The sequence below is a fragment of the Lagenorhynchus albirostris genome, chromosome 2 (genome assembly GCF_949774975.1).
Source record: "Lagenorhynchus albirostris chromosome 2, mLagAlb1.1, whole genome shotgun sequence".
NCBI classification, from domain to species: domain Eukaryota; kingdom Metazoa; phylum Chordata; class Mammalia; order Artiodactyla; family Delphinidae; genus Lagenorhynchus; species Lagenorhynchus albirostris.
This window is the reverse complement of record NC_083096.1, coordinates 78,449,306-78,559,365: the sequence shown is the minus strand read 5'-3', so window position 1 is coordinate 78,559,365 and position 110,060 is coordinate 78,449,306. Positions and strand designations below refer to the sequence as shown.

General features: G+C 39.0%; 2 protein-coding genes across 6 annotated transcripts; both read left to right on the top strand.

Annotated features, from left to right (window-relative positions):
* The first annotated feature begins 24,993 nt into the window (after nucleotides 1-24,993).
* On the top strand, nucleotides 24,994-92,697 carry VPS45 (vacuolar protein sorting 45 homolog). Of its 3 annotated transcripts, none has more exons than XM_060139075.1 (15): nucleotides 24,994-25,744; nucleotides 26,370-26,504; nucleotides 34,662-34,722; nucleotides 38,243-38,322; nucleotides 39,392-39,460; nucleotides 39,581-39,718; nucleotides 40,158-40,265; nucleotides 42,506-42,640; nucleotides 43,081-43,194; nucleotides 43,616-43,783; nucleotides 52,747-52,905; nucleotides 53,116-53,223; nucleotides 54,025-54,146; nucleotides 66,936-67,067; nucleotides 92,063-92,697. In XM_060139075.1, the coding sequence occupies exons 1-15, from the start codon at nucleotides 25,652-25,654 to the stop codon at nucleotides 92,148-92,150; spliced, it is 1,710 nt and encodes a 569-aa protein (XP_059995058.1). In that variant the 5' UTR covers nucleotides 24,994-25,651; the 3' UTR covers nucleotides 92,151-92,697. The 3 variants fall into 3 exon arrangements, with proteins under 3 accessions (XP_059995058.1, XP_059995057.1, XP_059995059.1); XM_060139074.1 differs by having other exon boundaries at nucleotides 40,155-40,265; XM_060139076.1 differs by lacking the exon at nucleotides 66,936-67,067 and having other exon boundaries at nucleotides 40,155-40,265.
* A 5,644-nt stretch (nucleotides 92,698-98,341) lies between these two features.
* PLEKHO1 (pleckstrin homology domain containing O1) lies at nucleotides 98,342-108,078 on the top strand. Of its 3 annotated transcripts, none has more exons than XM_060139078.1 (6): nucleotides 98,342-98,498; nucleotides 99,183-99,329; nucleotides 103,866-104,006; nucleotides 104,730-104,834; nucleotides 105,217-105,318; nucleotides 107,259-108,078. In XM_060139078.1, exons 1-6 carry the CDS (start codon nucleotides 98,469-98,471, stop codon nucleotides 107,961-107,963), a joined length of 1,230 nt encoding a protein of 409 aa, XP_059995061.1. In that variant the 5' UTR covers nucleotides 98,342-98,468; the 3' UTR covers nucleotides 107,964-108,078. The 3 variants fall into 3 exon arrangements, with proteins under 3 accessions (XP_059995061.1, XP_059995060.1, XP_059995062.1); XM_060139077.1 differs by having other exon boundaries at nucleotides 103,866-104,048; XM_060139079.1 differs by lacking the exons at nucleotides 98,342-98,498; nucleotides 99,183-99,329 and adding an exon at nucleotides 102,250-102,317 and having other exon boundaries at nucleotides 103,866-104,048.
* Nucleotides 108,079-110,060: the final 1,982 nt, after the last annotated feature.

Genomic DNA, 110,060 nt, shown 5'->3' with positions numbered 1-110,060 from the left:
AGGTTGTTCATTCTTTCAGGCTCCACAGTCCCTGAAGACAAGCAATTTGGTATTAGCATTCTTCTGGCTTCCCATTTTTCATATAAGGAAACAGAAGATCAGAGTGATTTAAGTAAGTCATCCTAGGCCACATAGCCAGGAAATGCAATGGGTTCTCCAAAGCCTTTGCTCTTTTTACTGCACCACATTGTCATCTCTGAATTTTAATTTAATTTAATTTAATTTATTTATTATTTTTGGCTGCATTGGGTCTTCGTTGCTGCGTGCGGGCTTTCTCTAGTTGCGGCAAGTGGCGGGTACTCTTTTTTTTTTTAACATCTTTATTGTAGTATAATTGCTTTACAATGTTGTGTTACTTTCTGCTTTATAACAAAGTGAATCACCTATACATATACATATATCCCCATATCTCCTCCTTCTTGCGTCTCCCTCCCACCCTCCCTATCCCACCCCTCTAGGTGGGCACAAAGCACTGAGCTGATTTCCTGTGCTATGCGGCTGCTTCCCACTAGCTATTTTACATTCGGTAGTGTATATATGTCATTGCCACTCTCTCACTTCGTCCCAGCTTACTCTTCCCCCTCCCCGTGTCCTCAAGTCCATTCTCTACGGCTGCATCTTTATTCCTGTCCTGTCTCTAGGTTCATCAGAACCATTTTATATTTTTTTTAGATTCCATATATATGTGTTAACAAACGGTATTTGTTTTTCTCTTCCTGACCTACTTCACTCTGTAGGACAGACTTTACTTCACTCTGTAGGACAGACTCTAGGTCCATCCCCCTCGCTACAAATAACTGAATTTCATTTCTTTTTATGGCTGAATAATATTCCATTGTATATGTGCCACATCTTCTTTATCCATTCATCTGTCAATGGACACTTAGGTTGCTTCCACGGCCTTACTATTGTAAATAGAGCTGCAGTGAACATTGTGGTACATGTGTCTTTTTGAATTATGGCTTTCTCAGTGTATATGCCCAGTAGTGGGATTGCTGGGTCGTATGGTAGTTCTATTTTTAGTTTTTTAAGGAACCTCCATACTGTTCTCCACAGTGGCTGTATCAATTTACATTCCCACCAACAGTGCAAGAGGGTTCCCTTTTCTCCACACCCTCTCCAGCATTTGTTGTTTGTAGATTTTCTGATGATGCCCATTCTAACTGGTGTGAGGTGATAGCTTATTGTACTTTTGATTTGCATTTCTCTAATAATTAGTGATGTTGAGCAGCTTTTCATGTGCTTCTTGGCCATCTGTATGTCTTCTTTGGAGAAATGTCTATTTAGGTCTTCTGCCCATTTTTGGATTAGGTTGTTTGTTTTTTTGATATTGAGCTGCATGAGCTGCTTGTATATTTTGGAGATTAATCAGTTTTTTAAATTAAAGCAACTTTATCAGTTGCTTCGTTTGCAACTATTTTCTCCCATTCTGAGAGCTGTCTTTTCATCTATTTATGGTTTCCTTTGCTGTGCAAAAGCTTTTAAGTTTTATTAGGTCCCATTTGTTTGTTTTCGTTTTTATTTCCATCTCTCTAGGAGATGGGTCAAAAAGGATCTTGCTGTAATTTATTCATAGAGTGTTCTTCCCATGTTTTCCTCTAAGAGTTTTATAGTGTCTGGCCTTAAATTTAGGTCTTTAATCTATTTTGAGTTTATTTTTGTGTATGGTGTTTTTAAAAATAGTTTGCCCATTTATTTTCTTGTCTATGTAGATCATCATGTCATCTTCAAATAAAAACAATTTTCTTTTTACAGTCTGTATGCCTTTTATTGTTCTCATGTTTTCATATTTGTTTGCCTCCTAATGAATGTTGAATAGTAGTGATGAATTCCCCTGTCTGGAAATTCTTCTAAAGTTGCACTATTAAGTATAATGTCTGTGTATACATTAAGAACTCTTTATCAAGTTAAGAATTTTTCTTCCTATTCCTTTTTTGCTAAGAATTTGTATTATTTATTCAGGAATGGGTGTTGGATTTTATCAAATCTTTTTTATCCATCTACTGAAATGATCTTTCCCCTTTTAGTACATTAATCTAGTGAATTATATTTATAGACTTTCTAATATTGAACTATTTTATAAACGTGGAATAAATCCTACTTGGTCATGACGGATTGTTCTTTTAATACACTATTTGGGCTTCCCTAGTGGTGCAGTGCTTAAGAACCCACCTGCCAATGCAGGGGACACAAGTTCGAGCCCTGGTCCAGGAAGGTTCTGCATGCCACAGAGCAACTAAGCCCATGCCCCACAACTACTGAGCCTACACTCTAGAGCCCATGAGCCACAACTAGTGAAGCCCGTGCACCTAGAACCCATGCTCTGCAACAAGAGAAGCCATGCAATGAGAAGCCTGTGCACCGCAAGGATGAGTATTCCCTGCTCCCCACAACTAGAGAAAGCCCACGCACAGCAACAAAGACCCAATGCAGCCAAAAATAAATAAATAAATAAATTTATTTTTAAAAAATACACTATTGACTTTATTTTCTAATATGTAAGATTTTGCACTGTGTTAATAAGTGAAAATGGGGTATAATATTCTTTTCTGGTGCAAATTTGTATGTTTTTGATATCCTGGCTTTGCCAGGTTATAAAGTGAACTGGAGCATTTTCTTTCTTTTTTTGTGCCTTTACACTAGGCTAAGTTATAATTATTTCTCTGTCTTCGATGTGGGAATATGAGCTCAGTGAGAGCAGGAACTGTGTTTGTCTTGTCATCTGCAGTCCTCCCAGTACCAAGAACAGTGCTTAACAGCTGGCGGGGGCTCAAAAAAATTTGGATAAAGGAAGCTCTCCCTGCACATCTAATGTACAACATGGTGACTATAGTTAACAATACTGTATTATATGCTTGAAAGTTGCTAAGACAGTAGATCTTAAATGTTCTCACCATACACACACACACACACACACACACACACACACACACACACACACACACGGTAATTAAGCGAGATGATGGAGGTGTTAGCTAGCCTTATTGTGGTAAACATTTTGCAACATATAAGTGTGTCAAATCATCACCTTGTATTCCTTAAATTTATACAGTTATATATCAATTATATCCCAATAAAGCTGGAAAAATAAATAAATCTCTCCCCACTTTGACCTCTCAAGGTACATAGTATCTTTTTACTGTAGTGATCATTTTCTAGTACTCCCTAATCTCGCTTACTAAGTTATAGACTCCTTAAACAATTTTTCATTGTGTGCCCGATTGTGCCTAGCAAGGAGGAACCTAATGATTATTTGTTAAATACATCAATGAAAATGTTAAGTGATATGGAAGAGCACTGTAACATCATATTTTAGATGAGGTATGGGGGCAGGCCCAAACAAAACTGCTCTCCAGCAATAGCCACCCGCATTGCATTCCTCATTAACCTAGTCTGGCTCTTTCCTGCTCAATGTTCTTCAGCTGTCCCAGAGAACCTGTTACTGATGTGCTTTCCCTTTCACCTCCATAAAATTTACCTGTCCTACTTTTTATTTCCTCAGGGCCTAAGGTTTCAGCCAGCAAATCAGACAAACTAATTTTCATTAATGGAGAACAGTAATTAGAGAAGCCAAAAGGAGCACACGCTTAGGCAATAAATGTGCACATTTAATAAAATATTGTGCTTTTTCTGATTATAAAATACATATTTTTTAACATCTTTATTGGAGTATAATTGCTTTACAATGGTGTGTTAGTTTCTGCTGTATAACAAAGTGAATCAGCTATACATATACATATATCCCCATATCTCCTCCCTCTTGTGTCTCCCTCCCACCCTCCCTACCCCACCCCTCTAGGTGGTCACAAATCACAGAGCTGATCTCCCTGTGCTATGCGGCTGCTTCCCACTAGCTAGCTATTTTACATTTGGTAGTGTATATATGTCCACGCCACTCTCTCACTTCGTCCCAGCTTACCCTTCCCCCTCCCTGTGTCCTCAAGTCCATTCTCTACGTCTACGTCTTTATTCCTGTCCTGCCCCTAGATTCATCAGAATCATTTTATTTTTTTTTAGATTCCATAAATATGTGTTAGCATACAGTATTTGTTTTTCTCTTCCTGACTTACTTCACTCTGTATGACAGTCTCTAGGTCCATCCACCTCACTACAAATAACTCAATTTCATTTCTTTTTATGGCTGAGTAATATTCCATTGTACATATGTGCCACATCTTCTTTATCCATTCATCTGTCGATGGACACTTAGGTTGCTTCCGTGTCCCAGCTATTGTAAATAGAGCTGCAATGAACATTGTGGTACATGACTCTTTTTGAATTATGGTTTTCTCAGTGTATATGCCCAGTAGTGGGATTGCTGGGTCATATGGTAGTTCTATTTTTAGTTTTTTAAGGAACCTCCATACTCTTCTCCATAGTGGCTGTGTCAATTTACATTCCCACCAACAGTGCAAGAGGGTTCCTTTTCTCCACACCCTCTCCAGCATTTATTGTTTGTAGATTTTTTGATGATGGCCATTCTGACTGGTGTGAGGTGATACCTCATAGTAGTTTGGATTTGCATTTCTCTAATGTAAAATACATATTTTTTATGGAAGACATTTTAACTACCAAAAAACGTAAAGAAAATAAAACCCACACAAAAAACCTCAGAGAAGAAATTATAACTTTTTTGTGTTAGTATAGCATAGTAGCTAAGAGCCCAGACTCTTCTGCCTTAGCTTGAATCCCACCTCTACTACTTTCTAGCTGTGTGGCCTTGAACAGGTTACTTAACCTCTCTGTGCTTCAGCTTTATCATCTATAAAATAGGGGTAGTGATAGAATCTATTTTTGCCCTGAGGATTAAATGAGTTAACATGTATAAGGTGCTCAAAACAATCTGAGGCAAATAGTAAGTTCTATGTAAGTGTTTGTTATTGTTGTTTTGCCAAATATTCTTCCAGATAGATAAGACCAACCAACAGACAGGAAAAGGGTAGGTCTATAAAAACATGTTTTTAAAAAAATATTGGAATCATCCTTTACTATACCACTTTTCTTATTTGCTTTTGTCACTTAAAAATATACCATGCATTGAAATAATGCCATTTGCAGCAACATGGATGAACCTAGAGATTATCATACTAAGTGAAGTAAGTCAGAAAGAGAAAGACAGGACTTCCCTGGAGGTCCAGTGGTTAAGACTCAGCGCTTCCACTACAGGGGGCGCGGGTTCAGTCCCTGGTCAGGGAACTAGGGTCCTGCAAGCCGCATGGTGCAGCCAAAAACAAAAAAGAAAGAGAGAGAAAGAAAAATACCATATGATACCACTTTATGTGGAATCTAAAATATGGCACAAATGAACTTATCTAGGTAACAGAAACAGACTCACAGATATAGAGAAGAGACTTGTGGTTGCCAAGGGAGAGGTGGGTTTGGGAGGGATGGATGGGGTATTTGGGATTAACAAATGCAAACTATTATATATAGAAGGGATAAACAGCAAGGTCCTACTGTATAGCACAGGGAATTATATTCAGTATCCTGTGATAAACCATGATGGAAAAGAATATGAAAAAGAATGTATGTATATGTATAACTGAATCACTTTGCTGTACAGCAGAAATTAACATGACATTGTAAATCAACTATACTTCAATAAAGTAAAAAAATTTTTAAGTATGCCATGAATATTTTCCCACATTTTAATATTCTTCAACAGTAGGTGTCTCAAGCTGGTAAACCTATGGGCAGAATTCAGACTTCACCCTTTCTTGGCCAAAAAGTGTTGTTTTATAATTTGAATTTTAATGCCTTAGAGTGGTACACGAACTCTCCAGTTTATCATTGTTCTCACCACTTGCTAGAGTCTCATACTCAGATGATTCACACATTTAGTTTACTGGCTAAGCTTTTTATACCCAATGTGATTTTTAGTAGTTACATATTCTTTCATTCTATGACTAGGCCATACTTTACATAAGCTATTTCTATCGTTAAGCTTTTAACTTGTTTCCAACTCACTATTGTAAATAATGCTGTGAAGAACATCTATAAACACATATCTTTTTATACATCCTTGTCTCTTTTCCTTAAAAAAGTTTCCTAAAGAATAGAAATGCTGGGTTAAAGATCTTTAATACATATTGCTGAATTGCCTGACCAAAATATTGTATCGTTTTACCTTTCCACTGGCTCATTTCCTTGAACAGCTATTGATACTGCCCAGAAAAGGTCTACTAAACAATAATAAGCATCTTTTAAATATGGTCTTTTGAGGACAAAATATTTTTTCCTCCAGCTGGCCAACCCCATTCTTTTCCTTGCTGTCCAGACAACTAAGTGAAATGGTCAGAAGAAAATAAGAATCTTAGCTATGTCCTTAACTGATATCAACATTACCCAGATGTCTCTATGCCTCAAAGAACTTGCCAGTGGTAAATAATAGGAGTAAGATATGGAATATCTTCAGTCCCTCCTAACCTCTATCATTAAGGTATGAAATTACCATCAGTGTAATTATTATTGTAATCGTTAATAACAGCAGCTATCATCTACTGCACACTTTATTATGTTGAGGGGCTGTAATATAATTTCAGTAATCCTCACAGTAGCCCAGGAGATAAGTATTATTTTAAGTATTATAACAGATAAAACTGAGGGTCACACGGGTTAAAGAAACTCGTTTCAAGTTACATGATCATCGGTGGCAAAGCCAGAATTCAAGCCTTGCTAGTCTAACTCCAAAACCACTATACTAAAATGTCTCTAAGAATATTGTTATCAAAAATAAATCTCTTTCATTAAATCCTTTTAATTTCTCAAAAGGATTTCACATATATAGTTTGGTGCTGATGATAATAAGTCTGTGGAACATAATGAAGAGACCACGTGATCGGTTCACAGGTTAGGTAACTGCACCCGTCTGTTGCAGGATAACAAGAAACACAACATCTCACATGGCCATTGCTCTCCATTAAGGTCATAACCAGTTCTATACTTGCGTTAGAACTTAAAAATTACTCACATCAGCACTCTGAGTTAGATGTAGATGACAGCCTTATAGATCTCCCACACAATTAGGTTTCTCCTAGCGGCAGCAGGAATGCCAATTACAGAATTATGACAGGAGTTCTAGCCTACTCCAAACCATCCTCATTCAGCAAGTTTGTTCTTTTTCTGTTCTCCAGCTGACAGAGCTACTTTAAAAAAAGAAATCATTTCTGCAAACATTTGAAGCAGCTCAGCCCTCTGGCTTTTAGCATAATAGGACTCTGTCAGAATAATATAGAAATCTGTTTTCCAATGCTTCTATAAAAGTTCCTAAGTTTTTTACTATAAATTTTTGGGGGCTGTTATGGCATTAGATTAGGCCAAAAATATAAATATATATGCAAGCTTTGACTTGTACAAACCCGCATATTTTATTTTTTAAATTTACTTAGGGGCCTTTAAAAAATGTCACTATGACTTAGAGTAATAACAAGGTTCATTGCATACTTAATTTTAGCAGCTTTCTTCATAAGATCAACACACAAAATGTCATATTAAACTTCTGTTTCAGTGCGCTCAATCTTTTTGGTCTCAGGAACACTATACGCTAAAAAATTATTGAGGACTTCAAAGAGTTTTTTTATTATGTGGGTTATAGCTACTGATATTTACCATATTAAAAATTAAAACTGAGATTTTAAAACTACTTTTTTACTTTTTAAAATCAATTAATTTATGTATTTATTTTAACATCTTTATTGGAGTATAACTGCTTTATAATGGTGTGTTAGTTTCTGCTGTATAACAAAGTGAATCAGCTACACATATACGTATATCCCCATAACCCCTCCCTCTGGCGTCTCTCTCCTACCCTCCATCTCCCACCCCTCTAGGTGGTTACAAATCAATGAGCTGATCTCCCTGTGCTATGCAGCTGCTTTCCACTAACTATCTATTTTACATTTGGTAGTGTATATATGTCCACGCCACTCTTTCACTTCATCCCATCTTACCCTTCCCACTTCCCGCGTCCTCAAGTCCATTCTCTACGTCTGCATCTTTATTCCTGTCCTGCCCCTAGGTTCATCAGAACTTTTTTTTTTTAGATTCCATATATATGTGTTAGCATACGGTATTTGTTTTTCTCTTTCTAACTTACTTCACTCTGTATGACAGTCTCTAGGTCCATCCACCTCACTACAAGTAACTCAATTTCATTTCTTTTTATGGCTGAGTAATATTCCATTGTATATATGTGCCACATCTTCTTTATCCATTCATCTGTCGATGGACACTTAGATTTTTTCCATGTCCTGACTATTATAAATAGAGCTGCAGTGAACATTGTGGCACATGTCTCTCTTTTTTTTTTTTTTTTTTTGCGATACATGGGCCTCTCACTGTTGTGGCCTCTCCCATTGCGGAACACAGGCTCCGGACGCGCAGGCTCAGCAGCCATGGCTCACGGGCCCAGCTGCTCTGCTGCATGTGGGATCTTCCCGGACCAGGGCACGAACCCGTGTTCCCTGCATCGGCAGGCGGACTCTCAATCACTGCGCCACCAGGGAAGCCCAGTCTGGTGGGTTTTTACCTTGCTCCTTCATCTGTTGTGTATTTCTCTGTCTTCTCATTTTGCTTAACTCCCTGTGTTTGGGGTCTCCTTTTCACAGGTTACAGGTTCATAGTCCCCGTTGTTTTTGGTGTCTGCCCCCAGTGGGTAAGGTTAGTTCAGTGGGTTGTGTAGGCTTCTTGGTGAAGGGGACTGGTGCCTCTGTTCTAGTGGATGAGGCCGGATCTTGTCTTTCTGGTGGGCAGGATCGCATCCGGTGGTGTGTTTTGGGGTGTCTGTGAATTTGTTATGATTTTAGGCAGCCTTTCTGCTAAAGGGTGGGCTTGCGTTCCTGTCTTGCGTTGTTTGGCATGGGGTGTCCAGCACTGTAGCTTGCTGGTCATTGAGTGGAGCTGGGTCTTAGCATTGAAATGGAGACCTCTGGGAGAGCTTTCTCTGTTTGATATTACCTGGGGCCAGGACGTCTCTGGTGGAGCAATGTCCTGAACTCGGCTCTCCCACCTCAGAGGCTCAGGCCTGATACCCGGCCGGAGCACCAAGACCCTGTCAACCACACAGTTGAAACACCATCTGTAGGCAGTCTCTTCTTCTCCAACTTGTCAGGATGAGTGGCAGGAGAGATTCATGAGCTGAGATGCTTTGTTAACTGGAGGTCACACTGCCAGTACAAGTGGAAAATCTGTATCCGCCAAACCTTTAAAATAACTTGTAATAAGTTTGAGCTCTATAAATGTTTGCCTATTTAGCAAATGCTGGAAAAAACATCAGAAACTTCGAGGATGAGGCCAACTCTCTGTGTTATTTCTGTTCCATGTGATCATAGATCTTAGCAACCTCAGTATACGATTTTTTCTTCTCTTCTTCTTAAGTTGAGAACTTTCACTTTTCACTTAAAGGAAGCACTTTACAGCTTCTCTTTGGCATATCTGAATTGCCAGCATCGCTACTCTTGCAGTTTGGGGCCATTTTTAAGTCAAATAAGAGTTTCCTGAACACAGTGCTGCCATAGTGATACCTCAACAGTCCATCTGGTCAAAACTACTTATTAATTCATTTTAAAATAAACCCATTATATGTTAACATAGACAACGTTTTAAGAAAAATAACTGTATTTTTCAAAATAAAAAAATAGAAGAGGATGGCATTGTTTTACATTTTTGCAAATCTCTTTAATATATGGTTTAATACAAGACATCTGGATTCTCTCTCATATGTCTTTTCCATTCAATTTGTTGGGATATGTTTTGTTTTGTTTTGTTTTGTTTTTGCGGTACGCGGGCCTCTCACTGTTGTGGCCTCTCCCGTTGCGGAGCACAGGCTCCGGACGTGCAGGCTCAGCGGCCATGGCTCACGGGCCTAGCCGCTCCGTGGCATGTGGGATCTTCCCAGACTGGGGCACGAACCCGTGTCCCCTGCATCGGCAGGCGGACTCTCAACCACTGCGCCACCAGGGAAGCTCCGGGATATGTTATTTTAAAAGGTTAAAATAGTTGAAGAAGATCCAGCCTCACACATATGTATAGTTATAAAAAGGAGGAATATTTCAAGGGTTTCTTCAAATAATTGTGGATATTTTTCTTTGATACTACACCAAAACTCAACAAGTAGTAGTCTCTAAAAGGCTAGTTGCAATATGAAATCTGAAAGCATATCAATGAATTTTTTTTTATTTTTTTATTTTTTGCAGTACGTGGGCCTCTCACTGCTGTGGCCTCTCCTGTTGCGGAGCACAGGCTCCAGATGCGCAGGCCCAGTGGCCATGGCTCACGGGCTCAGCCGCTCCGTGGCATGTGGGATCCTCCTGGACCGGGGCACGAACCCGTGTCCCCTGCATCAGCAGGCGGACTCCCAACCACTGTGCCACCAGGGGAGCCCCATATCAATGAATTTTTCACACTCTGTTACATTAAAACCCATTACTCTATCTTGCACTTATTTTGTACTGGTCATTTGAAAAATACTGAGCCACTGAATTATGCAGATCTTCCAAATGTTAACACACTTCATTGTATAATATCAATATATTCCATTTATGAATATAATCTCATTAGAAAATCTTTAAGTGTGGGAAGCTGTCAGGTTTACAATGGCAGATACAACTTTCCCAAAATTCCTGTATTTGTTTGAAAGCCCAGATTTTATCATTGGCAACAAATTTGGTCAGTTGTTTCCCTTGAAGTGATGGGCTCACTTTGCTCATTTTTGAGAAAATACCTGCCATATACCCATGTCTCAATATCCATAGACTGTCAGACATTCTTTCAAGTAAAATGGTGTTCCATGACCAAAAAACTGGTTAGTTCAACTCACAATTCAAACAATTGCACAAATGCTTTTCCAAAAAACAACCTTCATACCATGGTATACAGCAGGAGTGCTTATGTTCACCTATTTCATCACCCAGCATATCAAAAACACATGTACTCAGTGGTCGAAGTTTAATAAAATAAAATTTCCTGCTTCATCAGCAGTCTTAAGTGAAACCGGCATTTCTTGCTTTCTCTTGCTTTCTCTCTTCCTTCTTTCCTCTTTCTTTTTTCTTCTTTCTTTCCTTCCTTCCTTCTTCTTCCTTCCTTCCTTCCTTTTTTCCTTTCTTTCTTTCCCACCCTCCCTTCCTTGCTCCTTCTCTCCTCTTCTCCCCTCACCCCTCTTTATTTCTGCACTTGCCTGGCAGTGAAGAATATAATGACTACAAATAGTATAGTTTGGTACCATTGCTTAATTTGTGTTAAGGGACTCACAGTTTTATCCACAATTGCTTTTGCACCATCAATGTAATATCAACAGAGGGGGAAAAAGGTACATCATGTCTAAAAATTTTTTGAAAATAGTTTAACCTTGCAACTCCTATAGTCATCAATATACTATACTACTATAGTAGTCACCAGCTACTCTTGTCAGCGATACTCTTGCTAACTAGGGTCTACTGATTAGCGACCTTAATTCCATCTGCAACCTTAATGCCCCTTTGCCATCTAACATGACATATTCACAAGTTCCAAGTATCCTAATGCTAATAAGAAAATCTTTCAGGAGGAGGGCATTATTCAGCTTACTATAGTAAGCTCCACCCTTGAGTTACCATCCCAAAGAGAAGCAGGTGCCATAGCCCAATGCTACTATTACAAGACCTTCATGTGCTTTGTAATTTCCCAGTGTTTGCTCTTTGTGACTCTCCAAAGTGGTTTGTAATAAAAAATTTTTAAATGAAAAAGGCCTGGGAGGAATGATAAATACAGTCTTCCAATCCAGAGCTAGGCTTGGAAGAGATTGAGCCCAATGGTGTTGCATTGGGGAAGAAAAAGGCAGCCTGAGTCCCTGAGGCCAAAGTCTCAGAGAGAGGAACACAGGGTGCAGGTGTGAGTGGCATGGGTGCCCTCACTTACAAAATACAGTGACATTTAGAACATCTAATGTCCTCTTACACAGAACTGTCAACTGCCTGGGTTCCAGTTTCTAGAAAAGTAACATGCCAACTATATCCCTAGCACTGGGGTTACCATATTTGTATGTTTCTACTATCTCCCTTAGGTTTAAGTCTTTTTTATGGTTGCAATAGTAGTAGGTGCTCAAATAATGTTATCACTGTGTGGCAAGGGCAGTGCTAGGTAGGGGTTTAATTCTCATCTTCACAATAAACTTGCAGAGTAGCTAACAATATCCCATTGGATAGATGGGGACACAGGTCCAGGGAGCCAAGCACACAAGTTGTGAGGGAGTTAAGCTGAGACTGAGACCTTGGTTGCTTTGGGTTCAAAGTCAGTGTCTTTTCATGACATCACACTGCCTCCCGCATGAAATATCTTTGCCTGCCGCTTGCTCACACATTGTTCTCTTGCGAGAATTTACCATGTAAGTGTGTTCTTCATCATAACTTTTATGACTGCTCAGTATTCCAAGAAGGACAGCCATCATTATGTAATCAATCATTTTTCCACTGCTGAAATTTTTATGATCATAAATAAAGCTATGGTGAATATAAGAAAAATCATTTCAATGGAATAATCCACAAGGGAATGAATCCAGAAAAATATTGTGAAATTAAAATATGCTTTAGGGTGATTTTCATATTGATTGAAATAACTCATCTTACTTAACAAATATTTGCCGCACAAGAATTTAACAACAGCCATAAAACTGAATCATTTGAGCTCATGTATGTCTTTAATTCGTTCCTAGAATTGAATTATTCATCAGGTAGATTTATACTAAAGCAACAAAAATACTGTGTGGTCCAGGCCTTTAAAAAGTAATGGTAGCTTCCCTGGTCGCGCAGTGGTTGAGAGTCCGCCTGCCGATGCAGGGGACACGGGTTCGTGCCCCGTTCCGGGAAGATCCCACATGCCGCAGAGCGGCTGGGCCCGTGAGCCATGGCCGCTGAGCCTGCGCGTCCGGAGCCTGTGCTCCGCAACGGGAGAGGCCACAACAGTGAGAGGCCCGCGTACCGCAAAAAAAAAAAAAAGTAATGGTAAACTGCTTTTCCACTGCTCATATTCATCCTATAGACACAAAATATAAGTTAATTTTTACATTAGGTATTTTCTTTAGTTATGCATATTTTCAAGCATATATGAGAAAATAAGAGCTAGCAAAAATTAGGTCAGATATGGTCCAGTCAACTCAGAATTTTATCTAATGAAAGTGATACTGAAGATCCATTTCTAAGGACATATGCTAGCTGTCCTTGGTAGAATAGATCTCAAAATGTTCAACAAGTAGCACAAAATACTACCATCCCCCTTTTAAAATAAAATCTTTTTTATCTTATTGCTAGTTTTTTAATCTGAAGAAAAAGACTATAGACAGTGGATTCAAGTGTTTACCTTGTGTAAACCCCACTAAAATGGCAATAAAAACATATGCGTTCTGGAACAAATAGAATGAGAGACAAGATGACAGCAACAAAATCTTGAAAGTTGGATAAGTATCTACTTTAACAGACTTCACATCTTATTTCACAGATTTCAGGCCTTATCATATATCTTCCTAATTTTAGTTTAAAAATTACATGAATATTTGCTAATTATAAAAAGTCAATACTCTGGGTGTAATCTGGACAGTATAGAGGTTTTTTTGTGTTTTTTCTAATTTATTTATTTTTGGCTGCATTGGGTCTTTGCTGCTGCACGCAGGCTTTTCTCTAGTTGCAGCGAGCAGGGACTACTCTTCGTTAGGGTGCGCGGGCTTCTCATTGTGGTGGCTTCTCTTGTTGGAGAATACCAGCTCTAGGTGCGCAGGCTTCAGTAGCTGTGGCACGCAGGCTCAGTAGTTGTGGCTCGCAGGCTCTAGAGTGCAGGCTGAGTAGTTGTGGCACCCGGGCTTAGTTGCTCCGCAGCATGTGGGATCTTCCTGGACCAGGGATCGAACCTGTGTCCCCTGCCTTGGCAGGAGGATTCTTAACCACTGCGCCACCAGGGAAGCCCTCTAAGTGCATTTCTAAAGCTATGTATTTTCTTTTTAATACTACTTTCTGTATGCTACAGGTTTTGCTATGTAATGTTCTCAGTATTGTCTTCAATTTCAATTTTGCTTTTTTTCAACCCAAAAGTTATTTACAAGAGTTCATCTTACCTTACAAGCAGATAGTTATTTTTTAGCTACTTGTTGGCAGTATATATTTTTTTCCTCCCACCCCTCCCCTCCCATATATCTGCCCAGAGAACCAGCACCCACTTCAGGGAAGACTGCCCCCAAGACTGGCACCATCAATTTAGCTAAAGATCACCAAGTTTTGTCCAGACTGTGGTCCCCAACGTTCATTTCACCCTGTTCTGCCTTCTAAGGGTCATTTTTACACATTCATCTTTCTCACCAGCTGAGGCCTTTTGGTAAGGAATTCAGAGATCTCTTAGTACTACATTTTGAAACAATATTTCTCAAAAGGAGGCCCAGAGACCTCACCCGTCAGAATTACCAGGCAGTACTAATTAAAAGCAGAGCTTCTACAGCCCCATCTCAGATCTATTAAGTCAGAATCTCTGGGGAATATGGTCCAGGAATCTACATTTTTTTAAAATAAATAAATTTATTTATTTTGGCTGCATTGGGTCTTCGTTGCTGTGTGCGGGCTTTCTCTAGTTGCAGCAAGCGGGGGCTACTCTTCCTTGGGGTGCATGGTCTTCTCATTGCGGTGGCCTCTCTTGTTGCGGAGCACCGGTTCTAGGTGCACGGGCTTCAGTAGTTGTGGCACACGGGCTCAGTAGTTGCGGCTTGCAGGCTCTAGAGCACAGGCTCAGTAGTTGTGGTGCACAGGCTCAGTAGTTGTGGTGCACAGGCTTGTTGCTCCGCAGCATGTGGGATCTTCCCGGACCAGGGCTCGAACCTGTGTCCCCTGCATTAGCAGGCGGATTCTTAACCAATGCACCACCAGGGAAGGCCTGGAATCTACATTTTTAACAAGCACCCCATATGAGTCTATCCTAGCACACTGAAATTTAACAACTATTGCTTTACATGAAACCCTGATAAGCTTCAGTAAGTTCAGAGCAAGTCAACCAGGTAGGAAGGTCTTAGGAACCATGTCACATAAAGAATTTTGAAGAAACCTAGGATGTTTAAAGCTAGAAAACAACTTGATAGGAAGAACAAAAGAGATGGCACTCATATGAAAGATACTTTAAATTTATGCTATATCATTTTTAGAGGGTAAGTCCAAAGGGCAAAAATTAGAGGTAGACAGATTTCTAACAATTTGAACTCTTCAAAAATGGAATAGCCTTCTTGTGAATTAGTGAGTTCACTTCTATTTGGACATATTCAAGCAGATCACAGATGATTTTGTGCCAGAGATGTTGAAGAGAGACTTTACATCAGGCCAGATGATTTCTACATTCCCTTCCAACTCCTAGGATTCTTACGATTCTCTAATTTTAGGTTCATGATCTCAGTAAGAGTTATAATCATTATAACACTTCCAGACGATACTGGAAGCCTATTTCTCCATAATCAAGCATTCAAATACATTTGGTGGTTTACTACAATGTATACAAAAACTGGTCTGAGTAAATAAAATCTCACACAATTATATTTTGTTCAAATTTAAGAGTTGTTAAAGGTTTAGTTTAGATCATATTTCTGCGTATATATATGTGATGGCTAATCCCAACCTAAGAGCTAAAAATACAAAACTCTTATCAAAATCAGGTGTGCAATGGACAAATAAACTCATTCACTGCTTACATGAAAGTCAAGGAAATATGGCAAAGAAAACTATATATAACAAGCCAATATTACAATCTACCTACACAATAACTCATCTACTCCTTGCATCTTTATAAGGTGAAAAAATGAGTTTAAAATTTAAAGCAGAAACCAGATGTATTAATCTGTGAAAATGGTTCTTCAATTGTGCGCCTCTAATAGAAAAAAGAGACAGTATTAAAATAGATAAATTATATATCACTATGTTTATGTAGTAGTTGTAGCCAAGGTCCCTAAACAGAATATTGTCCAGCGGTGCCAAGGGAATCGTAATAGTATCAAGAAGTGTTAGATTCAGATTTCAAGTTTTAGTTGAAAAAAAGATAACATTTTATTTGTTTTTAAACTAAGCTAAGCTCTTAAACTAAGCTCTTAAAATCAGAAATATTCCTCAACAGTCATCCTCCAGAGTAGAGGGAAGTTTTTGGAAAAAGGAGACAAAAAAGCATTGAGAAAGATAACATTTTCTAGAGAACTCTGCTAATATTAGAATTAAATGTTTTAATTAGATAGTAATTTACTTGCTTTCTTGTACGTTACGCCATCTTCTCTAGTTTGTGTTGTTACAGTTCTGCATGTGAAATAACAAAAACATATCATATAACATAACAAAAACTCATCATATTTTACATGATCAGTATGTTACAACATTAAGATCAGACTAATAATACAAATCCACTCCACTGCCAACTTTTAAACTCCCTGCAATCTTACAGCAAGTCCTCAAGAATATTAAAATGTGAACAACAGGCTTTATATTTATCTTACAGAAGGTATAAACATCAATTATAAAGAAGAGATGCAAGCCTTTTTTAGTTAGAACATAATTAACATGATTATAAACCATCTCTAATAAACCAGAGGCAATAATTACATTGCTTGTAGTTCTATTCAGCGTTCATTGAACAATTAAAAACTTCAAAAACAAATACAAAGGCAAATCCTTATTAGATAAACAAAATAAATGCATTAGCTATTGATCCAGCATTTGCTTTTCCCCAATCTAAACAAACTAATCTTAATTCCTATGGCATACAGGGTGGATTGGAAAAGGAAGAAGCTAAAAATCTGTTGTTGCAGAGTTCCTGGTGTGTAGCATGTGAATGATGTAGTAACAGTGAAACTGAAGAGGGAAGGGCAGTCTTCCCTCACAAAACCTCTTTTCCTGCAGTCTTCGCCATCTCAGTTCATGGCAGCTTCATCCTGCTAGTTGTTCAGGCTAAAAAAAAAACCTGTTATCTTGCGGGGACTCCTCTCTGTCTCACATATCCTTCATCCAAACCATCAGCTAATTCTGTCACAGTCTCCAGAATCCATCCACTTCCTCACCATCTCCATCTCCCTGGTTAAGACCTACCTCTCACCTGGATTATTGTAAATGCTGCTAACTAGTCTCCCTGCTTGTTGCCTTTGCTCTCTGCAGTTTACTCTCAACCCAGCAGCTGGATTGATCCACTCCTTAAAGCTCTCCAGTGACTTCTCATCTCATTCAAAATAAAAGTCAACGCTCTCACAACAGGGTCCTACACAAACAGTTTCCCATTATCTATCTTTCCCCCTCCCGGCCTCTATTCCAGCTACACTGGCCACTTTGCTCTTTTATGAACAGGTGACTCTCACCTCAGGGGTTTTGCAATTGTTCTTCCTTTTACCTGGAAATTTCTTTTCTTTCTTTCCTTTTTTTTTAGAATTCTATACCCAGTGAAAATATCTTAAAAAAAATTTTTTTATTGGAGTATGGTTGATTGATACCTGGAAGTTTCTTTATTTAGATAACACATGGCTTTACTCCTCTCACCTCCTTGAGGTTTTTGTTCAATGTCCACTTCTCAGTGAATGATTCCCTGACCACCCTATCTATAACTGCGAACTTTATAAAAAAGAGACACTTAGTATTAAAATAGATAAATTATAGATTTATCTATAATTTATATTTTATAATTTATAGATTTATCTATAATTTATCTATAATCTATAAATACTCCATCTCCCTTCTTTAAACCTGGTTTGTTTTTCTCTATAGAATTTATTACCATCTAATTACCATAAATTTTACCTATTTTCTTTGTCTGAATGTCCTCACTAGATTGTAAACTCCATGAGATTAGGAATTTTTGTCTGTTTTGTTTAATGCTTATTTCTTTTTTGGCTGAGCCGCTTGGCTTGCAGGATCTTAGTTCCCTGACCAGGGATTGAACCCCAGTCCACGGCAGTGAAAGTACCAAGTCCTAACCACTGGACCGCCAGGGAATTCCTGCAATGCTTATTTCCACAGCTAGCACATAGTAGGTATTAAATAAATGCTTTTTGAAAGAATGAATACACTCTACAAATCCTCTAGTAACCAGAGTTGAGAACTAGATGCTTATATAGGTGACCCAGACAATTTTCTCTAAGAACCACACAGCAAAATGACTTTGGGGAAGTTAAGTGTCATTCAATTTAGATGTTTTAACTCAATTAAAAATAGCAGCATTAAATAGTCACATAAAAATTAGACCACCATTCCCTTTACCTCTTTCCTATCTTAAGTCTAGATGCCATTACTTTACTTCCAGAAAGGAATAGTTCCTAAATATTCTGCAGGAGAAAGCAAAAGAATATTAATAGAGATACTCTGCCCTCACATTTACACAGTCTTTTCTCAAAAAGTTGATAAAATCCACACCCCCCTCCAGGAGTTTAAGAAGGGAGATACATCCTTCTTCTTCCCACACTTAAGGAAATGCTTTAACCAACATTTAAGAAACAAGAAAAAGCTATCCCCAGGAACCTATGCAAAGAAAGAAAATGACAGCATGTCCTAAGAAATGTCAAAGACAAATGACTGTATTTCCATGGCTAGTACATAGTAGGTGTTCAATGCTTGTTGATAGAATAAATACCCTCCACAAATCCTCTAGTAACCAGTGCTGAGAACTAGATGCCTATGTAGAACTATTCTGGGGGCTCCACACCAGTGCTAAAGCAGGCATGACACTGTTAGATTTCTATTAATATACTGCTCCCAGCAATTGAAAAAGATGTACAATATGAAGATATAAAACAATTTCCATATGCAAAATATAAAACTCAAAGATCTATGACCTGAGGTTTTCTAGTCCATTTCCTTCATTTGAAAGACAGAGGTCTAGTGAGCTTGAATCATCCCTGAAACTCATCTAAATATTAGTAGTGAAACATACTATAAATCAGATTACTTGGCTCCCAATTCATTACTCTTTTCATTCTATCATGGTACTCTCTAAACTTGAGTGTTCCTTGACCAGGAGTTCTATAGCACCTGAGTTTAAATTACTACATCACCAGGAAATTAAAAGCCTAACTTCCCAATATTATGCCTAAATTAAGTTGTGGTGAGCCTGGATGTTGCTGTAGTCTTTCAACAATAACTGGAAAAAAACCAATTTCACAATTAATTGCATATTTCCTGCCATGAACAGAGGAAACTGTCATTTGCAGTATAGTTTTCTGGTATAAACATGAATTCTGGTGTTCACACCTCCCAGGTTCATATCCCAGTTCTGTCACTTTTTAGCAGAAATTTTCTTAATCTCTCTAAGCTTCAATCTTCTCATTTTAAAAAAGAAGTTAATTGCCAGGAATTCCCTGGCAATCCAGTGGGTAGGACTCTGCACTTTGACTGCCGAGTCCCCAGGTTCAATCCCTGGCTGGGGAACTAAGATCATGCAAGCCACGTGGCAAAAAAAAAAAAAGGATCACATGCTGTATTTAGTTGCATGGAAAGTACTCAGCACATGGCCTAAAACATACATATTCATGTTGACAGATCTACTGTCAATTGCAGTCAGGCATGAATAGAAGTTATAATCAGATTCCCAGCCTTCAAATTTTAGACTTCATATTTATTAATCTCCCAAACTGAATGCCTGTTGATTTGAACTTGGTAGCTATTAGTTTTATCTAGTTCCTTAAGAAATGAAAAAATTATAAAGCAGTCAATTCATGTAACAGTTCAATAAGATTTAAAACCAAAACAGATTAAACACAACATTAAAGCATTTTGTGATCTATTTTGGCCAAAAAATGCATTTTTCCCTCATTCGTGTAACCATTACCATTACTCGGTGAGCCAGCACCCAATGTTACAAAGATCTTGTAAGTTTTTTTTTTGTGTGTGTGTGTGTGTGATATTCAACACTTTATTATAAAATTGGCTTTGTGATCGATAATTTTGCCCCACTGTAGGCTAATGTAAGTGTTCTGAGTACATTTAAAGTAGGCTAGGCTAAGTTATGCAGTTTGGTAAGTTAGGTATAGTCAATGCATTTTCAACTTACGATATTTTCAACTTACAATGGGGTTTATTGGGATGTAACCCCATTGTAAGTGGAAGAAGAAAAGATCCTGTAAATTATTGATACCTTCTTAGTGGTCCAAGGGCGCCCTCTGTCTGGGTGCAGAAAAAGTTCAATGCTAAATTACTTTTTTTAAAGCTGATGCTTTTCAAGTAAATTCTTAACAAGTCTATGAAATTAATCTTCTCTTTAATCACTGCTAACATATTGTCAGAAAAGACAATGTCATTGTTACGAGAGTACCAGAATGGTTTGGTCTTACATCCCTATAATTTACCTGGGAATTGGAAAGAAAACCCATGCTATTTTCCCCAGAATTTATTCCACATCATTCAATAAAATTGTTGGTATAGATCACCTAGATAAGTATATTGATCTCTTTGTTTGTTCTGTCCATGTAAAACTCTATACTTTATTTAACATGCCATTGTAGCCGTTTGCCCAGTAATGAGTATCACCAATGTTAAATATTTATTGGGCATCTCTGTGTACAGGACACTGTACTTGTTGAAAAGGATGGGGAAAAAATTCTCTATCCTCAAAGAAATGGCAATCTACTTTTTTAATAAGGATGTGAACAAAGAAATATAGGGTAAGATGTCCACTGAAAAAGATATGCTTCTCTCAGTGCTGCTTTCTGTTACCTCAGGAAAGTTATTCAACTTCTCTGAACCTCAGTTTATCTGTAATATGGAGATAATACTCACCTCAAAGGAAAATTGCACAAATTAACTGAGATATTTGCAAGGACTCAGCATATAGTAAAAGCTCAGTAAAAGGTGGTTGTTTTTATTTATTAATATTAAGAGAAATCTTAAATAACAGCATCCTACATTAAATTTCACTTGCTTCAAATGGAAAGATGGGTAAACAAAATATTTTGTATCTCATTTTTTCAACATTATTCTTTCTAGCGAAGAAAAGTAAGTGATCCTGATCAAATGCTTGATTAAATCAATAATTAGGCATTTCTAAAGGAATTATTTCAGTATAAAAAACATAGTTAAGACTCCTTTACCACTACCGAAATTTAGGATTCATAAGAACATGAATTTTCTGGTACTTATTTCATATGCCTTGCCTATTCTCTTGAAATATCTAAAATGTTGAAAATAATTTCATTGTGTTTCATGATCAGCTACATTTCTAACATAAAAGCAGCCCCAAAACAGAATCATGATCATAAAAGGGATCTTAGCAATTTCTAGTTCAATCTTTTTTTTCTTTTTAGAAATAAGAATTTATGCATCTCCTTAACATTACAAAGCACTTTAAAATTTATTTTGTGAATTTTAATAATTTCTCAGGGAGGCAAGCACATAACAAAATATTTTTTATTCTGTTTGTAGGTGGGGAAACATAAATAGCAAAACTAAGCACAGTACAAAATATTCACTAAGAAAAAATAGTTAAAGCTAGGCTAAAGACTACATGTATTATCTCAATTCTCACATTAACCTGATATAGGTGCTATTTCCTCCATTTACAAATGGGGAAACTGAGTCACTAATCGCTTATGTAACTTACCAATGTCCTGCAACTAGTACACAGCAGAATCAAATCCAGGCTGCCTGATTCCAGAGTCTGCACTCTCAACCTCTATCTATACCTTTCTATTATTTAAAAGTGACAATTTTCTTAAATATCCATGAGTCTGACATAAACGATTGTATAAATAAATGGGGGAAAAGGACCACATTTTTACAGAAGAATTCCAAATAATAACTATAGAAGGAATGAGGAAAATAATTACCATTCAGTAAACACCAACTGTTGCAAGGAAGAACCATCAACGGATTCCAGTTAAAATTAACAGGTGTATGATGAGAATAGGATATTTGCAACTCACCAAGGCATCTCTCCATATGATATTTATCAATTATAAGGAGAAAAATAGTAAATTTACAGTGGAGAAACCCAGCAGACACAACCTAAATAAAGTGATCAAAGTTAACATCACCACCAGAAAGGTGGAATCACTGTAATTACTGAATGTACAGACAGAACCCTCCATTTGCTTAAATCATTAAGCAAATAATTTTTACTTAATGATTTAAAGCTCTTCAGCGTTTTTGCTACCATAAAGTTTGGTACTAAACTACCAACTGTGACAAAAACTTAACAAATTCTGTTTGATTTGAGGCTGGGTAGGCACTAAGTCTCTGAAATCACTTGAAGCATTTTTCCTAAGTTTTGTCTTCGTGAAAACCGTATGCTTTAAAGAAATTATGATGGAGCAGGCCAAATATTCCCATTAATATTTCTATTATCATATAGTAATGCAAGATACAGTTATTATGGAAATTATATTTGGAAGATAGTTTACAAATTCTGAAATCCATTCTCTTTTTAAATATTACTGACAAAGAAAATGAATTATGCCATATGTAAAAAAATAAAAGTTATGGGTACCTTTTGATTTCAAATAATTAAAACTGATATTTATTGAGCCTTTACTATGTACCAGGCACATTTTTTTCTTGCACATTATTTCATTAAATTCTCACAATTTCATAAGGTAGATTATATTACCACCACTTCTCAGATGAGTAAATGGCTAGAAAGGTTAAAAACACTGCATAAGGATGGGTTGTCTGACAGAAACAATACTGTCATTCTTTTTCTAAATATTTTTCCAATTGCTAACAAGCAGAAAATCTAATTAATTTGAGTTTCATTGACTTTCATCTTCACTTCCCTCCTATGTAGGGCTATGTTAACACACAGCAACAAGGAGAATGGTAAATAATTAATAATCTAAGATTAAGAGTTGGCCATATTGTTATTACAATTATACTAAACTTATTTACATATCCTTTGTTTTATATCAAACTTTGAGTTCTTATGGAGGAGAAACATGATTTTGATTAAATATAAAATGGACAGTTAAACCTCTAAATAGTACACACTTTGTAAGAAGCTGAAGCACATGTCATTATTCAGGTAATCATTCTTGATTACTTCATTTACACACATCTTTACAAGTCTAAACAAAATGTACAGATATAAACACCATAATTTTTAACTTCCTGTTTTTCACCCTTAAAGCACTGATTCCTTGAACCTAGTAAAAAAAATTTTCAAGTAACTGCATTAGGAAGTTTATAATTAATGTAATCATTTATATTTAAAGTATTTTTTAAATTTGAAGTTTCTATTATTAAAAATATTTATTATTACAGTTTATTTACACCCTTGATTTTTAAAAAAATAAGTAATGTGCTTCATATTGGCTTCTGGATTTGCTGTCTTGCCTACAACAAAACAAGTCACTGGGTTTAAACTGGGTGAGTCACAAAGCAAAAGTTTGGACTTGATCATTGGTTTCAGTCCTATTTTTAGAGGTATGGGAATACAAAAGAAGTTCTTAATCTGGAGACATTTAAAATGGCTTTTTTAGTTTTCTTCAGAAAGGAAATGGGCTGCCAAACTTCAGGACCATCATAGAATCCACTAAATATATAATAAATATTTTGTACAAAATGTTTACATTCTATTAAACATTGTATCTCACCTACGTGGAAAATAACACTGCCACTGACATCAGTGGAATTTCATGGGCAAAGGAATGAGTCAGTAAGTCTTGTCAAAATAGGCATTTTTCTTACTCCTCTAAAATGTTATAATTGTCCAAATATAAATACTTAAAAGGATGCAGTTTCCATGTATTACTTACAGATTGACAATTGTCTAAAAAAGCACAAAGTTCATAGACAAGCCTCTCTCTCCTTGTTCTTTCTAAAAAATGCATAAAATGGAAAACAACCTTATACTATACTGAAATCCAAATTATAGGTAAGAAAAAACAAAAACCAAATGACACAAGAGTGGAAATTAATTTTCAAATATTGGTAACTTACAGGATTTGCAGTTACTTTTTCATTAGCATTGGTTTGCTGTTTTCTATGTTTTAAATTGTAATATACTTTGAAGAAAATATTCAATGTATTTAAAATTTTTAAAAACATTTTAAATGAATAAGAACAGAATTTTCAGATAACATTAGATTTTTCTCATTTGTATCCATTTAAAGATTCATTTTCATATAACTGTTCTTGCAAAATGTATCTCAAAAATAGAAAAAAATGTCCAAAGGAAAGTTTTATTTATGTGGTAGAAAAATTGAAAAGGAAAGAAAATAAACACATCTTCACAATTTCAGAGGTGACAAAAACCTATGGTATTTCAAGTGGTTTCTGATCTCCCTTAAAGGATTTGAAAATTGTATACAAAATTTTATAAAGTAATCTTAACAGCCATATTCCTGTTGACGTGCTCTAGGTCTCATTTTAACGGTAAACTTCATACAATGTAATGAAAGAAAATTGATTTGGTAATGCTGAACCTATTGATTAAACTGTGAACACAACAAACACTGGTCATTTTTTGGGTAGAAATATTTACAAGTAATTAAGGTCACTGATTTCTTGCAGTTGTTTCTTGTTGTCTTCCTGATTTTACAATTCCCCAACGCAAAGGTGCAGAAAACTAACATTTACCATCCTTTTCGAGAAATGGCATAATGGAGAGAAGACCTGCGGGGTATAAACACAGATGTAGACATGTGGAAGTTGATGGCTTTAAGATTCATTTTGTTGCTAAGTTTTTGTCGTTTCTTAAATTAAAATTTTGAGTTTTTCCTTAAAATCCCCGCGCTACTTTGCTTTAGCCCCACCGAATACATATCCCCTACCCATTTTTGACCCTGTTAACTCTTCTCCTGCCGCTGTTTCAGCATCGCAAGTCCCCAGCAACCTGGGAGAGTTGAAACCCACGGAGTCCAAACGCCCAGGGAGCTGAAAACTGGGTGGTTCCGGGCTCCGCTGGACCCGCGGCCTGCGAGTTCCGGCGGCAGACCCCACCCCCAGGTCCTCCTGGGAGATCCGAGGCCTCTCCCAGAACATTCCTAAAGGGCGTTCCCTATTTATTCGTTCAATAAGTATTTGTTCAATTTCCGATACCCCTCAGTCTTCGGAAAAGCAATTAGGGCCTCACTTTGCCCGAACTGTGTCCTCCCCTTGTTAATGACACAAATAAGGCGGGGAAGACGAATCTCGGCCACTATTTAGCAAATACCGCGTGAGATTTACCAAATGCCGTCCCTCCGAGTCCCTAGCATCTGCCGGGAACACAAGGCCATCTCCCTTCCCTCCATCCTTCACTGCCACCCAAGAAAGCGTTAATGGCAAATAGCGACCACGGCCAAGCTCTGCTGTTCTTGCCTCCGAGCCAGCATTATGCCAAGTTCCTCCACACCGCGAGGCGCCACCCTCTCCCCAAGCCAGCAGGAGGGGCGTCAGGCCGCAGCCCGGACCCCGGGCCAAGGGCCGGGAGAGATCTGAGCGTCCGGGCCTCAAACACCTCCGGGCTACAGGTGGGTCGAGAGTCAAGTCCGGGCGTGGCATCCTAGGGTGTCTCAGCCGAATTTTTCCAAGCAGCCGGGAGGCTGGTTGTCCGAACCGCATAGCGAAACTACAACTCCCAGGACCACAGCTGACCGGACTTCCGGAAGCCAAAGCCTGGCGGGGAGGAGGCTGCTGAGATCCGGATAAGAGGCCGGGGGTTAATTTAGCAAGAAAAACGGGGGGCGGGAAGAGCTATAGTGCTAACCTGTCAATTCGCCACCATGAACGTGGTTTTTGCTGTGAAGCAGTACATTTCCAAAATGATAGAGGACAGCGGACCGGGCATGAAAGTACTTCTTATGGATAAAGAGACGGTGAGTTTGCTTTTGCTCAGTGTTTGTGAGGGAACCCTCCTCCCTTGCAATAGCTGGTCCCATTCCACTGTAGGATATAGTATTTAATTAAAGATTTATAAGTGAGGGTCAGTTCAGTGTGGAACTGAAAGGTTGTGTAAAGCTTGCCTAGAAGGTTTGCAGTCTGAATGGCTCTAACCACTGCCGGAGGTTCTTGTACCCAGAACAGTTTATTGAAATCAGAAATCGTTTTTTAAATGCCTCTGCCAAGAAATAATATATAAGACAGCGCACTCGGAGGACTTTGAGATGGTCCTGTTATTTCCACTCAGCGTTATGTTTTTAAAGGAAAGCTGTCAGGGCTCAAACTGAGGTGACAGGTTATTATTTATTGGTCACAAAATTTAAAAAAAGAACTCTTTAAGGTGATGGGAAATTTATGGGTTGTTCGTGTTCAGAGAGAACGTTTCATTTTGGTACATTACTTATTATTTTAGATGCTCAGTAAATGTTATTACATATGTTAGTATTTAAGTTATCCAACTAAGTAGTGTTAATGAAAAAAAAGATTTTAAGGCTTAGATATGGCTGCTTGTTTTTATTATTCTGGACTAGCATAATATTAGTTAATTCTTTTTATTTACAGACCGGCATAGTGAGTATGGTATACACACAATCGGAAATTCTCCAGAAGGAAGTGTACCTTTTTGAACGCATTGATTCTCAAAATCGAGAGATCATGAAACACCTGAAAGCAATTTGTTTTCTTCGACCTACAAAGGTACTACATAAACAGCTGCCGTCTACTTAGGCAAATACAGCACACTATGATCTGGAAGTATTATTAAGGCAAAATAAATTTATATTATCATCATTTGTGGCATCATAATTATCCTGGTTTATCAGAGTTATAACCATGACTCTCCTCCTTTCCACATCTCAGTCACTGCTTACAGCCAGTTTTTCCTTCAAGGTGTCTTTAAGGTTCTCAGCTACTTCCAAAGCCACTAACTATCCCAGCAGAGACCCACATCATTTTATTCCTGGATTAACCTCCATACCTATCACACTGAACACCACTGCCATTTATTTATTTATTTATTTTTAAATTTTTGAATTTTATTTTTTTATACAGCAGGTTCTTATTAGTCATCAGTTTTATACACATCAGTGTATACATGTCAATCCCAATCGCCCAATTCATCACACCCCAACCCCCACCCCCCACGGCTTTCCCCCCTTGGTGTCCATACATTTGTTCTCTACATCTGTGTCTCTATTTTTGCCCTGCAAACTGGTTCATCTGTACCATTTTTCTAGGCTCCACATATATGCATTAATATACGCTATTTGTTTTTCTCTTTCTGACTTACTTCACTCTGTATGACAGTCTCTAGATCCATCCATGTCTCAACAAATCACCCAATTTCATTCCTTTTCATGGCTGAGTAATATGCCATTGTATATATGTACCACATCTTCTTTATCCATTCGTCTGTCGATGGGCATTTAGATTGCTTCTGTGACCTGGCTATTGTAAATAGTGCTGCAATGAACATTGGGGTGCATGTGTCTTTTTGAATTATGGTTTTCTCTGGGTATATGCCCAGTAGTGGGATTGCTGGATCATATGGTAATTCTATTTTTAGTTTTTTAAGGAACCTCCATACTGTTCTCCATAGTGGCTGTATCAGTTTACATTCCCACCAACAGCGCAAGAGGGTTCCCTTTTCTCCACACCCTCTCTAGCATCTGTTGTTTGTAGATTTTCTGATGATGCCCATTCTAACTGGTGTGAGGTGATACCTCATTGTACTTTTGATTTGCATTTCTCTAATGATTAGTGATGTTGAGCAGCTTTTCATGTGCTTCTTGGCCATCTGTATGTCTTCTTTGTAGAAATGTCTATTTAGGTCTTTTGTCCATTTTTGGATTGGGTTGTTTGTTTTTTTAATATTGAGCTGCATGAGCTGTTAATATATTTTGGAGATTAATCCTTTGTCCATTGATTTGTTTGCAAATATTTTCTCCCATTCTGAAGGTTGTCTTTTCGTCTTCTTTATGGTTTCCTTTGCTGTGCAAAAGCTTTGAAGTTTCATTAGTCCCATTTGTTTATTTTTGTTTTTATTTCCATTACTCTAGGAGGTGGATCAAAAAAGATCTTGCTGTGATTTATGTCAAAGAGTGTTCTTCCTATGTTTTCCTCTAAGAGTTTTATAGTGTCCAGTCTTACGTTTAGGTCTCTAATCCATTTTGAGTTTATTTTTGTGTATGGTGTTAGGGAGTGTTCTAATTTCATTCTTTTACATGTAGCTGTCCAGTTTTCCCAGCACCACTTATTGAAGAGACTGTCTTTTCTCCATTGTATATCCTTGCCTCCTTTGTCATAGATTTGTTGACCATATGTGCGTGGGTTTATCTCTGGGCTTTCTATCTTGTTCCATTGATATATGTTTCTGTTTTTGTGCCAGTACCATATTGTCTTGATTACTGTAGCTTTGTAGTATAGTCTGAAGTCAGGGAGTATGATTCCTCCAGCTCCGTTTTTTTCCCTCAAGACTGCTTTGGCTATTTGGGGTCTTTTGTGTCTCCATACAAATTTTAAGATTTTTTGTTCTAGTTACATAAAAAATGCCATTGGTAATTTGATAGGGATTGAATCTGTAGATTGCTTTGGGTAGTATAGTAATTTTCACAGTACTGATACTTCCAATGCAAGAACATGGTATATCTCTCCATCTGTTGGTATCATGTTTAATTTCTTTCATCAGTGTCTTATAGTTTTCTGCATACAGGTCTTTTGTTTCCCTAGGTAGGTTTATTCATAGGTATTTTATTCTTTTTGTTGCAGTGGTAAATGGGAGTGTTTCCTTAATTTCTCTTTCAGATTTTGCATCATCAGTGTATAGGAATGCAAGAGATTTCTGTGCATTAATTTTGTATCCTGCAACTTTACCAAATTCATTGATTAGCTCTACTAGTTTTCTGGTGGCATCTTTAGGATTCTCTATATATAGTATCATGTCATCTGGAGACAGTGACAGTTTTACTTCTTCTTTTCCAATTTGTATTCCTTTTATTTCTTTTTCTTCTCTGATTGCCATGGCTAGGACTTCCAAAACTATGTTGAATGATAGTGGTGAGAGTGGACATCCTTGTCTTCTTCCTGATTTTAGAGGAAATGCTTTAAGTTTTTGACCATTGAGAATGATGTTTGCTGTGGGTTTGTCATATATGGCCTTTATTATGTTGAGTTAGGTTCCCTCTATACCCACTTTCTGGAGAGTTTTTAACATAAATGGGTGTTGAATTTTGTCAAAAGCTTTTTCTGCCTCTATTGAGAGGATCATATGGTTTTTATTCTTCAATTTGTTAATATGGTGTATCACATTGATTGATTTGCATATATTGAAGAATCCTTGCATCCCTGGGATAAATCCCACTTGATCATGTTATATGATCCTTTCAATGTGTTGTTGGACTCTGTTTGCTAGTATTTTGTTGAGGATTTTTGCATCTATATTCATCAGTGATATTGATCTGTAATTTTCTTTTTTTGTAGTATCTTTGTCTGGTTTTGGTATCAGGGTGATGGTGACCTCATAGAATGAGTTTGGGAGTGTTCCTTCCTCTGCAATTTTTTGGAAGAGTTTGAGAAGGATGGTTGTTAGCTCGTCTCTAAATGTTTGATAGAATTCACCTGTGAAGCCATCTGGTCCTGGACTTTTGTTTTTTGGAAGATTTTTAATCACAGTTTCAATTTCACTACTTGTGATTAGTCTGTTCATGTTTTCTATTTCTTCCTGGTTCAGTCTTGGAAGGTTATACCTTTCTAAGAATTTGTCCATTTCTTCCAGGTTGTCCATTTTATTGGCATAGAGTTGCTTGTAGTAGTCTCTTAGGATGCTTTGTATTTCTGTGGTGTCTGTTGTAACTTCTCCTTTTTCATTTCTAAGTTTATTGATTTGAGTCCTCTCCCTCTTTTTCTTGATGAGTCTGGCTAATGGTTTATCAATTTTGTTTATCTTCTCAAAGAACCAGCTTTTAGTTTTATTGATCTTTGCTATTGTTTTCTTTGTTTCTATTTCATTTATTTCTGCTCTTATCTTTATGATTTCTTTCCTTCTGCTAACTTTGGGTTTTGTTTGTTCTTCTTTCTCTAGTTCCTTTAGATGTAAGGTTAGATTGTTTATTTGAGATTTTTCCTGTTTCTTGAGGTAGGCTTGTATAGCTATAAACTTTCCTCTTAGAACTGCTTTTGCTGCATCGCATACGTTTTGGATCATCGTGTTTTCATTGTCATTTGTCTCTAGGTATTTTTTGATTTCCTCTTTGATTTCTTCAGTGATCTCTTGGTTATTTAGTAATGTATTGTTTAACCTCCATGTGTTTGTGTTTTTTTACTTTTTTTTCCCTGTAATTCATTTCTAATCTCATAGCATTGGGGTCAGAAAAGATGCTTGATATGATTTCAGTTTACTTAAGTTTACTGAGGCTTGATTTGTGACCCAAGATGTGATCTATCCTGGAGAATGTTCTGTACGCACTTGAGAAGAAAGTGTAATCTGCTGTTTTTGGATGGAATGTCCTATAAATATCAATTAAATCTATCTGGTCTATTGTGTCATTTAAAGCTTGTGTTTCCTTATTTATTTTCATTTTGGATGATCTGTCCATTGGTGTAAGTGAGGTGTTAAAAGTCCCCCACTATTATTGTGTTACTGTTGATTTCCTCTTTTAGAGCTGTTAGCAGTTGCCTTATGTATTGAGGTGCTCCTGTGTTAGGTGCATATATATTTATAATTGGTATATCTTGTTCTTGGATTGATCCCTTGATCATTATGTAGTGTCCTTCCTTGTCTCTTGTAACATTCTTTATTTTAAAGTCTATTTTATCTGGTATGAGTATTGCTACTCCAGCTTTCTTTTGATTTCCATTTGCATGGAATATCTTTTTTCATCCCCTCACTTTCAATCTGTATGTGTCCCTAGGTCTGAAGTGGGTCTATTGTAGACAGTATATATATGGGTCTTGTTTTTGAATCCATTCAGCAAGCCTGTGTCTTTTGGTTGGAGCGTTTAATCCATTCACTTTTAAGGTAATTATTGATATGTATGTTCCTATGACCATTTTCTTAATTGTTTTGGGTTTGTTTTCGTAGGTCCTTTTCTTCTCTTGTGTTTCCCACTTAGAGAATTTCCTTCTGCATATGTTGTACAGCTGGTTTGGTGGTGCTGAATTCTCTTAGCTTTTGCTTGTCTGTAAAGCTTTTGATTTCTCCATCGAATCTGAATTAGATCCTTGCTGGGTAGAGTAATCTTGGTTGTAGGTTCTTCCCTTTCATCACTTTAAGTATATAATGCCACTCCCTTCTGGCTTGTAGAGTTTCTGCTGAGAAATCAGCTGTTAACCTTATGGGAGTTTCCTTGTATGTTATTTGTAGTTTTTCCCTTGCTGCTTTCAATAATTTTTCTTTGTCTTTAATTTTTGCCAATTTGTTTACTATGTGTCTTGGCGTGTTTCTCCTTGGGTTTATCCTGTACGGGACTTGCTGCACTTCCTGGACTTGGGTGGCTATTTCCTTTCCCATGTTAGGGAAGTTTTCAACAATAATCTCTTCAAATATTTTCTTGGGCCCTTTCTCTCTCTCTTCTCCTTCTGGAACCCCTATAATGCGAATGTTGTTGTGTTTAATGTTGTCCCAGAGGTCTCTTAGGCTGTCTTCATTTCTTTTCATTCTTTTTTCTTTATTCTGTTCTGTAGCAGTGAATTCCACCATTCTGTCTTCCAGGTCACTTACCCGTTCTTCTGCCTCAATTATTCTGCTATTGATTCCTTCTAGTATAGTTTTCATTTCAGTTATTGTATTGTTCATCTCTGTTTGTTTGTTCTTTAATTCTTCTAGGTCTTTTTTAAACATTTCTTGCATCTTCTTGATCTTTGCCTCCATTCTTTTCCGAGGTCCTGGATCATCTTCATGATCATTATTCTGAATTCTTTTTCTGGAAGGTTGCCTGTCTCCACTTCATTTAGTTGTTTTTCTGGGCTTTTATCTTGTTCCTTCATTTGGTACATAGCCCTCTACCTTTTCATCTTGTCTTTCTTTCTGTGAATGTGGTTTTTGTTCCACAGGCTGCAGGACTGTAGTTCTTCTTGCTTCTGCTGTCTGCCCTCTGGTGGATGAGGCTGTCTAAGAGACTTGTGCAAGTTTCCTGATGGGAGGGACTGGTGGTGGGTAGAGCTGACCGTTGCTCTGGTGGGCAGAGCTCAGTAAAACTTTAATCTGCTTGACTGCTGATGGGTGGGGCTGGGTTCCCTCCCTGTTGGTTGTTTGGCCTGAGACAACCCAACACTGGAGCCTACCTGGGCTCTTTGGTGGGGCTAATGACAGACTCTGGGAGGGCTCACGCTAAGGAGTACTTCCCAGAACTTCTGTTGCCAGTGTCCTTGCCCCCATGGTGAGCCACAGCCACCCTCTGCCTCTGCAGGAGACCCTCCCACACTAGCAGGTAGGTCTGATTCAGTCTCCCCTGGGGTCACTGCTCCTTCCCCCTGGGTCCTGATGCTCACACTACTTTGTGTGTGCTCTCCAAGCGTGGAGTCTCTGTTTCCTCCAGTCCTGTCAAAGTCCTGCAATCAAATCCCACTAGGCTTCAAAGTCTGATTCTCTAGGAATTCCTCCTCCCGTTGCCAGACCCTCAGGTTGGGAAGCCTGATGTGGGGCTTAGAACCTTCATTCCAGTGGGTGGACTTCTGTGGTATAAGTGTTCTCCAGTCTGTGAGTCACCCACCCAGCAGTTATGGGATTTGATTTTACTGTGATTGTGCTCCTCCTACCATCTCATTGTGGCTTCTCCTTTGTCTTTACATGTGGGGTATCTTTTTTGGTGAGTTCCAGTGTCTTCCTGTCAATGATTGTCCAGCAGCTAGTTGTGATTTTGGTGTTCTCGCAAGAGGGAGTGAGAGCACGTCCTTCTACTCCACCATCTTGGTTCAGGGCCACCAATACATACTTATATCAGTGTTTTGAGTCTTTATCATTTTATTCACATCTATGCTCAGGAACCTTTAATGACTCAATTTTACTTCCATGATTAAATTTATATTTAGTAGCCCTCAGAGCCCTCCTTTAGCTGGTCTGGTCTGCCCTTATGTATTCAACCTCCTATGTCCTACCTCTGCTCCTCCACTGCAGCCAGACTGGCCTTTTTATGATCCCTTTACATGCTCATTCCTGTCCTCTTCCCCTGATTAAAGATTCTTTAGCCTTCTGTCAGTTTTCAGCCATCATCTTCTAAATCTAACTTGAGTCCTCCTTTAAAATTCCTTTACTATTTCAATCTTATTTTGTATGTTCTCTTGTTTCATATTCATGTTCTTAACTCCAGTGCTTGTACATTATCTACTTTCCAATATACAAATCTGACCATGTCACCACGCTTGAAATCCTTGAATGTTTGCTCATAGCTTTTATGATAAAGACAAAATTCCATTAAGTGTGGCCTGAAGGCCCTGTATGGTCTAGTTCCTACTATTTCTATAGCCTCATTTCAAACCATTCCCCTTTTGCTCTTAGCCACACTAACCTTTCAGTCCACTGTATTCCGTCATGCCGCAGGACCTTTGCACAGGTTCTTCTCTTTGCCTGGAACGTTTTCACTCCCTCAAGCAAATCTTTCCTGGCTTTGTTGACCAGTTCAAACTCCCCTCTCATAAACACTTATAGCACCATCTTCCTCTTCCTATTACTTGTCATGGTTGAAGTCTCGTATGGTTTGTGTGATTAATTAATATGTCTCACCTACCAGCAGTAAGCTCCAGGAGAGCATATTTTCACACTGTTCTGTCCCCAATGCCTGCCACATAATGGATACTCAATAAATAGTTCCTGAATTAATTAATACATCAATTAATTCTTTGATACAGTAGTTTCCAATTGTTTCATATTAGTCATGAAATTTTGGCTCTGGGAGGGATCTTAGAGATTATCAGTCTATCATTTCCTAACATTTTTTATTGGAGAAGCTCTTTCAGCGCCATATGTATGTTCTCTCAAACTCAAAATGTGTTGTCAAAAACAATTTTTCCTTAAGATTACATTATAAAGTTAATTTTTAATGTGTTTTTTAAATTTAAATGACAGTTTTTAAAGTCTTTTTCCCATTTAACAAGCAATATGTATTGCTTACATTACTTTTAATTCTGTAAGGAAATGTATGGTTTTTTAACATTCAAAAATGATATTTTATATCACGTATAATTTGGGGATCAACTTTATACTGAAATTTAACCATATGTTATAGTATCAAAAGTAGATAAGATCTGCATTATGATCGTATGTAATTGGAATTATTATGTTTTGACCATTTGAAAATCAACTTTTAGTTCTAAATTTCACGTTTTATTTTTAAATAATGTAATTATACAAAAGGTCTTAGCCTACTGTTTGCAAATACTTCACAAATATTGCAGTTCTGCAGCCTCTGGTCCCAATTAGTTAAAAGTCCAAGTGAATATATTTAACTATATTTTCTCTTGAATGTTGGTTTTTAAAGGACTAGACACATTTTGATGTTCCACATAAGAATTTTGATCAGATGAATAAAATTTATAAACAAACAGCTTGAGGCAAATTTGCAGAATTATTATCTATTTTATGTTGTATTTCAACATCTATGTCCTTTATATTTTTTAATCTTAATTTGGCCAAGGCAATGCAGCTAGTTAATATTACATATGATTCCTGATCATTGTATTCAATGTGGCTCTTTTTTATCCCCAGCCCTCACCCCTCCCAACATACACACACTTAATCTAGACCTCAGCACACAGTAGGCACTCAGTAAATACTTAAATAAATCAGTGGATGATACGTATTTATTACTTTTTCACTTAAGCAGTTCTCATATTTTATTTGTTTGTTCTTTTCTTTTCTAGGAGAATGTGGATTATCTGATTCAGGAGCTCCGAAGACCCAAATACAGTATATATTTTATTTGTAAGTATGTTATTTCACTTGTTCAATCATGTAACTAAATCCTAGCTAATATGTTCTATTGGGTACTTCATATCATCAGTAAGTTAATTGAATCCATCACTGAAAGAGTCTGGTGAGTTTTTTTGTCATTTCAAAGTATTAAAAGTGTTAAAAGTGTTGGACCAACATTCTGTTTCTGAGAGCTAAATGTGATTTCCACTCATCATAGACTGCTTAGGTTAAAAACAAATTTTTTGTTAAGTTTTACTTTGCCCTTCAAGTTTCTTTATAAGTCAAAAGTTGTAAGTAGTCAACTTTCACATTCTACCTGTGCCAAAAACGTATGTATATTTATTTCTATTTTACACTTTTATGAACGGAGGCATAGAAGCTGATTTATTTATTTGGAGGGAGGATATACTTGAGTTTGTTGGAAAAGCAGAGATTTACTTTACATACCAGATGAAAACAGTCTACTTCTCTTTGCAACTTTATGTAATACTTGAAAGTACAAGTCATCAGGTAGATATCTCCTATTTGCATAACTTTTGGGGAGGGGAAAGGGGGTGGAGGCCTGGAAATAAACTGGGTTTGTGGTTACTATACAATTTATATGGATTTTTTTAATGTAATACATTCTGCTTTGGAAGTTACATCTTTTCTCCTCTAGATGTCCTTATTGATCTTCATAGCATTTGTATTGTTTACTTGAAGGCTTTGGAGTTTTAGGGTTTAAACTATAGTCTAAGATATATACTTTCTTCCACATATACTGCAATTTAATAATGGTACAAAAAATTAACATTTGTGATAAGACACTGTAGTTTATAAGAACTCTCTCATATTTTATTCAGCCCTTAAAACAACCCCAGGAGGTAAAAACAGGCAATTTTATTCTTTTCTGTCATCCTACTTTTGTTTTTGTTATTGTTTTATTTTTGGCTAATAATCACGGGTTTTCTTTTTCAATTAAGCTTTTTTTTCCTTTTTTTCTTTTCTTTTTTTAAATTTATTTGATTTTATCTTTGGCTGCATTGGGTCTTTGTTGCTGCGCACGGGCTTTCTCTAGTTGCTGCAAGCAGGGGCTACTCTTCATTGCCGTGCGCAGGCTTCATTGCGGTGGCTTCTCTTGTTGCAGAGCATGGGCTCTAGGTGCGTGGGCTTAAGTAGTTGTGGCATGCAGGCTCAGTAGTTGTGGCTCACGGGCTCTAGAGCACAGGCTCAGTAGTTGTGGTGCACAGGCTTAGTTGCTCCACGGCATGTGGGATCTTCCCGGACCAGGGCTCGAACCTGTGTCCCCTGCATTGGCAGGCAGATTCTTAACCACTGTGCCACCAGGGAAGTCCTCATTTTTATTTATTCATTTATTTATTTAATTACTGAGTAGTATTCCATGGTATGGACGTACCACAATTTGTTTAACTGTTCACCTGTTGAAGGACATCTCAGTTGTTTCTAGTTTGGGCTAATACAAATAAAGTTGTTATAAATATTTGTGTATAGGTTTTTGTGTGAACGTAAGTCTTTATTTCTCTGTAATAAATAATACCCAGGGAGCAATTGCTGGGTCATATGGTAGTTGCATGTTTAGTGTTTTAAGAAACTGCTAAATGTTTTCTGGCATGACTATGCCATTTTACATTTCCATTAGCAGTGTACAGGTGATCTAATTTCTTTGTATCCTCACAAGCATTTAGTGTTGTCCCTGTTTTTCATTTTAGCCATTCTGATAGGTGTGCAGTCATTCCAGTATTTTTTAAGTCAGATTACAAGCTAGGTACTGAGGATAGGAAAGTATAAAAACTTTTGTATTCAATGACACACATAGACACACATACACACACACATATATTTATATATAGAGAGAGATTGATTCCCCATACTGTCAAATTTATCTGGACATCTAACAGAATTACTGTTTTGCTGAGTCTCTTAGCTAAAAATTGAATAGATCATGAGATGAAAGACTCCCTTTTCCTCTGAAAAGTTATTTGATGCAGTGGTTGGGATTAATAACCAAAAATAAGTCTAATATTTACTCTTCTGGTTGTAAAGTTTGTTTGATTTGGGCTGTAAATCTATGAAGTCAAAAAAATTATATATGTTAAAGTAGTTAGCACTAAAACCTAGGAAAAATGGACTGTTGAAATGTCTTGGGTGGAGCAATCAATTTCACAATTTTATTTGATTGAAATAAACTAAAATGAGTTTATATATAGTGATTTTATTCTTTACAGACTTTTAGCACAATTTATATTAATTAGCACAAAACTGGCCTTCTGCTCATGTCATTTTTCAATAATTTTATTTTTGTATATTCTTATGTCTACTAAACATCTTGTATAACAGGCTCCTCCCTTCCTTTATTTAAAAAAAAACTTTTTTATTATGGAAGTTTTCAAATATGTAAAAAGTAGACAGAATAGTCTAATAAATCCCAATGTACCCATCACCCAGTTTCTACAATTATCGTACCATGGCCAATCTTGTTTTAGCTATACTGCTGTCTACTCCCCCATCAATATCATATTGAAGATAACCTAAGACATCACATGATTTCATCCATAAATATTTCCATGTACATCTCTAAATGATAAGGACTTGTTTTAAAGAGTACCATTATTATATCCAAATAATGAAGAAAGTTCCTATTTATTCAAATATTCATTCAGTGTTCAAATTTCAAATTCTTTCATGCCTTTTTTTTTCACCAGTTTGTTTGAATCAGGATCATAGTAAGGTCCACACATTGCTATTGGTTGATACGTTGTTTAAGTTTCTTTAATCTTCTATAAGTCCTCTCTCTACCCAACCGCCATGCGGTCTATTATTGAAGAAACTACATTGTTCTGTTAAAGTTTCCCACAGCCTGGATCTTGCTGATTGCGTCTGCATGGGGTACTTTAACATGTTCTTTGCAATTTAAAATGTTCCCTCTGTCCTCTAGTTCTTGTAAATTGGTACTTGGATACAGAGGCTTAATTAGATTCAGATTTGATTTCTTTTTGACGAGAATATTTCATAGATGGTGTTGTGTGCTTCCACTGATTGTCTCTTACTGTGATACTAGCAGAGGTTAATGCCCAATGCCTAGTTCCATCCATTGATTCATTTGGGGTTTGAAAAAAATGATGGTGTTTTAATTCTATCATTATCATTCCTTTGCTTTTTAGCTGGAAAATTTCTTTAAAGAGGAGTTTCCCCTCATCTACCGTTTGGTTATCTGGTGGTACAGTTTGCATATAAAAGGATAAAAGCTTACTTCTTTCCCAGTATTTGCTATTTTCAATATAATGATTTGGTTCCCTAGCATCCTCCAATGCCTACAATGGTGGTTCCCTTTTTTTTTTTTTAAGTATTATGAATTTACAGATTTAAACATATTTGTGCTGTTCATTCCAATGTTAAGGTGTTTGACACATATCACAATGTATACTAAATTTCACTTAGTCATTAGACTTTAACTGTCAGGCCCATTTATGTCTAATTGCAGCAGAGGTGATCTCCTCTGAGTCAACCGCAACCTATATGTCTGTTTCAGATTTCAGTAATGTGATCAGCAAGAGTGATGTGAAGTCATTAGCTGAAGCTGATGAACAGGAAGTGGTGGCTGAGGTTCAGGTAAACATATTGGTCCTCTAATACATATCTTATATTGGCCCTTTCTAAAGATTTGAGTCTAAAAATATGGAAGGTGTTGTCTCATAAGAAAGGAAGCTATTGATCAGACACAATAAATGCACATTGCACCAGACTATACTCATATTTAGAAAGTTTGGAAGAGGTATCAAATTGAGTGGGAATAGAATTAAAGTAGACAGTGGGAATGAGGAGATTGGAAAGGTACTGGATTGGTAGGGACGGTTTCACAGGGTTGGGGACAGAGCCAGATATGTCTTATGCTCGTTTTATGAGCTATACTATAAGAATATTCATCTACACAGTTATAGTTTATGTCTGATTGGGAGAGAATAGGAAGTAAAGGATGTGAATGAGGTTTATTAAAGTTCTGTTTGTGATTATCTTGCTTTGGGAAGTAGTAAGCAGATTTGTCATTAGGTTAAAACGTGCAACTCCTAAATGTTTATTCTGCATTCTATGTAATACTTCACATTAGAACATTTCATGTTACCTTTTGCTTCTTAAACCCTTTAGTGTTCTTGAATACATTATCACAGATGTTTGAATACATTTATCACCTAAGTGAAGAATATCGTCCTCAGGGAAGCAAATAAACAAGTTTTGGATTTTCAGGAGGATGCGCTAGGTGATAAATGAATGAAAAATGAATGACCTATTTTAAATCATATTCTCCCTCATGAGAATACACTGGACAGCAAAGTTCTTATTCATCTAACTGAGTGTAACATTGTGTATCTTTAGCAGTGTTTTATTTTTACTAATTGATAAGTCTTCTTAAGTATGATATGTATATTTATACAACTTTGTTTTTTGGGGTTTTTTTGTTAAAGATTTATTATTATTGCTACTATTTTATGATAATCTTATTAATTCCCTCACATTGACTATTGTTACTCAATTGTTAATTGATCAATTTTTCTCTTTTATACCTGCATTTCCTCAAATTTGATTGTCACACATAGTATTATATCACATATGAAAAATATTATTGCATGATACAGTTAGGAGTTTATGGAATGACTGACTAATCTTGGTGCTTTGTTTGCAGGAATTTTATGGTGATTACATTGCTGTGAATCCACATTTGTTTTCCCTCAATATTCTGGGTTGCTGCCAGGTATGGAAAGAAAGGATTTTTTTTTAAGTTTATTTATCAGGTAGGAGTTAATTCAGTAAGTAATTGGACTTGTAAGATAAAATTCAAATATTTTCTCTGAATATATGTTTTAACAAAAAGGGTCGAAATTGGGATCCAGTCCAACTATCCAGAGCAACTCAAGGACTGACAGCTCTCCTTTTATCTCTGAAGAAATGTCCCATGATTCGTTACCAGCTTTCATCAGAAACAGCAAAGAGACTTGCAGAATGTGTTAAGGTATGGCATTCTCTATCTCCAGTTCCAAAACATCAAGACCATTCATTTCTTTTTCATATTTCAGAAATTAAAGGAATATTTTATCTAAAACTAAGGAGATGATGTGTTAGGTTTACTGGCAAAGAAGTAGGCATTTGTAATTCAAGACCGAAAGCAACAAATTAGAGCTAAGATTCTTAGGTTTAACCCAAGAAACATTTGCAAGCTACTTAACTTCTTTTGATCCTATTAAACAGCTTGTAAAATAGTTTCAAATCCTAACCCCTTAAACAGAATGCTACTAAACTTTGTCAAGCCTTTGAATCCTTTTATGGAAGGCGTATGAAAGTGCAAGAAACTATTGTTAAATGTGGTTTTTGTGTATTAATTTTCTATTTATATCATCTCTATCTGCTACTAATTGGTTCACCAAACCGTCTTTCTCTCTTACCCACAGCAGGTGATAACTAAAGAATATGAACTGTTTGAATTCCGGCGGACCGAGGTTCCTCCATTGCTACTTATTTTAGATCGCTGCGATGATGCCATCACCCCATTGCTAAACCAGGTGCAGAGCCCTTTGTTAGCATAATGAAAAGATGATTTCAAGTGGTATTCATCAAAATGCAGATGTGGAAATGAACAACATGGTCCATTTATTTGCCTTCTTATTTTCAGCTATTCTTGTTTTTGCCTTGTGTTTCCTAGCATTCTGGTATCAGTGTTCTTCCAGCCACAGTCATCTTCAGCTCTTTCTTCTGCCTCATCCTTCCTGTCCCTTTCTGCCACCATCCCTAATTAAGGCAACTTCTGGGTCTGTAGATTCTACTTTTCCAGTGTCTGCTCTTTTCCATTCTTATTGCCATTATCTTGGTGTATCTAATCTCTTATAGGAATCCTCAAATAGTCATCTTCTTGATTCCCCACTTTTAATTTCTCTCCACTCTAATGTATCTCAAGAATACAATGTTGTTAAATTACTTTTACTAAAGTAAGTTCTGATCCTATTACTCCTGGCTTAAAAATCTTAATTGTTTCCCGTTTGCCTACTGGATGAAATACAGACTCCTGAACTTGGCATCCATGAGCCTTCACAATGTAGGCTCAACGTTATAGAAAACCTGCAGCCCACTACTGTGTAGATATACCTCATGATTTCCTGCCATCATTTTATTCATGTTGTGACCTCTCTTTGAACTCTGGCATGTTTGGAATACATTCTCTTCCCATCTTCACCTCTCAAAATTCTTATCCTTTAAAACCACTTGAAACATCTTTTAAGTGTTTTTGAAACATCTTATGTCTCATGCTGCACTTTCTATGTTGTACCTTTGATTGTTTTCACAGTCTCCTAGGTTATACATTCCTTCAAGGCAGACTGTATCTTACTAATGTTTGTTCTTCTGTGAATACAAGCATAGTGCCTTACACTTTGTAGATACTTTATTAATAGTGACTTTAAATTTATAGGAAAAGGCACAGTCTATATTTCAGTTCCATCCCAGCTTATAATAATAATGTTAATGCTAGGGGAAATCTGTGCTGTGGAATGCAACTTCTCTATGATATGATAGATAGCATATATTCCTAAAATTCAAAGTAATATAACTTTATATATTCTATATATTACATATTATGTGTTACATATTTTATATACATTTTAATAATATAACTAAAGAAATTTTGATGATATAAAAAAGTAGAAAGAAAAATAATTGCTTATAATTTAGTTTCCCAAAGAAAAGCAATCATTCATTCAACAGATTTCACTGAGGACCTATTATGTGCCAGGTACTTTATTAAGTACTAGAGATAAAAGGTTAAAAGATACAGTCTCTGCTCTCAAAGAATTCATGATCCAATGAGGAGAAAGTAAACATCATTTTAATTATGAAGTATGTGCTAATGGCGAAAGCATGCACAGGATGCTGTCTATGGAAGCATAAAGCATTTTGTTGTACTTATTTTAAATGCTGTAATGAAACTTGCTTTTTCAAGGACTCATTGGCAAATATTTTAGGAAATAAAGCACCTACTTTTATAACCTCTAAAGTTATTTTAACAAATCTAGTATTTAGACTCTAGATTTAGAGAGGGTAATTTGCTGGAAAATACTTAGTTTTCTCTAATGGGCCTGTGACTAAAAGTAACCTGTTCCCATAAAAGGTGAGAAGGCAAGTTTGGGGGTTTCTCCTTTCCAGTTTTACAAAATAAGTAAGACTGGAAACCGGTCCTTCTTCACAATGCATATTAAGTAAAAATATAAAGTAAAATGGATTCAGAGGCAAGCTTCTGAATATGTGTGTTTTGATCAACTCACAAGGTTTTTTTCTGGTAATATTAGTGTTCCCAGGATAAATATAGCACCACTCAGATCTGCAAGAACACACTTCTCATGCTGCAGAAAACCACAGAAGTGTACAGGAAATGGTACAGCTTGTAACTGCAGTACCAATATAGCCCTATCTATGAAGCCAAAAATATACTCTTAATTCACAGGCAAAAATTGGAGCTAATGATAGATCTAATTTGTTTTCTTTCTATCAGGAATATTAATCTGGCTGCCCTTCTTCCAAAAGTGTGAGATCTAAAAGCATTTTGACTGTCGGATGTTTAACCAATTAAAATGACAATCTTAATGCTTAGTATAGCACAAAGTATTAATAAAATTTGAGCTAAATAGAGAACCTCCATGTAAACAAGACTAGTTACTAAGAATGTTATCAGTTTTTATTTGTTTTCCTGAACGTGTACTATTTCCATGTTTTGTCAGTTACCAATTTTTTTTTCTCATAATTCTTTATTTAGTGGACATATCAGGCCATGGTCCATGAACTACTGGGCATAAACAACAATCGGATTGATCTTTCCAGAGTGCCAGGGATCAGTAAAGACTTGAGAGAGGTGGTCCTATCTGCTGAAAATGATGAATTCTATGCTAACGTAAGTGGTTTAAAATTCTTTTAATTTTTTTTAGTTGTTTTCATGTAAGAAGGTTAATATTGATTTGTTAGAATGAGAGCAGGTTGGGGATTTTATGTAGAAGGATGATAGAGGCATCCTGTAGATAAACTGCATCTCAAGGGAAGGCAGACTTTTTTCTGACCCTTTAACAATATTTTTTTCACAGTAATCACATACTTAGTTTTGTACTTTTAAAATTAGAACCCAATTTATTTACTTCCCTCCTGTCCTTAGCCCTTTGTGAAAATGGTAATGGTATTCATCACCAGTGTCCTGGCCAATATCCAGATTTGGTAATGATAATGAAATTTTCTTGCCCTTTAGTTCTCACTGTATTCAGTGTTCTTTTTTACTTCTTTTAAATTGTCTGAAAGTCAGACTTGTTGATAGAACTGTGTTTCCAACTTCCTTTTTCACAGAATATGTACCTGAACTTTGCTGAGATTGGTAGCAACATAAAGAATCTCATGGAAGACTTTCAGAAGAAGAAACCAAAAGAACAGCAAAAACTAGAATCAATAGCAGACATGAAGGTAAATTGAACATGTACATGGATGATTAACATACAAGACTTTGGAACTATTCATGTAAGCAGCATTTCTGGAATATTCTGGGTCTGATTTCTGCCTTGATTCCTTTTGTTTGGTTTGAGATTATTTTCTGTAATACTTCTCTTTAGGAAAAAATATAGTGAAAACTTCATAATAAGCCATGTACTTCTTTCCATTCATCAGTCATATTTGGTCTATTTAAAGACTCAGTCTACTGACATATACTAGTTCTTCTCTTCTTAAGCATAACAAAATGCCATGTGATTGAAAGTATTAGATGCCTTAGTCTGGGCAGAAGAATAATCCCTTCCTTTTTTTTTTTTTTTTTTTTCCTCCTTCTTCATATATGCCTATCCTCATCAAGAAATAACAGAACCCCTAATTGATGTTTTTCCCATGGCAGGCCTTTGTTGAGAATTACCCACAATTCAAGAAGATGTCCGGGACTGTATCAAAGCACGTGACAGTGGTTGGAGAGCTGTCTCGGTTGGTCAGTGAGCGGAATCTGCTGGAGGTTTCGGAGGTTGAGCAAGAACTGGCCTGTCAAAATGACCATTCTAGTGCTCTCCAGGTATCTATTCAATCCAATTTGATGAGCACCTACTATGTGTAAGGCACTGTGCCAGGCAGAGCAAGAGATACAAAGGCAAGTAATCCTTCTTAACCAACGTGGAATTTACAGTGTAACAGGCAGTTGAGACAAGAACACAAATTAGTATTATTTAAGATAGATGTATGATAAGAGGGACAGTAGAAGAAAAATGTGCAATCTCAAAGGGTTCAGGCAATTAATTGAGTGTTTAGGAGGGCAGCCTAGTCAACTAGAAAGAATGCTAGACTAAAATCAGAAGATCTGAATTTCAGTGTTTGATTTGCCACTGCTGGCTTTGTGACCTGGAGCCGTTGGCTTAATCTCTGAGCCATTTTCCTCATTTGTTAAATAAGTATAATGATATTTATCTCACGGGGTTGTTAGGAAGATTTTAAAGGTATAATATATTAAAATGCATTATCTAGGTTTTTATTATTGAACATCTGCTGTTTATTCTACAAACATGTGAATGCCTGCTCCGTGTTCATGGTGCTGTGAGGATCTAGCGGTATAAAAATGAATAAGATACCATCCTTTTCCTCAAAAAGTTCACATTTTAGTAGGGGAGAAAGAAATTTAAACCAGGAATTATAATATATGCAATAAGTGCTATACTAGAGGTATTACAAAGGGATATGGGAATACAAAGGAAGGACAACTGTTTTCCCTAAGGATGAATCTTCTTAGAGCTTCTTAGAGACAATGACATTAGGTCTGGTTCTGGACAAGTAATTAAGTAGAAGTGCACCAACCAGAGAAAAGGAAGGAAATTCTCAGCAGAGGGAATGCAGGCATGGAGATGCGAAAAAAAAAAAATTTTTTTTTTTAAGGGAACAGAGACTAATTCAATGTAGCCAGTGCTGGATATAAGATGAGGAGTGGTCTTAGATAAGCCAGAAGGACAGATTGAGGCCTGGTTATGGCCATTGAAAGGAGGTTGGGCTTTAATCTTAAAATGATGAGAGCTATCAGAAGATTTTAGAAAAAAGTGACATAATCAAACCCTAGCCTCATGAAATTTACAGTATAAGTTGAAGAGACAAAACTAAAGCATGAGTAACAATTAGGCAGTGTTTCAAGTTAATATTTAATTAAGTCAAAATTGTGGTACTGACTATAATTAAAGATTTGAGGTTATTAGGGACAGTTTCTTAGAGAAGGTGATATTAAGATGGACCATAAATAATGAATAGAATCCGGAGGAGGATTTCAGCAAAGAAAAGATGCAGAACTATGCAGAAAATAATAAACAGCATGACCTGTTGAGAGTGGGTGTGCAAGAGACATAGGAGATAAAATTAAATTGGTAAACAGGAACTAGTTTATGAAAACACTTGTAAGGGGGATTTGTACTTGCTGAGATAGGCAAAGAGATCCAGTGTAGAGTCTTACTTAAAAGTTGATATGATGAAAGCAGTATTTAAGGAAATTTAATCTAGTAAGGATGCTTTGGAGATGAAAAAAAATTAAAGTCAGAGAGGCTAGAAGACTCATAGTGGTAGTAGTAAAAATGTACAGAAGGGCAAATATGAAAGACATTTCAAAGGGAGAAAATAACTATTTAGTGACAGATTAGATATAAGGATAACAAGGCAGAACAAATCAGAGATAATTCCAAAATTCCTGAGAAGTGGCAAAACGTGGTATCACTGAGAGTAAGTAACTTGGGAATGAGAGTCCTTTGGGAAATAGCTGTTTCTAAGCCACTTATTATAAGAAGCACATTTCCTTATTAATAGGACCCTATATTCTAAAACTTAGTCTCTTTCTTTCCCTGCTGCACTTTTGCTTTATAAAATAAAGCCAGCATGGTATAATGGAAACAACACAGACTATCCTGGCTTGTGTCCTATCTCTATGTATCAAAGCTTCTCTGGGAAAATTACTTATTTTGCCCAAGCCTCAGGGATAATGATTTCAAACTTTTAGGTTGTTATCAGGATTTAATGAGATATAAAATGCTTCTCATATGGTAGGTACTTTGTAAAGGTTAGTTTCCTTCCTCTAAGTACAATTTTTTAAAGATACGGTACAATCAAAAGAAAGAAATTCACCCACCTGTGGTTGCTCTAGTTATACCAAAGTCTTCACTGTGATTTATGTTGATAGTTGTTGGTTTTTAATTTTTAAAAATGTTTATTGGGCTTCCCTGGTGGCGCAGTGGTTGAGAGTCTTCCTGCCGATGCAGGAGACACGGGTTCGTGCCCCGGTCCGGGAAGATCCCACATGCCGTGAGCCATGGCCGCTGAGCCTGCGCGTCCGGAGCCTGTGCTCCGCAACGGGAGAGGCCATGACAGTGAGAGGCCCGCGTACCGCAAAAAAGAAAAAGAAAAATTAAAAAAAAAAAAAGTTTATCAAGAGTTCCTCTGAAAACACCATCATTTTGAAAATCATAAAGATGCTATTGGCTTTATATTTATGAAATGTACTTCTGTCAACACTTAATTTTATCTCTGTGTTCTTAAATCTTAACAAAGAACTTTTAGGCTGACTTTATATTTTTAGTTGTATTAAATATGAATTTTTTTAATCTATTTTTTTATTGAAGTATAGTTGATTTACACTGTTGTATTAATTTCTGCTGTACAGCAAAGTGATTCAGTTATACATATATCAACATTGTTTTATATTCTTTATATCATTGTTATGATATACCATTATGGTTTATCATAAATTCTAATTCTTAAATAGATAATATAAGTACTTGATGAAAGAGATACATAGTAAAAACTGAGTCTGTTAGTTTCACTTGCATTCTTACAGTTATTCAGTGTGTGTGCAAGCCTCTATGAGTGTGTATATTTCCTTCTCTCTCTTTTTAAAATTCAGATGATACCATACTGTACACATAGCTCTGCATTTTGCTTTTTCACTTAACTGTGTATCTCAGAGATTGTTCCAGACCAGAACCTAAACACTCATTCTGTTAAATCACTAAATAGTATTCCTTTGTAAAGATACATCACAATCTACTTAACTTGGCCAACTTACTTTAAACAACACTATTAATAAGAGTTTATAGTTGGTTTGTGGGCCTAATAGAAGCATTCCTATGAAAACTTTTTATTTTTCTCAATAAAGTGATTTTTTCTCTCTTATTAAGTAAAAACAGAATTGTGTCCTGTAACTAAATTTAAATTTCCTTATGTTTCTTTATCATTTTATTTTCCCTTTAAAACAATAGAACCAAACTTAATCACTAGCCAATTTTAGTATCTTTATTTGTATCTCACCATATGGAAAGCAGTTAGAAAAGGCTACTGTAATTCCTTGCCTGAAATCTTATTTTTTGTTCATTTTAAAAGAAAAACAGATACTTTAAAATATGAATTCCATTTGTGATCCACTTTATATTTTTAAAAATGATCTTTTGAAGGTTTTCTTGCCCAGGGTATTAGGGTTTTACAGTGAGCAGTTGATTTGGACTCCCCCATCATAAAGGATTTCTTTGACAACATGATAGAAATAATCAGTAGAGAGAACTTTTAATAATGAGTAGATGCCAGGGGCCTGACCCCTAGATGGGTTACAGCATTCCTTGGCTTGACCTTAGGTGATAATAAGTGATGAATTGACTTTTGAGTAAAGATGAGGTTTGCTTTATTGAATAGTAACTGTATCATGGTGAGGCAAAAAAAGCTCATACATTGCTAAAATTTAACCTATAAATTGCTGCCACTTCTAACCAGTTACCCTACAGGGTAACAAAAAATTTGATTCAGAAGAATTTCACTAGAACCAAACTGCAGTGTACTATCATTGAGACATATGCATAGCCTTGGAAAAGACTCATTTGATTAGTAAGGAAGATTTTTTTTCATACCATAAAGAGAAAAATCTTCAGAAAGTAAATAATTTCTCCCCCTTTTGTTGTCATATTACAGCTTTTCATTTGGAAGGAGGATCTAGTCTTTTTATATCCTTCTTTCCTGACCTTGAGTAAAAGATCTCAAATCATCCCATTAATAACACGTAGTAAGGACAACAAATATTCATTAGAGAAATGAAGATAAAGAGTTCTGTTTGAAGCAGTATAGAATAGTGGCTGATAGCTTGAATCTTTGATGGCTTGGGTTTGAAAATGATTCTTAACCACTCCAAGTCTTAGTCTCTTTGTCTGTAAAATAGGGGGAAATATCAGTACTTACTTCAAAGATTTTTGTGAGGGTGTAATGAGCTAATACATGTAAAGCACTTAATACGGTACCTGGTACTTACAACATTCAATGAATATTAACTATCGCTATTTTCAGTATTATTGTTTCTCAATAAGAGAAAAACATTCTCTTTTCTTTATGGCATCCGAGACATGTTTTTTAATTCACTCATGATCTTGGAACTCTCCCTGATTTTAGAAGGGTTTTTTTGCTTCTCGTTAAAATTGTAAGAAAATTGTCTTGGACACATTGAGCTGACAATTTTACTTTTACCAACTAAGAGTAAAAATGATCCTTTTCTCTCTAAACTATCATTTGACTAGTATTTCAGAAACAGTGTTGACCAGCAGAAGACCTACACCAAAGCTAAATTTGACTAGTCATTAAGTAAAAGAATACTGACTCATGTATTTACCAGTTAGTGGAATTGGGTCCTACCTACTTTCTATCATTTTTCCTAGATAAGCTCTTTATAGTCCCATAACACTGTTCTCTCAAACGGTTAGATTAGACTCATTATTTAATCATATCAGCATGTTGAAGACTTCTACCAATTTCACCTTGCTGTTCTAATCTATTGGCTTATAATGCTATTCATTGAGTGTTTTACTACATTACTGTGATAGTTGATAACAAGGTACAGATCCTGTTCTTTAGGTTAAATTAAAGCAAAAAAAATGGGGACTATCTTTAATTGCAGACTTCAACTGTAATTTGTACAATGGTTTAAAGTATAGGCATGTCATTACGAAAGTTTTTTCTTGTACTGCTATATCATAGTTTTGGTAGAAGAAAACAGAAAAATATAAAAGTAGTCAGCCCAAAATAATGGAAGAATCTCTAAATATCAGAAGAGAAGAATGTTTTTTAATCAATGTCTTTTGAATGAACATTAGCTCCTTTTTGAAACTTGACCTTCAAAGATGGTGTTTTTGCATTTCTTTTCTTATTCCTTCATTGGGCCTACACTAATGTTAGAATTCAGTGGAAGATATTTGAATCCCATCTTCTTTTTTTTTTTTTTTTTTTTTTTTGCAGTACGCGGGCCTCTCACTGTTGTGGCCTCTCCCACTGTGGAGCGCAGGCTCCAGACGCACAGGTTCAGCGGCCATGGCTCACGGGCCTAGCCGCTCCGCGGCATGTGGGATCCTCCCGGACCAGGGCACAAACCCACGTCCCCTGCGTCGGCAGGCAGACTCCCAACCACTGCGCCACCAGGGAAGCCCAAATCCCATCTTCTTAAGTGGACAATAGTTTTCTGTTTCACTCTTTATTCAGCCATTGTTATTATGTAACAGTATACTTTTCTCCCTTGATTATCTCAAGGTTTATGGGAAATTTAATAAGAAAAGAGATACCAAAAAGTTCATTATATAATTCAGTCATATTTCCAACATATAAATACCACTGTGTAACACATACCTCCTATGTAATTAAAGTCTTTCAGATTCTTTTTCTCCTCTTCTCTGGTTAGTACCCTGGAATCTCAATATAATGTATGTCACTGTCAGTCAAGTTGATGAGTCAAGTAGCCATGAGGGAAATAGTTCAAAATTAAGTCAAAGGATAACATGGGATCCAGGCAGACAAAAAGGCCCTACTTCTTCAAGGACTTATATAGCTGAAAAAGAAGAAAGAATTCAGCTTGTATCTACAGGTTTCTTTTCATGAGGGAATAGATAAGTCTAACTGGAACACTGACCTGAGCCATGGGTTGGGTCCTAAGGGCTCAAAAGTAAGCAAAGTACTCTACTCAGCGTAGTCTTGGGCCAGATCTGGGCTATTGGATCAGAAGGCCTCCCATTGAGGGAGAGCTAAGAGTCAAGCTGGGGACTCTAAATACCAGTACCAAATCTCAAGGATTAGAAGTGGATTTTTTAAATGGGAAATAGAGCCAAGAGTCAAGATTCAAGGAAAGGTAATTAGAAAGGAGCAAATAGGAAGGGTATAAACTGATTACTGCAAATAGTCTTTGACTGTCCCCATACCAGTTTTTGTGGGTTTACAGTTACTTGAGTATCTCAGATTTGCTTAGAAGTACAGGGACAGGTCAGTCAGAAATTGAGTAGATTTGAGGTAAAAAGAGTGACTGCAAGGGCAGAAAATGAAACATTGTGCCTATAAGAAAAGCGACAACAGAGATCCCAGGTGGATGTTTTCAACTTATGCCAGGTTGACTGAGATACGTATGAAATTGTGTGTTTTTACTTGATAATTAATTTGTATCCTGAACTTTCTCCATATTATAGTAGAAATTAGTGGAACATTTAAACAAATATTCTAAATAGTCTGTATTTAGTCACTGCTGTGTGGAAACGTTACCACAAAAGGCAAAAGAGGTAAGGAAAATTTTATGACTGCAGGGTTTAAATCTGTAGAAGAGAAATTTATTCCTTTTTGATCCTGTAAGGATGATGGTAATCAAATGTTCACCTAAAAAGCAACAATAAGAATCCTACCCAGAGAACTTTGTACTTGAAAGCTACCTGGGAGGTTCCCCATTTCATCATAGTCCCTCTTTAGTGTGAAGAAAAGAGTTCTTAGTCATGAGACCTGGTTGTTGTGAAGTACTAAAAAGACAATGTATGTAAATGCATCTTGTAAGTTGCAGAGTACTATACAGATGTTAGTTGTTATGTCCTCAGAATCCAGTGCCCTCTTACTAGTCTTTCAGCCCAACTCATTTCTTTCTCTGATTTCCATATTCCTATTAATAGCATCTCTTTCAGTCTCTCAAACTAATTCCAAAATTTAGTTTTTAAGACCTTTTATAATTGATCCCTCAGTAACCAGATGAGCTTCTCTTCACTTTGTGTCCCCTGTCCCCCATTGCACTGATTTTCAGTTTTTGGTTTTTGCATGCATATGTTTCTGTTATAATACCACATATGTGTTCCTGAAAAAGCTTCACATTCTGCAAAATCATGCACTAAAAATAAACAAAGGTTATGGGAAAATAGGGTTATAAGCAGATCACTTAAAATTTATATAACTAAAAAAGAGAAAGAAAAATCTATATAACTTTGTAATCAGAGCCCTGATAAAATAATAATCCTAATTAAAATGCTAACACAGTTAAATTTCGCTGGCATTTGCACCTAGAAATGCACTCAGACCATCCTTTGTGGTTACTCCTGGGGCTCATGTTTTATTCTTTGACATATAAGGTCTCAGGGAAGACATATGGGAACATATGTTTATGTATGACTGATTCATTTTGTTATAAAGCAGAAACTAACACACCATTGTAAAGCAATTATACCCCAATAAAGATGTTAAAAAAAAAATATTTGCTTCTCATAGAGACTTGTGTCATCAAAATTAAAAATACGATATGGGGATATCAGTCAGTTCGGGGTTATTTTGTTTTGCTTTTTAACACAGAAATATCTTTGCATCCTTTTCATTTGCACTTGCCCTTTCCCCACATAGCTTAACATTGTGGAAAGCACAGCAGTTCTTAAAGCTACAAAATCAGTTACTTCTAAAAAAAACACTTCTGTAGGATTTTCATCTTTTTTCCTTAACATATTGATAAAGCTTCCTCTTTAAAGAGGAAACTTGTGCCTGATCTTTTCTAAATATTAACTTGCTGAAAAATTTACATGTAAACCAATATGCCTTCTGTGTTATTCCCATAGTTACCAATCTCGTAGAGCTAAGTGCATTAAGAAACATACTTTATAGCAGAATGGAACATACTTGTTTTATCCCCCTTTACCCCATTGTCTGTGAACTCACTGAGGACAGAAACTGTCTCCAACTCATCTCTGTGTCCCCTCCAGTGCCTGGCATAGTGCCTTTTGCTTATAGAGTGATCAAAAAGTATTTGGGGCTGCCCTGGTGGCGCAGTGGTTGAGAGTCCGCCTGCCGATGCAGGGGACACGGTTCGTGCCCTGGTCCAGGAGGATCCCATGTGCCGCGGGGCGGCTGGGCCCGTGACCCATGGCCGCTGGGCCTGCGTGTCCAGAGCCTGTGCTCCGGAACGGGAGAGGCCACAGCGGTGAGAGGCCCACGTACCGCAAAAAAAAAAAAAAAAAAAGTATTTGTTGGCTCTAATTAATTTGTTCTGCATAATAAATATAAATCTATAGTATAGGGAAGTTCCTTAATGTGAGGACTGATACAACCTAAACATGATTTTGTCTAGCTTCCTTTGCTATCAGTACCTGCCCTCTTAAGATCTTACGTATTCAGTTTAGAGATTATATGCTGTTACATATTCATATCTCTGTAAGCCATGTTGAGACATTGTTACATATGATGCTTCTTGGAGATTAAGCCCAGTCCTCCTATGTAAAATTCTACCAAATTGTCTCCATTTCACTGGTCGGTCACTGACACTAAAAAGGGCAGTAGAGTTTTACAAGTTAACTGGTCAGTTCTCTTCTGTGCTGTATTGATGGAAGTGGTAGAAATAGTGGTGGAAATAGTATGTGTTCCTTATTTCAGTGAGGAAATTGCAACCTTTCCTACATGAGACCCTGGACCATCTCAATCAAAGGAAAGAAAAGGGGAAATAACCATAGTTAAATTCATATGTGTCTTAAAGCAATTACAGTGAGAATTTATGTCCTTATTTAATCCTTCTCTTAGGCAAAAGGCATTTAATTTTCTGTAGTTGAAACAGTTGCTCAACCTATGACTTGTACATTGCCATAGTAGTGATCTTAGTCATATGTATTTTAGTCAGATGTATCACTACCATTCAGTAATTATTAGAACTAAGATATTATACATCACCCAAGAGAAGGGAGGATAAATATTAGTTCTCTCTTTTTTCAGAATGTGAAGAGGCTCCTGCAGAACCCCAAAGTGACAGAGTTTGATGCTGCGCGCCTGGTGATGCTTTATGCTCTTCATTATGAGCGACACAGCAGCAATAGCCTACCAGGATTAATGATGGACCTCAGGAATAAAGGTGTTTCTGAGAAGTATCGAAAGGTAACCAGATTTATATTAATCCCATCAAACAGGAACCAAATTCTAGTATTATAGCCTTAACTCTGACAAATGATGTCATACTGTTTTTATTCCCAGAAATGTATAATTCTGTCCTCTCATGTTTTCATTTCCTTAATAAAGTTATTTTCTTCCTGTTCCACAAGCAATAAGAGGTTGTTTCTCTCTTTTTTTTTTTTTTTTAAAAAAAAGCTTGTGTCTACAGTTGTTGAATATGGTGGTAAACGGATCAGAGGAAGTGACCTCTTCAGCCCCAAAGATGCTGTGGCTATTACCAAACAGTTCCTCAAAGGATTGAAGGTATGATATCTCTATGCTTTCCTAAATGAGAAACAGTTGAAGTCCCTGAAGCTGAGAGTGAATGAATATGATCTTCAAAGTAACTTCAGGATTGCTGCTGATCCAGTACTATGTCAGTTAAATGAAATTAAAGCAGACATCCTCCTGAAAGCTTTTTCTTTAAATACTTTCTGTATTGGAACGCATCATCATTGGCCCAAATAGCTGAGAAGGGAATAATGAGATATTTCCAGGAAATACCCAAGAGTAAAAAGGCAGACAGTTCTGTTAGTCATAGCTATTTTACTCCATTTGTTTAAGATTTGTTAGGTTGTTTTTCTCTGATGGAAATTAAAGATGAAGCAAACAATTGTAGATCTTTTAAAAATACTAACCTATTTTCTTAAAATCGTCAAAAATTAGTTTTAATCTGCTAGGCTTTCTTATGTTTCCTGAAATTTTTCCATTTTCCTGAGTGTTTCCAGTCTCCTTTGCTACATAGTCCTTTTATTTGCGCTACATATCATATAATATTTCCACAAAAGGAAGGGTGTCAGTGAAGAGATAATAAAGGATTTAAGCAACTGTATTTTAAAAATTCCTTTATAATAGCTAACCTTAAATTACAGAGTTTTTTCATAAGATTAGAACCTTTCTAATTGATGAAAATAATTAACTATAAAATTCTCCTAAAACTCCTGCTTGACTCTTGTCCCGTGAAATCTCTATTGAGTACATGTCCTTTTCTGATATGAGTATCATTAACTGTTATATTGCAATTTCCAAAAAAAATGACATAAGAACCATTTCCCCCTGTCTTAGGGAGTAGAAAATGTATATACGCAGCATCAGCCTTTCTTACATGAGACCCTGGACCATCTCATCAAAGGAAAGCTCAAGGAAAACCTGTATCCTTATCTAGGCCCCAGCACACTCAGAGACAGGTAAGATAACAAAGATTAATAGTAAAAACCAGAGACACTAAGAAAATAGGAAATTTAGGGTAATGTAAAAGACTACGACAAAGGTTATATCATTCTACTCTTCCTTCCCCAGTTGTTTCAGTTCTAAGATTCTTTTGGTTTTACATGTGTCAAAGTTAGATTTAAATTCCCCTACTAAGCCTGAAACATTGTTTCTTTTAGAATAAAGAAACAGATGTTTTGGAGAGCCCCAAATACTGTGTCCTGTCCTTTAGTCTCAGACCAATTTACCTGTGCCATTTAAGGTTCAGTTCCATGGCATCTAGCATTTGGAGTTTCAAACATTAAGGCTGAAAATAGATTTGCTGCTTGATTACCATCCAGAGCAGGTTGTTACTATTTTTGGTGAGGACTGGACTTTGCCAAATGTGGCCAGTATATAAACTGAGACCTAAGTGACAAAGGCCTTTTGTCACACAGGAGAAAAGGATGGCTTTCTTTTGGGGTATTAACTGAAGGAAGCAATTAATTGTCATTTTAATCCAATTGTTTGTTAGTTTTAATAAAAACAAAAGTTGTCCAGAACAACTTACATAGGCCAACCTGAAATTTTAAATATACACAAATTCTACCTAGTTATAAATTATATTCTTGTGTATTTTTTATTGGGACCACATATTATAAAGAGCCTAATATATGTAGCTGAACCCTATTGGATAGATTAATGTGAGAATTGTTACTGTTGGTATAATTCTTATATTATTTTAGCTAATCATAATCTAAGGCTTTGGAAGAATAGTGTTTTATAAATGTAATGAATTTCTGAAAGGAGAAAAATATTTTGAGGTACATAAATTAACTCTTGTATGATAAAATATATTTTTTCACGTTTTTCCTTTAAAAAAAAAAACTCTGTAATTTGGTAACGGAACAGAAAGAGAAAAAAAAAAAAGACATCTTTTTAAAAATCCAAGGTTGAGAAGCAGAACATCTGGGGTTAAATTCAGAGAGTATACTCATTTGGCATCAAAATTTAGAAATGTCAGCTAAGTGGTAAGAATGAAAACCAGCCCAAAGCTATTCACCTATCTGAGAGGCTTTTTGAAAAACAGTATAACTCTATTAAATAGCCTTCTAATTAACATGATAAAAGTAAAAATATTAATTTTCTTATGAATTTCGTGTAAGAATTATTGAATAAGAAATTAGCCACTTATTGCTAAAGGGACATAATAGACCACCAGAAGAATATTGTGGATGATTAGTTATGAGAGCAAACCTTTCTAATTTGGGGAATTCATTTCCAAACAAAGTTCAGAATGAGGCTCTTCCAACAAAACACACATTCATCAGTTGTCAGCATCTGTGGGCATTTGTCACTATTACCTAAATATATATATAGTTAATTATTCAGTTACTTCATCCTTTTATATAACAAATATTTGTATGCCTTCACTATGTCAAGAACTGCTGGGGAAATAGAAGTGACAGGAAAGACAAGGTACCTGCCTTCAAGGAACTTACATGAAGGAGACAGACAGTAAACTAGTAAAGAAATTTGAATATAATTTGAATGAGATAAGTGCTATTGAGGAAATAAATAGGGTAATAACCTACAAAGTAACTTTGTAGAGGTGGGGAAGGCTACTTTAGATGGAGAGAACCTCTCTGAAGAAGTGATACTTAGGATGAGCTTTGAATTACAAGAAAGAACCAATCTCATAATGATTAGGAGGAAAAGCAACACAAATAGAGGGAACACCAGAACAAAGTCCTTGAAGAAAGAGAACTTGGCAAGTTCATGGAACAGAAAGAAGTCCAGTGTGGTTGGACCATAACAAGTAAGAAAATAAGAAGTTGAGAAGATAAGTAGGGCTGGATCACATAGGGTCTTACAGGCTCTGGTAAAGAGGTTTTTAACATTTTTAAATGTCATAGGAACCCACTGAAGAGCTTTAAGCATTCAAGTGACATAAACTGAATTATGTATTAAGAGATCACCTTGTGGGGAGAATGGATTATTGAAGACAAAGTTAGAAGCAGAAAGACTACTTAGGAGGTGGCTGCAATAGTCCAGGTAAGAAATGAAAGTGCTTTGGATAAGGAACCTAGGAGAGAAGGTAGAATCAATAGACTTATTTAATGGAGTAGAGTAATGGGACAAGGGTAAGGGAGAAACCAGGAATAACGCTCAGGTTTTGGGGGGAAATCAAGAGTTTTGTTGTTAAATTGCAGATGCCTGGTAGATAATCAAATGGAAATGTTCGATGCTAAATTGGGAGTCAACAAGATTTTGGTGATTTGAAGCCATGGGACTAGACTAGATCACTTAGGGGAAAAGAAGAGGACGCAGGACTAAGCACTGAATAGAGAATTGGAGTCAGCAATGGAGACTGAAGAAGAGACAGAAAGATAGGAGGAAAACCAGAAAAACTTGGTGTCATAAATATCAAGGAGTGAGTGGTTACCTGAGACCAGTCTTCTGAGACATTAAAAAGGTGAGGACAGGTCTTCCCTGGTGGCGCAGTGGTTGAGAGTCCGCCTGCAGATGCAGGGGACACGGGTTCGTGCCCCGGTCCGGGAAGATCCCAAATGCCATGGGGCGGCTGGGCCCGTGAGCCATGGCCTCTGAGCCTGCGCGTCCGGAGCCTGTGCTCCGCAATGGGAGAGGCCAAAACAGTGAGAGGCCCCGCATACCGCAAAAAAAAAAAAAAAGGTCAGGACAGTGAAAAATCCATCAGACTATTCCCCAGGTTCAGTGAGTTTGGAAGCCAAATTAGAGAGGGTTACAAGAGATAAGACAAAATGGAGATAACAAACAGTATGTAACACTTTTTAAGAAGTTTTGCTTGAAGGGGTCAGAGAATGGGATTGTAGCTAGAAGAGATTGTAGGCTCAGGGGAATGAGAGATTCTAAAGCATACTTATAACCTGATGAGAATTATCCTAAAGGAGAAATAGGTAACGCAGAAGAGAAAGGGCAAGACTTGCAGAAGTGAAGTCTTTAGGAGATCTAGAACACAAGCAGAGAAGATTTTGATAGGAGCAGAGGTACTTCTTTCACTGTAACAGCTTTTTTTTTAAATTAATTTATTTATTTTTGGCTGCATTGGGTCTTCACTACTGCGCGTGGGCTTTCTCTAGTTGCGGTGAGCAGGGGCTACTCTTTGTTGTGGTGCACGGGCTTCTCAATTGCGGTGGCTTCTCTTGTTGCAGAGCACAGGCTCTAGGCGCATGGGCTTCAGTAGTTGTGGCATATGGGCTCAGTAGTTGTAGCTCATGGGCTCTAGAGCACAGGCTTGGTAGTTGTGGCACACGGGCTTAGTTGCTCCGCAGCATGTGGGATCTTCCTGGACCAGGGTTCGAACCCATGTCCCCTGCATTGGCAGGCGGATGCTTAACCACTGCGCCACCAGGGAAGTCCCCACTGTAACAGCTTTGATGTTGAGAACATGGGGGCATCTTGTTTGATTACTTCTATTTTCTCAGTAAAATATGATGTCAAGTTATCAGGTAAAGTACAGGATAAAAAGAGAAAACATTGTGAAATTGATATCTTGTAGGCTTGTAATCAGATTTCCTAGGGAAATGTAGTAGGACTTCTAGGCACAACTGAGTGCCCACTGGAGTTCTGTGGTCATTAATTTAAAATACAGCCCATGAACCTAGTTGTGTGGTTTTCTCTAGCAACTTTTAGCTGCACTAGATTAAATGAGGAGAAGGCTGATAGCTGGGACCAACCAGGATTTTAGGAAACAAAAAAAGGAGGGTATTGGATAGTGAAAAAAATATTGTTGAATGAATTGGAGGTATCGATGAGGTCAAAGAAATATTACAGTAGCAGCATTAGCATAAGTGAATTAAAAGTGGAGGGAGTGGTTATTAGAGAAAGAGGTCTTCAATTCAAGATTTCATATTGTGGATACTTGTAATGCAAAAGTTTATGTTATAATCATGGATATTGGTGGCTGTGAGGGATGAAAGAATGAATCAGTGTGGGTGAGGAGACCAGGATGTGAGATGAGTAATCCATGTTGGTGTTAAAGTCACTGAAAATCTTGAAAGGAGCAGGAATGAAAAGGAGGACAGTAAACCAGAGCTGAAGTCTTCAGGGAATAAGAAAGTGACCAGGAAAGGAGGTCAGGAGAAAACAGTGCAACTATATCATAAGCTTCTAAGATAGTGGAAATTTTGAAGAAGGCAGAGAAATGGTTATGAAACCATAGTAGGGGGCACAGGGGATACCTATGCCACCTCCTGGCCCTGTTTAACAGAAAGAAGAAAGAAATTGTTAATAATGGTTACCTCTGGATACTGAGACAGTGGTTAGTTGTATACATATCTATCCTTCCCACTAGGTATTGTATTAAGTATTGTAATCTTGAAGTAAGAACTATGTTTTATTAATATTTGGGTTTTTCACAATATTTAACACAGTGCTTTGCATATAGATGTTCAATAGATATTGTCAGATTTCTTATGTAGGCATCTGTCGTAGTTGATATGACAAGATTTACAGTTGGGAAATGTAAACTAGAGAGTAAATTTGGTTGATGTTACCAGACAATTTTGACTTTCGCAGTTTGCCTGTACAGTATTTTGGCTCTGTATTCACTTAGACCCACCCTCAGCTCTAGGTACCGTCTTCACACTGGGTTATCACATTTAAAAGAGTCATTGATTTTAGTCATCTTTATGGTTAACTTAAGTCTCATCATGATAGAACTTCTTTGTTTTTTTGTTATTGTCATATTAGAAGATATCAAAGGAGATCTGGCAAGAACACAACTTTGCAAAACCAGGAACAGTTGTAGGGATGTTTTAGCCCTTAGCTTTAAGTTAGTGGTTAACCTGTTTGGCAGTATAGCTATATCCACAAATTGGGTTTGCTCTTTCTCGGCAGATGGGACTCCCACATATCCTATTTATCAGGCTAGAGTTTTTTTTTTCTCGCTCCAGAATTGCTTCTTACCCCTGATAAAAACAAGCAACTTAAACATTTGGTGAGAAAAGGGAGCTATCTGGTCATGCATTCCAGAATTAGTCAATTCAAAAAGGAAGTACTCTTTCACATTTATACAAATTTAGTAGAATCTTGTTGTTTTTGTTTCTATGAAAGCAGCAGTCCTTTCTCATTGGCCTTTTTTCCTACAGTCAATGCTCATATGATCTTTACTACCTGTAAGTACTAGATTCAAAAATTTGAATTTTAGCCATAAGTGTAACAGTCCACAAAGTAGATAAAATACTGCCTCTTAAAAGTTTGTTTTTCTGCTTAACTGAATGATTAACGATTAAAGTAATGATTTCCAGAAACACTGTGTGTGAAAATTTTTTTATTTTTCTAATACAATAGGATATAAATTGGTTGGGTTCTCGAGGTGTCCTTGTATGTATATGTGTGTGTGTGTGTGTGTGTGTGTGTGTGTGTGTGTGTGTGTGTGTGTGTGTATATATATATATATATACATATATACATACAGCATGAACAGACTGGTGTTTTCTAATGTTTGCTATCTGCATTAATTAATGCTTTTGGTTGCTATGGTGAATTACAGAGCACAGGAAGATGTGTACAAAGAATTGAACTTGTGTATTCCACTTAGCTTCAACCATCATATAAAAATGATTTACTGTATGTTTTACTGTTGGCCTCATCAGAACATCTACTTTTAAAATTCACCAGGGGAAGGAATTAAAAGGAAAAATGTCAGGGATGTTTTTTTAATTTTTTTTTTCACCAGTGTTCCTCCTTAAGCCAGCCTGACTAAGTAGTAGGAGGCTCAGGAAAACATTTATTAATGTTTTCATAACCAAATGTGACATAGTCATCTTTGTTAGGTACACAACTGAGTCAAGCTCTAAGAGCCTATCCCTACATGTAAGTTTTGTCGTTACACTGATATAACCTACACCCACAGTTACCACCCGTGGCATCTTCTTCCCTCTCCATCAATATGAAAATACTCTGGCACCCTGAAATTATCAGACTAAAGAATAGTGTTCTCTGGCTATGTTAGAAACCTGCTTGAATTTATTCCTTCCCAGTTCTTGCCTTTCTTTTCCATAAGGAAGATATATACTGTAGAGGCAGGTGATAGGCAGAGGGCAGCTATGGAAAAGCGACATCATTTTCCAGGGTGATCCTTATTACTCCACTCAGCTGCTTTTCTTTTTTTTTAAGATTTATTTATTATTTATTTTATTTTATTTATTTTTGGCTGCGTTGGGTCTTAGTTGCGGCACGTGGGCGCTCTCGTTGAGGCGCGCAAGCTCAGTAGTTGTAGCGCATGGGCCTAGTTGCCCTGTGGCATGCGGGGTCTTAGTTCCCTGACCAGGGGTCAAACCCGCGTCCCCTGCATTGGAAGGCGGATTCTTTACCACTGGACCAGAGAGAAGTCCCTTAGCTGCTTTTTAAATTGACTTACCAGATCAAGAGCTCAAAACAAAAGTGTTACTGTCTAATTCTTCTCATCAGTCACTGTACCCCTGTAAGGGAGAAACCTGCTTCCCTTCTTCTTAATGGAGTATTCTGTGTAATTCATGAGTATTTACTCAAGATAAGCTGCATAAAGGGTCTCAAGCTAGATTTGTCCCTCAACATCAAGAGCACTGCTTATGGAACGTTACTGTAAAAAAAATACTCATTTTCTGGCAAAAAAAAACTCATTTCAGGTTTGAGGATTTTATTGTTTCTGAATACTGTAACAGCCTTTTTTTTTTCCTCCTGTTTTCCACCTAGGCTGACCCTAGATAGTTACAACACAGACCAAACTGTTGGTAGAGTCCTCAGTCTCCTTGATGGCACGTTCTTATAACACTGGAATTTTTTTTCCCAAAGAACTCATTCTTTAATGACTATTAAACCAGTTGGGACTGCACTTCAGAAGCCATTATTATCTCAGATCATTGGTACCTCTAGAACCAATATAGTGGGAAGATTTAAAAATATATATCCTTAGAAATTTAGTATATATTCTTGAGGGTAATACTATGGTAAAAGTTACAGGGACTCATACCAGTTTTTAAAATTACAACCAATTGTAGTTTATTTGATCTCTTTCTTATGAAATACACCCCTAAAGATCCTGACAAGAGCTGAACTTGAGTTTTAGATGTTCATATTCCCCTTCCCCCTCTGTAGAAATATTAGTAAGAATTGAAACAACACATACCAGATGTAGAAAAAGACAAGAACCTGTATTTTGGCTGAATATTCAGTCCCCAAATAATTGAGAGTTTATCATACTTGGTAGAAAACTATTGCTATCACAATTATACAACTCGTCCTAAGCAAATGACCTTTTTCAGCAAGAAAAAGCTGGCCAGTAACTGGAGGCAAATACTTGAAGGAAAAAAACCTTGATAGTATAGAAAATTTTAGTCATTCGTGAACAGTGGTAATGCTTTCCTATAAGTTTATAAAGAACCTCTTTCCCTGCAGCCTAAAGCACCAGATTAATATTGGATTAATAATTTAGGCTTAAGGCTCATAACTCTTTTCTGTGCTACTAGAGGAAATCATACAAATTATAGATTAGGGCCACTACAAATTCACTGTTTCTCACTTCACTTGGGCCTTCAGGGATACTCAGTCAAACTTAGTAGTTCTCTCTCTTTGTCTCATTCACTACATCAGTTTAGAATGTTTTCCATAATGTCTAAGTCACCTGACCCACACCAGTGTTTCCTACTTCACAGTGGAAAAAATTGAGTCTGTCAGACATTAGCTCCCTCAGTGTCTAGCCCCCATGTTTATAAACTTAGTTACATATATCTACCTAATCTCCTTCCTTCATTCTAAAGGAAATACATCCTCTTTTCCAATTCAGAACTAACTTCTCTGCCAACACTCGTTTTAGACTCCTACCATCATTGAAGGAAGCCTTTCTCTGTAATTACTTGCACTTTCTGTAATTATTTCCACTTTCTCTCCTCCCTCTCTTTCTCTCCCCCTTCTTCTCCCTCTCCCTCCTTCCTTCTTCTGTATTTTCAGCTTGTCTTCAGACTACACGCATACTGAAGTTTCTCCTGTTAAGTAATGTATTTAAAGCCCTTGAGCCTGGATTCTCCTCTAACCTGTCTTCTCTTCAGTCAAGCTTCTTGGATAAAGTCGCTATCTTCACTTCTCACCTCTTCAATCCATGTACCCTGGCTTCTTGCTCCACTCTAATACACTGAAACTCTTCTTGCGAAATCACATTGCAGGAATGTGCACAGTGGTCTCTTTCAATCCTCACTTATTTACCTCACTACTGCATTTACCACTTAACCATTCTGTTCTTCAAACTCACTTGTCCCTTGGCCTCTCCCTCTGGTTCTCCTCCTACCTTTCTGACAGTTTCCTTCTCAGTTGCCTTTGCTAGCTACTGTTCTTGCTTATCCTGTAGATGTTAAAGAATCCTCCCAAACTCTGTCTTTTGGTTCTCTTCTCATTCTACATGATCCCCCTAGGTAGAACTCATCTATTCCCACGGCTTCAGCTGCCACCTGTATTCAGGGACATCATCAGGTCTCAATGTCCAGATGTCTGGTGAACATCTCCATTGGGATGTTCCACAGGTATCTCAAAAACAGCATGTTTTTGTCTTAATTCAGTCAGTCTCGCTTTCTTTGTTCTCAAACTTAAACCACTATACCTAGTCACCAAAACCAGAATACTTGAAGTTATCACAGATTCTTCCTTTATCCTCATCCTTCACATTTAATCATTGACCAACTACTGAATGAAGAGTCTACATTTTTTGTGTCTTCTATATCCAGTCCTTCCCCTCTACTTCTGGTATTTCTTTAGTTCCAACTTTTATCACATCTTCCCAAAAGTCTTAAGTAGACTTTTGTTCTCCAGGTTTTCCCACCAGCAACCCCCAATTCATTCTCACATAGCTGCCAAAATTTTCCTTCAGAAAAGCAAGTTTGATCATGGTAACCTGTTAAAACCCTTCGGTGATCCCCCCATGGCCTATAAGATTCAAGATTCTCCCTCTCTTCCTCTCACTATATCTGCAGCCATAAAGGAGAAGTTAGGATGGCTCCAAAGTTTTGTCCTAAGCAAGTGAAAAGATAGGTTGGCCATCCACTAAGATGGGGAGAGCTATATGTGGAACAAGCCTGGGGGAGAGGATTAGGGATTTGGACATGTCGAATTCAAAAATAAACTAAACAGCCAAGTAGAAATGTCGATTAGACAGATGCTTAAGTCTAGCATTTAGGAGAGCAGTCTGGGCTGGAGATAGAGATTTGGGAGTCATCAGCAGATAAATGTATTTAAAAACCACAAACCTGGTTGAGATCATCTAGGGAAGTGTAGTTCAATAGAACTTTCTACAATGATGGAAATGTACTATATCCATGCTATCTAATAAGGTAGCTACTAGCTACATGTGACTATTGAGCACTTGAAATATGGCTAGTTCCACTGAGGAACTGAATTTTTTATTTTATTTTAATTAATTTAAATTTAAATATCCATATGTGGCTAGTAGCTACTACATTACACAGATATAGGGAGTAAGTGTAGATCAAGAAGAAAGGAGGACCGGTGAATGGGTTCTGGACACTCTACCATTAAGAGGTTCAGTGAGGGACTTCTCTCGTGGTCCAGTGGTAAAGAATCTGCCTTCCAATGCAGTGGACGTGGGTTTGATCCCTGGTCAGGGAACTAAGATCCCACACGCCGTGGGGCAACTAAGCCCACGTGCCACAACTACTGAGCTCGCGCGCCGCAAACTACAGATCCCACGCTCTGGAGCCCTCGCACCACAACTAGGGAGAGAAAACCCGCATGCCACAACTAGAGAGAATCCCGTGCGCTGCAACTAGAGAGAAGCCTGCACACCACAACAAAGGGCCAGCGTGCCACAACGAAAGATCCTGTGTGCCGCAACTAAGACCCCACACAGCCAAAAAAAAAAAGAAAAGAAAAGAAATAAAGAGATCAGGGAGATGAGATGAGACCATGAAGAGACACTGAAAAATGTCAACTAATGAAGTAAGAAGAAAACCAAAAGAATGTGATGTCCTGGAAACCAAGTAAAGAAAGTATTGAGGAGGAGCAAGTGATCGACTTAGTTTAAAAGGACCAAAAGCCTTGATAATACACAGTACTGACAGGATGTGGAAAAATAGGCACTTTCCTGAATTGCTCATAGAATGACATCTATAGAACACCTTGGAGATACCTACCAAAATTTAAAATGCACAGTATGTCCACACAACTATATATAAAATGCAGTTTATAGACTGTATATAAAATATATATTAAATATATACATACATATGGATGTATCTTATAATATGAATATGTAAATTTGTAAATATATGTATATACACATAGATAGTCTCTCTGAAAGGATATTCATAAGAGATGAGTAATAGTGTTTGCCTCTAGAGAGAAACTGGGGTGCAAGAGGACTGAAGTGAGAAGGAAACTTACTTTTTTTTACAATATGCCCTTTTTTTATATTATACCATGTGCAAACATTTATCTAGTCAAAAACAGATATTTTACTTTATAATTTTTTTTTTTTTTTTTTTTGGCCATGCCGCGTGGCTTTCAAGATCTTAGTTCTGTGACCAGGGATGGAACCAGGGCCCCCTGCAGTGGAGGCACAGAGTCCCACCCACCAGACTGCCAGGGAATTCCCCAAAACAGTATATTTTAAAGTAACAAAAAATGATTGTAGAATATATAACACTATGGAACACTTAAAGCATCATGATGCTAAATACATTGTTTCAGGTGGGTAGATTCAAATGAAGCTTACCTTGTCTTAAAATGTAGCATTTCAAAGGCATGATTTTAAGTCCCAAGTTCACATAGAAATGTCATAATTGACTCTGCTAGATCAATTGCAAAATAACCACCCCTTCATTATTGGGAGCCTTTGTTGGGTATCTCTGCAATTCAGAGATTATCTGAACATTCTTACATTTATTTTTTTAAGTTTTTTTTTGTTGAAGTATAGTTGATTTTCAATGTTGTGTTAATTTCTGCTGTACAGCAAAGTGATTCAGTTATACAAATATATACATTCTTTTCCATTATGGTTTATCACAGGATACTGAACATGTGCACCTGGTTGTTTATCCATTCTATATGTAATAGTTTGCAACTACTAATCCCAACTTCCCAGTCCATCCCTCCCCCATCCCCCATCCCCCCCTTGGCAACCACAAGTCTGTTCTCTATGTCTGTGAGTCTGTTTCTATTTCATAGATAAGTTCATTTGTGTCATATTTTAGATTCCACATATAAGTGATATCATATGGTATTTGTCTTTCTCTTTCTGACTTACTTCACTTAGTCAGTGATAATCTCTAGGTCCATCCATGTTGCTGCAAGTGGCATTAGTTCATTCATTTTTATGGCTGAATAGTATTCCATTGTATACATGTACTACATCTTCTTTATCCATTCATCTGTCAGTGGACATTTAGGTTGTTTCCATGTCTTGGCTATTGTGAATAATGCTGCCGTGAACATAGGGGTGCATGTATCTTTTTGAATTATAGTTTTGTCTGGATATATGCCCAGGAGTGGTGTTGCTGTATCATATGGCAACTCTATTTTTAGTTTTTTGAGGAACCTCCATACTGTTTTCCATAGTGGCTGCACCAGAACATTTTTAAATAGCCACAACATCTGATTCTGTTTTCATGAAGTCCCACAAGAACAAATACTCTCTCAGTTAGTGATTCCTTCAAGGTGTTTTAGAAAGAGACAGAGAGACAAACAGAAAGGAAATGTAGGGTTGGTTGTTGGGTTTCTTTCCATGATTTATACATAAGCGTGTACATCCTTTGACTAAAGATATTTTTATTTAGTTTTGTGCTATAACCTCCAAAATGGTTGCTTCTGCTTGATGTCATTTTAAATAATGGCCGGTAAGTGATTTAACAAAATTATTTGCCTACTAACATTAAGTAATTTTATCTTCTCTTGGTGGCATGAGAAAAGAAAAACAAGGCAGACTTTAACAGTTTTGAAAATAATGTGATCTCCTTCTTGTTCATATCTTCAGAAGGATCGGAGGACCACTCACTTTTGTTATAAAGCTATTTTGATAAAGATTGAAGCACCGTAAAACTATGCAGTGCAACCTAAATGAGGCTAGTGACTGAGCTGATGCGTCAGCATGTCCAGTGTCAAAACTACACCCACTGGTTTTTTGTTTCCATGGTTTCTTTTTCTTGGTTTATCAAAGGATTGAGGAACAAGATTTTAAGAAGAGGTGGATTTCTAGAAGCGCCATTAATTTATGTATCCCATTCTTTTTTTGCACTCAAAATACTAAATGTTTCTTGTTCTCGTGTTATGGGGACATCCAAATATACCAGTACTTTCCAAAATACTTTGAGGTCCTTGGACAGAAGCCATTGTAATGACACTGTACTAAGTATTTGACGAAGGGCTTATATGTGAAAGGAGATGTGTAGTACAAGCATAAATTACTGCTATATTGATACCATATCACAGTGAAGTACTCTTCAGCCTCTTGAATATAAAAGAATATTCCTACATTTGGTTCCAGCAAACACTATTGTGCTATTCTGAAATCCACAGCACAGAAATTATGACATCCGCTCATAAACAGAAAGCAAATCACTATTCAGCATTTCCTGCTCTGTTTCCTGCCAATTTCAGATAATTAAAACTTTTTTTAAACCTTTTATTCTATTCTGCTTTAATTCTGCTTCCTTTACCAAAAAAGAAAGATTCAGAAATTAAAACTGTGTATATGATAGTAACAGCAAATTTTGCCTTTTTTCCCCCTTATCCTATGATATTAACTTCCTTCATTATTGTAGACCTCAGGATATCATTGTGTTTATAATTGGAGGAGCCACCTATGAAGAGGCTCTAACAGTTTATAACCTGAACCGTACCACTCCTGGAGTGAGGATTGTCCTGGGGGGAACCACTGTGCATAACACGAAAAGGTAAGGGAGAACATTCAGTCCTATAACTCTTTCCCCTTTCCCAGAGAGGAAGGCTTAAATTCCCTTTATGTAGGAAAAGTAAGGTCAGTGCTGACCCAACTGCTATAGACCAAAATGCATCAGTTCATAGAATAATTTAGAGTTTGTGTGAGATGAAGGATGTATACTCTATTAAGTTCATAAATCACTTAATTCAGTCAAAGACCTGGAGAGTAATGACCAATCTTCACTGTTAACAGTTTTGTTTCTTATGTTCAAGGAACAGACTGGCATTTTAAAGATACCCAAACATAATACTGTTGAATTCTGTGAGTTTTTCTGTTTTGTTGATTAAGTACATTCATTCAGTAAATATTTAGTAAGAAGAATACAAAGATGAAGAAGATAAAGATCCTGCCTCAAGTAAGTGATTGTCTATTAGGAAAGATAGAACATAAAAAATAAGAAAATAAGTGCCTGGAGAGAGATGTAAAAGAGCCATGGATTCTCAGAGTGGCTAAGAGAAACTAGCAAATGTTTCATGGAGAAGATAGTGTATAACCTGAGCCTTGGGTAAAAAATGGACATATGGAGGGAGAGTACATTCTAGGCAGATTTAACCACATGAACAAGTTACAGAAAACTATAGGCGACATACATAGAAAAAGAACAGCAAGTAGTCAATTAGCTGGAATGTGTGTAATAAGTGAAAAGGTTGATTGAATGCCATAATTGTAGAAGGTCTTGAATTCCATGCTGAGGAATTTTTTTCTACTTTCTTGTGTAAAAAATGAAGAATCATTGAAAGTTTTAAGCAATAAAATTACAAGAAGGTCATAGTATTTTAGGAAGATTAATTTGGAAACTAAGAGTAGGAAAGACAGATAATTGAATTTAACGATTGGGGACCCTGAGAGATCCACGCTGAGCCATGTATACATAGATACACAGGGAGGCATTAGAGGTGTTGTGTACGTTTTCACTTTGTATTATTATTTGCCTCATTGTACATTCTGTTTTATAACCTGCATTTTGTAGTCTATGATAAAAACATCTTATAGTCTTAAATATATAATCATTCATTCATTAAACAAATATTAATTGAAAGGTAAGATTGGCTGGATTTGAATATTTCCCTCTTACTGTTTTTATGAATTTAGGCAGATTAGTTAACCTCTTTGTCAGTTTCCAGAGCTCACTGGCCATTTATGTATTTCTGTTTGTGAATTACCAGTTCATATTCTTTGCAAGAATTATATCTGTATAATTAAGGATATTGACCATTTTCTAATATATTTGCAAAATATATTTTCCTCTATTTGATATTTTTGTTTTATATTATTCACAGTGTTTTGTTGTATAAAACTTTTTTTTTTTTTACTTAAAGTAGTCAAAGTTACCAGTGATTTCTGCCTTTGATGTCATGCTTAGAAAGTTCTTTCCCAGTCAAGATTATATAAATACTAACCTCTATTTTTTCCATTATTTTTAGGACTTGTATTTAAAGTTATATATTTATAATCTATCAAAATTTTATTTTGGTGTAAACTGTGCAGTAGTTTCCTTTTATAAACTTTACAGAAATATTACATGTACATACTTCATTACATACAGAAAAGTATACAAATGATAAGCAATGAAATAGCACAAAGTGATTACATCTACGTAACCACCACACAGATCAAATAATAGAATGTCACCAGTATCTCTAGAAGCCTCCCTTATTCCTCATGTCCCCTCCTTTGCACAACTCCACACAAAATAACTATTATGACTTCTGTTATTATATATTAGTTTTACCTGTCCGTAAAAGATAATTGTTGAATGAATGAAGAAACAGTGGTTAAAATTAATCTATTTCTGCCTTTCTCACAAACAGATCCTTAGAAGAATCTCTAATCACCTTACTCCCAACTTACAAGCTATCATTGTCCAGCATATTGGTTCTACTTTGTTTTTATAATCCCCAAATGAATCATTATTATTTTCAATAGTCAATATTTGTTTAGATTTACCTACATATTTGCCCCTCCCCCCTCTTCATCCTGGCCCTTCTTTCTGATCCAGTATTCTTCTTACTAAAGAACCTCTTTTAGTACTTCTTTCAGGTTCTGGTCAACTTGATGTTTTTGTCTAAAAATATCTTAGTTTAGCTAAGTTTAGAATTTCAGGTTGATAGTTTTTTTCAGCACTTAGAAATCAGAAGACAGTGGAATACTGGTACTTCCCTGGCAGTCCAGTGGTTAAGACTCCGTGCTTCCACTGCAAGGGGGCGTGGATTCGATCCCTGGGGAGCTAAGATCCCGAATGCCAGTACCGTGTGGCCCTGCCCCCCAAAAAAAGAAGACAAGCAACTATTTTCAATTGTTGCTTCTTAGTAGACTTCTTAAGAAGTCTACTCTCGATACAATTGTTTTTCATCTGTAGGCAATATTTTCTTCTCTGGCTCTTTTTATCTTTTTGTCTTTGGTATTCTTGTTTCAGTATTACGTATCTAAATATGGATTTATTTTTATTTATGTTACTTAGTATGAAAATACATGTTTGGCATAATTTCTGGAAATTTTCCAGTCGTTATTTCTTTGAATATTGCATTTTTTCCCCAATTATTCTGTTCTCTCCTTCTGGAACTCCTGGGAGCTATATGTTAGGCATTTATCTATTTTCATGTCTCTTAACCTCTTATTTATATTATCCACCTGTTATCTCTCTGTGCTGCCTTCTGTGTACTTTTTTTCACATTAGTATTTCAGTTCAGTAATTCTCTCTTCAGCTATGTATAATCTGTGTTTAATTTGTACATTCAGTTTTTAATTTCAAAGGTAATATTTTTATGCCTGTAATTTCTATTTGCTTCTTTTTCATATTTGCCTGATTTTTCATTAATTTCTTCTTCTCATGTTTTCAAATCCTTTTCAAATTTTTCTGTAACCACATTAATTCTATAATCTGAAGTACTTGGAGGTCTAATTCTGCTGTTGTGTCTGCTGACATTAGCTCCTGATGGCTCATTTCTGCATGTAATTTTGTATTACGAGTTATCTTAAAGAAGACTCACAGGACTCATTCGGAGCCTAAGTTGAAGATATATCTCTTCTGTGTAGTTTGTCTTTCATTTAGGCCACGTACCCAAAGAGTATTATCAGTTCAGAACTTTTTTTAATGTTAATTTCTGTACTAAAGGGTTCCTGAACCATGCAGAGCTTTATACTGGTTTATTTTCAAGTTTCCTTGTGATCTTCCTGTGCAGATAGAAGATTTTTGTTTTTCTATTCTCTCTTTTCAGTGAGGGCCTCTACATTATGCGAGAGTCTTAATTCTAATTCCCTTTCTTACTGAGGCCTAAGCCCTGTCTCCTGACCCTGTGCAGCTGTTAAAATACAGTGCCCTTGTTTATGAACATTGGCATATTATGAACATTGGCATATATCTATTGGGTAGTTAAAAGCATTGGTTTATACTTATCAACCTAAATTTTGGTTCCCTTTTTGTGATGACTCTTGGAGATTTCCCTTAATTTCTTAAGAGGTTAAGCTATTCATTTAAAAGTATGTATGTCATTTTTTATCCGGCATTTCTATGTGTTTTATTTAATGTCGCCTTATCTAGTTGGCCTTGATTTCAGAAATCGAAGTGTAAGTGTGGTTATGATCTTGGAAAAGTTTAAAATGGTAGTGACATTATGCGAAGTTTACTCTAATTTGAAAACTCTTAGGTAGTATTTGGAAGCTTAACCGTGCATCCTAAAATGTCAGACTGAGGATTTTGTACCTAATTCAGTAGTCTGGGGGGGTACCATTGAATAATTTTGAGCACAGAGTGACACAATACTATCGCTACTATTTTATGCAAGTTCCTCCCTTTGTTCCTGCTGCTGCTGATAAAAATAATCATAATAGGGCTTCCCTGGTGGCGCAGTGGTTGAGAGTTCGCCTGCCGATGCAGGGGACACGGGTTCGTGCCCCAGTCCAGGGAGATCCCACATGCCGTGGAGCGGCTGGGCCCGTGAGCCATAGCCGCTGAGCCTGTGCATCCGGAGCCTGTGCTCTACAATGGGAGAGGCCACGACAGTGAGAGGCCCGAGTACCGCAAAAAAAAAAAATAATAATAATAATAAATATTTATTGAATATCTACTATGTGCTAGGAACTTTACTTAGTACTTTACATATATTAAGTCATTTAATCCTCATATAAGGTATGTACTATTATCTCCACTCTGTATATGGAAACTGAGGCAGAGAGATTAAATAACTTGCCCAAGTAAACATGGCTAGAGCCAAGACTCAAAGCCAGAGTCCATGCTTTTAATCACTGTGCATTTCCTTCATAAGTATTACTTGAATGCCTGACACTGTATTGTTCTCTAAATAATATTTAATAATTTAGTGTTCAAAATGTTTTATTACTAGATATCCATAATGGATTTTATTTTCTTAATCTAAATGAGTTCTCTCATGAATGTATATATAATTATCTGCTTTTAAATAGGCTTTAATATCAGAATTCAGAAAGACTAATTGACTTTTAAATGATCTTTCTGAGAGTTAATATTTCCCATTGAGTATTTGTAGCCCCATGGCCCATACTTAAGAACTACAGCATTTTCTCTTTAACTTGAAACATTAGACGTTTAAAACTAAACATCTGTATCTCAATTTTGAAAAGACTTTGGATTTAGATGGAAAGATAGATTGGCAAAGATTTTTATATATTTCTTTGTAATTTAGTCATATTACATAGAAATAAAAATGCATATATTTTCAGATGTGTTTGGCTAATTAATAGTACTGTGAATAAAACTGCATTTTACTATTAAAAATAGGGGAGGAACCTAAACATCTAGGTTTTTCCTTAAATTAGTGTCCCAGGTCCTGAGAAAATAATCTTTAATATAAAATTAAGAAAGGCAGGAAAAAAAAAAAGTAAGGCAGCTTTGTAAAAGCTTTATACTAGATTCTCCCAGCTAGCCAGCTCAGTATTTCTTTGTCTGACTTAACAATATGCTAAGCAGTACACTAAATTACATTTGAGCAGATATCCTTAAGCAATAGAAGGGTCAATAAAATCTTGAATGGGATTGTTCAGTGGTCCCCGATCAATGAAATTTTTAGGAAGAGGGTGTTGCTATGGTAATTAACAACCTGGAAAAAATTTAATGTTTGCAATACCTAAATGTTCCAAAATCTGGTTTTTTAAATTTACTTTCATAAATATATAGCCTCCAGCAATAAGTAAATAGTGAAATTTTTCACTATCAGTAAGAAGATAGTGCAATTTGTATTTCAGAGTCCAGTTACTGTAAAGGCTTAAGTAATTGAAAGCAACAGTTTCAGCTTTTAGAGGAAAGGCTCAATTTTCATGATGAATGTGGATTACCTTGGGTATTACTAGACTGTTAAGTAATTAAGAGTTCACAACTCTTAATACATATTGAAATCCCAGACTCTCAGTAAATGGGAAGGTTAATATTTTTTAAAACTCAGTTTTATACCTGGATATAGTAGGGCTGCTGTGAGCAGCAATAAAATATGGGGGGAGAAGTTGAACAATTTGTTTCTGTGAATTGTTAGGGTTTAATTTTTGTGGGAGTCTGTGCAATTTCCTATGTAATACATGGATTATTTCTTAAAAGTCCAAAGGAATAAGTGACAAAGACACAGCCTTAATCTCAAAACACTACCGTGCAGAAGTATTATTTTGAGAGACTATGGCAACCAGGAAACAGAGTATACTTTTAGATGTGCCATGATAAGTGCCCTCTTTTTAAGCTTTTCTTTTTTTTTTTAATTTATTTTATTTATTTATTTTTGGCTGCGTTGGGTCTTCGCTGCTGTGCGCGGGCTTTCTCTAGTTGCAGCGAGTGGGGGCTACTCTTTGTTGGAGTGCGCAGGCTTCTCGTTGCGGTGGCTTCTCTTGTTGCAGAGCACAGTCTCTAGGCACGCGGGCTTCAGTAGTTGTGGCATGCAGGTTCAGTCGTTGTGGCTCGTGGGCTTAGTTGCTCCATGTCATATGGGATCTTCCTGGACCAGGGCTCGAAGCTGTGTCCCCTGCATTGGCAGGTGGATTCTTAACCACTGCACCACTAGGGAAGCTCCGTGCCCTCTTTTTATACTTGGAATTATGTAAAATATGATATGCCCCACAAAGATCTGGATTGGTGAGCATTGTAATAAGCAGAAAAGAAATCATATCTTGGGAATTCCCTGGCGGTCCAGTGGTTAGGACTCCGCGCTTTCACTGCCATGACCCGGATTCAGTCCCTGGTTGGGGAACTAAGATCCCACAAGCCCTGCGGTGCAACTGAAAAAAAAAAAGAAAAAAGAAATCATATCTTATAGCTCAGAGTGTTATATGCTGATATAGAAGCTACTATCCTTGCAGAGTGGGAAATGCCAATTGCAAGATATTTCTGTGATACAGGTCACTTGATTTCCCTGATGTATTAAATAAAATCTGAGATTATGACAGATTTATTTTGAAGTCAGATCCCAGCACTACCACTTACTAGTTTATGATTTGGAGCAAGATACTTAATGTAATAGGTAGATGGGTCAAAACTCGTCTCTTGCATCCTAGAAAATCACATAAACCTCACATGTAGCAATTTGAACAGCCTTCATCCTGGGATACCTTCTGTTTCTAAAATACATTGAGATTGCCTTCACTGTGAATTGAAACAAAATCTTAGTTTTAAACAAAACCAAAAAATAAAAAGCAATTCCTGGGCTTCCCTGGTGGCACAGTGGTTGAGAGTCCGCCTGCCGATGCAGGGGACACGGGTTTGTGCCCTGGTCCGGGAAAATCCCACATGCCGCGGAGCGGCTGGGCCCGTGAGCCATGGCCGCTGAGCCTGCGAGACCGGAGCCTGTGCTCCGCAACGGGAGAGGCCACAACAGTGAGAGGCCCACGTATTGTAAAAAAAAAAAAAAAAAAAAAAAGCAATTCTTTCCTTCCCTCCCTGACGTATTTCCAGAAATGAAAGTAACTTTTGGTGAGAGAATAGGGCCTGTGTATAAGTAAGCTAAGTTTTAAGCCAGAAGGTACCTGAAGATAAATGTCACTTAGAGGGTTTTTTTTATTATAAAATATCTGCTTTATTTGTAAGAATAAATGACTATTATTCCATGTTAAATGTGGTTGCCATTCTCTGTGAAAGCATTGAAAATTCTAACATTTTTATTTCTTAAGTTTTTTGTTCTACTTAAAATGTCCCTTAGATTTTAAAAGGAAATATACATTAATTGAATCTGAAATTCAACTTGCCATTTAGAGTTCTAATTTCAGCTGCTCTCTCTTAAGTACCTTATTTCTTTAAAATAGTTCTTTTGTGACAATAGTATTCAGTGCTTCAAGCACTGATCACAGTGAAACAGAGTTCTACAGGCCTTTTGTAGTTATATGAGTTGTTTCTATAGGACCTGCTCTGTTGATGTGTAATTGTAATTATCTTTGTTAGCTTTAAACACTATTTAAAATAGATGGTGTGTGTTTGCTGCTAAGACACCAAGGAACTTTGCAGAAACTAATTATCTCCTTAGCAACATTCTTAATAAAACTGCCTTCTGAATGAAGAGAGGTAGTCAATATTTTCTTCTCTCTCCATAGCCATATGAAGTTTAATATGAATTTTGTATTGCTTTCCCTTCTCCTTTTATACATAATGAAATCAAAGAAATAAAAGATAGTAACTGATAACAGGGACCTCTATACAGGCATAATTTTCATGCCTTTTTCAAAGCAGAGCACCTGCCCTGAAAAAGGATCTAGGTAAATAGATTCAGCAGTGACCTGAACACATGCAAGTGCTTGCCTTAAGCAGTTAGTCTGTTATGTCTCTGGGGTCCATGCAAGTTTGCAGTGTGCAGACTGTCATCTCCTGTGTCAGTATTTGCACATCTTACGGATATACTTCCCCCTGGCCCTTACTACTTCCCTCTTCATTTGTCTCATTAGTCATACTGGCCTAATAGATCCTCAGTTAGCGGGGAATAAGTCAAATTTCAACTTCTGAAATTATATATGACATGGGTTGTTCTACTCACCACAAATATTTTCACCAAAGTCTTTGTGAAACAGTCAGAAGTAATATTGCCCTAGTTATGAGTTCTAGAATAGATAAACATTTATTGAACAAATGAGAAGAGCATAGTCAATAGTTCATTCACTCTTTCAGCAAATATTTACTGAATATTGGAATACCTCTGTGAATAAAAGCAAAGATCCTAATCCTCAAGAAGCTTACATTTTAATGCAGAGAGAGACAGAAATAAACAATAACTTAATAAATAAGTATATTTTATAGTAAATCAGAAGATGATAAATTCTATGGGGGAAAAAAGCAGAGCAAGGTGAAGGGAAATCAGTAATGCATAGAGGCAGTAGGGTTCAGTCACACTGCTCAGTATGGTATCGGGAAAGGCCTCATTAAGAAGAGATTTGAGCAAAGACTTGGAGGAGCTGAGGGAATGAGCCAAAAACAGATGCGGGGAAGAGAATCTCAGGCACAGCAACGCTGTGTCCTAAGGCAGGATCATGCAGTGTATTCAAGGAGACTGAAGAGTCTGGGGTTGCAGTCAGGGAAGTATCAGGCACCTGATCATGGACGGCCTTGTAGATTATTTTGAGGACTGGTTTTCACTATGAGTTAGAGAGTATTGTAGGACATTGGGTTTTTTTTAACAGCTTTATTGAAGTAAAATTCATATACCATACAATTCACCCCTTTAAAGTATACAATTCATTGGTTTTTGGTATATTCACAGATATGTGCGACTACCGCCACAGTCAATTTTAGAACATTTTCATCACCTCAGAAAGAATCCCCCAGCCTTAAGGAACCACTAATCTACTTTCTGTCTCTATAGATTTCCCTGTTCTGGACATTTCATATAAATGGAATCATACAATATATAGTCTTTTGTGAGTGGCTTCTTTTACTTAGTATGTTTTCAAGGTTCATCCATGTCGTAGCCTAGATCAATACTTCTTTCCTTTCTACGGATGAATAATATTTCATTGTGTGAAATGAAATACCATATTTTGTTTATCCATATGTCAGTGATGGACATTTGAGTCATTTCCACCTTTTGGCTATTATGAATAATGCTGCTATATATATTTGTGTACAAGTTTTTGTGTGTATTGTAGAGTTTTGAGTAGAACCATGACATCTGACTTATATTTTAGCAGGATCACCCTGGCGATCAAGTTAATATGAATTGAGAAGTATTATTTATCTTAAAATATTCAGAATGAATATGGGTTATTATAAAAATGCAAGTTTCCTAGACATATATAAATGAACTATACCCATTATGCATTCATCTACTGAGTCATTATTCTTGTTGTGTTTCTGAAGCACATGATCGTACCTTGCAAATAAATGAGCACCTTGGTTTGGGTTTTGAGCTGGCTTTTGCTTTATCTCTTCACAAGTCAATCAGTGTTAAAGAGTTCTGGTCCTTGCTGGCAGCAGTTGACATGTTAGGTTAGCTGTGTGAGCTGAGAGGCCAAGAACCAGATCAGTACGGATGGAATTGTTCTCCCAATAGAAGAAATCCCTCTGTCTTCTCAGAAACAGGATAGAAGTGGAGTAGAAAAGGGAGGTGAGGTGAATGTATTAGTAGTGCTGCCAACATTACCTGAGCCCTGCCTGAACTGTGGATGAAGAGAGCTCTTTAGTCTTCCCCAGTGCTGTCAGTCAGATCAGTACTTTCTTAAGACTTTTGACAAGGAGGAAAAGTAAACCTAGATCAACAATCCTCTTACTGCCAGATTCCCTTTCAAACCAATAATAATGACTACACATAGTAGGTTCTCTATAACACTACTGGATTCAAATAAACCCTCATTAACAAGCCTGCACAATAATTAATGGTCTCATTTTTCAGTTATTTTCTCTCTAACTAGCAAAGACAGATGAAGAAAAATAGGCTCCCCCCACCCCTGCAAGTAATTCATGCTCATTGTAATAAAAAAAATTAAATATAAAAGTCAAAATCATTCATACTACCACACAACTCAGAGCTAACCACTGTTAATATTTTGGTATATTTTCTCCTAGTGTTTTTTTCTTTACCTGAAGGTTTTTGAGTTTTGTGTGTGTTATGTTTGTTTTTGATGTAATAAGGATCACATTACATTGTCTATAAAGTTTTGTACTTGCTTTGCCCACTTTTAATTATACTGAGAACATTTTACCATTAAAATGTTTTTACCATTAAAATGTTACTAAATTACTTAAAACGATCCTAATGGCTCTATAGTTTCAATTTTAAGGACGTATCTCTGTTTAACCATTACCATTTGACATTTAGATTGTTTACAATTTTTTGCTTGATACAAATACTGCAGTAAACATCTTGTATATTGATAAACCCTTGTCCTATCTCTGAATATTTCCTCAAGATAAATGTACAGTGAGGCAGTCTCAAATATTGCTAGTAGAAGTGTAAATCCATAACTTTTCTGGAAAGCAGTTTGACATTATATATTCAAGGGCATGGGGTTGACTTCATGGCTCTTGTTGTTATTGAGGGTTTTTTTTAGTTTCTTGATTTTTTAGAAGCCCTAACTCAGGTGTTGGAAGTATTCTATATCTTGATCAAGAAGATGGTTACATGACTGTATACATTTGTTAGAATCATCAAATGATATCCTTAAAAGTGGAACATTTTATTGCCTATGAATTATATCTCAATTAAAAATTAAAATTTTAAAAAACAAAGCACTGTAGTACCAAACTGACATTTTTTCCTTGATATGGTTAGAAAGATAGATAAAAAGAAATAGTTTTCTTACTATGTATTTCAGTGTTATTTAGTGACATGCCCTAGAACCACCAGATATTAGCTGGTGTTATGAGCACATGATTTGAAAAACACTGATCCATAGCAACTCCTAAGAGGGGATTATGATGACACTAAGAAGTAAAATTTATTTAGCATATACTATGTGTTAGACACTGTTTTAATACTTTATACCCGTGCTATCCAAAATGTAGCCACTAGCCTTTGTAACTATTGAACACTTGAAATGTGGCTAGTCTAGTTTGAGGTGCGCCACAAGTATAAAATACATATTGGAGGGCTTCCCTGGTGGCGCAGTGGTTGAGAGTCCGCCTGCCGATGCAGGGGACACGGGTTCGTGCCCCGGTCCGGGAAGATCCCACATGCCGTGTAGTGGCTGGGTCCGTGAGCCATGGCCGCTGGGCCTGCGCGTCCGGAGCCTGTGCTCCGCAACGGGAGAGGCCACAACAGTGAGAGGTCCATCCCGCGTACCGCAAAAAAAATAAAAATAAAAAAATATTGGATTTCAAAGACTTAGTACACAAAAAGTGTAAAATATCTCATTAATTTTTTAAGTTGATAATGTTTTAGATATATGGATTAAGTCAAATATGCTATTAAAATTGACGTTACTTATTTCTTTTTACCTTTTTAATGTGCTTACTAGAACATTTAAAATTACATAGCCACTCACATTTGTGACTTGCTTTGCATTTCTATTGGATAGTGCTGCTTTATTCATTTAATTTTTATTTAATTCTCATAACAACCCAGTGAGGTAGGTGTTTTTATTATTATCATCAATCTTATTTTTCAGATGAGACTTAGAGTAGTTAAGTACTTTGTCCAAAGTCATAGAGCTAGTAAGTAAGTGGCAAAGCTGGAATTGAACTCAGTTTGTTTCCAATCTGGGCACTCAGTTGAAATAATATTTTAGGAAGATTTATCTAGCTATAATTTTTTTTTTGCGGTACGCGGGCCTCTCACTGTTGTGGCCTCTCCCATTGCGGAGCACAGGTTCTGGACGCGCAGGCTCAGCGGCCATGGCTCACGGGCCCAGCCGCTCCGCGGCATGTGTGATCTTCCCAGACCAGGGCACGAACCCGCGTCCCCTGCATCGGGAGGTGGACTCTCAACCACTGCGCCACCAGGGAAGTCCTAGCTATAATTTTTTTAAATCCCTTGCTTATAAATGTCACAAGATAGCAAAATATGTTTTTATCAAATGGAAAATATGTGAAGCTTTCTGCCTACTAAAAAATATTGTAAACCAGGGCTTCCCTGGTGGCGCAGTGGTTGAGAGTCCACCTCCCGATGCAGGGGACGCGGGTTCGTGCCCCGGTTCGGGAAGATCCCACATGCCGCGGAGCGGCTGGGCCCGTGAGCCATGACCGCTGAGCCTGCGCGTCCGGAGCCTGTGCTCCACAACGGGAGAGGCCACAACAGTTGAGAGGCCCGCGTACCGCAAAAAAAAAAAAAAAAAAAAAAAAAATTGTAAACCAAAGCAGAGAAAAAACAGTATAAAAGTAAGGAATCATTTAGTTTTGTTTAAAGATTTCTGTCATCCAAAGATAATTAAGAATGAGATTTAAGACAGTGTTGCCCTTTGGATAAAAATGACTAACTTGATTAACTAATGGCAGCTGTTAGTTTCATTACTACCCGAGATGATGCCTGAGCTTTGGTAATAATATAATTCTGACAAAGTCAGGACATTAGTGTTTTTTTGTAGAGAGTACAGTTTAGAGCTTAGAAAACAGTTAGCATTTTGAATTTCTGTAGATAGATTTGAAGCTGGGAGGATGCCGATTCATATTATCAACAGGTTCTTTATAGATTTCTACCTAAACAAGTAACACTAGAGACTTGGACCTTCTCCTATAACCACGAGTTGGTTTGATCTCTGAATTATTTACTGAAAAATTAGGATCCTGTGACAGAATTTACATTTCAAAGGAAGAGGAATTCAGAGGACACTTCTTCACTTGTAGGTATTTCAGAATCAGTTTTGAAACTGTTGGAACCATCACCATCTACCATCTCTTGGTAGAGATTTTTGGGAGAGTTTACTTTTCTCCTGTAACCAAAGTGTTAAAACACCATTGCCAAGAGCTGTGATGGAGTGTATCACCTGTCACTGACAAGCATTTATTGAGCACTGTTATGTGTAAAGTACTGTGCAAGGTGTTAGAAAGATGAAGACATATTCTATGTCGTTGAAGATCTCAGTGTCTAATGGAAAAATAGGCATATAAATGAATAACTGTAACAAGATGCTCTTTTAAAAAACTAAATTTAACCCAAGATTGAAATCTGTGTCCCCTGATTCCAATTTATTTGTACATTGAAACATATTTTTTAATTAAAAATAGCGTTTTGTTACAAAATCAATACGTAATCCTTATAGGAAAAAAGTTTAATACAGTTAAGCAAAAATAAGATAATAAAAATATTCATACTACCACCATCACACCATTGGAAATATCAACCATCTTGATGTATGCCCTTTTAGGTTTTTTCCTATTAATGTATACACACGTATGTTTAAATAAAGTGGAATATACTATACGTGTACTTTCAATGAAAATACTTATATATGTCATTTTTAATAACTGAATAGCATTCTATTGTCCGATTATGCCACAAATTATTTAACCAATCCTCAGTTTTTTGTTCACTCAGCAAGTACTTACTGAGCACCTATGTATTCCAAGAGCTATCTTGAGACTAGATATATTGCAGTGAACAAAACAAATATTTTTTGATATTCATTGTTTATATTTTTTTTACTCTTATAAACAGTGCTATAACAAACATGATTTTATATACATCTTTACACACTTGTCCATTTGTTCACTTGGGATAATAGTAATTGGGCATGTACTATATGCCAGACAATCTTCTGACTTCATTTCATATATTATCTCATTTAATCTTCATGATCCGAAAGGTAATATTCTTGTGGTTCCAATTTTCAAGTGAAGAAACTGAAACATTAAGAGAAGACAGTTAAGTAGTTTGCCTTAGGTCATATAGCAAGGAAGTGCAAAGCTAGAATTCAGGTTCAGATTTTTGGGATCCTAGATTCAATGCACTACTAGCAATGTTGAGATGAAATTACTGCATCAGAGAATATTAACATTTTTAAGATGCTTAAATACTAATTTGCCAGCCAGAAAAATTTTACGTTTATAGCTTCACACCATGCCCTTCTAACCCTGAAGTTAACTGCTCCTGATTCTTAAAAATAAACAAATTTTTAAAAATCATCAATTTGGGACTTCCCTGGTGGTGCAGCAGTTAAGAATCTGCCTGCCAGTGCAGGGGACACAGGTTTGAGCCCTGGTCCAGGAAGATCCCACATGCCACAGAGCAACTAAGCCCGGAGCAACTAAGCCCGAGCACCACAACCACTGAGCCTGTGCTCTAGAGCCTGTGAGCCACAACTACAGAAGCCCACGCATCTAGAGCCCGTGCTCTGCAATGAGAGAAGCCACCGCAATGAGAAGCCTGCGCACTGCAACGAAGAGTGGCCCCCAGTCGCCACAACTAGGGAAAGCCTGCACGCAACAACAAAGACCCAACGCAGCCAAAAAAATAAATAAAACTAATAATTTTTTTAAATAGATTACAGAAAAGAAAAAAAATCATCAATTTGTATGGAGAAAATTAGTTAAAAATATTTTACTTCAACTCAAAAGAAAGAAGAAAGAAGCAGATGAATAATGCAAAGCTAAAAGAAGAGACCAATAAATGAAAAAGTCAGAAATAGAGACAGATTCAGAGAGGTATGTACTGTCTGGTTTCAAAGCAGCCTCCAGTTCCAGATTCCAGCCCCTTCTGAGGCACTGATCTTACACTGGTTCAGTGATAGACCCCCACCCCCATGTCGTTGAGTACACTTTTTTTCTTTTGCTTAAGCTAGTTTGAATGGGTTTCTGTCCCTTGCAGCCAGAAGGTTGCAGTTTAGGAAAATGATATTATCTTTTACAAGTTTATAGGATGTGCCTTTTTGTGTGGTATGTAAGACCCTATCCAGTGTTTGCATATTTGTTTCAGGATTTGATGGGTTAGACAATAAAAAACTTTAAATGAAAGGAAAAGCTCAAAAATGCTAATCCTGTGTAGTGATACACGAGAGACTCGTTTACTTCTTTATTTCCTATGTTATCTACATTTTAATGTTTTTTAATGATGAGAAAGATGTTGTACAAATTTTTAAAGGTCAATTGATGTCCCTTGGGATTATTAAGTAGCAAAGTATGTAGTTGATTATCCTCTACACACTCCTGCAAAACTGTATTACCTTCCCCAATTGAATGATGCGTCCTTTAGGACATAAGTTCTTTCACTAGGATTATCATTAGAACTTCTGGGCTTGAATGAGACCTGTTATTTATAAATCACCTTATTGTACTCTCTGGTCTAAGAGGCAGTGTAGCACAGCAATTAAGAGCAAGGCCTCTAGTGACAGACTGACTACCTTTTTTAAATCCTAGTTTTGCCATATGTCCACTTGTATGACCTTAGGCAAATTATTTAACTTTTTTGGGCCTCAGTTTTCTCAACTGTAAAATGGAGGTAATAATAGCTCCTTATATCATTGTTATGATGATTGGGTGATATATATAAAATATTAGAGGAGAATCTGGCGCAGGGTAAGCACTTACTTAATATGTGTTGCTTGCTGCTGCTGTTGTTATTACTATTACATTTGGGGAAAATAAAGTAAAAAAGACTTTAGGGGCTTCCCTGGTGGCACAGTGGTTGAGAGTCCGCCTGCCGATGCAGGGGACACGGGTTTGTGCCTCGGTCCAGGAAGATCCCACATGCCGCGGAGCGGCTGGGCCCGTGAGCCATGGCCACTGAGCCAGCGCATCCGGAGCCTGTTGCTCCGCAGCGGGAGAGGCCACAACAGTGAGAGGCCCGTGTACCGCAAAAAACAAAAAAAGACTTTGGATACTCATTGTCACCACCTCTATTGTCACCCATACTTCCAAATCACTTGTTTTGAAAACTACTTTAACGTAATTCGAGAGCAGAATTATATTATCATGCCAGGTAGGAATATACTGGGGCAGTGGTAAAAATTTACTCTGACGGTAGTCCAATTGCCAGGTGACTTCTGTGGTCTTTGGAGAAAAAGCTTTAGTAACTTGGTTTCCATTTGTGCTCACACAAATTTCCTCTTTGAAGCCTCCAGACTTAGTACCTCTGTAATTAATAGACTTGCACAGAGTCTTCAACATCCTGTTTGCTACAGATAGGTAATTTGGAGCTTTGTTTCCTGTTGGGTTTGGGGGGGTTGTTTGTTTCTTTGTTTGTTTTGGTATGGCGGTCACCATTCTACTCCTCTAGTTGTGGTTGCTCTGACAAATTGACGTGGTCTTGAATGTTCCCAGTGGTGAGAAAGTACATCTGTAGCTCTCTTCATTCTCAGATGATAACCTCCTTTCGTATCTTTACGTAACTGATACGACAGGCAGTTCAGTCTTTGAGGAGTCCATCTCTTGCCCTGTGGACTATGAGGATAGTCCTTTCTCCTCGCGTGATACTCCAATGAATGACACAGGCACAGTGCTGGATACATGCAGAATCCCATTGGCTGCTTTTTTGTTCTGTATCTTCACAGGGGGAGAGGAAGTAGGACCAAGGGCTCCTATTTATTTGTTTTGCTTTGCTTTGCTTTTTGTTTTTTCATAAATCAGGTGTCCAGTACTAAGGTGGGAACTGGGAAGGAGTAGCTACAGTTTTTAATAGGCAGTTACACTGTTTGTAAGAAAGTATCATAGGGTAAAGTAACCTCAATGGAATTGGTTATAATCAAGGAAATATTTTATATCTTAATTCAGTGTTTCCCAAGGTCTGTTCTATAGAAAATTTGTTTGGGGAGATATCGATAGATATTGCATTTAAAAAGATTCTTAGCCAGCTAAGTTTGGAAAAATCACTGTATCCTGGAAAGGAGAGAGATTCACATTAGCATGCTAAAGATTGTGAGAAACTTCAGAGTATAGAAACCCTATAGATATAACTTTTTTTCTTAATTCTATCTTAATATAATGTTTTTATTAAAGAGTATGTGTAAATATAAGTTAGAAAATATAATGAATACCCTGGGATCCTTCACCTAAGGACTAGAAAATTGCCAATAACATGGATCTATCTGTGTGATGTGCTGAAATTACATCCTTTATCTCCCTACGACAAGTAAGCACTATCCTAAATTTTGTGTTTAATTCCCTTGCTTTGATGGGGAGAGTTGTATTTTTATCGCTAATTCTAAACAATGCATTGTTTAGTTTTACTTATTTTTGAGCTTAATAAAAAAATTGTATTATACTTTTTCACTCAACATGCTTCTAAGATTCATCTGTATTGTTCCATGTAACCTTGTTCATTCCTTTGTCGGTGCTGTGTACCATTCCACTGTGTGAACATACCACAGCTTGCTTCTCCATTCACCTGTCCACAGATATTTGAGTTGTTGGTTTTTTTGTTTTGTTTTGTTTACTATTGCTATTACTATTGCTTCAGTCAGAGAGCAGCAAGAAAAAAATGTGAGCCAAGGATATTGACAGAATGTTATGATTATACTGTTTGGGAGCAAGAGGGAAGATATTTATTAAGTAGCTGCTTTATATAAAGTACACTTCCAAAGCAGGGCCTAAAATACAAAGAAAATAAGATGTCCCTATCTTTGATGATCTTATGTCCAGATAGGGGACTTAAACAAATCTGTATTTCTCAAATTAGGATATGATTAGTACCAGAGACACACAAAGGCACCAAATAAACATGACACATCTTTTGGAGTGTCTGTTTTCTTAGAATTGCCGGGGAGAGGGGATGTTCAGGGGTAGAATTAAATAATTTAACTGGAATTTAATTTAAATTCCTTGTCAAAAATATGTTTATGTTGAAATTTAAAAGGTCCTTTTATGAAAAATAACAAAATTGTTATGTATTTTTAAAACAAAATACCAGACCTCAAAGAAAGATGTAAGCTGGTAAACCAATTTGGACTGTACCCTCAGGACTAATAGATTCATTGTCTTCTGTTGTTAGGGGTTCTTAGGAACAGAAATTTGAGAAGTGTTAATGTATGTAAGTTAAATAAAATGCATCCAAAATAGATATAATTAACTCTGGCAGAGTAATCAGGAAATGCTTCACAGTGGAGAGAGCATTTGTGCTAGACCTTAAAGAGTAAGTTGGATTTCCATAGGAAGAAAGAGCATTCAGGACTGAGAAAACAGCATAATTGAGGACAGGAGGTGGTGGGGAAAGGTACAGCCCATTTGAGAAATAATGAGTTCTTTCTGGGTAAAGTATATACATCCAGTGAGGAGCAAGATGATGTGTGTGTGTGAGATTCCTAATATTTTCCGACATAAATGTTGAAAGCCAGAATTTTTCCTTACTCCTGACAAAATTGCTGTTGAATATTTAGCAAAAGTATAGCATGATAGGTGACATTTAAGCTGAGGTCTTAACTTCTTTAAAAAATATGAATCTGATTCATGTATTCCTTCAGCAAATACTTAATTCAACATCTACTTTATACTAAGGATACACACATCAAGAAAATATTACTCGAGGTGTACATTAACTGGTAAGAGAAGTCATTAGAAGAGAACTTGCACAGCTCCCACTACTGCTGCTATCCTCTGCCTTCACATCACAGTGGAGAATGCTCCTGGCTAACCCCAGCCCTCCTACTGGGGCGCCAGATTGCATCCCCTCACCTACCCCAGGGCATCACTCCAAACCTGCTCCTCTCTCAATTTCCCACTCTATTGGATCATTCACAGAAGCATAGAAACATGCTAGGATTTTTCCCCTTCTTTAAAAACCTTCTATTAACCTCCTATCTCTTTCCACATTCTATACTATTTCTCTGTTCTCTTTTATAGCAAAATTCTTCAAGAGTTGTTTTTACTCACTGCCTCTGATTCCTCTCCTTATATATTCTCTTAAACCTCTACCTTCTTTTAAACCTTACCTCTTCTCTTAAGCCACTCCATTCAGGCTTTCATGCCCATCAATCCCCACAATTGCTTCTGTTGTGGTTCCAGGGATCTCCACATGGCTAAAGTCAGTCACCTTTTAGTACTCATTTTACTTGCAGCAGCATTTGACACAGTTGATCAGTTCCTTCATTTTGAAAGACTTTTGTCACTTAGCTTCCCGAGACTGTACTCGCCTAGTCCTCCTCCCTCACTTGCCATTCCTTCTCTGTCTCTTTTGTTCATTTCTCCTGTTTTTGGAATCCCTGGAACTCTGTCCTTGGACTACCTCTCTTCTTGTCTGCACTTCACTCCCATGTAGTCTCGTGGCTTTAAATTTTATCCTCTAATGACTCCCAGATTTACATCTCTAGTCTAGAGTTTTTCAACTTCAGCACTGTTAGTATTTGAGGACAGACAATTCTTTGTTGTGGGGAACTGTCCTGTGCATTATAGGATGGTCAGCAACATCCCTGGCCTCTACACACCAGATGCCAGTAGCACCCCAGCAGTTATGGCAACCAAAAATGTTTCCAGACATTGCCAGATGTCCTCTGGGCATAAAATCACACCCTTCCCCATCGAGAACCTCTATTTTTAGTCTGAGCTTCTCCCCCCGACTCCAGATTTATATATCTAACTATTTGACACTTCCACTTGAATGTCTAATAAACATCCATATTTAACAATGATCAAACCAAGCTTCTGATATTTCTTCTTAAATATAATACCCCTCAGACTTATCCATTCTTCTAATTTCTTAGGCCAAAAACCTTGTTGTCTTCGTGACTCCCCTCTTTCTCTCACCTACATCCTGATTTACCAGTAAATCTTGTGATCCTTCCCTTCAAAGTGTGTCCAGAATCTGATGCCCCCTCACCACTACCAACCTGGTTCATGCCACCATCACTTCCCATCGGGATCATTACAACTGCCTTACCCTTAACCCCTATGGTCTGTTCTCAATACAGCAGTAGAGTGATCCTGAGAAAATATGTAATTCAGGGCATGTCACATCTCTGCACAGAACCCTCCAGATGTTTCCCATCTTACTTAAAGTAAAAATCAAAATCCTTACAATCCTTACCAGGCCTTACATGATCTCATCTTCACACTCCCCTCCATCCCCTTCCCTTAATCTCTCTAATCTCATCTCTTACTACCCAACTTCACTCCAGCCACACCAGCCTCCTTCCTGTTCCCTGAACATACCAGGCCTTGGACCCCTTGTGCTTGCTCCTCTCCCAGATATGTCTTCCATTGCCTTATTCAAGTCTTGGCTCAAATGTCAGTTTCTCAGTGAGGTCTTCCTTGACCACTAGATTTAAAATCTCACACCACCACTATCACCTCCAAGTCTCCTTCAAACCTGCTTTATTTTTCTCCATAGCATTTTCTTCATCTAACTTAATAGAGAGAGTTCTCTTGAATAAGAGAACAAGATTGTCTGGGTTTGCATCCCAACCTGGTCACTTTCAAGATATAAGACTTGATTCCTGTGCCTCAATTTCTTTGTAAAATAGGATAGTTTCTATCTCATTAGAATAGTACCTCGCATATAATAAGTGATATGTTTTCACCATTATTATTATATTTTACTTATCAATTTTGCTTGTCTTCCCTCCTCCCCCAGTGGAATATAAATTCCATGAGAGCAGAATTTTTTTACTTCACTTACTGCTATATTCACAGCTTCTGGAACAGTGCCTGGCACATAGGTGCTTAATAAATGTCTGTTGATCAAATTGTTATCTCTAGAGAGACTAATGGGGAGAAGAAGAGTCATGGAAGACTTGAGCTTTATGTATACTATTTACAACTTTTACAAAAGGAATGTATTCATGTATTACTTGTACCCTCAAAAAACTCATAGGCTTGTAAACAAATAAATTCCTAGAGGAATATTGTGAGAGCGAGTTGGGTTTTAAAAGATGCATCGTTCCACTAGATAAAATGCGAGAGGGATGAGACAGCTTTCTAGACAGAGGGAATAGTGTGTGCAAAAAGCAAAGAGGTATAAAACACAGCGGTAGCTCTGACAACTGTAATCAGTATTTTGAGGTATTAAAAGTTCCATCTTGGTGAATGGATAAAGAAGATGTGGTACATATATACAATGGAATATTACTCAGCCATAAAAAGAAACAAAATTGAGTTATTTGTAGTGAGGTGGATGGACCTAGAGTCTGTCATACAAAGTGAAGTGAGTCAGAAAGAGAAACACAAACACCGTATGCTGACATATATATATGGAATCTAAAAAAAAAAAAAAAGCTTCCGATGAACCTAGGGGCAGGACAGGAATAAAGACACAGATGTAAAGAATGGACTTGAGGACACGGGGGGGGGGAAGGGTAAGCTGGGACGAAGTGAGAGAGTAACACTGACATATATACACTACCAAATGTAAAATAGGCAGCTAGTGGGAAGATACTGCATAGCACAGGGAGATCAGCTCGGTGCTTTGTGACCACCTAGAGGGGAGGGATAGGGAGGATGGGAGGGAGACGCAAGAGGGAGGGGATATGGGGATATATGTATACATATAGCTGATTCACTTTGTTATACAGCAGAAACTAACACAACATTGTAAAGCAATTATACTCCAATAAAGATGTTAAAAAAAGAAAAAGTTCCATCTTGGGACTTCCCTGGTGGTCCAGTAGTAAAGAATCTCCCTTACAATGCAGGGGACATGGGTTCCATCCCTGGTCGAGGAACCAAGATCCCACATGCTGCGGGGCAACTAAGCCCACGCACCACAACTACTGAGCTCGTATGCCCCAGCTAGAGCCTGCATGCTCTGGAGCCCGTGGGCCACAACTAGAGAAGAGAAAACCCGCACGCCACAACTAGAGAGAAGCCCACGCACCGCAACAAAAGATCCCGTGTGCTGCAACAAAAGATCCCGTGTGCTGCAGCTAAGACCCGACAAGGCCAAAAATAAAATAAATAATAATAAGTCTTAAAAAAAAAATAAAAGTTCCATCTTATCCCTCTCTCTCACTAATTCCTATGTTCCAGCTAAGTATTTGGCTATAATTAGAAGCTTATTACTCCATTAAGGCAAATATCTCGGGGTTTTTTCTCATTATTTTCCTGTAAGTCTTTTTCTGTTTTCCTGCCCCCCCAGAATGTCCATTCATTTTTTTCATCATACCACTCTTCAGATTTGATTCTAAATTCCCACAATGTCTTTGTTATAATAAGAAACTCACATGTAATTTCTATCTGTGGAGTATAGTAAAAAAAAAAGAGGAGATAGATAGATAGATAGATAGAGTTTTGTTATAATATGTAGCTTTGTTTAGGAACACAGTTGTTCAGCTTAATTATTTTAGTAATTAAAATTTAAAATCCTATAAATGTTAGTGTCTAGTCCCTTACCAAAGACTTAAAAGTGAAGAAACTTGTTTTTCAATGTGTGATGCAAGACTTTTTGAGGTTGACTTTTTAAAATCAGGGATTTTTTCTGCCCACCTTCCTTCTCTACATAGAGCTGGGAAATCACCCTTGATGACAGCACAAACCAAGGCAAGCAATAGTGCTAATCCACTAGATTAGCTCCTGGTACCATCACTGTGTATACCATCTCTCATGTTGCATTGTGATTGTGTATCTCTCTGAGAGCCCCTTAAAGTCAGGAGTCATAACAAGTGTTCATATGAACACCTAGTTCAGTGCCTACCGCATAATGGATGCTCAGTAAATACTGGTTAAATTTAATTGAACTGAGCTGAATTGAATTGGATTATAGTACCACAGGGGAAGGGGATTTTTGAGTTTGCTTTTTAAGTAAGACTGATTTAAAACAAATCTAGAAAAGAAAAATCATTCTTTTTTGTTGTTTTTAAACATAGTCTAAAGTTTGGGGTACAGATACCAATATGTTCATCACCTATAATTTTTAAAGCATTCTGCAATGACTCATCAGAGTCCCCAAATAGATACTTTTTAAAAAGCCACAATGGCCCTGGGGGACAAAATTAGGCCTGGCAAATATAGTGTTTTCTCTTTGCAGTCAAGAATGTGGGGTCTTGGGCTTCCCTGGTGGCGCCGTGGTTAAGAATCCGCCTGCCACTGCAGGGGACACGGGTTCAAGCCCTGATCCAGGAAGATCCCACATGCTGTGGAACAGCTAAGCCCGTGCGCCACAACTACTGAGCCTGCGCTCTAGAGCCTGCCAGCCACAACTACTGAAGCCTGTGCGCCTAGAGCCCGTGCTCCGCAACAAGGAAGCCACCCCAGTGAGAAGCCCACACACTGCAACAAAGAGTAGCCCTGCTCGCTGCAACTAGAGAAAGCCTGTGCACAGCAACGAAGACCCAACGCAGCCAAAAATAATAAATAAATAAATAAAATTATTTTTTTTAAAAAAGAATAGATACCTAAAATTTTAAAAAAAAAAGAATGTGGGGTCTTGTTGATACACAGAGGAGGATCTTTAAGTATAATTTCAGGAAAGTTACTCCTTTCCTTTGCACATGTAGGAGTCTCATGTGAAGCAAAGATCACCTCATAAATTCCTATAGAGTTTCCCAGCATATTTGTTTCATTCTTACTAAAAGTCCCTAATCAATAACTTCTGTGTTATCTTTCAAAAAAGAAAGGCAATGCTGCCTCATTTCCTGACACTTGTTTTCTGGCCTCAAAGTGTCTCCTGTCCAACTGGCCAAAGAGCCAGGCTAGACAGAGGTGCCAGTATTAACAGAGGTGTTCAGTAGAGGAATAGATGAATTTAGCTTCCGCTCCTTTCCCTCTACTTCACTATTTTCTTCTTTTGCAAAGGAGTTTGGAATTTAAATTTTCTAAGCCTAGAATCTTCCAGGTCTAAGACTGTACAGCTGTGGTAATAATAAGGTACCTGGTCATTTCTCCAACCCTCAATCTGCTATAGATCCGTATCCTGAGAACGAGTCCAGCATACTTATAAGTAATACCCCCAAAACTCCTGTGTTATAGAGAAGGCTTTCTTGCCAATGGGTAGCTATTTTAATTACTTCATTTATTCCGTATACCTTTATTGGGTACCTACTAGGTGTCCGCCTCTGTGGTAAACCCTGGAGAGCCAAGATGAATAAGTGTTAGTCCCACCCTAAATAACTCACAGTCTATTTTGGCATCAATAATGTATAGAGTACCTAAGTAATAATAATATGGTGCTAAAATAGCACTAGGACAAAGTGATAATAATGATGGGGGTGATTAGTTCAGCATGGAGGAGAGTTTGGGAAAGCTTCACAGAAAAGGTGGCTTTTAATCCTCAGCCTTAAAGGATAAAAGGGATTTCATCAGACAAATGTCCGCTATCATTTCAGACATAGGACATAATAAGAGCAAAAGCATAAAGGTATGGAAGCTCAGGACATGTTTAGGGAACAGTGAGTGGTTGGGCATGGAAGGCATATAGGCTGCATGGTTGGTGGGAGATAGAACCAGACAAGTGAGAGTATTGTGTGGTACTGAAGGGCACAGATTCTAGAGCTGGGTTTGAATCCCAGCTAAGACACTAACTAGCTTTTGTGATCTTAGCAAGTCACTTAACTTCTCTATAGCTTGGTTTCTTCATTTTTTGAATGAGGATAATAGCATATATACATATACTATGTTTATATGTATACACACACACAGCTCAAACCAGTTCTCAGAACAAAAGAAATACAAGTATTATTAGGAGGCCACATTATGAAGGGCCTTGAATTTTAATCTGTATTATTCTGTAAGCAAAAGAAAGGTTTTAAAGCAGAAGAGGGGAGAGTATGCAACAGGATATAATCTGTATCTTAGAAAGTTGGTGCCACTTTGGAGAGTAGACTGGATAAAGAAAAGACTAGAGGCACAATACAAGTTTTGAGGCAGTTTCAAGAGTTAGATAAGAGGTGCTGATAGAACATGGTTCTGAGTTGATAGTAGCCTTGCCCTTAAAACTTCTGGGTTCCTGACTAGAAATTTCAAACTTGAAATATTAGTCTTAACAGATCTCACAAGTTTAACGCTAAAAGACACAGTGAGAACCCTGGGGAAGCGCACAAAGGGGTTCTCCTTCTAGTCTGGATGTTTTAGTGCTCAACTGATGCTTCTATTCTGCACCCAAATATCAGACCAGTGCTTCTTCCATTCATGATAACCTTTCATCTAGTTAAATGTCATGAGCAAGACATTCTGTTTTGGAGATGCTTTTTTTTTTTCCCTTGAGTAACCTCAAGTCTACTGGTCAGTTTCCTAGAGGAAGTTCTGGCTTCTGGACTGCACAGCCGAAGCAAGGACAGCTCTCAAGTTACATCAAGGTTAGCAAGCAGAAGATGAAATGGTGATGGAGAGGTGAAAAGAATGGCGCAACTTCCCCTCTTGCCTCGCTGCAGGCTTTCTCCACTGACCAGAGGGGTGTTGGAGAAGAGCCTTGGGTTTTGTGCTTCTTGTTATAACCCATCTCCAGGTAGCCTGCTGATTCCTGAACTGTTGGCACAGACACCAAGACTCCAGTGGTGAGTTGAGAATAAGTCTGAGCCCATTCCAGCACACTTCTCTCATGTTTTCTTTATCAAATAACTAAATGTATTCCTTGTATTTGATAGCACAATCACTTCAGTTTCTGGCAAATTTTGTTGGGATCTTACTTGAAAAAAGGGTTATCAGAGCTTAAAGGAGTTTTAAAAAGTAAAAATTAGATGCACATACTGTAGATGCTTCTCTTGACCCCTTTTATTTTTCATTAACCACATTCCTGAACAACTCATTTCTGAAAACCCATCATATTTCTGTAAGAACCATCCAAAAATTGTCCCTAAATTGCAATTTTCTGTGGTACTGAGAAACCATGTATGACTACAATAAAAATCCATTTTGTGAAAAGATATAAGTGATTTGTTTTTGTTTCTTTGGGGTTAATAACTATTTATGGGAATATATGTGATGAGGCATGAGCTGGCTTTACACAAAACTTAGAGAAGGCATTGCCTCTACCCAAAGGATATTTAAAGTCTGTCAAGACAAATAATAAATTCTGGTGTCAGTGGGACTTCCCTAGTGGCACAGTGGTTAAGAATCCACCTGCCGATGCAGGGGACTCGGGTTCAATCCCTGGGCTGGGAAGATCCCACATGCCACAGAGCAACTAAGCCCATGCGCAACAACTACTGAGCCTGTGCTCTAGAGCCCACGTGCCACAACTACTGAAGCCCATGCATCTAGAGGCCATGCTCTGCAACAAGAGAAGCCACTGCAATGAGAAGCCCACACACTGCAACGAAGAGTCGCCCCCGCTCGCTGCAACTGGAGAAAGCCCCCGTGCAGCAACTAAGACCTAATGCAGCCATAAATAAATAAATTTATTTATTTGTTTGTTTGTTTGTTTTAAATGACTCATTTAAAAAGGAGTCATCATTTCTTTTTTCAATCTTTTGGCCGCACCACGCGGCATGTGGGATCTTAGTTCCCTGACCAGGACCCCCTGCAGTGGAAGCGTGGACTCTTAACCACTGGTGTCAATTTCACTTCTCTTGAAAGCAGTGGAAACTGATAATGTCATTAATACCAGGAAATTATCGTGTGCTCAAATCATATCACAGTCCCTCTTTGGTGCTTTGTAATAAATTTTTTAGACCTTTTATGTTGATTAACATTCTCTAGCATCAGATAGCCTAGGCTCAAATCTGTGTCAAGTTATGTGGCTTTGGGAATGTTATTAAGTCTCTGTGGCTCAGGTTCCTCATCTATAAAAAGAGAGTAGGGCTTCCCTGGTGGCGCAGTGGTTGAGAGTCCGCCTGCCGATGCAGGGGACAGGGGTTCGTGCCCCGGTCCAGGAAGATCCCACATGCCGCGGAGCGGCTGGGCCCATGAGCCATGGCCACTGAGCCTGCGCGTCCGGATCCTGTGCTCCGCAACGGGAGAGGCCACAACAGTGAGAGGCCCACGTACCGCAAAAGAAAAAAAAAAAAGGAGAGTAATAAAGTACCTCCTCATAGGAGCATAAGGACTAAATGAAATGAGAGAATACATTTAAAACACTTAGAACTTTGGTATATAGTAAACCACCGAAATTTGACTAATAATAGTAAGTAAGATTGACTGCTGTCTCCAAGTTGGGGATACAAAATCACTACACAAAATGGTTGGATTCCTGTCATCCTCCCACTACATTAATCAGCAGTTCAAGAAGTAGAGGGAAGAGGTGAAGGGTCATCTGATCCATCTCCCTTTTCCCCATTCCTCTCAGCTCTCTACCATTGTTTCTTCACCTTACACTCATGCGAAGCCCTAAGCCTTTTGTCTATATTACAGCTAAGAGCTAAGATCTAATAAGTTCTGTTGTGTTTTGGTTGTTTTTTTTTTAATAATAAAAAAAGTAAGGCAGCCTTACTTTTAAGGCTAGGGGAGACAAGTTTTAAATGCAGCGTTTTACAAGTTACATAGTCTTTTCAAATAAACAGAAACCTCCTTCCTCCAAGCAGGATTACCTGTGCTTGCCTTTCTCTTGGCAAGATAGCTCTGGAATAAGAACAGAGATTTTTCTAATATCATTCTCCTCATTATTCACCTGCTTCCATTGTGCCTACTCAGCTAACAATATCAAGAAGTCTAGGGACTTGCCTGGCGGTCCAGTGGTTATGACTCCTTGCTTCCACTGCAGGGGGCCCTGGTCAGGGAACTAAGATCCCGCATGCCATGCAGTACAGCCAAAAAAAAAATTTTTTTAAGTCTAAGAAATGAGCCTTACCTTCAGGATGTTTTATGCCAGAAGTTGGCATTTCTTTATTAAGGATCAAAGATTCATATTTTTATTTAAGATTTACAGAGCTGATTACATTATTACCGGTCCTTTATTTTTTTCCTTTAAAAACATCATTTTTTTTTTCAATCTTTTGGCCACACCGCGCGGCATGTGGGATCTTAGTTCCCTGACCAGGGCCCCCCTCCCGTGGCAGCGTGGACTCTTAACCACTGGACCACTAGGGAAGTCCCTAAAAACGTCATTTTAATTAAGGTCTCATGCTTTTTTTAAATTTTTTTGCGGTACGCGGGCCTCTCACTGTTGTGGCCTCTCCCGTTGCGGAGCACAGGCTATGGACGCGCAGGCGGCATGTGGGATCTTCCCAGACCGGGACACAAACCCGTGTCCCCTGCATCGGCAGGCGGACTCTCAACCACGGCGCCACCAGGGAAGCCCTAATTAAGGTCTCATGCTTTTAATGACCTCTCTTCCAGAGATTGAAGTGCCTAGTCAAAACCTCTATGTCCCATTTACTCTACAAAAGCCAAGGTGCTTGTTTTTAGGTAAACAACTGTTTGGATAACAGTTTTTGCCCAGTAAATATACAGGCAGCAATTCAAAATCCTTATCTCTGATGGCCCACTTCTTCGTCGCTTAGGTGGAGTTACTTATAAAATAGTCAATTTAAGAATAAAGCTACTGACAGTTGTGTCTTATCCATGGTGATGCAGTTAGGGAGGTAACCCCACCATGAGTAGTACCCCCAGTATCTTTTTTTTTTTGCGGTATGCGGGCCTCTCACTGTTGTGGCCTCTCCCGATGCGGAGCACAGGCTCCGCACACGCAGGCTCAGCGACCATGGCTCACGGACCCAGCCGCTCCGCGGCATGTGGGATCTTCCCAGACCAGGGCACGAACCCGTGTCCCCTGCATCGGCAGGCGGTCTCTCAACCACTGCGCCACCAGGGAAGCTCCCGCCACCAGTATCTTATCTCCACCAAAGAAGGACATTGAGTTATCTGAGTTATTTTTGTGGTTTGTGTGTGCGGTAATGTCAAGCTCACTGAGGAGACAGTGCTGTGAAAATGAGAAATGGAACCCATAAGTTGTTACTCTGAGATTTCTCACTTTCGAATTGGTCTTCAGAAATAGTCTCAGTTCATAGAACCCAAGTCAGGTGCCACAAGGTTCACCTGGTAGAGAGAAGTAAAGCTTGAAGAACAGGACCGGGGAGGAGTATGGCTTATGGGAAGAGGGATGAGTAGCAAGACAAAGGGAGACAAAGTAAGGGAAGGTAGGGGCAGGATGATAAGATGAGGCAGTGCAGCGGTGCAGGTTAATGAGAGAGAAAACCAGAGATTTATGTAACATCTCCAGGAGCAAATAGGCAGGGAAGGTTCTCCAGCCCACATGCATCTGTTCTGGAATCTGAAAATTACTTTGGAGGGTTTTGATTTTTTAGGAGTCCCTCTGCCTGATATTCCACGAAGCTCCAGCTCCTGCCTGATACAGCACATAGGACCCTAGTACCTTGCATACAGGACATACTCAAGTATTTGCTGACTAAAGGAAGATGGGGCAAGTCATGAATTACTTTTTTCCCCATAAACCAGAATCTATTTAAACTAAGAGTCCAAACCACTCCTATCTACCTGGCAAGCAAGCCCTCAAAAGATCAAACAGGGTAGTGTTCTTACCAGTATGATGGGACATTTTGCTTCCTTACTTATGAAGATACCCTGGATTTTCTCATTCTTTTTAAATCACTTTTTAAATAGAGAGGGTGGGAAATAGAGATGGTGGGAAGGGGAGTGTGTGTGTGTGTGTGTGTGTGTGTGTGTGTGTGTGTGTGTGTGTGTGTGTGTGTGTGTGTGTGTGTGTGTGTGTGTGTGTGTGTGAGAAACCTAAACAGAGTGGAGTCAGAAAACCTGGATTCTGATCTAGTTAGCCAGTAACTTGCTGTGTAAACTTGGGCAAGTCCGTTGATTTGCCATGCCCTGTTTCCTCATTTTCCAAGTGGGAATAATATTTATTCTATTGATATATACCTCACAAGGTGGCACTAAAGAGTTAAAGAAATGATATATGAGAGCATTTTGAAAGGATACATTTCTATATGAGTCTAAAATACAGGAATTAATTAGTATGGTAAATGAAAAGAGGTTAAGAGGAATATTATTGGATTAGGGGAAAAAGGGGCCTCAGAAAAGAGAAAAGCCCCCTCCTTTATTTGACAGATACCAGAAAAAGCCAAGACCACTCCACTCCTTAATTTGGCCAACATTTTCTTTTATCTTGAGACATCTCTGAAAAAAGGGGTTCTTTCTTTTTCCTGCTTCTCTGTGCCAGGGATTTGTATTCATTTTGAAGTTACTGTCTGCCTACCATATGCCAGGCAATGTGTTCGTTAGCTCATTATTATTTAGTAATTAGCCCTAGAGGGCAATACTGTGTTTTTAAAGGACTTTCATGGGTTATCTCATATATTGCCCTATCTTTCCTTGTTGATGGAATTGGCAGTCACTACTTAATATGTAGAGGAACTGAGGCCCAAAGAAATTCAGTGACTTGACCAAAGACCACGGGGCAGTGATGAAACTAGTACCCAAACCTAGGTTTCCTGACTTTCCTCTTCCTGTTAAATGGGTACTGGGAGAAAAATGAAGTTACCAAGATGCTGGTGTGTGGGCTCTGAGGCAGATCTGGCTTAGGGGTCATCAGCAGAGCCTTCCCTAGCTAGGGCATCCTCTGGGCATTGCGGTAGACAGGATGGAATTTTTACGTGTCAGTGCATCAGGGAGAGATACCAGGTAGTAGGAAGTTTAAGCCTCACCTGGAGCTTGTCTGTAAAGCCACTTGGTCTAACAGACCAGGGCTCTGGAGACAGACAGTTCTATTCCTGCCAGCACTTACAGTGTGTCTGCAAATCCCTCAGCCATTCTGAATCTCACTTTTCTCTCTGTGCAATGGAGATCATAATACGTACCTCGTACTTAGGGTTATTCTCCTGAGGCTCAAATAAGGCCTGAGGCTTTGTAAACTGGAAGAAATGTGTATTAATATTAACTTCTCTTCCACGGAGTCGCCCTTCACATCGGTACCCTCCATAAAACTTTTCCCCAACGGTTGACCTGCCCAGACCACTATCTGTACCACCTAGGGAGTGTGAATTCCAGTTGCCAGTCCTGGGTAACGCGCCCTTCCAGCTCACGTTCTTGTTTTTGTTTTGGCTTTGAGGGGGAGAGGATCCCGATCTAGGTTATCGCCGGTCTTCATAAACCTCCCTGTCTCTCTATCATCCGCTCCATCCGCCCCTGCCGTCTCTCTCGGCAGGTCGGCCCGGGCTGTCTTTTCTGGCTCCACCTCTCGCTCCGGCGGTCCGTGGGAGTCTCGGACTCCCTGCCTCTCCAGACGCCGTTCTCCGGCGGGGTTTAGGTCTGTCTTCTTCACCCTCAGTGAGTCAGAAACAAAGGAGGGGGGTGGAGGGAGCGCACTCTCTCCGGCTCGGCGATTCGCCCTTTATTCTGAACTCGCAACGTCAGCGGGCGGGTGGATGGAGCTGCGGGGCGCGGGCTGGGCCTCCCACAGCGCGCCGGGCCGGGGGAGCGGCCGGGCCGGGCCGGGCCGGGCGGGCGGGCGGCGGGGGAGCTTTCGGGGGCCCAGGCCGCGTGGGCGCCGGGATGGAGGGCGCCGAGGGGCGGGGAGCGGGCGTGCGTGTGTGTGCGAGCGCGAGGGAGGCCGGCCTTTAGTGTAACCGGAGCTACAAAGAAGGGGAGAGGGAGGGAGGGAGGAGCGGCGGCGGCGGCGCCGGGGGCCTCTCCGCACCCTCCCCCTGGGCAGGAGCCCCCTCGAAGCGGCCTCGGCCCCCGACGCGGGGCCGCCCCTCGGCGCCCGCGTCCGCCCGCCCGCCCGGAATGATGAAGAAGAACAATTCCACCAAGCGGGTGAGTGCGCCCGCCCGCCCCGTGCCCGCCGCTGACTTTGTGCCCCGAGGACCCCAGCCCCGTCGGGGCCGCGGGCGGCCGGGTTGGGGGCCGGGGACGCCCCGCGCCAGCCCCCTCCTTCCGGCCCGTGGCCCGATCGCCGGTCCCCTTAGCCTCGGCCTCGGCGCGCTGGGCCCCACGACGAGGCACCGGCGGGGGCTTTTGTTTGTTTACTTGGGCTGGGGGTTAACTTGGCTGAGTTTCTACCCGACCCCCGGCCTCCCCTTCCTCGGGCGGCTGGCGGCCGCCGGCATCGCGCTCTGCAGCGGCGAGAAGACAATGAGAAATAAAATAAAATGCCGTTAATCCCGGCGCGGCGAGGAGGGAGGCTGGGGGAGGGGGCGGGGGGCTCGGCGGAGACCCGAAGGCCACCCCTCGGCTCCAGCCGGGCCCTCACCCCTTCCACTGGCAGTTCCAGTTGTTTATTTGGGAGAAGGGGGAGGGGAGCGATGGGGAAGCGAGTTCCTTGGAGTGAAAGGCTTTGAAGAAGTGGGGAGCGAACGCGGGTCTCCCAGACTCCAGCTGCGGCGGGGCGGACGCGGGAAGGAGGGGACCGGGGACTGAGGAGGGCGCTGGGGACGGAACGGGAGGAGGAAAAAGCTGTAATCACCTAATCGTGTGGTTCTCATCTGGCTCGGGGGGCAGGGGCCTCAGGATGGAAATCATCAGTCTGCACCGCCTGAGAAGGTCGGCTGGGTCCGGAAATTCTGCGGGAAAGGGATTTTCAGGGAGATTTGGAAAAACCGCTACGTGGTGCTGAAAGGGGACCAGCTCTACATCTCCGAAAAAGAGGTAGGTGCCCTTTGCCGCTAACTATCCCTGTTTTCTCATAGTCCCCACTTTGTCTCTCCGCAGGGGTCTTATCTACTTCTCATCTCCCCCTTACCTCATTCCTCATTTTGTTCCAAAAGCTAGTTCAGCGGTCTGGTTGGTCTCTACCCCCATCTTATCTGCAGAGAAAGGTCACCCTTTAATGAGGAGACTGGAGTTAGAATTAGAAGTTGAGTTTGCATCTTATTTAAAAATTTTTCTTTGGAAATACCTTTCTGACAACCATGATAACTCCCTCCCAAGAATGTCCCAAAAGTTTTAAGTGTCCCCTGCTGGCCCCCACCCTATCCTGGCCTCTAGCTGACCGTAGGATTATTTTTTCTTTGCTGTTGCTGCTGAAACACTGTTCAGCTTATTCTCCACTCCTTCCTGCCCTCCCCATCCCAACCCAGCTAGCCTCCCCTTTCCTGTCTCTCACAGGGACATATACAAGTCATATCAGTAGTGCAGCTGCCCTGAATCACAGAAAACACACATACAACCCAGGGTCAGTCTCACATGACCTCAGGTAGAGTATTTGTAAGTGGCAGTGGTTTCTGTTGAAGCCAGTGTCCCTAACCAACATGTTCTCTGTTCCCCATCCCCACTCCACTGAAAAACAAAGAAGCAGGGAACTCATTCTCCATTCCTTCCTGACCAGCTGCCCCCCACCAGTTATAGCAGAAGGGAGAATGGAGTTATGAATCCCTGTGTGTCTGTGTCTTTGGGGCTATAGTTAAAATGAAAACCACAGTCCACATTGGGTCAGAACCTGAGCCCACATATTGAATCCAGATTACTCTCTCTGTTATCTCTAATTCTTGGGATAAATGACACATAGTAATATTGAGAAACTGAAATTGCCCCTCTGTAGGTTAGAAGTCATTCCAGTCCCTACCTCTTTGACTGTGTCAGCATCGCCTAGGAGACTGTCCTGAGTTCCCCTAGTAGGATGACCCTCCACCCGCCCCCTCACCCAGGGCTAACTGCGAAGTCCTCCCTGAGTTCTAACCTCTTCTGCTTTCTGCATAGACTATATTTAGGTAAATAAATCCTTTTATGGTATTGAAATAGACACATGCGCAGTCCTAGAGAAAGTATTCATCTGAACAGGACATCTACTGAGGCAGCTAAGAAAGAACTAAGCTGTGCCAGGGCCAAAGAGATCCCTCATAAGGGTATTTAAACCTTGCTGTTTACACTGAGAACTTGGTGATGGAGTGAGGTGAGAAACACTTTGACAGGAGAATTTATTTTTAAGGGTCACCTCTGCCCAACCCCAAATCCTACCCAAGGTTTTTCCACAATGTGTGGGCTTTCCAGGGGGTGGTTTTTGGCTTTTTTTTTTCTTAGGCAAGTGTCAAAGTGTATCTCCTCTCTTCCCTGAACTCCATAATGGCAGGAAACTCTAGTAGCGATCAGGGAGAACTTCCCACACATCAGTGGGGAAAACATGTGATCAGGGAAAGGGTAGAAGGAACAAGACATCTTTTTCTTGTTTGTATTTGTTCAAAGAACAGAGTCAGGGGGCAAAAGAGCGTAGTTGACCCTTGTTTGTGGAGGAAGGGGTACTGAGACAGGGGAAAGGATGGAATGACCGCAGCTTAGGATGTCTGGTATCCTGTGAGTCAGGAGCATCTGACCGATCATGGGGCCAACTGCCCACTGCTGAGAAAGGCATAGGAAAATAGGGAATAAGCCTATTGGTAGTACTCTTCTTTGGGGCCAGTTTCCACACTACAAAGGCCTAGGTTAAAGGTGAAACTGATCAAGGACTATAGGCTTTATTCTGTCCACTTCCCAAAAGCTCCAGAGCCAACAGAGTCAAGATTCTTTTTAATATAGTATGATGTTTGTAATTTACATGGGCTTTTTAAATTTTATTTATTTATTTATTTTGGCTGCACTGGGTCTTGGTTGCGGCACGCAGGATCTTTGTTGCATCCTGTGGGATCTTTAGTTGTGGCATGCGGACTCTTAGTTGCAGCATGCACACGGGATCTAGTTCCCTGACCAGGGATTGAACCCCAGCGCCTGCATTGGGAAGCTAGGAGTCTTACCCTCTGGACCACCAGGGAGGTCCCAGTAATTTATATGTTAATGCAGGAAATCCCTAACCCTCTCCCCTAGAATTTGCGCCAGTATTTTTTTGCAACTGCCCCCACCAAAGAAATCCTTCTGTATTTGTTGTTAATAATCGTTTTCTTCATTCTTAGTCAAAGGGCACCTTATGATCATGGAGCTGATGTATAGGAACAGAAACTAGACCTTAGGGAGACCTCATGGTAGAGGAAATTGAGTTCAAGGCATCTTTTTTTGGCAAGCATGGGAAAAATTCCTTTCTGTGGGCTAAGGAGAAAGAATCAGGGGAAAGGGTTGACTTTTGTGGGTGGTAATTATAAATGAGACTGTGGGAATTAGATGGGCAAAAACAATACAGTGGAGAACTAGGGTCTTGGAGTTGTCCATCTTCCCTGGGCACTGGAGTATGCTTGTTTCACTGCTTTACCCCATCTCCTACCCCTGCCTTATGAGGGGCTAACCTCTGTCAATGTCTTCTGCTCCCCAGAGCTCCTTATCAGTTGTGTCCAAGCCAGAATATCTCCCTTTCCCTTCCCTTCCCCTCTGTTCCCCTCCCCTTCCGTTCCCCTCTCCTCCCCTCCCCTAAGGAAAACAGAACAAGTAACTCTTTTCCCCTGGCTACATACACACACCCAGCACTTTCCTCTCCAAGATTTCTGGTCTCTGCTGATAGCCTCAGCTCTGAGGAAGGAGGGGAAGAGGAGTGATGCATCACCCAGCATCCCTGCTTCCATGTTTCTGGGAATTGTTCTGGGACACCCCTTGCCAGCATCTTGTCCACTTTCACCTACAGCCTTCAAGGCTTCTGGTCACTTCCTAGTCCAAAACCCGGGAGCCCAGGATAGGGGAGAGCCCTGGAGGAGCCAGGTCACGTGGAAACAAAGCAAGGTGGGTGTATGAGCAGCCATTCACCTGAATGAGTCTGTGTCAGCCCCCTGGGTCCAGTGCCAAGTCAGAAGGATAGGCAGATACAAGAGCAGAGATCGGCTGGGGGATGGAAGAGAGAACCAGGTGGATTAATGAAGTCACCTCCAGGCACACAATTCCTATTTCAGAGCTTGAGATGTGGGGACTCTTTTGTGAAATACTTCCAGTCAGAGAGGGTAGATGTCTTCCAAGGAACATATGAGGCTACTTTTGACTGTTTAATTTTAACAAGACAAGTGCTGGTGGTTTTCATCTCTCATCCCAGAAAAACCTGAACAGCTCATTCCACAGGGTCTTCCAGTCCCAGGCGCAAGTAGCAGAGGGTGAAAGGGTTTTCTAATCACAGGCTGCTCCGTCCAGGCCAGTGATGAAGACTTCTTTCCTCTTGCAAGCCAAATCACAGCTTCAGAGGATTAGGGCTATGGGAATACCTTAGGGGAGAGGAGAAAAAACCCTGAGAAGTTTAAAACGGACCTTGGCAGAAATGTTAGTAGAATTTGCTTTGTGGCGCTCATAAAAGGCTGGTTGGGGTTGGAGGATGTAGACGGAACTGTGGTCTCTGAGTAGACATTCAACAAGAGAGTTAAGAGCCAAATGATGGATAGAAATGCTGAGAGTGGAACCGGGTGCAAGATGGCACCTTCTACAAGCAGGAAGGGCTCAGTTTAGACACAAGGAAGAACTTCCTGGCAGTAAGGGCTCAAACTGGAATCATGGAAACAGGTAGCAGAACACTTTTTTCCAAGTAGTCCTCCAGGGAGAGTATAAATGCATCTTTGCCTAGAGAGCAGTGGATAATTAAGTGGCTTCTCAAGCCCACAGGAGCTAGGTTGGGTTGTCACGGTACCTTGGAAGGAAGAAGGAGGGGTAGGAACTACAGGTGTGTTTTTCACCCTGTCTGAACAAACTCAACAAACTGAACACGGGCTGCTGGTCCTATGGTGCTGAAGCTTCTGAAAAGAAGGAGATAGATCAGTCTCTTCATAATAGTATGTATTTAAGGAAGGAGCCAGGGGATAATGGGATGGATAAGAAGGCAACAGCGTAAACATAGGACAGGGGAGGGCGGAGGCAGCCCTTCGTTCCCTCCAGACATCCCCTGATATTGACCCTGCCTTTACCTCCTCCCTCTGGACAATCAAGGGCCATCCAGGTCTTGCTTACTTCAGGATGATAGGATTAAACTGTTAGCCCTGTAACCATGTCCTCTGAAGGACAAAGTGGGAGTCACAGTGAAGAGAGACCTACTGGGGCTCTGGAAATGGTAGCTTGGCTGAGGGGAGTGCGGACAAAGGGTTTAAATGGAAACCCACCTGAGGAATCAGGACATGGGGGGCTGCCCCCCACTGTCAGGCCTCTGTGGGCCTTGGGTAGGACAGCCTTTCTGTAACCTGTCATCCCTCCCCTCTCAGGCTTCTTCTGGTTCCCAAGACTGGTCAGTAACTAACAATTTGGGAGAAGGGACTAAGTAATTTTATCCTCAGCACCTCACCTCCAACCCTCCCCTAGGTAAAAGATGAGAAAAATGTTCAAGAGGTGTTTGACCTGAGTGACTATGAGAAGTGTGAAGAGCTCCGGAAATCCAAGAGCAGGAGCAAGAAGAATCATAGCAAGTTCACTCTTGCCCACTCCAAACAGCCTGGGAACACGGTACGCTCCGCCTGCCGCCTGGGCCACCGGAACATCGACCAGGTCAGGGGTGTGGGGAGCAGAGGAGAGCACCTGCCCCTTCAGGATCTCTCTCTCAGCTCTCTTGGCTCAGAGGCCCTGAATTATTGCTCTCCTGCCAGCTTTTATTATTTAACCTGAGAATATCATGGCCATTTCCTTCCTTCCAGGCAAGCCAGCCTTTAAACTGTCCAGCCACAAAGATCATATCTCTCTCCCTCTCTCTGTCTCTGTCTCTCTCTCTCTAACACACACACACACACACAAATACACAAACACACCCCTCTTGGGAGACAGCCACTTTTCCCTGTACTGTGATAGGCGGTTGAAATTCTGAATCTAATTTCTCTTGTCTGAGGAAACCCAGGGAAGCCATTCCTGTCAAATTCTATTTCTTCAAACATTTAAAGATCTTTATTTTAGTACCTGTCCTTCCCCAAACCTCCTCTAATTATCTCCAGTGCCGTATTAATATCTGGTACCCTTCTAAGCTCCTCATTGGTCGTTTCTAAAACAGCCTCCAAGCAGTGGCATTTTGCAGGAATAGAGGCTGATTTCCTTTAGTTACGGATGACTCCAGAAGTAGAATCTCTCTCCTTCCAAGAGCTGGGTCTAAGAGAATGAGATTATAATTTCTTACTTCTTCACTGTCAAGGTGAGGCCAAATGTAAAACCCTGACTGAAACAAGAATCTTCTCCTCACAGGCACCCAACTTGATCTTCCTGGCAGTGAGTCCGGAAGAGAAGGAATCATGGATCAACGCCCTCAACTCCGCCATCACCCGCGCCAAGAACCGCATCTTGGATGAGGTCAGGAGGTTTATTGTGGGGAAGGGGACGCTGAGGCAGAGGGAGCAGAATGACTCACTGAAGAGGGAAGAGGATGGTGTGGGCCCCATTTACTAGCTCCCCACCAGCTCTGCTCTTTATTTCCCTTTTGAAACCCTATTCTCCTTCTGACTTCTAAGTCTTTTCTGCCAACTTCTCTTTCCCCACTTTCTGATGTATGGGCCAGCCCTGGGCCAGCTTAAGGAGCCCCTTCATGTCCAATACATCCCTTGCCCTTGGACTTGCTCAGAAATTGTTCATGAGGTGGGATTATTCCCAGTCCAGGCATGTTCAGGCCTCAGGGGAAGCTGGGTTGGGACAGAGTCTCCAAATAGCACCCATGACTCACAGTGCATCTCTTCAGGTCACCGTTGAGGAGGACAGCTATCTCGCACACCCAACTCGAGACAGGGCAAAAATCCAGCACTCCCGCCGCCCCCCAACTCGGGGACACCTAATGGCTGTGGTATGTAAGACTATAAGAAAGTAAAAATTGGACTTCCCTGGTGGCGCAGTGGTTGAGAGTCCACCTGCCGATGCAGGGGACACGGGTTCGTGCCCTGGTCCGGGAAGATCCCACATGCCGCGGAGCGGCTGGGCCCGTGAGCCGTGGCCGCTGAGCCTGCGCGTCCGGAGCCTGTGCTCCGCAATGGGAGAGGCCACAACAGTGAGAGGCCTGTGTACCGCAAAAAAAAAAAAAAAAAAGAAAGAAAGTAAAAATTGCTGAAGGGCCAACTCCACGTCAGTTCATCTCAGACAGGACTGTATCTCAGACAGCCCACCAGAGGCATTTGTGTACCAAGGTCAAAGGCTAGGGAAGTCCCTCCACCCTGTTCCCTTTCTTGATTCCTCCAAACCAAAAATATTTAGTCAGCACCTACTGTGAATTTGAAAGTCCTGCCCTCAATAAATGTATCATCCTTTGGGGAAAATGAGATATACCCACAAGGGAAGTGAAAAGTAGAAGAGATGAATACAGTACAAGGCAACATAAGCTACTGTCTGGTGGTTAGCTGTCCTGACGGATAACAGCATTATGTATCACAGGCACTTAGAGGAACAAGGATTTTCTTTCATTTGTCTGAGCTAAGTGTCTAGGGAAAGAGGCACTCGGGTATAGTAGAAAGAGCATGGGGGCCTCCCTGGTGGTGCAGTGGTTAAGAATCCGCCAGCCAATGCAGAAGACACGGGTCCGAGCCCTGGTCTGGGAAGATCCCACATGCCGCGGAGCAGCTAAGCCCATGCGCCACAACTACTGAGCCTGCACTCTAGAGCCCGTGAGCCACAACTACTGAGCCACATGCCACAACTACTGAAGCCCGTGCACCTAGAGCCCATGCTTCCAACAAGAGAAGCCACCACAGTAGAAACCTGTGCACCACAACGAAGAGTAGGCCCCGCTCGCCACAACTAGAGAAAGCCCGCACACAGCAACAAAGACCTAACACAGCCAAAACTAAAATAAATAAAATAAAATTAATTAATTTTTAAAAAAAAGAAAGAAAGAACATGGGCTTTGGAATCAGACAGAACTGGATTGGAACCTAACTTTGCAGTGTACTCTGAAGCTGCCCGCCTCCAACTGTAAAGTGGGGCAGTAATCATGCCCACTTGAACGGTTGCTGTGAGGAGTGATTGAAACAACATATGTATCAATACATATAAGGTGCTGAATACCATTATCACTTTTTTTTTAATTACAGTATTCTGGAAATAGAACAAGTTTTATTTTAAGGCAAGAAGTTCTGAGGTCCAAATAGCAGAGGGGGTTGAGGTGTGTGGCTCAGAGAATACAGATGGAAAAGGACAGTTACCCTGCCATGCCAGGCATCCTGTATGTGTCAAACCCAACTGATGCTTAGAGTCCACAATACAGAGGAAAAAGACACTCTTCAGGAAGCTCGTAGTAAAGTGGAAAATATGGGAAACAAGCAGGAGAAATTATTTTTTTTAATAAATTGGTATTTTAAAAAAATATTTATTTATTTGCTAACTTGGTTTGGCTGTGCCGCGTCTCAGTTACGGCACGCAGGGTCTTTAGTTGCGGCATGCAGCCTCTTAGTTGCGGCATGCATGCAGGATCTAGTTCCCTGACCAGGGATCGAACCCAGACCCCCTGCATTGGGAGCGCGGAATCTTACCCACTGGACCACCACGGAAGTCCCCCAGGAGAAATTACTTTAAGTCACAGAAAAATAAAAGAAAGAAAGAAGTTTAAGTCACTATCAAAGGAATAAGCAATAGGAAACAAAGTCAGAGGGCTGTGTCAGGAGTGGGGGCTTCTCATTCAGGGAAGGCACGTTGAGGAGGGAAATGACCACAGCTTGCTTCTCTTTCAGGCAGTCAGTCCTGAAATGCTCACTAACGACAATCTACCCCCTTCATTCTCTCCTTCTCCCTCTGCAGGCTTCAACCTCTACCTCGGATGGCATGCTGACCTTGGACCTGATCCAGGAGGAAGACCCTTCCCCTGAGGAACCAACCTCCTGTGCTGAGAGCTTTCGAGTCGACCTGGACAAGTCTGTGGCCCAGCTGGCAGGCAGCCGGCGGAGAGCAGACTCAGACCGCATCCAGCCCTCCTCGGACCGGGCAAGCGGCCTTCCCCGACTTTGGGAAAAGCCAGACAGAGGGGCCACCTACACCCCCCAGGCACCCAAGAAGTTGAGCCCCGCAGAAAAAGGCCGCTGTGCCTCCCTGGAGGAGATCCTGTCTCAGCGGGACACTGCCGCAGCCCGCACCCTCCAACTGCAGGCCCAGGACCCCCCGACCCCCATCCCACCCCACCCGGGGCAGCTGTCCCGGATCCAGGACCTGGTAGCAAGGAAACTGGAGAAGACTCAGGAGCTGCTGGCAGAGGTTCAGGGACTGGGAGACGGGAAGCGAAAGGCCAAGGACCCCCCTCGGTCTCCTCCCGATTCTGAGTCAGAACAGCTGCTGCTGGAGACAGAGCGGCTGCTGGGAGAGGCGTCATCAAATTGGAGCCAGGCGAAGAGGGTGCTCCAGGAAGTCAGGGAGCTGAGGGACCTGTACAGACAGATGGACCTGCAGACCCCCGACTCCCACCTCAGACAGCCCAGCCAGCATAGCCAGTACCGGAAGAGCCTGATGTAGAGGAAGGTGACAGAGTCTGGAACGTGTGGGGTGGACAGACTCTTATCTCCAAGTGTTGCAGGATACAGCTTTTTTATTTACCTCAGTCAAAAAAGAAAACAAAAACACGATCAAATTCGTTGCTCTTGCTGCTGCCCGACCCTCCTACAGCCCTTATTTCCCAAACTCCTTTCCCCCCATCTATCTCTCTGAGACCTAAATTGCCTCAGATCTGGGGAGGAGGTGACCCCTACAGCAGTATTAAGAAGCTTTCACCTGTATGAAGAGAGAGAGGGTGACGGAGGCACAGTCTGACCGTATTACACGCACCACCCCTCTGAGGTGTGGTGAGGAATATCCTGCTGCTCCCAAAGATGTATCTGGGCTCCTAAGTTTAGAGGGGGAGGTGTGGGCCGTCTCTTGTGTCCCATTCCAAGTTTTCAATCTGAGGGTGAAATTTCAGCCACTCAGTCCTAGCTCAAGAGATGTGGGAGCCAGTGCCACCTGTCCACGCACACACAAGTGAAATTTATCCCAGTCCCGAGGAGGGTTTGTGCGATTAAAACACCCCCAGCCCCGCCACCGGGCACTGGCTTCTCACGCCTAGCAGCCTCTGATTGCGATCACGCTGCCTGGCTTTCTTGTATGAGGTGTTTCTTCCCTTCCTCTCTCACACCCTTCCCAACACTGATTCAGAGATACAGCCCTGGACGGATGGGATGGATTTGGTCATTTGGCTAGGGGCGCCTAGCACAGGGGAACCGGGGACGGTCAACCCCACGGAAGAACCAAACTAAAACGGAAACTGATTTGTGATGCAAGCTGGGTAGGATGAAGGGGAAAGCCAAATATATGCCCAGGTTCCTCTTTCGGCCAAGCTAGGGTTTCCTGTAGCCTCTCCCTCTCCTTCCTCGAACCTTACTTCCAACACTAATCAAGCCCCAGCTTTAGAAAAACATCTTTATGCTCACACCACCACCCTCCTGACCACCTCTGCAGCTGCCAGACTTCCCGACGTTCTTGTCTGTGGTAGAGACTACACAGCTCATTTTGATTGCTTCTTCCCTCTGAAGTTTCTAAGATCAGGTTTAATAACAGTGATAGTGTCCAGAGAAGAAGAAGGCGACATATGAATGATTTTTGGAAAGAAGGGGACAGTCCCATGAATCAAGTAATGAAGGGTTAAAAAAAAACACTTTGAAGTACAGTTGACCCTTGAAAAGTGCGAGGGTTAATCCACCTGTAAATTAACAGCCCTCCATATCCATGGTTCCTCTGCACCTGAGGGCTCAACCAACCGCAGACTGTGTAGTACTGTAGGGTTTATTGGAAAATACCTTTATGTAAGTGGATCTGTGCAGTTCAAACTTACGTTGTTCAAGGGTCAACTGTAGACCCCCTGCTTCCTGATCCCCTTCCCTAGGTCCCCTCTCACCTCCAAGAGCCAAAACCTAGAGTTCACCTAAGGGTGAGAGGGGAGAAGAGGAGAAAATGGGGACAAACTGTGCGTACGTCCTGGCCACGAAGCTGCCCTCGTGTGACATTCAGGAAGGTGGGGTAGGAGGGAAACAAGGAAAATCCTTTGGGCAAAACACAGACCCTCAATTGCCACTCTTCTGCTCTGACATTACTCCATAACCCCCGTAAGCAAGATGGGGGAATCTGTCCAAGTTGAACATCTGTAGGAAAGAGAGATTCTCATGCTCTTTCGGTCCCCACCACTCACAGTCATGAAGATTTCCCCTAGATTTATCCTGTAGATAACTAAATCACATGTATCCTTGAGTGAGGAGAGTACACCAGAGTGCCACCTACATGTCATTCCCAGAGTCTCCTGGGGTAGGAGGGGAGGGAGCCTGGGTCTCCAGACTTCCTATCCTCCAAACAAGTTTTGCTCACCTAAACTCTAAGCATGGTCAGCAGAGCTACCCGTTGTCACAAATATTGAAAGCCTAGGTTAAAATATTTACTTTCTATATGTAAGTCTGCATTTTTGTATTAATTTATTTTACCAGCATTTTCCTTCTTCTCTCTTTCTTTTCCTTGTCGCTCCCACATAATGAAGAAAAAGACAAAAGCAAGAATGACATGTATATCCCAACATGCCAATTATCTGTG

Bases quoted from the DNA above. Each gene is read 5' to 3' on its own strand.
- VPS45 (XM_060139074.1), top strand. From the start codon at position 25,652: ATGAACGTGGTTTTTGCTGTGAAGCAGTACATTTCCAAAATGATAGAG. The intron at 39,719-40,154 runs GTATGGCATTCT...TCTTACCCACAG, and splicing joins GACTTGCAGAATGTGTTAAG to CAGGTGATAACTAAAGAATA. The intron at 40,266-42,505 runs GTGCAGAGCCCT...TTCTTTATTTAG, and splicing joins TCACCCCATTGCTAAACCAG to TGGACATATCAGGCCATGGT.
- PLEKHO1 (XM_060139077.1), top strand. From the start codon at position 98,469: ATGATGAAGAAGAACAATTCCACCAAGCGG. The intron at 98,499-99,182 runs GTGAGTGCGCCC...CTCGGGGGGCAG, and splicing joins AGAACAATTCCACCAAGCGG to GGGCCTCAGGATGGAAATCA. The intron at 104,049-104,729 runs GTCAGGGGTGTG...TTCTCCTCACAG, and splicing joins GCCACCGGAACATCGACCAG to GCACCCAACTTGATCTTCCT.